General features: G+C 43.1%; 1 protein-coding gene, 2 long non-coding RNA genes and 1 other non-coding gene across 6 annotated transcripts; 1 reads left to right on the plus strand and 3 right to left on the minus strand.

Annotated features, from left to right (window-relative positions):
* Window positions 1–7,462: 7,462 nt before the first annotated feature.
* On the minus strand, window positions 7,463–105,865 carry CLIC4 (chloride intracellular channel 4). 3 transcript variants are annotated; one of them, XM_015131177.3, is made up of 7 exons: window positions 105,630–105,865; window positions 55,124–55,160; window positions 49,737–49,846; window positions 35,796–35,921; window positions 21,796–21,902; window positions 11,754–11,935; window positions 7,463–11,026 (listed from the first exon to the last, which is right to left on the minus strand). In XM_015131177.3, the coding sequence occupies exons 3-7, from the start codon at window positions 49,790–49,792 to the stop codon at window positions 10,862–10,864; spliced, it is 636 nt and encodes a 211-aa protein (XP_014986663.1). In that variant the 5' UTR covers window positions 49,793–49,846; window positions 55,124–55,160; window positions 105,630–105,865; the 3' UTR covers window positions 7,463–10,861.
* LOC114674938 (U6 spliceosomal RNA) lies at window positions 71,042–71,144 on the plus strand. The gene has a single exon (XR_003726030.1). It is a non-coding gene; the product is annotated as a U6 spliceosomal RNA (small nuclear RNA).
* On the minus strand, window positions 74,426–75,249 carry LOC144335233 (uncharacterized). Its single transcript, XR_013405901.1, has 2 exons — window positions 74,797–75,249; window positions 74,426–74,605 (listed from the first exon to the last, which is right to left on the minus strand). It is a non-coding gene; the product is annotated as an uncharacterized LOC144335233 (long non-coding RNA).
* LOC144335234 (uncharacterized) lies at window positions 90,015–93,493 on the minus strand. Its single transcript, XR_013405902.1, has 2 exons — window positions 93,232–93,493; window positions 90,015–90,217 (listed from the first exon to the last, which is right to left on the minus strand). It is a non-coding gene; the product is annotated as an uncharacterized LOC144335234 (long non-coding RNA).
* Window positions 105,866–144,179: the final 38,314 nt, after the last annotated feature.

Below are 144,179 nucleotides of genomic sequence, written 5' to 3' on the forward strand. Positions count from 1 at the left end.
AGGCAAATAGCCTTAAAATAATCAAGAGAGACCGGGTGTGGTGGCTTACACCTGTAATCCCAGCATTTTGGGAGGCCAAGGTGGGCAGATCATTTGAGCTCAGGGGTTTGAGGCCAGCCTGGGCAACACAGAGAAACCTTGTTTCTACAAAAAAATACAAACATTATCTGGGCATGGTGGTGCATGCTTGTAGTCCCACCTACTCGGGAGGGTGAAGGGGAAGGATTGATGGAGCCCAGGAGGTTGAGGCTGCAGTGAGCCAAGATTTCACTACTGCACTCCAGCCTGGGCAATAGAGCAAGACCCTGTCTCAAAAAAAAAAAAAAAAAAAAATCAAGAGTTCCAGATGATGTGGGAAAATGCTTATGGTACAACAGATTTGTAATAGAAATTAAGCTCTAAAATCCTTAAAGGCAAAAAAAAATCCTCACCAAATGCGCTGGAAAACACACTATAAATAGTCATCTCTGGGTGGTAAATTTGGGGGAAATTTGTGTATATGTTTCTTTACTCTTTTCTGTACTTTCCAAAACTTGTACAATGAGCAGAATTGCCTTGATAATCACTTAAAAAATTCAAAACCTGTACAAAAAAAAAAATCCTCCCTGATATCCTTTTGGTTTTCCTACTGAAAAGTTCCCTTTATGAATCTTCATAAAGTAGGTTCAATAAATTTTTGTGAATGGATGAATAAATAGCACTTTTAGTCTCTTGAGAATCGTTTCTCACCTTCTGCTTTTATGGCCCAGTTATTTGTGTTCATGTCTTTTCTCCCTTGTGATCCTGGAAGCCTCTTAAAGGCAGAAATCACGTGTCTTCATTAATTCACATCCAGCCAGGGCCTTGCACCCGGGAGGCATTCAACAGTATTATTTTTTAATGAATAGAGAATGCCATATATTTAAGTGCGTGTGTTTTAACATTAGATAAATATATTTTTAAACATGAGATCAAGATTCTGGTTGCCAAGGATTATTTAAGCCCATTCCTTAGGAAGTCAGGGAACTCCCTGAAAGCCAACAAGAGGGGATAATAGGAAGTCAGGGAACTCCCTGAAAGCCAACAAGAGGGGATAAAGATGTCATTCTAGTAGCAACTCTGTCCCAGCCTAGTTGCCATCATATGTTTACGCTAAACACACAGTCTGATCCAAGGAGTCCCCATTCTGCAACCAACAGAGCCTTGGGTGAGTCACTCATCCTTAGCTCTTTCTTCAGTGAGACGAGAGTCCTGGAATATTTCCAGCTTGATGTCATCATGGTTTCTAAAAAGCATCTGATAATGCAAGCTGGCTTAGAATTTCAAGTTGAAAGGTAACTTTAGAACACTGCAGATTGAACAAACAACAAATCTCTATTGATAATCAAATCAATACTGTGCACCAGTGATCTGGGCTTCACTTTATGTACATTTTTTACATTTATTTACATTTTCTGACCAAAAATAAATAAATACTAAGAGGCAAACTCATGACGCTGGCATAAACCATAGAATTCTTGGAGGATTGGTAAAGATTAGCAGCAAGACCACAGTAAATTATTTAAGAGATGAGATTAAATCTTTTTTCTTTTTCTTTGGAGACAGAGTCTCACTCTGTGGTCCAGGCTGCAGCACAGTGAACCTAGCTCACTCTAGCCTTGACCTCTTGAGCTCAAGCGATCCTCCCACTTTAGCCTCCCAAGCAGCTGAGACTACAGGCGTGAGCCTCCGTGCCCGGGCTTTAAATCATTTTTTAAAAGCATGTCTATGAAGGAAGGGAATGGAGAAGGCCCAGGGCTTTTCTCCTCTTGCCCCTTCCTGGATTGGGAAACCTCCATTCAGTCACGTGAGAGAGAGTCTGCTGGCTTACAGTGACCTCTGCAGACTGCAGGGAGTTGCCTGAACATCTCTGAGACAAGGATGGGGAGAGGCCCCTTTTGCCCTCCCTGACCCCTCAAAGTCCCCCCTGCCAAGCAGGACCCTTTTACCCAGAAATGTGGTGCCAATGCACTTGGTGCATGGTATTGGAACCATTTGTTTCTGCTTGCATTGCCCTCATTAGGCTCCTAAACTTCCTGCTGGAAAAGGCCACTTGGGGTGACACGTGCCTGTAGTGCCAGCTACTCAGGAGGCTGAGGCAGGAGGATTGTTTGACACTGTTTCTAAAAAAATTAAAAAGAGAGAGAGAAGGAGGAGGAGGAGGAGGTGGAGAGGAGGAGGAGGCAGAGAAGAGGAGGCTGAGAAGAGGAGGAGGAGGAGGAGGAGGAGGAAGAGTACACTTGGGGAGCTGAGGAGATCTGGGCAGTTCTACACCTGGGCTAAGAAATCAGCTTCCCTGAAGGTCACAGTGAGCCAAGATTGCACCACTGCAGTCCAGTCTGCGCAATGGGAGTGAAAGTCTGAAAAGAAAATAAAAAATAAAAGAGAAAAGAAAGAGAGAGAGAGAGAGTGAGAGAGAGGAGGGAGGGAGGGGAGAAGAGGAGAGAGGGAGACAGGGAGAGAGGGAGAGAGGGAGACAGGGAGAGAGGGAAAGGGAGAGGGAGAGAGAGGGAGAGGGAGAGGAGGAAATCAGCCTCCCCGAGTCTCCACTACACCCTGCACAGGGCAGGTGACAGCAACCAACCCAGTGCGATGTTAAGCTCTGGAGCCAGATGACCTCTATCGGTTCCCGGTGTGACCTTGAGCAAATTATTTAACCTCTCTAGATTTAAGTTTCTTTATATAAAACAATAGGGACAAGAATAGTCCCTCCTCTAATAGACTGTTGAGAATATGAAAAGACTTGAAACATTTTAAAAACTTTAGCACAATAACTGGTACATCGAGTTTAATGAGAATTTTTATCTGACTGAGGAAATTAGAGAAAGGAAGCACAGGAAGAAACTGAGGTTTACCTATTTCTTATTTTATAAGAAATTGGATCAGAAATGTGTCACTGGCTTCCCCAAAGGATGTCCCGAGGCCGTCCCTCCCCATGGATGGGTGCCGCTTCTGGCAGAGAAGTGAGGCCCTTCCGAGTCAGCAGAGCGGGGACCGCCCCACCTGGAACCGTGGCCCCTTTTCCTAGTGCCCAGGCGGCCCCCTCCCGCAGTCGGCGCTCCGGCCTGTGCCGGGTGTCCAGGAGGGCTCGCTCGGGCTCCCGCGCGCGCTCTCAGAAGCGGAGAACCGGCGCCGGGCGCGGCGGCGGGGGCGCTCTCGAGTCCCCAGGCAGTGATCGGGGCCCCCGGGAGAAGGACGCGGCTCGGGGCCAACCGCAGCTGAGCCCTCGCCCTGCCGCGACCCAACCGCCGCCCAGCCTTGTGGTTCCACGGGCGAGGCGCTTCCTCTAGCTGCCGGTGGCGGGCCGAGAACCAGGGGCATGCAGAAGTGCCAGCGCCGAGGCCCACGCACGACCTGACCTCGCGTGGACTTTGGCTGGCTCCGTCACACCCATACCGCTGGCACCTCCCACCCCACCCCACCGAGGGTGCGAGCGGGTCCCTGCCCTGCCCCGCCGGGGGAGGCGCGGAGGTGTCGGTACGCGGAGGTGTTGGTTCGCAGCGGCGCCGGGGAGCGTCCGTTCGACACCGGAAGGAGGGAAGGAGGCCGGAGGCGCCTTCGCAGCGCGCAGCAGCCCTGACAGATCTGATAAAGAGGAAGGAAGCCGACAACGCTGCAGATCGGGTCTGGCAGCTCCCCAAACTGACGAGGTCCTGCAGCTGTCCCAGCCCTGCTTGCAGAAGTGGCGCCGAAAGGAGGGGAACCGCGGCCCCTGCTGGCCACTTCGGCAGGAAGGCCAGCTTTAGGGAAAAGGCCAGCTGATGCCTCTTGCAGCAGGAGGTGGGGGATGCAGGGCTCCTCTGGGCCAGGGACCTCTACCTCCTGCTTAGTGCGAGAGACCTGCCCCACAGGACAACCCAAATGTACTCTTGGCCGGGCGCGGTAGCTCACGACTGCAATCCCAACACTTTCGGAGGGTGAGACAGGAGGATTGCTTCAGGCCAGGGGCTTGACACCAGCCTGGGGAACAGAGCCAGAATCCCGTCTTTTTTTTTTTTTTTTTTCTTTTCTTTTCTTTTTAAAGAATCTGTATATTCCAGCTGGACCTCTGCTTACCTGGCAACCAATTACCTTAGTTGTCGGGGGCCAGGGAGCCAAGTCCACTCTTTTGAGGAAAGCAGACACACTTTTAAAGACTGCTGAGCACTATCTGCGTATTGCTATATTGCCTAACTTTGACTGTCATTTACTAGCTGTGGGATTTTGAGCAAGTTTCTTATTTAGAGATAGGATCTTGCTTTGTTGCCCAGGCTGGAGTGCAATGGCACGATCGTAGTCCACTGCAACCTCGAACTCCTGGGCTCAAGCGATCCTCCTGCCCCAGCCTCCCATGTAGCTCGGACTAGAGGCTCTCACCACCATACTCCGTTTTTTGTTTTTGTTTTTGTTTTGTTTTTGTACAGACAAGGTCCTGCTATGTTTCCCAGGCTCTTGAGCAAGTTTCTTAACCTCCACATACCTCAGCTCATCCATGAAATGGGAATAATAGTCTCTATCTCATAGGATTGTTAAAGAGACTAATACATGTAAGGTGTTTAGAATAGTTCCTGGTATATAATAAGTATGTGTGTTCAATTTAAAAATTTAGATTTTCACGCAGGATGTGGTGGCTCACGCCTGTAATCCCAGCACTGTGGGAGGCCAAGGCAGGTGGATCACTTGAGGTCAGGAGTCAGAGACCAACCTGGCCAACAGGTTACAATTTTTGTATTTGTAAAAATACAAAAATTAGACGGGCATGGTGGCAGGCGCCTGTAATCCCAGCTACTAGGGAGGCTGAGGCCGGAAAATCACTTGGACCTGGGAGGCGGAGGCTGCAGTGAGCCAAGATCATGCCATTGCACCCCAGCCTGGGCAGCAGAGTGAGACTCTGTCCAAAAAAAAAAAAATCAGCGTGGGTTGTAGGCTACTGTAAGTAGTTCCTTATTCTAGGGATTTTCTTGGTATCTTTCAACTATTGATTTCTAGTTTAATTCCACTGTGGTCAGAAAATGTATTTTGTATTTCATTCCTTTGAAATTTGTTGAGGCTTGTTTTATGGGTCGGCATATGGTCTATTTCACTAAAAGTTCCACATATACCTGAAAAGAATGTACATTCTGCAGTTGTTGGATATAGGGTTCCATATGCATCCATTAGGTCAAGTGGTTGTGTTATTCTCTGTTCTGCTATTCCTATGTGTGTACATGTGTATGTGCACACGCACGTGTTTTCCTCCTTGTTCTATCAGTTACTGAGAATTATGTTAAGAATCTCCAATTATGAGGAGGAATTTGTCCTCATAATTGGAGACTATTTCTCTTTTAGCTTAGTCAATTTTTATTTTATTTAAAGGTGTTATTAGACACAGAGAAATTTAGGACTGTTACATTTTCATAGTGAATAAATTGTTCATGATTATCAATGTCCTCTATTGTAAAACATCCTTCTTCATTTCCAGTAACACTTCTTGCCTCAAAACCTACTTTGTATGATAGTCACATCTTTTCATTAACTGTGTCAATGAATTAACTATTCCATTCTTTAATTTCACCCTTCTGAGCCCCCATATATTTATCTCTTGTAAATAGCATATATTGGGGTTTTTAAATCCAGTTTGACACTTAACATTGTTCAGTCCATTTACATTTCATAAATTTACTAAGTGTTGGATTTACAGTTAACCTTTTGCTATTTTTCCAATTTGTCCTATCTTTTGTTCATTTGGTCCTCTTGTCCTTTCTTTTGGATTAAGTGAATTTTTTAAAACTTCCATTTTCTCCTTGAGTCTTGGATTTTTATTCTTGTAGTTCTTTTAGTAGTTAGCCTAGAAATTCTGATATTTATCCATGATTTATTATCATTTTCTTAAATTGGTACTTTTACCACTTCCCAAATAATGTAAGAATCTTACAAGTACTTAACTCCACTTACCTTCCTTCCATCACTATTATTTATTTTTTGTAATTTTAGTAGAGTCACAGTTTCATCATGCTGGCCAGGCTGCTCTCAAACTCCTGACCTCAGGTGATTCTGCCTGCCTTGGCCTCCCAAAGTGCTGGGATTTCAGCCACTGCACCTGGCCTATTTTGGTGTTTTAATAGTTTTTTATGGTTGTTGCAGCAGTAGTATTGTGTTGCTGTGACCTATATCTTACCCATCAATTACTGTAAGTTTTTAATAAGTCTTGGCATCTTGTCAGACAAGTTCTCTTTCCCCATCTTCAAATATATGTTGGCTATTTGGGGGCATGACTCTTCCATATGAATTTTTGAATCAGTTTATCTAGTTTCCAAAAACACCTGTTAGGATCTTGTTGGAAAATATATTTATAAATAGTCAGAATTTAAATTTTCATGCTTTTGAGCTCTCCATCCATGAATATGGCATGCCTATCCACTGAACAAATTTCTATTAGGCCTTTCAATAATGTCTTGTACTTTTCTCCATAAAGAATTGCACTTAAAAAGATACAGGGTCTTGCTCTGTCACCCAGGCTGGAGTACAGTGGCACAATCATAGTTCACTGCAGCCTCAAACTTCTGGGCTCAAGAGATCCTCCTTCCCTAGCCTCCCGAGTAGCTAGGACTACAGACTCATGCTACCACTTTTTTTTTTTTTTTTTTCTGTAGAGACAAGGTCTTGCTGTGTTGCCCAGACTGGTCTTGAACTCCTGGCCTCATGTAATCCTCCCACCTTGGCCTCCCTAAGTGCCGGGATTACAGGTATGAGCCACCATGCTTGGCTAGGAATTGCACAGTTTGATTTGATCCTCAATCACTTAGGATCTTTATTCTTTTTTTAAAGCACTTTATTAGAATAGGTAATATATTTACCAATTTCTAAAAACTTAAAAGTATACCTTGATAATTTCCCACCTATTTACCTCAGGCACCCAATTCTCTTCCAGAAAAAAAAAAAAAAAAAAAAATGTTACCAATTTCTCTATTGGCTTTCAAGGTGGTTACTATTTGTATATAGTAGTTATATTAAATTTTGTTCCTCAATCTTGCAACTAGAAATCCAGCTGAATTATTTTTAGTAGTTGTAAATTATTTTGGATTTTATACACACACACACACACCATCACCATCATCATTACCTGCCAAGGGCAGTCATTTTGTTGCTTCTTTTCCATTCCTTATTCCTTTCACTGATGTTACTGCATTGGCTAGGATATCTCTAAATAAACTAGCTGTGAAAGTAGCTGGATAGTAGCTGTGATAGAGGGCAACCTTGTCTTATTCTTGACTTTAACGATATAGCTTCTATTTCATTTGCTATAGGTTCTCAATAAAAGTCTTTATCAGGTTAAAAAAAAGTTACCTATTTTGCTAAGAATGAGTAACATGAATATTTTAATCAAGTTATTTTCTGTACCTATTGAAATGATCCTATGGTTTTTTTCCTTTAACGTATTAAATGTGCTGAATCACCCATAGAAAAAAAAGTAGTCTCAAAACACTTTTACAAGTTGTTGTTGTTGTTTATTTTCATGAGGGGGGAAAAAAGAATCCTTTATGATAGTGAAAATATACTTTATTTTTAATACCATAGCTGCCAGCAATATACTGGTGTTGATGTTCCAAAGAGAAAAGAAAATACATGCATCCTATAAGCTTTCATTTGCCTGTTCCAGAAATTCTAAAGAAAATACTCCAATTCTGTTCAACATGATGGCTTGAGGAGCTGAAATTTTTCCATGATAAAAATATACTTTGTGTGGCCCAAACCTTGACTATTTATAAAGGATGGAGTTTTTAAAAGCCCACATATATCAATAATGAATGCTCCCCTCTCTTTGAATTAAATGCTTAATTCAAATTAATGCAAGAAATTGATGAATCATTAAATGATGAACTTTGTATCAAAATGTTCATGAAAAAATACATTTCGATTTCCTCTCCATTTTTACTTTGTAGTTATTTTCTAAATGGGTTTAAGTACACAGAAATCAATGCTATCTACATGCAACTCCGGAGAGATTCAAAACACAACAGAAATAAAGTTAACATGCCTAAATCCTAGAGTTGATCCACTTAGTGTAAGAATAAATGTCAGAAATCTCTTAATTGCATACAGATTGCTCAAGGATTTAAAGATAAATTGTGAAAGCCAAAATTACCAAGAAATAAAATCTTATTTGAATTTTATCATAAAAGTTAACAGTCCTAGTAAAAGACAACAGAACTGTATAGAATATCTGCATCTACATCAAAAAAAAGGGAAGTTTTATCAGCTAGAATAGAGAGCTTTCCAACTGTTGAATACAAAAAATTTCTCAGAATCTCTTGGAAAACAGATCCATTCAGACTCCAATCTCCTCACTGAAGTAAAACACAAAAGGTGTTTAAATGAAGGGGAATGGATTCACTAGTTGTAAAAATAAAATCAGATTTTTCCATTATGTCAATTCATATACTGCATGACCTGTCTACTATGAAAACTTTTATGTCCCAAATTTCTCAAGATTTTAAACTATGCTCTTTCCACAAACATACAATGGGGTTAAAGCATGTTGCTGGATCATCCTTTTTACTAGCTAGCTTTTGTCCATTTACCAATTTCCATTTCATTTGACTAACTTCCCTGATAAAGTGGTATCTGTCTTTCTACAGAGAAAAATAATTCTGTCTTCATCAAAATCACAATAGACATGCCTTCCTCGAACATTTAGAGGGATGGCCAAGTGTAATCACTGGGTTAATAAAAACAGGAGAATATCCAAAATGAAAATATTTGAGTTTCAAAATGAATTTTCATCACCGTATTTTGAAGAATGGAGCTCTCTGTTAGCCCTCCACCGTGCACCACTTGGTCCACTGTTCACTGGAAAGAACAAATCTTACTGCTCTTGAATCTTTTTTATACTTTAAGCTATGAGGCAAGGTTCAGTATCACCAGAATGAATGCCAAGTTGCCACTATTTAAAAAGTAGGTGAAGAGTGATAATGCCTGCCTGTGTACTGGTGCAGATGGGACACTTTCACCCACTAAAACCACTGCAAAATAATTTCTCAATAGATAACTGACTAGTGCTTCTTCCTTGAACCAGATAAATCATACAATATTTAATTACCAAAAAAAAAAAAAAAAAAAAAAAGCGGGTACTCAAAACTTTTGATAAGCAATAAAGAGTTTTAAGAAAGGTATGGTAAAGAATCTCCCTAAGCCAAATGGATAGGACATGGAGATTTTCTTATCTTTCATACTAAGCTAATTAATGATAGGTTCAAAAAATGCAGGACACTTATAAAAAGCTGCTTCCATAAAGCCAGTGCTCACTAAATGTTAGCATATCAAAGTGGGAGAAACACTGCCCTTTTAAAGCAATAAACTTAAAATTTCAAGAAACAGCCTATGAGAAATAGCATTTCCTATACAAATTAAGTATAAAAAAATTACCAAAAATGTATTATAGTCACAATCACAGTCTTTGGAGTACTACTTAGAAAGTCTGGTTTTGTTTTTGTCTTTTAAAAAAGAGTAAATACATAGCAAAGTTTTATTTTTGGCAAGTTCATCCTCCCTTGTTAGAGCACAAATAATTTCTGGTTTAGGACTTCAATTTTAAAAAACCCCAAAAAACAAAACAAAAACATGCAGAGTGCTAGTCCTCAACATGGCTACTGGAAAATTTAACTCCAGGAAATGCAATGAGTGAGATCAGGCAAAACTACAGTAAAGACACACTCACCATAATTATAACTTAGTCCCAAAGGAATGAACAATCCTCTATACAAGGTAAATGGGGTGAACTGAGAAAGTTGGTGACCTGTGTTTTATCTTTTTTTTATATAGGACGGATAATGCATTCTTTAGGTCACCTACATTAAATGTACTTTAGAAATAAAAATTCACTTGATATTTTGACAAACCCGCCCTTCATTCCTTAGGTTAATTTCTGTGTTAATTTTTACATTACTAATCATTGTACTGCTATAGCTAAATCAACTAAAAATCAGTTTATGTAGTGTTGCTCAAAAGTTGTACAAATAGCAAGCTCTATGATTACCTAAAAACAAGCTTTTTAAAATAAAGAAAGCAATAATGTTCCAAATGAATGGCACAGGGCACAACACATATAATAAACATATTTAGACAGAGTATCAGGTGCTCATCAATTCCTCTTATAAAGATAAAATGCTTGAGGAAGGTCTTGAGAAAACCCTCACTCCCTCTAAACTTTTAGCTTCTACATGGTGTCAGATGTTACAATTGGTATGAAGGATAAATACTTTTAGGCAAAAGTAAAAATCTATCTACAAAGCAATATAGCAAAATCTGTAGTGACTTTTGTAGAAAGCTCTCTTCTCTGGTGGTAATAGTCCTTAGTACATATCCTGGATAGACTAAATTGAAACAGTATTTCTGATACAGTAGCAATCCTTTCCTATACTTTTACTAAATATTACAAAATTCCAAAAAATACATAAATATTCCTTGTACCATGCATTATGCACCAGTTTGGGGCTGCCTGATAAAGTCGTGGCTACTATTTTAACAATTAAACATTGCACCTCAAAAGTTCTGCCATCTGTACACAGTGAATGGACACAACGCTGAGGGCTCCTGAGAGATGGCAAGCTACCTCTAAAATGAAAAGTTTGTGGTGGAGTGTCTCCAAATTAAAGAGAGGGGAACCCGGGTAGAGAAGATAGGCAGGGTAAAATGATTTTAAAATAATACTGCTTCGGAGTGTATATTTTAAGATAACTACTATACCTTGTCTATCCTTGATCCTAATCTTTAATAACTGCATGTTCGTGCAAAATACAATTTCTGCTCTGTAAGAAGGAGTAGCCTGTTAGGAAAGCATATTCTTAGGGGAAGACATGAAGACATCTCTTTTATGAACGCAATTTTACTTGGTGAGTCTTTTGGCTACATCACTATATGCTATTTCAACCTCCTTATCACTGGGACAGGTATTGGTGAACTCATCCCTACTGTATGCATTAGTTAGGTATCTCCAGATGCCGGTCATGTCTTTTGGAATATCAAAGTTGCGATATTTTTTGGCCACCACCTGAAATACAAAGAGATCAAAAGTTAACAGACTTATTTTCCATGTCTTGCAAGCTAGACACATCTCAGATTTGGGAGCAAATAATTAATGCTCTAAATCTTTGAGAACTGCTTCTATTTGAAAAGAAGTCTGTCACCATCATTCTAACCAGTTTTAAATAATGACCAAGACTGCAAGCTACACCAGGGATTTAGAAGTGTGACAGTGACTGCAAATAACTGCCTTGGACACCCAGAAAGACAGCCAAGTATAATCACTGGAAAATACTTCACAACACACATACACTATTTTACATCTGTTTTTGTTATCTTAGGTCTTTATTTACAACTAGTGCTTATTGTTATTCTATTTAACAATGTGCACAGCCCAGTGTCTCATATAATAAATGCTCAATACTTTTTGCCTTGAATAGAGAAAGCCAGGTGTGATCACAGGACAGAATTTGACACCAGAAGTCAGTGTGGCAAACTCCAATTCAAAGTCATGCATGATATCTTTGAATTTTTATGCAGTCACAGAAAAAAAAATTCATCTTTCTTATATTCCTCAATTTTAAGACATAATTTTCCATTTAACTAACTCCAGGGTGTTTCAACTATTGCCTAAACAGCATTGAGTTAAACAACTAGTCATATAAGATCAGAAATGTTTTGAGCACAAAGGAAATGCCATGTTAGTAAATATAATACAAGGCAATGGCAATGCGACATCACCCCCTCAGACCTACCTTGACAATATGCAGTTTGGGCAGCAGGTTGCAATCAGCTAATGTCATTTCATTGCCATCCAGAAATTTACGTGTAGAAAACTTAATGTCCTCCATACTATTTTCATCAATTTCATCAGGGAGAGGAGAATTCAGATATTCATCTAGTTTCTGCAGGGTTTTCAGGAGACCCCTCTCCAGTGCTTGGGGGGGATAAAAAAGGAAAAAGTGAGAATACTGTAAGAAGGAAAACCACTCAAGTCCACATGTAGAAGCATGACTCTTTGAGTCAGTAACTGTTTAAAAGTGTTTACTCTGACACAAGGTACTGAGAACAATACAGACAAGGCCCCTGCTCTCCTAGAGCTTAATTATGTGATAGGGTGAGGGATGAAACAAGTTTGTTCAGGTAAAAGTATAAATAAGCATAATAATGTCAAACAGTGGTGTTTGTAAAAACTTGCTAACAACAGGCCGGACGTGGTGGCTCACGCCTATAATCCCAGCACTTTGGGAGGCTGAGGCAGGCAGACCATGAGATTAGGAGATCGAGACCATGGTGAAACCCTGTCTCTACTAAAAATACAAAAATTTAGCCAGGTGTAGTGGCAGGTGCCTGTAGTCCCAGCTACTCGGGAGGCTGAGGCAGGAGAATGGCATGAACCCAGGAGGCAGAGCCTGCAGTGAGCCAAGATAGGACCACTGCACTCCAGCCTGGGTGAAAGAGCGAGAATCCGTCTCAAAAAAAAAACTTGCTAACAACTACATGTCCCACACATGAACACAAATGCTCCAACACATTTGACATTTAAACTGGAAAAATGGATGAGAAAAGGCAAGCACATTAATTCAAATCTAGAGATTAAAAAATCTTAGAGACAGATTATTGCCCTCATTTTTAATTCCTGCTCCCCCAGGAATATTTTGATTTATCAGCAAGAAATGTGTTAAGAAATACCAATTCAAACAATCCAAACAGAAAACCTGGGATTTTCAAAACTGTCTTATAATTCACAGGAAGCCAAGAATAGCATTATCTTACACAAAAAACACAAAGGTCAAAGAGTTCAATTTTCAATACTGAACTAGGAGCCTCTTTTAACCAAATAGATTAAGATGCTCTGATTGTCATGATTCAGATTATCATGATTCTGATTGTCAAGATTCAGAAGAAAGGATAATAGAAGATCTGTCTGTTGTTATTCCGTATTTTTGATGGCATTCATTAACGTGGGACAGAGCACCACTGTATATCTGGAAAGTCAAGGTTAGTGGCCCTCAGCAGAAAGGGGGTGCGAATGTCATTAAAAATATGGAGTAACAACAGACAGACCTTCTATTATCCTTTCTTATCCTTTACTTCCAATCCACCTTCCCCCTCACTCTCAGAATAGATGAACTTACACAGATGACTGTGGTAACTGGTCACAAAAGGAAGTTAAATATCATGAGGTGGCAAACCATGTAGTTTTAAGTCTGAATTCAGTTGTGTCCTTTAAGGAAAAAGGTAAAGGCTTACATGCTGCATCTTAGATATTTTACCAGCAATGTACATATGTCCTAACCCCAAACCTCTTCTTCCAAATTGCAGCCACCCACTCAGCCTTTGGTCCCTTCATGGTAGTCCAGGTAACACATGGTAGTCTTAGTTAGGTAAGGGACTACAGGCATAAAAAGGAATGAATAGGTTTTAGGAGATAAAAACTAACAGAGTTCAGAAACCAAAGTGAATATGGAGAAAGGGGGAAGATGCATTCGACAAAATATAATTGAGCCCCTACTACATGCCAAGTCTTATTCTAAGGATTGTTAAATTCACTGTTGAATAAAGTGTAATAGGTTCCTATCCTCAGAGAGTTTAGATCTTGGGGACAGAGGGTAGTATAGAGAAGCTGGTCAAGAAAGTAAAGACTCCAGGGTGAATGCTGGTGTCAGTTACTGAACCATTTACCTTCCCAAGGAGAAACAGATTTAGGGGCTATGGAGATGAGTTCAGTTAACATGCTGAGTTTGAGGTGCCTGTAAGACATGTGAATAGAGATGTCCAATAGACAGACAAATACGGTTTCAAGTGTCACAAACTAAGCTGGAGTAATGTGTTTAGAAGTTATGAGAAAATAAATGAACACTGAAACCATGGAGTAAAGGGTAAGTAGAAGGCCTAGAGAAAGCCCTAAGGAACGTCATTTAAAGGATAGGTAGGAGGAAGAGCCTGTGGAGAAGACGGAGTTTCACCATGTTAGCCAGGCTAATCTCGAACTCCTGACCTGAAGTGATCCGCCTGCCCTCGTCCTCCCAAAGTGCTGGGATTACAGGCGTGAGTCACAGCAACCGGCCAGATTTTTGAATTTTTAAACAATCTTCCATTCCTGAGAAATCCAACGTGGTTGTATTACCTTTTGTTATGTTGCTAGATTTGGCATATTTTGTTTCAGACTTTTGTATCTATATTTGAGAAAGACTGGCTTGAAATTGTCCTTTCTTTTGATGTTCTTATATGATTTTGGTATCAAGGCTCCCTGCCCTCAAAAAGCAAGTTAGAAAGTATTCCCTCTTTTTTGTTCCCTGGAAAAGTATATGCAAGTATGACCTTCCTTCCTCCAATGCTTGGAAGAGTTCAACAGTGAAGCCAAATTATAAGAAATTTAAACGATATAAGAATATTCACATACTTAATTCCTCCTTGTGTCAATTTTGTTACACTGTACTTTCTGTAAATTTCTCCAATGTTTTCAAAATTATAAGCATAAATTTTTTCATAATATCCTCCAAAAATCACTTTAATGGAACATCTGTAGCAATCCTCCTTTTCATTCCTAATATTGGTTTTTGCTGTCTTCTCTCACTTTTCTTGATTTTCCTTGTCAAGGACTTATAAATTTTTTTTATTTGTTAGATTTTTCAAAGAACTAGCTTTTAGCTTCCTTGTTCAATGTCATGTTTGTTTTCTACTTCCTTATATTCTGTTCTTTAGTATTTCTAATTTTTATTTCACCAATATTGAGCTCTTTTCTTTTCTAATATAGGCTTTTGGAAATATACAATTCCCTCTAAGCATGGTTTGAGCCATATCTCACAAATGTAGACATTCTGTATTTTCATCCCTTTATTCTTTTTCAATCTGTGGATTATTTAGAAATATGCTAGTTAATTTTCAAACATGTAGAAACTTTCTAGCTGTAACTTTTGTTTTTTCATTTTTGAGACAAGGTTTGACTCCTGTCACCCAGTCTGGGGTGCAATGGCATGCTCTCGGCTCATTGCAACCTCCATCTCCTGGGCTCAAGCGATCCTCCCACCTCAGCCCCCTGAGTAGCTGGGACTATAGGCACACGCCACTGCACCTGTCAAGTTTTTTTATTTTTTGTAGACAAAGGGTTAAGCTATGTTGCCGAAGTTGGTCTTGAACTCCTGAGCTCAAGTGATCCATCCACCTCAGCCTGCCAAAGTGCTGGGATTACAGCCGTGAACCACTGTGCCCAGTTCTAGCTGTACTTTTGTTATTGATATCTATCATATTTTCTTTGATTGAGAAACATTCCACATGTTTTCAATTTTTTGGAAAAATTTTTAGCTTTGTTTTATGGCCCAGCTTTACCATCAATTTTGTTCCATGTGCATTTGAAAAACAAAAGTATATTCTGAAGTACAGTGAGATATGTATATACATATATGAGATTAAATTTGTTCATTGTATTGTTCAATTTTGTCTTCTCATTGTTTTCCTTTTGCGGTTGGTTCTAACAGTTACTAAGGAGGTAAGTTAAGATCCCACTGTGACTGCGGATTAGTCTCTCCCTTTTAGTTCTGTCAGTTTGGCTTTTATTTTCAGGCTAGTTATTTGGTAACACAAGTTTAGAATTATTTCATCTTCCTGGTAGATTAACCTTTTTAAATCAGTCTGGAACATGTTTCATTATCTCATAATGCTTCTTTCCTTAAAGTCTACTTGATCCAATGTCAGTGTGGCTTTGTCAGCTTTCTTTAGGTTAGTATTTACACTATTGCATTTTTAGCTTTCCTGGATCCACATTTCATTTATTTATGTGTTTCAGATAGATAGATAGATAGATAGATAGATAGATAGATAGATAGATAGATAGAGTCTTGCACATAAGCAACATTGTTTTTAATCCAGTTGGTAAACTTTGTTTTTTCTTTGGAATATTTAAATAATGTATATTCAATGTCATTACTAAAACTCTGGTTTAAATCTGCCATATACTTCTTATTTGTCCACCTGTTCTGTGTTCTTTTCTTCTCTCCTACCTTCCTATGGATTACATTTTTAAAAATTATTCCTCTATTTCCACCTCTGTTAGCTTAATATACATCCTTTTCTAGTTTTTGTTTCCCTGACTCATTAAAGTTTAATTATAACTGTTGCCACTTCCAGGATAATGCAAAGAACTTGGAACTCCATTAACCTCCTTTCTGTCCTATATGGTACTATTGTTATATATTTAATTCTACTTTTTAAAAATTAATTAGTTTATTTATTTATAGACAGAGTCTCATACTCTGTCGCCCAGGCTGGAGTACAGAGGTGCAATCTCAGCTCACTGCAACCTCTGCCTCTGGGTTTCAAGTGAATCTCCCACCTCAGCTTCCTGAGTAGCTGGGATTACAGGTGTATGCCACCACGCCTGGCTGATTTTTGTAGTTTTAGTAGAGATGGGGTTATGCCATGTTGGTCAGGCTGGTCTTGAACTCCTGGCTTCAAGCGATTCACCTGCCTTGGCCTCCCCAAGTGCTGGGATTACAGGCGTGAGCCACTGTGCCTGACCTGGTAATATTTTTTACTTAGGTAAATATCAAACAAATTAGAATGTGTTACCTAAGTGATAAGTGACAAGGTCAAAGATCTACCCACTTTATTTATTAAATGATAATGCTAGCCATAGTCATGATCAAGTTAGCTTATTTCTTAGAGGAAACATAACCAGCAGAGGGCACTGGAACCCAGTAAAATGAAGTTGAGACATTAGCAGAGCTCAGCTGAAACTACAGAAGTGACAGAGAAACAAGCCACTTAAAAGATCAAAAACACAAAACAATAAACAAACTTTTATTAATTACATTCAGGCCAGCATAATGCAAATAGTTAGCTGAAATGTAGTTTATAAATTAACAAGAGAATACAATGTCAGAAACAGCTAGGTCAGTAAGAATTCCAGGAAATGATGAAACACATTTTATGGTTATATTTAAAAGGAAAAGAGAAAAAGGAGAGAGCAGAATCTGAAGGTTGTAAAACAAGATTTAATATGCTTTTTGTTAAAGGCAGTGAATGCATGGCCGGGCACGGTGGTTCACACCTGTAATCTCAGTACTTTGGGAAGCCAAGGCAGGTAGATCATCTGAGGTCAGCAGTTCAAGACCTGCCTGGCCAACATGATGAGACCTCGTACCTACTAAAAATACAAAACTTAGCCAGGCATGGTGGTGCACACCTATAGTCCCCGCTACTCAGGAGGCTGAGGCAGGAGAATCACTTGAACCCGGGAGGTGGAGGTTGCAGTGAGCCGAGATCATGCCAGTGCACTCCAACCTGGGCGACACAGCAAGACTCTCTCTTAAACAAAACAAACAAAAAACAATGACAAAAAAGCAGTGAATGCAGAACAAGAACATATTAGAGTACAAGGACTAGTTCTTTGACCAGATTACAATGAATAGAATCAGTCCATGGGGAGGATAATGTTGCCTGAATTCAAACATTGAATTATTGTCTCAAATGCTATTTGAGTGTTTTGACAAGTTTTTGAGCAAATGTTTAACCTTGGACCTGCCGTAAATTAATGTTTTTCCTGAATTTTATATATATATAAATAAAATATCCTAAATTTACAAGGTTTATAACACATAGTATTCCTCAGTGCAAGGCACAGTTGTTCATGCCTGTAATCTCAGCACTTTGGGAGGCCAAGCTGGGTGGATTGCTTGAGTCAAGGGGGTCAAGACCAGCCTGGGAAACGTGGCGAAACCTTGTCTCATTTAAATACATTTTTAAAAGTCTAGCATAACATTACAATGACTCTTTTTTCTATAATTTTGGACTTAGCAAAGCACTTTTGATGAAGTTGAATTGCTATACCTGACTAGAGTGTTAGTAATTTTTCATAGTTAAGAATGTCATAACAAAGATATATTAATAAAAACAAAGAATGATGAATTACTTTGATACAATTATATTTATCAACGTAAGGTATGACCAATAAAACAGATGCAAACAGAGCTATCAAAAAGTACTAAATAGCACCATTCAATAAACACAATACAGTTTTCAAGACTAATCATCACAAAGGAGTATGTAAAGATAAAGAAAATGCCAAAATTAACCACTAGAAGGCAGTAGCAAGCCATCACAAAGTAGCTCCCTGTCGGTAGATAATAAGTAGCACTATTATTCTCCAATACCCTTGATGTAGTAATGCTGATATCTCTAAGAAGCTATTTCAAAAGCTCTCAAAAAATTATTAAGTGCAACAGAGCAACACAATCAGTTTAAAATTAATTATGAAAGTCAAAACACCCTTTTTTGTCTAAGAGAACACAGTAAAATTAGAAAGATTAACACACACCAGGGTCCAAAGTGTAGGGAAATGAATACTTTCATGTTTGTGGGAATATAAACTGGTATAGACTTTTAGAGAACAATTTAGCAAAATAGAGCAAAATTTAAAATGCACAAACTTCTTGAACTATTTGGAATCTAGCTCAAGGACATTCACCAGCAGCACTGTTTATTATAATGAAGAAAAAAAAAAAACTTGAGACAATCTAGATGTCTATCAACATGGAAATGGCTAAATGAAAATCCATATTATAAAATACAAAGCAGAATTTCTAAAAATAGAGGTAGATCTATATTTTGATATAGTAACTGCATAATGTATGTACACAATACATATTTACAGAAATGTTTGCAAAATTACATAGGAAAAAAGGACATTAAATTGTTGAGGTCATGTAATACAATTAAAGAGGGGCAATTAAGTTTTATTAAATTTATTTCTATACCATTTTAACTTTTTCAGCAAGCATGTATTCTCTGTTGTTACATGATTTGAATGCGCAAAATTCAAGGCAGAAAACATTAAATGTAACAAGAGCATTTCTGTTATTGAAAAACAAGATAATTTACAATGACTACAACAAAGACTAAAAATTATAAGCACTGACATGGATAAAAATATATTTTCAAGCTACCTACCACAGTCTTAATAAAGGGTAACCTTATACAAACAAGTTTTAAGGCTAAGTTACACATCAATGGAAAACAGAAAGAGGTAATGGGTATTTAAAGATAATTGAATATACAATGCAGGCTTACTGCTACAATAATGCACAACCATCCTCAGACTTACAACACTTTTCCAGAGAGAAAGGCAGGAGTTGTGGGGAGAGGAGAAGGGAGAGAATCCTGAATAAAAAGGAACTAATCAGGACCTCTAGATTACTTGCCTCCATCTAAAAATAGGAATTTGGACATCATGAAATATGCCTCAGAGTACATTCAACAATGCTAAGTTCACTTCTCTCTTGTGAGTATTATAAATACCAATGACTAGTTACAGTTGGGACCTTGGCCAATTACATAAATTAATACCACCACAGAACTTTAAAAAAAAGTAGGAGATCTAGGGACAGGTCATGCTTAACACATCCCCACAAAAGAAATTACCCATGAACTTCTCTTTGAATGCCTAAATGGTTACATAAACTTTTACTCCCAATCAACTTGAACATGTTACCAAAATAATTATATATGTGTTATCTATCATCAGTGTCTCCCTTTATTCTTTACATTTTACTTTTTACTTCGTACTCCAACCTAACCACTAGTCCTTCTATTTCAGTTTCACTAGCCCAAAACTGTAGCATTCAGGCATCAAATCCCTGACGAATTAAGTCCTAAAAGGTTTAAAATTGTCTAAACATATTGGATTTTGAAAATATTTAATAGGTGGTAAAACTAATCAGACTTGTCTACTCTGATTTACACCATGTAAGACAAATCCATCTCTGTGTGAATTGTCAGCATTTGGGTGGGGGTTGGGGGAAATAAAAAGGTGAATCACTAATTTCCTAGGATTACTAAAGCCTTTTTGATTGCACTAAACAGATGTGAGACCTGCAGCAAACATACATAAGGAGGGCCCATTAAGTTCCAAAGTGATTTGAAATATTGTTTTCTAAAGTATCATGGCCTCAACAGGTCCCTGTGGAGAGAAGTTGCTTGGCAACTGGAACTTTTATTTTCCAGTAGGTAATTCAATATAAAGCCTTCTAGATTATGTACCATGTATTATATTATGTTGTTTGTTCTTATTAGTTACAGCACTCTGAGCACATGAAGAGTAGGTGGCTACTTAAGATAGTAACAAATTGATAGGGAAAAAATAGAATACAAAGTTATACTTAAATGAGTCACTTTCTAACCTTTTTATTCCCCCCCTACCCCGCCCCATCCTCATCCCTCAAAGCAGAAGCAAACACATTTTATTCCTTTTATTCCTTTCTCCTCCCCACCAAGAAATTTAACCACCCTCCAACTCCCAAAAAACCACACAGAAAAATACAAACATAACTGTAACTAAGATTGTTCCAAGCAGTATGCAGCAGGAACATCTGGATATAAAAGGGTAATTTTATGAAAAGAACAGTTAGCTTGCATGAAGGAAGGGCAGAACAGAAAAGACACTGTCTGTGGAAAGGAGGGGCTCCAACATAATCACTTACTTAATGTATAAATTGCTTAGACAGAAACATTAGTCAGGGAAAAAAAAAAAAAAAAAAAGCCAATTACTAAAGAAAATTGCTTCCAAACCATGGCAGCTACCGCAATACATTATTAACAGATACAAGCCAGACCTAAGCACTAACATTTTTCCCTTTTTTCCCTTCACTGTAGAAAAACATTTCATGCAGTATTATTCCAAAAATCAAGAACAAAAAACACTGGAATTCAATACTATTATTATAAAGTGCTGCAATTTTAAAATTTAGTAATAAAAAATAGTCTGAATAGCTTGGGAATTTGCCTACTGAAATAACATAAGGAAATTAGGAAGTATTTCACTTTTTTATACGATATTTATTCTTGTTTAACTAGCACTGACATTTTCCCCTTTGGTATTCTTGTTCCTTTGCTGACATAAACTTCTCAAAAGAACCCCACTCAAGCTAGGAAACTATCTGAAACTATGATAAATATTTTTAGGAGCTAGCATTTTTGATTATTGGGTTACTTTCAAATAAACACTAATGTGTGCTACACAGTTTTCCCCAGAAGAGAAGAACTATGCTTAACATCCCAAAGAGAAGAGAAAATGAAATTACTGAATGCTGTAGTTAAGACAAGGTTCATTGAATGGAACCTCTTGCAAAGAGACCTCCCTACACTATACATCCATTTGGTAAATAAGATAATAAAAATAGTGTCCTTTAATAAATAAAAGAAAATTGTATCTGTACTACCTAAACAATTCTCACCATGAAAACATGACTTGAAAATGAAATTCCAGCTTGAAGATGCAGATAAATTTGGAAGGATAGTATGTCTAATTACCCTCTTAGAGCAACTCCAAAAATTGCTCTTTAAGGGTAATTAGCAAAAACAACAACAACAAAACCCTCAGACTGACTTTAGGCTGCAGGCACTCAACAATAAACATTTAGTTTTAATTTAAATTAAGCTCGACCAATCTATGCTAAACCACCACAACCACACAATCCACTGTTTCTGATGCACCATTAATTCTTTGCCTAGCTCCCCTCACAGTAACTTCTCAAAATAATATGAGATCAACTTCATTCAAGAAGCATTTTATCACACACTTAACTATATACTGTGCTACTAGCTAGAAACATGGAAAACAGCAACATAGGGACTTACTCCAGTTTACCATCCAATTTCTGACCAACCCTGAAAGACAGTTTTTATTACTTACGGGAATGGCTGGACTCTAAAGTATTCATTTATAATCACTGTCATAGTAACAGCTTGTTGTTGTTTGGGGTTTTTTTTGCAGTGTTAATTCAATTTTTTGTTTTTTACCTTCATTAGCCTCTGGCCTTGAATTCTTGATATATGCAGAGAATTTGGCAAAGATGTCCATTCCAGCAGTATTTGATTCTGGGTGTTTTGGTGAAAGCTTTAAGTACCTAAACAGAAAAAGTGATACGGATTATAGATCCTTCAAATATGAATTAGCATAAGTTCTCTCAAACCACCGTGCTAGCAGTTACTAGACGTCTTTTAATAGTTATTACTATAAGAAATACCATAATTTGTTTTCTATGGTATTTTTAAAAAGTGTTTTTTCCTTAGGAGACAGAGCTCTGATGTTTTTGTTCACATATTAATATTCTTGGCAACCACAGGGCATGTGCACTCTACCTCCATCTGATAAATTAGAATGCTGGGGAAACAGTTGACTTGTTCAGAGATTTGTGCCAGGCCAACGGGAGTCTTGGAATGAGACTGCTAGAGCAGTGCTGTCCAAGAGAACTTTCTGTGATGATGGAAATGTTCTCTATCTTCATTGTCCAATACAGTAGCCACTAGTGTCATGTACCTATTTGAATATGAATTTAAATTAATCACAAATAAAATTAAAACTTCACTTCCTCAGTTGCACTAGTCACATTTCAAGTGCTCAGTAGTCACCAGACAGCACAGCTCACGTGCCTTCTCAAACAGCAGTGCCAACCAGATCCTTAGTATGCCCTGCACTAAACCAGCCAGAGAACCCCAAAGGCAGGAAAAGTGCCTAGGCTGGTCAAGCATCATGATCATCCATAGCAGGTTAAGCACAAAAACAGTAGGAGGCGGATCAACCGCTTAAAACCTACACCTGGGATTTCCCAAAACCTCACTTATATTACACATTCCCTAGAATATTTATGAGGGTAGCACTGAACAACAAAAAACTAAGATGTCAGAAAGCACGCTGACAAGTGTTCTATTGTGTTGTCACATTTTTCTACTTTTAGAACAGACGTAATACACCAGCTTTCTAAAACACACACACAAATACATTTTTCACATGTTTAGATTCAAAACACACATACTCTGTGTATATTTCTTCTTCAAACTGGAAAATATATGAAAAGGCTCAATTATTCATCTTCCCCTTAGCAGGACTCATGTCAGCCCCAGGAGTCAGGGCTAGAAGAATTCAGATTCTTAGCCCCATATTAGGGAAGATTAATCAGCTTGAAGGTCCTGCAAAACGTCACTAGAAAATGGACTTGGGAGCAATAAGACTTTAGAAAGAACTTAACAGTGTACTAATTATTTCAATTCATTTATTTGGACAGATTGTCTTGCCAGCTTTCTTTAAAAACGAAGGGGATATAGTTTTCGAAATTTAGTTCAGTTGCAAGTTGTGTTTCAGCTTTTATATTCATGTATCTTCCATTTACTATTTTGGATTCAGGAAGAGATGTATCTTCTAAGTATTGGGCAGAGTACTATATTGGCAAGGAAGATGTAAAGTATCTATGAACACCTATATGCTCAAGACATCTTTCTTTTTAATAGGTCTACCTAGTCTCTAGATAGCTCTCATTTTTTAAGCTTAAAGATTTATCTTATAAACACAATTATTTACATAAAGTTTTTCTATAAAAAATTACAGTGAGTTTCACCTGAATTTAGATATCTGTATCTATCTAGACATACATTAACCGCACATCCCCAACTATAGAACCCTTTACCCTCTCCATTTTCTTTGTTTCTGCCTGAGCAGAAACAGTTAATCACAGATCCACCATCCCTGGATTTCCTCTGACTATAAAAACAAGCCTCCAGTTTAAATGTTTGTACTGCTTGTAATACAGGACCATCACTGACTCATTTCAAACAAAAAACAGCGCAGTGAACATAGTGCCTTTTCAGTACATCTATGTCTTCCTGTAGCCAAGTTGCCCAAATTCTCCTTTTCCCCAACCACTATTTAGCTGTACCTATTTGCACTAATGAAGTAAGTCTCACAGTTCTCAAAATAATTTACAGGAAAAGGCAGGCTTGAATTACAGATCATTTATATATTCATCATTCATATATACAGTGTAATTCTTACAACATGCCCTGTTGTCCCTCTGAGATGAATTACTAATTTTGTACGTGTGTGTGTGTGTGTGTGAGAGAGAGAGAGAGAGAGAGAGAGAGAGAGAGAGAGAGAGAAAGAGAGACAGAGAGAGAGAGAGAGAGAGAGAGAGACAGGGTCTCCCTCTGTCACCCAGGGTGGAGTGCAGTGGCAGGAGCAGCCTCAACCTCCTGGACTCAAGCAATCCTCCCACCTTGGCCTCCTGAGTAGCTGGGACTACAGGCATGTGCCACCACACTTGGCTAGCTTTTTGTAATTTTTGTAGAGATGCAGTTTCACCATGTTGCCCAGGCTAGTGTTGAATTTCTGGGCTCAAGTGATCCTCCTGCCTCAGCCTCCCAAAGTGCTGGGATTACAGGCCTGAGTCACTGCACCCAGCCTGTACTATTAATTTAATGCGCAGAATAGTAGAGCTATAAGAGAATGTTCACCTCAGATCTCTCATTTAACCTAAAAGGAAATTATGTTCCAGAAAGTTTACACACTTGGCCCCCAAATCACTCAGCTAATTAAAAGTATTGACAAACTAGGCCAGGCACAGTGACTCACGCCGGTAATCCCAGCACTTTGGGAGGCCAAGGCGGGTGGATCAATTGAGGTCAGGAGCTCAAGACCAGCCTGGCCAACATGGCGAAACCCTGTCTCTACTAAAAATACAAAAATTAGCCAGGCATGGTGGCGGGCGCCTGTAATCCCAGCTTCTTAGGAGTCTGAGGCAGAAGAATTGCCTGAGACCAGGAAGCAGAGGTTGCAGTGAGCAGAGATCGCGCCACTGCACTCAGCGTGGGCGACAAAGCGAGACTCCATCTCAAAAAAAAAGTACTGATGAACTAAAACTGAAATCTCCTGTCCCCAGGTCTAGTGTTTTTGTTTGTTTGTTTGTTTCTATTACAGATCAGATTTTCTCTAAAAGATAAATCAAATTCTAAACCAGTAGTTTCAAAATCAACTTTTTTCCATCTTCCCCAAACTTTACATTGTAATTTATGCATTATTATTAGCTTTAGTAAATAGCTTGATCAAGCTATTTTCAATTATTGTGGTTTTCAATTATTGTGAGAACTCATTTTAACATTTAGCAAAAGGGAGGCAAGTAATAAAAGACCAAGTGTCAATGACAGAATAGACATGAGCACCCAGGGTATTTAGACTTTCAGATTAGTCCTTAATTCTGCTTACATCACAGACTTTTAATAGTAGACTAGCTGGCTGGGCGCAGTGGCTCACGCCTGTAATCCCACCACTTTGGGAGGCCGAGGTGGGCGGATCACAAGGTCAGGAGTTTGAGACCAGCCTGGCCAACAGAGTGAAACCCTGTCTCTACTAAAAATACAAAAATTAGCCGGGCGTGGTGGCATATACCTGTAGTCCCAGCCACTCGGGAGGCTGAGGCAGAAGAATCGCTTGAACCCAGGAGGTAGAGGCTGCAGTGAGCCGAGATCGCCCCACTGCATACCAGCCCAGGTGATAGTGTGAGACTTTGTCTCAGGAAAAAAAAAAAAAAGGTAGACTAGCTAAGAATGTTTCTATGCTTTTAGGAAAGATCTCAGGCATTTTCTCCTTTCTGGTGTAAATGTAAAAATGAAGGCTGATTAGCCTTGTAAATTCCTTTTTTGTATGTCTCTCTCTCTCTTTTTTTTTTTTTTTTTTTTGAGACAGAGTTTTGTTCATATTGCCCAGGCTAGAGTACAGTGGCACAATCTCAGCTCACTGCAACCTCCTCCTTCCAGTTTCAAGCGATTCTCCTAAGCCTCCCAAGTCGCTGGGATTACAGGCACCCGCCACCACGTCCAGCTAATATTTTTGTATTTTTAGTAGAGACAGGGTTTCACCATGTTGGTCAGGCTGGTCTCAAACTGCCGACCTCATGATCCGCCGTGCCCAGACTGTATGTCTCATTTTTAAAAAAGGCTTAATAACATTTTATAGCATGCTCCTCCAAATTTATCTAGCTTCCTCCTATTTTATCTTTTTATCAGTAAGTTAGCTAAGTATCTAGGCTGTTTCAGTTAAAAATCCAAGTTTCAGGCCGGGCGCGGTGGCTCAAGCCTGTAATCCCAGCACTTTGGGAGGCCGAGACGGGCGGATCATGAGGTCAGGAGATCGAGACCATCCTGGCTAATACGGTGAAACCCCGTCTCTACTAAAAAATACAAAAAACTAGCCGGGTGAAGTGGCGGGTGCCTGTAGTCCCAGCTACTCGGGAGGCTGAGGCAGGAGAATGGCGTGAACCCGGGAGGCGGAGCTTGCAGTGAGCTGAGATCCAGCCACTGCACTCCAGCCTGGGTGACAGAGCAAGACTCCGTCTCAAAAAAAAAAAAAAAAAAATCCAAGTTTCAAAGTTTTTTAGCAAAGTGGTTTCTTCATTCAAGCAAGAACAAAAATACTTTCCCCGGGACAAGAAGAGAAAGTTCACTTTAAAACCTATAGTTACATATACCAGTAAGTTATTTAATTTGAGCTTTTCATTAGCCTCTCAATGTTAAGCAACTCTAGAGTAGACAATTGCCTGTATTTATATTTGTCATGATTAAATCAGGAAGTGTTCACAAAAAACCACTCAGTTCTCAGTACATCACATGCCAAAAACATATAATTAGAAATGCCAGATTCCAGTCTACCAGCCTGCACAATTCTTCTCCCTTTTCTCCTCATCCTATTTAGAAACAAAAGTCTTATAAGCAGAGCCTGAAGAAGACTAGTAATAAAGACCTGCGACCTCCTTGTTCTGAAAGGAAAAGGCAGTGAGACAGAATGGTCCCTGGGTGCGCCCTAGAACAATATAGCACAACAGAGGAAAGGAAAATAAATGCAGCTTGTGATCCCAGAAACCCTTCCTCCTCCCACGCATCCCCTAGAAACAATTCTGCATGATGAAAATTATGCTAATTAATTAGCATTTCACATTCTGGGTCCATAGAGCCCACTAAAAAGAAGGCATTCCCACTTCAAACATGCTGTTTCAATGCATACAAATAAATAAAAATTCATCAGAAGAATTAAGATTCACCTCCTTTTTCAAAGAATTTACTGAATTAAGTAAGGGCGGGCACTGTGGCTCACACCTGTAATCCCAGCACTCTGGGAGGCCAAGGTGGTAGGATCACTTGAAGTCAGGAGTTCCAAACCAGCCTGGACAACATTGTGAAACCCTGTCTCTACTAAAAATACAAAAATTAGCCGGGCATGGTGGTGCACACCTGTAATCCCAGCTACTCGGGAAGCTGAGGCAGGAGAATCGCTTCAACCTGGGAGGCGGAGGTTGCAGTGAGCCAAGAAGGCACCACTGCACTTCAACCTGGGCAACACAGCAAGGTTCTGTCTCCAAAAAAACAAAAAAAAACAAACAAACAAAGAAGAATTCATTGAATTAAGTTTAATAACCACCTTTGGTCCCACTTGCTCACAGTCAAGTAAACTATCTTTGATTTCTCTCCTACCTTTCCTCTAAACTTGAGCTAGCTTTCAATTTTGTACTCATTAAAGCACAATCCCAATTAAAGACTTAACATTTTCCCTCTTTCACAAAAGCCAAACCCAATAAAATGAGAAGCAGAAAGCAGAGAACAGATGAAACACAGATTTCTGAAGTCATATTGATATGGCTTCAAAAGTATCCCTGCTCTGCTACCATTAACTGTGAAACCTTAGACAAATTGTTTGGATTACATCTTCAGTTTCTTCACAAAGTCTTTGTGAGGATTAACAGAGATAATCCACAAAATAACCCACAAAGCACAATGCATGACGCATAATTAGCACTTGAGTGTTATTAATAACAGCACCGGGATAAGCAACATCAAAAACAATCCTTGGTCAGGCACGGTGGCTCACGCCCGTAATCCCAGCACTTTGGGAGGCTGAGGCAGGCAGATGGCTTGAGCCCAGGAGTTCAAGGCCACAGCTTGGGTAACATGGCGAGACCCTGTTCTCAGACACCAATTGAAAGTGATCTTACTCTCTACAAAAAAATACAAACATTAGCTGGGCTTGATGATGTGCACCTGTAGTCCCAGCTACTCAAGAGGCTGAGGGAGGAAGATTATGAGCCTGGGAGGTGGAGGCTACCATGAGGTAAGATTACACCACTGCATTCTAGTCTGGGTGGACAGAGCAAGGAGCGAGACCCTGTCTCTAAACAAAAACAAAACGAAACAAAAAAGACACAAAGTAGTAGTAAAAATTTTTACTCCTTCAGGGGATTTGGCACATTGTGAACATTTATAACACAAAGATTCCCATGTATTTAAACTGAATGAAAAAGACCATCTCTGGTTACAGTGTTTCTATGAATATGCTCAAATATAATGGGGCTGGAATTTTTATATAAAAAAGCAATATGAAAATGTTTATTTTCAAGGTCCAATTTAAAGCGATGATGTCTTATAGGGCATTACATGCTAAGAATCCAGAATATTCCATATTAACTCTACTATTTCTCTTAATGTCACTTTCCCTCAGAGGGAAATGAGAAGGAATAATGAAAATTCTTTTTTTTCCTTCTTTTTTTTTGAGACAGGGTCTTGCTGTATCGCACAGGCTGGAATACAGTGGCATGATCTCAGCTCACTGCAACCTCTGCCTCCCAGGCCCAAGCAATCCTCCCACCTCAGACTCCCCAGTACCTGGGACTACAGGTATGTGCCACCACACCCAGCTAATTTTTGTATTTTTTGTAGAGACTGGGTTTCATCATGTTGCCCAGGCTGGTCTTGAACTCCTGAGCTCAAGCCATCCACCCGCTGTGGTTTCCCAAAGTGCTGGGATTACAGGCATGAGCCACCATGCCCAGCCGAAAAGTCTTCATTGTTGTTCTTGAAGGATATAATATGAGGAAATGTCCATTTAACTAAAGTCATACGTATGTTATCAGCACACTAATTTTAAAAACTTAAAAATACTTGGAAGAATTCATATAATAAGCACTTCAGACAATGCTTTAAAACAAAAGTTCCCTTCATACAGAATGAATAATAATTCAAACTGCTTGCTTCTCCATTTATAATTTAATGTTGATACAATGATCTACAGTGACACAAGAGGAAGACCATTTTCAATTAGTGTCTGAGAGCAAGCTGGCAAATATGGAACTTATCTCAGAGCTGACACTTTTAAGATTAAAAAAGGGTCAGGCATGACAGCTTACATCTGTAATCCCAGCAATCTGGGAGACTGAGGCAGGAGGATTGATTGAGCCCATGAGTTTGAGACCAACTTGGGTAACACAGCAAGACCCCATCTCTACAAAAATTTTTAAAACTTAGCGGGACATGATGGCACACACCTGTACTCCCAGCTCCTCAGGGGAACTGCTCGAGTCTAGGAGGTCGAGGCTGCGGTGAGCCATAATGACACCACTCCACTCCAGCCTGGGCAACAGAGCAAGACCATGTCAAAAAAAAAAAAAAAAAAAAACAGACAAAAAAGGGGATCCAGAAGTGGGACATAGTGGTGCCTGCCTGTGGTCCCACTTATTTGGAAGGGTGAGGCAGGAAGATCATCCTACACAGGAGCCTAGGAGTTTGAGGCTGCAGCGAGCCAAGACAGCACTACTGCACTCCAGCCTGGGCGACAGTACAAGACATTGTCTGATGTTTTCTTGTTTTTGTTTTTGTTTTTAAAGTACGGCTGGGAGTGGTGGCTCATGCCTGTAATCCCAGCACTTTGGGAGGCTGAGGCGGGCAGGTCACAAAGTCAGGAGTTCAACAGCAGCTTGGCCAATATGGTGAAACCCCGTCTCTACTAAAACTACAAAAAAAAAATTAGCCAGGCGTGGTGGCAGGTGCCTGTAATCCCAGCTACTCGAGAGACTGAAGCAGGAGAATTGCCTGAACCCAGGAGGCGGAGGTTGCAGTGAGCCGAGATCGCACCACTGCACTCCAGCCTGGGCGACAGAGTGAGACTCCATCTCAAAAAAAAAAAAAAAAAAAAAAAGTTATGGCCAGGCGCGGTGGCTCATGCCTACAATCCCAGCACTCTGGGAGGCCGAGGCGGGTGAATCACCTGAGGTCAGGAGTTCGAGACCAGCCTGGCCACATAGTGAAATCCCGTCTCTACTAAAATTACAAAAAATCAGCTGGGCGTGGTGGTGGACGCCTGCAATTCCAGCTACTTGGGAGGCTGAGGCAGGAGAATCTCTTGAACCTGAGAGGCAGAGGTTGCAGTGAGCCAAGATTGCGCCATTGCACTCCAGCCTGGGCAACAAGAGTGAAACTCCATCTCAAAAAAAAAAAAAAAGTTATTTCCACTAAGTTGAATGCATGTTCATAATAGTACCCTATTAAGAGATATAAAGCTTCCATTTATATTCACAAATATCCTAGCTTTGATTTATTGGCATTCTAATTATATGCATGGCCTGGAGGAAAAATGAAGATATAGTTTTCTTAATGTTGGTCTGGAGATACTTTACTAGGGTTGAAAGGAAAGTTAAGACTCCTGGGAAGGTAGAGATAAAAAGAAGCTCCAGGCTCTTAGAAGGGCAGGAAGGATAGTAGAGGATAGGCTTTTAGAATTTTAGTAGAAAAAAGAATTAAGAAAATAAAATATTAGGCTTAGCACAAGATTGTTAACCAGAGAGCAATTCTGCTCACAACAGATGAGAAGCTAGTTATAGACAGAGGCATTGTTGTTCATCAGCCTTCCTGCCTACCATCCCAACCATGCACATCACAGTTCAGCCACTCTCCCAAATATACGTATATTATTAATTATAATATACATTACATACTATTTATGTGTAGTATGTGTATAATATATATGTTTATACTATGTATTTAAAATGACTCTTCTGCTGTGGAACACCTGTCACTCCTTTGTTCAACTGCTGAACATCTTTTTATTTTTTTAAATTAAGACAGTTCAAGCGCTGACTCTTCTCTAAAGCCTTTCCTGATTCCATTCACTTTCCGGTCCCACCACCATAACCACCTCTCCACCCATACTTGACTGTACTTGAGGGCAAGAACTGTGTTTTATTTACTAATATATTCACAGTGCTTTGTAGTCCATTAACCCTTTGCAGAATGAATAAATCAATAAATAAATGAATGGATCAATACTGAGTAACTGGGCCAGGCGCAGTGGCTCACACCTGTAATCCCAGCACTTTGAGAGGCCAAGGTGGGCGGATACCTTGAGGTCAGGATTTCGAGACCAGCCTGGCCAACATGGTGGAACCCCATCATTTAGTGGAGATGACATAGGGACAAAGTTTGAGTGGTCCAGATAATCAAACCAGCCATAGCATTCCCTTAAGCCAAAGCCTGATCCAGAGCAAGGCCCTAACTTGCTTCAGTTCTGTCAAGGTAGAGAGAGGTGACAAAGCTACAGAAGCAAAGTTTGAAGGTAGCAGAGGTTGGTTCGTGAGGTTTAAGTAAAGAGGCCATCTTCATAACATAAAAGTAAAACATGAAGCAGCAAATGCTTATGCAGAAGCTGCATGCAGCCAGTTATCTAGAAGATCTAGCTGATCTATCTAGATCTTCCTTCATCACCTTCATCAGATGATCTATCTAGAAAATCAGATCTACCTTCATCAATGATCTATCTAGAATTGATCTTCTAGATAGAAGACCATTTTCAATTAGTGTCTGAGAGCAAGTTGGCAAATATGGAACTTATCTCAGAGCTGACACTTTTAAGACTAAAAAGGAGCCACGCATGACAGATTACATCTGTAATCCCAGCAATTTGGGAGACTGAGGCAGGAGGATTGATTGAGCCCATGAGTTTGAGACCAACCTGGGTAACACAGCAAGACTCCAACTCTACAAAAATTTTTAAAAACTTAGCTGGGCATGGTGGCACACACCTGTACTCCCAGCTCCTCAGGGGAATTACTCGAGCCTAGGAGGTCGAGGCGGGGGGCAGTGAGCCATAATCGCACCACTGCACTCCAGCCTGGGCAACAGAGCAAGACCATGTCAAAAAAAAAAAAACAGACAAAAAAGGGGATCCAGAAGTGGGTCATAGTGGTGCATGCCTGTGATCCCACCTATTTGGAAGGCTGAGGCAGGAGGATCATCCTACGCAGGAGCCTAGGAGTTAGAGGCTGCAGTGAGCCAAGACAGCACTACTGCACTCCAGCCCCTGGGTGACAGTACAACACATTGTCTTTTTTTTTTTCTTAAAAAAAAGAAAAAAAAAAGTATGGCTGGGCGCGGTGGCTCATGCCTGTAATCCCAGCACTTTGGGAGGCCGAGGCAGGCAGGTCACAAGGTCAGGAGTTCAAGAGCAGCTTGGCCAATATGGTGAAACCCCATCTCTACTAAAACTACAAAAAAAAAATTAGCCGGGCGTGGTGGCAGGTGCCTGTAATCCCAGCTACTCGAGAGACTAAGGCAGGAGAATCGCCTGAACCCAGGAGGCGGAGGTTGCAGTGAGCCGAGATTGTGCCACTATACTCCAGCCTGGGCGACAGAGTCAGACTCCGTCCCCCCAAAAAAAAAGTATGGCCAGGCACAGTGGCTCATGCCTGTAATCCCAGCACTCTGGGTGGCCGAGGTGGGTGAATCACCTGAGGTCAGGAGTTCGAGACCAGCCTGTCCAAATGGTGAAATCCCGTCTCTACTAAAAATACAAAAAATTAGCTGGGCGTGGTGGTAGACGCCTGTAATTCCAGCTACTTGGGAGGCTGAGGCAGGAGAATCTCTTGAACCTGAGAGGCAGAGGTTGCAGTGAGCCAAGATTGCGCCATTGCACTCCAGCCTGAGCAACAAGAGTGAAACCCTGTCTCAAAAAAAAAGTTATTTCCACTAAGTTGAATGCATGTTCATAATAGTACTCTATTAAGAGATGTAAAGCTTCAATTTATATTCACAAATATCCTAACTTTGATTTACTGGCATTCTAATTATATGCATGGCCTGGAGGAAAAAATCAAGATATGGTTTTCTTAGTGTTGGTCTGGAGATACTTTACTAGGGATGAAAGGAAGGTTAGGACTTCTGGGAAGGTAGAAATAAATGATCAATGATCTATCTAGAATTGATCTTCTAGATAGATCATTGATGAAGGCGGCTACACTAAACAGATTTTTAATGCAGACAAAACCTTCTATTGAAAGAAGATGTCATCTATGATTTTCATAGCTACAGAGGAAAACTCAATGTCTGGTTTCAAATCTTCAAAACAGGCTGAGTCTGTTAGAGTCTAATGCAGCTGCTGACATTAGGTTGAAACCCATGCTCATCTTCCATTCCAAAATTTGCAGAACCCTTAAGAATTATACTGAAGCTACTCTGCACATGCTCTATAAATGGAACAATAAAAAAAAACCTGGATAATGGCACATCCATCTGTTCACAGTATGGTTTACTAAATATTTTAAGCCCACTGTTGAGCGCCACTGCCCAGGAAAAAAAGATTCCTTTCTAAATATTACCACTCATTGACAATGCACTAGTCACCCCAGAACTCTGATAGCAGTATACAGGGAGATCATGGTTGTTTTCATGCCTGCTAACACAACATCCATTCTGCAGTCCATAAATTAACGAGTAATTTTGACTTTAAAGTCTTATTATTTAATAAACACATTTCAAAAGGCCATAGAAAGTGATTCCTCTGATGGATCTGAGCAAAGCAAACTGACCTGGAAAGGATTTACCATTCTAGATGCAATTAAGAACATTCAGCTGGGCCTGGTGGCTCACACCTGTAATCCCAGCATTCTGGGAGGCCGAGATAGGCGGATCACCTGAGGCTAGGAGTTCAAGACCAGCCTGGCCAAAATGGCAAAACCCCATCTCTACTAAAAAATACAAAGAAATTAGGTGGGTATGGCAGCAAGCACCTGTAATCCCAGCTACTAGGGAGGCTGAGGCAGAAGAATCGCTTAAACCTGGGAGGTGGAGGTTGCGGTGAGCCAAGATTGCACCACTGCACTCCAGCCTGGGTGGTAAGAACAAAAACTCCGTCCAAAAAAAAAACAAAAACGAATATTCATGATTCATGGGAGGAGGTCAAAATAGCAACAATAACAGGAGTTTGGAGGAAGTGGATTCTAACCCTCATGGATGACATTCACAGGTTCAAGATGTCAGTGGAGGGAGGAACTACGTATGTGTTGAAAATAGCAAGAGAACTAGAATTAGAAGTGGAGCCTGAAAATGTAATCGAATTGTTCTACCTTCATAATAAAATTTGAAACGATGAGGAGTTGCTTCTTATGAATGAGCAAAGAAAATGGTTTCTTGAGATAGAATCTATACCTAGTGAAGATGCTAAGAACATTGATGAAATGACAACAAGGAATTTAGAATATTACATCAACTTAGTTGTTCAAACAGCAGGAGGGTTTCAGAAGATGGATTCTAATTTTGAAAAAGGTTCTACTGTGGGTAAAACACTATCAAACGGGGCGCATGTTCTCAGGACCTCTTGAGATTAGCCTCAGGCAAAGAATATTTATTTAAAAAATTTTAAATGCTATCAAACAGTATTGCATATTACAGAGAAATCTTTCATGAAAGGAAGAGTCCATCAATGTAGAAAAATTCATTGTTGTCTACTTCAAGAAATTGCCACAGTCACCCCAACCAGCAACCACCATTCTGATCAGTCAGTGGCCAGCAACATCAAGGCAAGACCCTCATCGGCAAAAAGATTGACTTGCTGAAGGCTCAGATAACCATTAGCATTTGTCAACAATGATTTTTTTTTTTTTTTTTGAGATGGAGTTTTGCTTTTGTCACCCAGGCTGGAATGCAGTGGCACAATCTCAGCTCACAACCTCCACCTCGCGGGTTCAAGCGATTCTCCTGCCTCAGCCTCCTGAGTAGCTGGGATTACAGGCATGTGCCACCATGCCCGGCTAATTTTGTATTTTTAGTAGAGATAGGGTTTCTCCATGTTGGTCAGGCTGGTCTCAAACTCCCAACATCAGGTGATTCACCTGCCTCGGCCTCCCAAAGTGCTGAGATTACAGGCATGAGCCACTGCACCCAGCCTGGCAAAGAAGTATTTTTAAATTAAGGTATATGCAATATTTTCAGACATAATGCTATTATTGCACACTTAAAACACTACAGTATACTACTATAAATATAACTTTTACATGCACTGGGAAACCAAAAATTTCATGTGACTCATTTTATTCCAATATTCATTTTATCACAGTGGTGTGGAACCTAACCCGCAATGGTCTGGAACCATACCCTTCAGGGTATGCCTATAATTATTTTAGACCCCTCTGTCTCAATAATCCCATTCCTGGAAAATATATCTGGACATGGAGGGCAAGAGTCAAGTTAACCAGCATGAAAGGTTTGGGTCAGTAGAAACAAAACATGTCAATTTTCAGGATGATGAAACTGGAAAAGCCTAAAAGAAACAAATAATGCTTTGAACCTATGCCAAGATTATGGTATGATGCAAAACTGCATATTTGCAATTTAGGTAACTATCAGTACATCCGGGACCTAGACGTCTGGAACACCTCAAAGAAATAAGTAAATAAAAACTCTGAATCCTAGGGACACGGTCTGAAAAGTCGAAAATTTCCTTGGATTATAGCTTTAGAAAGTTAACTTTAAAATGAACTGAAATCAAATCTCATAGCAGTCTGTGCCACACTCCTGCTAAGATGATTCTTACTGGGTTCAGCTGAAATGTGTCTTTCCCCACTCCTTCTCCTCTTTAAACTTCTCTCTCAGTTTGAGACCTACTGCCCAGAAATAACCAGTCTTTCCTGACCTATCACACACATCCCAAATCTGTTTTTATCATGTACTCTACAGCTTAGACAAATCCCCACCTTTCTTAGTATGGCTTATTGGCCTAGCTGGAAGCCAATTCTTTTATCTGTGTAACATTAATTATAAGAAACATAGAAGAGTCCTAGTCATTCCAAATTAATGCTGTGAGAAAGATCTCTACAGACAAGTAACACAAGCTTCAAAGAAGTGACAATATTTTCATACATATTTTCTTTGATACTCACTTGGGAGGGCATAAGACTTCTTCAAGAAATTCCTCAATCTTATTTACATCCGTTTTGACTTCACTGTTGAAAGTTATAAATGGTGGGTGGGTCCCGGGAGCCAAGTTCTGCAGGTCTGCAGGCTTCCTGTTGGGCAAAATATTGGTCAAAATCAGATCATTTTTTACTCTAAAACACCAGTAATACTTTAAATTCTCAAAGTTGGCCAGGCACGGTGGCTTGCATCTGTAATCGTAGCACTACGGGAGGCTGAGGTGTGAGATTGCGTGAGCCCAGGAGTTTGAGACCCAGCCTGGGCAACATGGTGAGATCCTGTCTCCACAAAATATAAAAAATTAGCCAGGCATGGTGGTGCATGCCTACAGTCCCAGCTACCAGGGAGGCTGAGGTGGGAGGATCACTTGAGCCTGGGAAGTTGAAGCTGGAGTGAGCCATGATTGCACCACTGCACTACAGCCTGGGTGACAGAGAGACCCTATCTCAAAAAGAAAATAAATAAATTGTCCAGGCGTGGTGGCTTACGTCTGTAATCCCAGCCCTTTAGGAGGCGGAGGCAGGTGGAACACCTGAGGTCAGAAGTTTGAGACCAGCCTGGCCAGCATGGTGAAACCCCCATATCTACTACAAATACAAAAAATTAGCCGGGCATGGTGGCATGTGCCTATAGTCCCAGCTACTTGGGAGGCTGAGGCAGGAGAAGAACTTGAACCCAGGAGGCGGAGATTGCAGTGAGCTGAGAATGTACCACTGCACTCCAACCTAGGTGACAAAGCGAAACCCTGTCTGAAAAGAAGAGGAGGGGAGAGGAGGGGAGGAAGAGAGATCAAAGTGGTTCTAAATTTTAAAATATATAAAACTGAATAAGAAATGGTATTTTTCACCCAGGCACGGTGGCTCATGCCTGTAATCCCAGCACTTTGGGAGGCCAAGGCAGGAGGATCATGACATCAGAAGTTTGAGACCAGTCTGACCAATATGGTGAAACCCCATCTCTACTAAAAATACAAAAATTAAGCGGGTGTGGTGGCATGCGCCTGTAATCCCAGCTACTCAGGAGGCTGAGGCAGGAGAATCGCTTGAACCCCGGAGGCAGAGGTTGCAGTGAGCAGAAATCTTGCCACAGCACTCCAGCCTGGGTGACAGAGCGAGACTCTATCTAAAAAAAAAAAAGAAATGGTATTTTTCGACCAGGCGCGGTGGCTCACACCTGTAATCCCAGCACTTTGGGAGGCTGAGGGAGGCAGATCACGAGGTCAAGAAATCAAGACTATCATGGCCAACAAGGTGAAACTCCATCTCTGCTAAAAATATAAAAATTAGCTGGGCACGGTGGCATGTGCCTGTAGTTCCAGCTACTTGGGAGGCTGAGGCAGGAGAATCACTTGAACCTGGGAGGCGGAGATTGCAATGAACCAAGATTGCGCCACTGCACTCCAACCTGGTGACAGAGCAAGACTCTGTCTCGAAAGAAAGAAAAGGAAAGGAAAGAAAAGGAAAGGGGAAGGGAAGGGGAAGGGAGAGAACTTTTCCACTAGGTATAATAGCTGTAATAGTATTCTAATAAGAAGCAAAGCTCCACAAAATACATAATTTATGGTAAGAAAATTCTTTGATATTTTTAACCAAAATACAAAATCCATCATTCTCATTCCAAATTAACTAAGGCACTCATTAGAGACAGGGATAGAATGAGGAGGAAAAAAATATTTTGGAGAGTGAGTCTCTGGTTTCAACTCTGGCCCCAACTAACTGTGTAAAGATGGGTAACTCATGACTTCCTTGGGCCTTTTTTTTCTTTTTCTTTTTGGCAAAATAAAGGAGAAAAGCAGCTGATTCCTGCAGTCATCTTCACCTTTATAAGATTCCAAATTCTGGTGCTATTTCTTTCCCATGATTCATCGAAGTCCAGGCTTAACAAGGAAAAGGATCACCAGATTAGACTATCTAATATCAAAATTACTTCAATATATAAAAGATGGCATAATGAAAGGCAAAAAGCAACAAAGAATGGACAAAGTATTATAGTGAGTGAGAAAAGCTTAAAATCTACATTACCTAAGGATTTTGTCCAAATTCATTTCAAAGGTCATCAAAAATATCAAATAGGTATGGGTCAAAAGAAATTGGTAAGAGACAGATAAAACAAGTGAACATATAGAAAAATGTAAAATAGCACAACTATAAAGGGAATTTAAAAGTAAACAATAAGATATCTTCCTCCTGTTGATTAGGAAAAATTGAAAATACCACAACACACTGATAAAGATGGTGAAACTGTTATGCTGACAACTACTAACAGCAAGAAATGTTTGCACTATCTTATTAAAAAAGCAAAATGGCTCACCCAAACCCACCAATGAATCTTTGGATCAAAAAATGAGATGACCAGATATGGTGTGTTTCCTAATGACAAAATATGAAGTATATAATATAGCATCATGAAGTATTCTTACCAAAAAAGTTGATTCTGAATCTAATCAAGCCTCCGGGGCAGGCTGGGAGCAGTGGCTCATACCTGTAACCTTAGCACTTTGAGAGGCCAAGGCAGGAGGATTGCTTGAGTCCAGGAGTTCGAGCGAGACCAGCCTGGACAACATAGTGAGACCCTATCTCTATAAAAAAATTTTTTTAATTAGCTGTGTGTGGTGGCATGTGCCTGTAGCTGAGGCTGAGCCCAGGGGGTCGAGGCTGCAGTGAATGGTGATCACATCACTGCATTTCAGTCTGGGCAACAGAGTGAGACCCTGTCTTAAAACAACAACAACAACAACAACAAACGAAAGAAAACAGCCTCTGGGGCAGCTGCTTCTGAAATCGTAAGCCAGGAGATCCTTTCACCAGGTGATCCATGATGTCAGAACTATTCTTATAATACTAAGGCATCATTTGCCTTCTTTACTCTCATTCTCCTCTCATGCACATATAAGTAAAGTTTTCCAAATTTACTTGGCTACTTGGTATAAGATATCACAAAGTAATGAATACAGAAGCAGACACAAGAAATCTCTTCCAAGATGTGCAAAAATGTAAAAGAATGCCACTTTTCTCACTATTTTTTGTTTTGGGAAATATAGTTGTTTTACATTAAAAATGTTTTATAATAAGTAGTAGGTTCATTATTGTTCTATATTTAAATGAATTAGTAAATAAATATTTTTAAAATTTCTCAGGGTTTTTTTTTTTTGAGACCAGTCACCAAAGCAGGAGTGCAGTGGCACAATCATGGCTCACTGCAGCCTTGACTTCCTGGGCTCAAGCGATTCTCTTACCTCAGCCTCCCAAGTAGCTGGGACCAGAGGCACACGCCACCAAGCCCAGCTAATTTTTTTAAATTTTTTGTAGTGATAAGGATCTCACCATATTGCCCAGGCTAATTTCTCGGCTTTAATTTCTAATATAGTAAAATCAGTATATATAACCCACATAACTGAAAGCTGTTTGAGGCCTTCAATAATTTAAGAGTACAAAGGGGTCTTGAGATTATTTACAGGAAATGCAGGGAGGAGGGAAAGAGAGGACAAAGTTAAATGATACCACAAGGAAGCAATTGCTAAATTCTGGATTTGGGACAATCTACCTTTCAGCTGAATGGCATTTTTACCAGACACAGGTGGGGGACTGTTACAGATTAAGAAAAGCTTAAGAGACATCACAATCAAACATAAAAAGGAGAAACTGCTTGGATATTGACTTGAACAAAAAATCAAAAATAAAAAGATGTTTTAGAGATAACCAGGGAAATCCCAAATTGTATACTAGGAACTTCAGGAGATAAGAGCATTGTGGTTAGGGAAGAAAATGTCCACATTGTTTGAAGACATACACTGAAGTAAGTAGGGGTGAAATGACATGATGTCTAGCACTTACTTTAAAACATTTCAGCAAAGAAAATAAGAAAAAAGGGACAAAGTAAACGTGGCAAGGTCTTGATAACTGAATTGGGTTTACGGAGAAGTCTGTTCTATTCTTATGCATGTCTGAAAACTTTCATAATTAAAAAAGCAAACTTATAAAAATGTGTACTTCAAGAAAAGTAATACAACAGCACATTGTTTTAAAGAATGTTTCTCCCTCCTATTATGGCCCAGAGTTGTTTATCTTGTTACTAAGTTAGCCTGCCTGCCTTCCTTCTTCCTTCCTTCCTGACCATAATCCCAGCACTTTGCAAGGTCGAGGCGGGTGGATCACATGAGATCAGGAGTTCAAGACCAACCTAGGCAACATGAAACCCCGTCTCTACTAAAAATATAAAAATTAGCTGGACATACTGGTGCATGCCTGTAGTTCCAGCTACTCAGGAGGCTAAGGCAGGAGAATTGCTGGAAGGTGGAGGTTACAGTGAGCTGAGATCGCACCACTGCATTCCAGCCTGGGCGACAAAGCAAGACTCTGTCTCAAAATAAAAAGGAAAAGAAAAGAAAAGAAAATATCTAAATATATCATGAAAGTGAAATACTTCATCATCAGAATTTTCAAGATAGAGTGGAATCAAAAAACTATAACCAGTTTATAATCTATCAATTTCCCTCGGTCTTATTCATTTATTCATATTCTCTCTCTGGCTCCATCTTTCAATTTAGGTTAGAAAGCCTCAGGTTTCTATGACTACATTCCAACCAAAGATACAAAGATTTATTTAATTATCTCAATAATTCAAAAATTTTTAACTCAAAGTCCAAGTTCTAGAGTCTATCTTGCTTCCTAAACAAAGAAAAATAAGACATATTTTCTATCAACTTCTATAAGAACCTAACCTCCAAAAGAAGACTTTTAAAAGTCAAAATCTGATTTGATTTTCAACTCTGATCCTTTCACACTGAACATTTTTTAGTCTGACAAGGTAAAGTTTTTCACAAAATGAAACAAGTTAGCCCTCCTTATTCATGGGTTCAGCATCTATGGATTCAATCAACTGAGGATCAAAAATATTTTTTAAAAGGCCAGGTGCGGTGGCTCACGTCTGTAATCCAAACACTTTGGGAGGCCGAGGCATGCAGATCACTTGAGGTCGAGAATTTGAGACCAGCCTGGCCAACATGGTGAAACCCTGTCTCTACTAAAAATACAAAAAAATTAGCCAGTCATGGTGGTGGGCGCCTGTAGTCCCAGCTACTTGGGAGACTAAGGCAGGAGAATTGCTTGAACCTGGGAGGCAGAGGTTGCAGTGAGCCAAGATCGCGCCACTGCACTCCAGTCTGGGAGACAGAGTGAGAGTCCATCTCAAAAAAATAATAATAATAATATTTTATAGACAGGTAGGTAGGCAGACAGATCGATACCTGGATCTCCTGTCTCTACAAAAAATACAAAAATTAGCCAGGCGTGATGGCACATGCTACTTGCGAGGCTGAAGTGAGAGGATCGCTTGAGCCCAGGAGATCGAGGTTGAGATGAGCCATGATCACACACTGTACTCCAGCCTGGGTGACAGAATGAGACTCTGTCTCAAAAAAAAGGGCGGCGGGGCAGGGGCAGGGGGAGGCCGGTGGTTGCAGTTGTACTGAACATGTACAGACTTTTTCTTCTCATTATTCCCTAAACACAGTGTAATGACAACTTACATAGCATTTACCCTGTATTAGGTATTACAACCTAGAGATGATTTAAAGTATATGGGAGGCTATTTGTAGGTTAATATGCAAATACTATTCCATTTTATATAAGAAACTTGATCATCTATGGATTTTGGTATCCACCAGGGGTCCTTGAACCAATCCCCCATGGATACCAAGAGATGACTGTAGACCAGGCACAGTGGCTCATGCCTGTAATCTCAACATTTTGGGAGGCCAAGGCAGGCAGATCATCTGAGGTCAGGAGTTCAAGACCAGCCTGGCCAACATGGTGAAACCCCATCTCTACTAAAAATACAAAATTAGCCAGGCATGGTGGCGCATGCCTGTAATCCCAGCTACTTGGGAGGCTGAGGCAGGAGAATCGCTTAAACCCGGGAGGCAGAAGTTGCAGTGAGCTGAGATCGTGCCATCGCATTCCAGCCTAGGCAATAAAAAAGAGCGAAACTCTGTCTCAAAAAAAAAAAAAAAAAAAAAAAAAAAAGACTTTTTTAATCTTGTCATATATAAATTGTGATTACCTGGAAAACGATTTTCTCACTCCAAAGTCATAAAACATATCCAATGAACAGTCAATTAAATGCCTAAGTGTAAGTTAATAATATAAGTCTGTTTTTCACAAGTAGTTTTTTTAAGAACAGGGTAGATTAGATAAGGGGGAAGATGGTCTTGCTAGATATGAGTTCTAAATTTCTTTTCAAAGAATCAATATGTCAGTATGTCAATTCTTCGCCTTCTACTTTTAAACTTAACTTCCTAGTAAAGCAACCATATTCGATAACCTGCTCCACCCTGACACATTCCGATTACCTGCTCCGTCACAACCACGTTTCCGGCCAAACCACTCACCCGGTCACTCTCTTTAAATCAGCCAATCAGAATTAGTTTAGACTGTGCGGTCTAACCCTAGCCAATGGGGGAAACGACACAGCAGCAGGGGTCACGTGCATCAGGGATAGGAACCCCTTCCCCTCCCTCGTCCAAGTGTGCGCTCACCATTGCTCCATCTGTAAGAGCGCACCCTTCCATATAAGTAACTTGCCTTGCTGAGAATTAAAAAGAAAATTTTATATTCGAGTGCTATTTCTTTTGCAGCACTGAAACTTTATTTATAACAGTCTCAATGCTTTAAAAAAAAAAAAAAAAAAAAACCGGCCGGGCGCGGTGGCTCAAGCCTGTAATCCCGGCACTTTGGGAGGCCGAGACAGGTGGATCACGAGGTCAGGAGATAGAGACCATCCTGGCTAACACGGTGAAACCCCGTCTCTACTAAGAAATACAAAAAACTAGCCGGGCGAGGCGGCGGGCGCCTGTAGTCCCAGCTACTCGGGAGGCTGAGGCCGGAGAATGGCGTAAACCCGGGAGGCGGAGCTTGCAGTGAGCTGAGATCCGGTCACTGCACTCCAGCCTGGGCTACAGAGCGAGACTCCGTCTCAAAAAAAAAAAAAAAAAAACCAAAGAGGGTAGAGGTGGGGTAGGGTATGTGGGATAAAATAAATAACACCTATTACTTCTATAATTAATTATGAAAGTTTTTAAGCTCTCTAAACAAAAAGATTCTTAATTTTTTTTTAAATTTTTATTCAACTTTTTTTTAGAGATAGGGGTCTCCCTCTCTTGCTGTGTTGCCCAGGCTGTCCTCAAACTCCTGGGCTCAAGTGATCCTCAGCTGCGAGTAGCTGGGACTAGAGAGCACGCCACTGCACCCGGCTCCCAAATAAAAATATTTATTGGGAGAGGGAGAAAGTTAGCATATCAGAGAAAGAAGAACCAAGGTTGAATAAAAAGGACTGGCTTGAAGTCCCAAATAGAAAAGCTCTGCCATTTACCAGCTTCATGACTAAGTAAATTACAACCTCTTTGGGTCTGGATTTCCTCTTTTATAAGATCTGCTTTGTCTGTAAAGATTAAATCAGGCACGTGAAAGTGAACTAAAAGTATGCAAATGAAAGTCATTACCACTTTTAGTATCACATTAACAAAGTATTATGCAGGAAATAAGATTGGCAGTTTTAATTTTAATAGAGCTGATGGTTCATAAATGGTTACCTAGCATTAACTGATTGGTAATAAACAAAGTCTGATTAATTTAGAGTTGTATATATAACCAAGGAAAGTTTAAAAGGGCATATGATTACCAATTTTCTATTAATATTTGTGATTAGTGAATAGTCTATCTTGTTTCAGTTGAAAGGCTATATATATATATATATACACACACACACACACACACACACGTATTTTTTTTTTTAATAAATAAAGCGATAAAACTATTTTCTAGGATTCACTGTTGAGGTGGCAGACAACCATGGCAGGTCCTGATTCCAAGTGAAAAATTTGAGAAGGAACTTTAGTGCCTCCAAACGTGTTAGTAGACTTCAAATAAATGGACAAGTTCTAAATAGTAATCTGATTCACTCACAAGCTATATATGAACCAAACAGAATCTAAGATTCTTCAACCTTCAGTTCTCCCCTGGCACTCTCAGGCCTCAGGTGTTCTGTTTGACCCACAAAGGCTCATTTTACAGATGTTTCACAGAAACGTAACACTGTAAGAATTGCAGTTTGAGATAAATGAAACTGAGCCGATAGGTAATGGCTAAAAATTTCAAGACATCTTTGATTTACTTCCAAAAAGGCCTTCAGTAAATATTCAACACTTGATTAAAACTCATTCAAATATTTCCCTTACGTGACATCAAGAGCAAAGTGCACAGAACTCATGCCTTGCAACAGGGTGCAAATATTCTCCGGTGTTTTGGGGTTTATTACTTTTACCCTCATCATGGTAGTCTTTCAGATGAAATAAATTATTCTGTTGTTTCCCATTTTCTTTCTAGATGAAGAAAAGGAAATAAAAACAAAAACCAAAAGGAAAAGAAAGGAATGAAAAGGAGGAATCCTATAGGAGCTAATGTTTTCAGAGACTTAAGTGGCTTAATTTCTATTAAAATATAATTCAGTACACTTGCAACAGTTGGAGGAAGCTGGGCTGGTGACTTAGTTCCAGCTGCTTGGTATGAAATGAGTGCAGCATAGATATAGGACACTAGAGCTGACTCTTGAAGATGACCTATCTGCAACAAGTTGACTTGCCCAATGAAGAAAAAAGTACTAGATATGTAGGCCTTATCTTTTAAATTGAGCTTCTTTTTTCTCCAAGAAGAGAACAACAAAAAAATTGAGTTCCTTTTTGAAGGTGCTGATTTTCAAGGCATAAAATTAATTCACACATACCAAAGAGACTACTGGACACTATATAAACATACAACAATAACAAAAAGCCTCACAGAAGTTAACACCATCGAATCAGATTTATTTCAGAACGCTTTACTACTATTAATTATTCTTTATACTACATTTGCTATATTGTTTTCACTGACAAGTCACTAATTGAACGAATTAATCATGTACTCAACAAAACAAACACACCAAGACTCTTTGTCACTAAGAATTTGTCTTTGTCCCAGTTCAACCAGTTAAAGAATTTTACTGATTTGGATTATTGTTAATTTGTCTACTTTTAATGTCAATATGTGGAAGAATACTTAAAAAAAAAAAAAAGCACCCATGAAAAGATTTCAAATACAGATTTCACAATTCCTTTGTTTTTGTTTTTGAGATGGAGTCTCACTCTGTTGCCCAGGCTAGAGTGCAGTGGCGTGATTTCAGTTCACTGCAGCCTCTGCCTCCGGGATTCAAGCGATTCTCCTGCGTCAGCCTCCCGAGTAGCTGGGACTACAGGCACTCACCACCATGCCCGGCTGATTTTCGTATTTTTAGTAGAGACAGGATTTTACCACATTGGCCATGCTGGTCTTGAACTCCTGATCTCAAGTGATCGCCTGCCCTGGCCTCTCAAAGTGCTGGGATTACAAGAGTGAGCCACTTTGCCCAGCCCATATAGATTCTATAATTTTTAACATCTTAATAACAGTTTAGGAGTAAAGTATACTGATAACAGGTTTAGAAAAACATTCACTAATAACTCTATTAATTCAGCTCTTAGCAGCCTCAACAGGATGTATCATCTTTGAAATCGCCTTGAAAAAGAACATAAAGACATAGCAACAAAGTACTCCCTCTCTATGTGTCTATGTCTCCCTTGTCTCTCAATCACACACACACACATATCCCTACTCACCCACCCACATACACACACCCCCTCAACCCACACACATTCACACACACACACTCTCACTCACACACACCCCACCACCCACACACACACCTACTACCCACCTACCCACACACACACAGACACACATACACACTCTCCACAAACACACACACCCCCCACCCACACACATTCACACACACACACACACACACACACACACACACACACACTGGGTACACATGTGATTCTGAATGCAGTCATAAAGCACAATTATCTTGAATTGGACTGTTCTAACAAGTGCCTCATGTAGCTCAAGTCAATTTTACAAAGGGGAAAAATGGAGTCTGACTTTCCTGTCTGGCCAGCAGCAAGAAATAGATGATCTCTCTGAAAGACAGGCCTGTTTCATTCCATTTAGTCTCTTGGCATGTGTCATTCATGCTGCTGCTACTGAAGATCATGGAAACTGAACTGATTTCTCAAGTTACTGAAGACTGTTTTCAGAAAGGTGGAACCACAGAGACATGATCATGAAAATGAAACTATCTGAAGAGTCCATTTGGGAATCAGATTTTCTTCTGAGTTTCTAACTGCCTTTTAAGATATGCAGAACTATCAGTTTCATAGTTCCATTGTAACATTTTAAACTATTACAAAAGTGAAGTTTTTTTCCCTTCCTTTTTCCTGAATTTAAACATAAGGTGACCGACTCCAAGGAAGACGAGGCAGCTTGCCCAAGGTCCCAGTGAAATCAGTGATAGAGCTCTCTCATACGCAGCCAGGTCTCACTCCTGAAATTTTCTATACTATGCCATGGTTGTTTCTCAACTGATGACATGCCAGAACATCCTTAACTCTGCCCTCAATTTTAATATTTTCACTTATATTATCTGAAGCTTTTGTTCAAATCGTTTATGTAAATCGAAATTCTTTGTGAAGCCTGGGCACTTTTTTTATCTAAACGTTCTTTAAATTGCAATATGAACAGAAAATTAGGTTTGGAAATGACTCCCACCAAAGCACTAAGGCTGCTCTGACAGGCAAGTAATGGGAGATTGTTAAAAGCCTCACAAGGGACACATGAATACTACCAGCATAGCCATTAATGCCAACTGAGATTCAAAGAGAACATGTCATACAGTGCCAGAACTAGAAACGGGCTTGTTCTTATGGATGAAATGTCATGTAACAATCATTTTTTTCAAATCATAGAGTAAGCTGCTAAGTAACTCTCAGAGGAGTTCTATTGTTCTCCGCTGGTTTGTTCTGGAGTCAGTACTTCTCACCAAGATATTAGGCAATTACCAGGAAAAGCCGGAAAATAAGCACTATAGGCATTTTCTCCCCCACAAATTTCTAAAAAGACTCACATTTAATGTTTTAAGATTAAGAATATGTTATGAAAAGTACTACAGGGATGTTTTATTCCTCTGTGATAGCTTTCATATATACTGGTGCGTTTTTGTTTTTGTTTGAACCAATGTTCACTTTCTTGAGGTACCTTCTCTTTAAACTTTTGTTTACGACTATAAGTGTGTAAACCCATAGAAAAGATCTGGACGAGGCCAAGCACAATGGCTAAAATCTGTAATCCCAGCACTTTGGGAGGCCAAGGTCAGAGGACTGCTTGAGCCCAGGAGTTCAAGACCAGCCTGGGTAACAAAGGGAGACCCTGTCTCTTAAAAATAAAAAATTAGCCAGCTATGGTAGTAAATGCCTGTAGTCCTAGCTATGTGGGAGGCTGAGGCTGGAGGATTACTTGAGCCCAGGAGCTCAAGGCTACAAAGTAAGCCGTGATCGTGCCATTGCACTCCAGCCTCGGTGACAGAGGCAGACCCTGTCTCAAAAAAAAAAAAAGAAAAGAAAAGAAAAAAGGAAAAGATTTGGAAGAATAAAGACCAAACCTAAAATAAATTATCTCTCTGAAGGCGAAGTTGATGACTAGGGGGTAGGGATGGTAAAGACTCATTATCATGTACTACTTGTATAGTTTTAGTTGCCCTAAGAAGCATTTTTTAAATTTACTGGAGACCTATGATTGCTAAAGAAGACCAAAAAATATATGCTTCAATTTCAAGTGCTCTCTACTGTTGATTTTACATAAAGTCCTAGGTAATAAACATATATCTTCTTTGATATTTTCTAATTATGAGGCCCTGAATGCCTACCTCCCATGTGCCACTTTTTATACACTTAACATATACACTTAAACATATACACTTACACATATTTCCACATATACACGTAAACATATATATACAAATCTGCAAATATCAATCAACCTATAGGAATAATGCCTTTAAAAAGTCTGCAAATGAAAAGTAACAGACAACTCTGAAATAGCTATAATGGGTTTACTTCCTTTTCTGACTCAGATTCCCATCGTTTATGGCGCTATTACTGGTATGTATCACAATTAAAGCACTGTATTAAACTATTCAATGAAGGCTTTTTCAAAGCATGGCAGTCAACTCACTTGCTCCAAGCCAAAAATGGAATAGGAGAAATTCATGTATTTTAGGACACAGTAAGGGTGTGTGCCTAGTGGCACAGTCTGTTTTTAGGAGTTATATTGGGAAACTGAAACTTCCTTTGTGTATACATGTATAAAAAAAACAGTAATAGAAGGGTAACTACATGACTTATTTCATTCTTACAACATCTCTGTCCAACATGAATAAGGTAATGTCTTCCCAAGAGCTTGTAGTTTTAACTCACTATTCCCAAAGTCTTATTTCTACATTTGTATACATAACTAAAGGGGTTCCTAGATGACTTTATGGTTTATTTTCAATAAATTTTAAAGTCTGTAAAATTTCAAATATATGCACTAGCAGTAAGTAAAAATATATTTTAAGGGAATGACAGGAATCTGAGTACACTAACCCAGAACTGGGAATGGAATTATAGCTATCGGGTAACTATCAGCATATGACGCTCAGAAGGGTGACATACATGAATTCTGCCACTTTATCAAGTGATAGGCTGTCAATATTTTTTTCTGGACACTGTTCATGACTTGATATATAATACGGTTTAAATTTGTGTCCTTGCCCAAATCTCATATCAAATTGTAATCTTCAATGTTGGAAGAGGGGCCTTCTGGGAGGTGACTGGATCACAAGGGCAGACTTCCCTTGCTGTTCCTGTGACAGTGAGTGAGTTCTCATAAGATCTGGTTGTTTAAAAACGTGTAACTCCTCCCCCTTCTCTCTTCTTCCTTCTCTGGCCATGAAAGACGTGTCTGCTTCCCCTTTGCCTTCTGTCATAATTGTAAGTCTCCTGAGGTCTCCCCAGCCATGTTTCCTGTACAACCTGCAGAACTGTGAGTCAATTAAACCTCTTTTCTTTATGATTTACCCAGTCTTGGGTAGTTCTTTATAGCAATGTGAGAACAGATTAATAGTTTTAAAAACAAGTATAATAGCAAATCATGTTGTGACACTTGCATCAAGAGGAATCCACTGCCAAACCCTAGATTTTCCCATTAATACAACTATTCTTAACTCTTGATTTAAATCTTTTGGGGAAGGGGATGTATCAATGTTCTTCACCTCAGACCTGTTTGCTAAAGGTTAGAATACACATTCCTGAATAAAACAGAGCTTTCTATTCATCATGGCTCTTCTCAGCCCTCTCCACTATGGAAAATAAGCCATAAAGTCATCCAGGAGAGAAAGCTGCAAACAACTCTTCACTTAGCAAGAACAGACATGGGGCCACAGATAATTGCTCTTATTTTACAATACATTTAAACAAATATGATTAAAATCATGCTATAGAAAATTATTGCTGTTCCCTGAAAAGTAAATTAAATGAAATTGACAACAATGGTATTCAACCTCCTAAAAATCCTTGTCTTTAAAGATCCAGATTATATAGGTCACACGTTTAACACATTTGGGGCCAAGATGATGTCTGCTTAGAAAGTTCTTCATGACTCCATGTTTACACTGGAAAAAAGAAGTCAAGGATTTCACTGTATCCATACTAACACTTGGCTCCTGGTGCTGCTCATGAAATTTAAGGTAAACATACAAAAGTTCCTAAAAAAGACTGAGTACCACATGCAGTATACTGACAGCGTGACTTGTCCAAAATAGTTATATACAAGTTAAGTTTGTCCAAAAACCAGCAGAACTTTAATACATTTCCTTTAGAGAATACACGCCATCAAGGTGAAAATAGGATCAAACCAAAAAGACAGTTCAGCTTAAGTTGACTGCAAACCGTGACCATGTCTTACCTTTTCAGGTCAACAGTCGTCACACTAAATACAACTCCTTTGAGCCAAAGAATCATGAAGAGCCTCTGGGAAAAGGGGCAGTTCCCTATGCTTTCACCATCACTGCCAGCCTGGAAAACAGAATTAAACATTAAAAAACAAGGTCAAAGTGATGACACTCAACATGACATGACTTTTTCTGAATTTTAATCAAAAGTACAAGAAGCCAGGAAAAGTTACATTGTGGAAGGAAGAGTAGAAATTTGGGTCTTTATTATTTTGTCTTTTCATTAGCCATTTTTTTTTCTTTTTTTGAGACAGGGTCTCCTTCTGTCACCCGGCTGGAATGCAGTGGTGCGATCTCAGCTCACTGCAACCTTAACCTCCCAGGCTCAAGCAATCCTCCCATCTTAGCCTCTCAAGTAGCTGGGGCTACAGGCACGTACCACCATCCTGGCTAATTTTTAATATTTTTAGTAGAGACAGGGTTTCACCACGTTATCCAGGTTGGTCTTGAACTCCTGGGCTCAAGTGAACTACCTGCCTCAGCCTCCCAAAGTGCTGGGATTACAGGCATAAGCCACTGCACCCAGCTAGCACTAGCCTCTTTCTTTCCGTAAAAATGATCAGTCTAGGGCCAGGCATGGTGGCACACGCCTGTAATCTCAGCACTTTGGGAGGCCAAGGCAGGAGGATCACAAGGTCAGGAGTTTGAGTCCAGCCTGGCCAATATGGTGAGACCCTGTCTCTACTAAAAATACAAAAATTAGCCGGGTGTGGTGGCAGGTGCCTGTAGTCCCAGCTACTTGGGAGGCTGAGGCAGGAGAATCACTTGACCCCGGGACACAGAGGTTGCAGTGAACTGAGATCACACCACTGTACTCCAGCCTGGGTGACAGAGAGATACTCTGTCTCATAAATAAATAAATAAATAAATAAATAAATAATAAAAATGACCAGTCTAGTATACTACTGCCCAAGAGAACTTAATGCATGATGGAAATGATCTATATTGCCAAAGTCCAATATGGTAGCCATTAGCAACATGTGGCTAGGGAGTACTTAAAATGGGGCTAGTTCAAGTGAACTGAATCTTTTTGTTTCATTTATTTTATTTTATTTTATTTTTTTTATTTTATTTATTTTTTTTTTTTGAGGCGGAGTCTCGCTCTGTCGCCCAGGCTGGAGTGCAGTGGCGCGATCTCGGCTCACTGCAAGCTCCGCCTCCCGGGTTTCATTTATTTTAAATTACAGTCATGCATCACTTACTGATAGGGACACAATCTGAGAAATGTGCTGTTAGGCGATTTTGGCATTTTACAAGCATCACAGGGTATGCTTACACAAACCTAGATGATATAGCCTACTACACACCTTGTCTACATGGTATAGCCTAGTGCTCCTAGGCTACAAATGTGTACAAACGTGTATAGCACATTACTGTACTGAATACTGTAGGCAAATGGAATATAATGGTATCTGTACATCTAGACACATCTAAACATAGAAAAGGTATAATAAAAATATGAATTATAAGCCGGGCACGGTGGCTCATGCTTGTAATCTCAGCACTTTTGGAGGCCAAGGCAGGCAGATCGCCTGAGGTCAGGAGTTCAAGACCAGCCTGGTTAACATGGTGAAACCCCATCTCTACCAAAATACAAAAAATTAGCCAGACATGGTGGTGCGCGCCTGTAGTCCCAGCTACTTGGGAGGCTGAGGTAGAAGAATCGTTTGAACCTGGGAGGTGGAGGTTGTAATGAGCCGACATCATGCCACAGCATTCCAGCCTGGCAAAAGAGCAAGACCCCATCTCAAAAATAAAAAATAAAAGCAAATTACAATCTTTTGAGACCACTGGCATATGCAGCACCTGACTATAATTTATAATTTAAAACATAAACATAATTTTTTTTTTTTTTGACACGGAATCTCGCTCTGTAGCCCAGGCTGGAGTGCAGTGGCACGATCTCGGCTCACTGCAGCCTCTGCCTCCCAGGCTCAAGTGAGTCTTCTACCTCAGCCTCCTGAATAGCTGGGATTACAGGCGTGCGCCACCACATCCAGCTAATTTTTGTATTTTTAGTACAGACAGGGTATCACCATGTTGGTCTCGAACTCCTGACCTTGTGACCCGTCCACCTTGGCCTCCCAAAGTGTTGGGATCACAGGTGTGAGCCACAGTGCCCAGCCAAACATAATACGTTTTCATAATTCAAATAGCCACGAATGACTAATGGCAACTATGTTGGACAGAACAGTAATTCCTAGTGGGTACATAACTCCTTGCCTCCGGGCAAAGGCAAAGTCTGTTATGGGTTTTATGAAATGTAAAAATCATTTTTCATTATATCAGACAGTATTCTTATTAAGGCAAAGTAAAAAGGGAAACTTGTAGGTGTGCCTGCCTCCAAAAAAATTCATTATAAATATCCCATATCCTGGCTGAGCGCAGTGGCTCACTCCTGTAATACCAGCACTTTGGGAGGCTGAGGCAGGCAGATCACAAGGTCAGGAGTTTGAGACCAGCCTGACCAACATGGTGAAACTCCATCTCTACAAAAAGGACAAAAATTAGCCAGGCGTGGTGGCACATGCCTATAATCCCAGCTGCTTGGGGGGCTGAGATAGGAGAATTGCTTGAACCTGGGAGGTGGCGGTTTCGGTGAGCCAAGATCGTGCCACTGCACTCCAGCCTAGGTGACAAAGTGAGACTCCATTTCAAAGATAAAAATAAATATCCTATACCCTGTTTTGTTTTTTATTTTTTTTTCAATTAGAGATAGGATCTTACTATGTTGCCCAGGCTGGTGTGCAGTGGTTACTCATAGGCACAATCATAGCAAACTGCAGTTTCAAATTAGTGGACTTAAGAAATCCTCCCGGCCGGGCGCGGTGGCTCAAGCCTGTAATCCCAGCACTTTGGGAGGCCGAGACGGGTGGATCATGAGGTCAGGAGATCGAGACCATCCTGGCTAACACGGTGAAACCCCGTCTCTACTAAAAAAATACAAAAAAAACTAGCCGGGTGAGGTGGCGGGCGCCTGTAGTCCCAGCTACTCGGGAGGCTGAGGCAGGAGAATGGCGTGGACCCGGGAGGCGGAGCTTGCAGTGAGCTGAGATCCGGCCACTGCACTCCAGCCTGGGAGACAGAGCCAGACTCCGTCTCAAAAAAAAAAAAAAAAAAAGAAATCCTCCCGCCTCAGCCTCCCCAGTAGCTGAGACTACAGGCATGCACCACCATACCCGGCCCATATCCTGTTGTACACATTCCTACAGGGAGCAAGAAAATAACAAAAGATATATTTATAATAATCTATTTCTAATCCTACTTAATGAATGGCAATGACGAGGTAGATTTTCCTAAAAATCAGAATGGTACAAATCTTTTTTAGTCCCATCATGTGTGCCCCAAGGTGCGTTGGTTTTTTTTTTTTTTTTAACTTTTATTTTAGGTTCAGGGATGTTATGTGCAGGTTTGTTATACAGGTAAACTCATGTCACAGGGTTTGTTGTACGGATTATTTCATCACCCAGGTACAAAGCCTAGTGCCCAATAGTTATTTTTTTCCGATCCTCTCCCTCCTCTCATCCTCCACCCTCAAGTAGAGCCCAGAAATAAGGCCACACACCTACAACCATCTGATCTTTGACAAAGCTGACAAAAACAAGTGATGTCAAAGACTCCATATTCAATAAACAGTGCTGGGATAACTGGCTAACCATATGCAGAAGATTAAAACTGAATCCCTTCCTTACACCATACACAAAAATCAACTCAAGATGGATTAAAGACTTAAATGTAAAACCCAAAACTATAAAAACCCTGGAAGACAACCTAGTCAGTGCCATTCTGGACATAGGAACTGGCAAAGATTTCATGACGAAGATGCCAAAAACAATTGCAACGAAAGTTGACAAACAGGATCTAATTGAACTTAAGAGTTTCCGCATAGCAGAAGAAACTATCAACAGAGTAAACAGACAACCTACAGAATGGGAGAAAATATTTGCAAAATATGCATCTGACAGAGGTCTAATATCCAGCATCCATAAGGAACTTAAACAAAATTACAAGTAAAAAACAAACAACCCTATTAAAAAGTGGGCAACAGACATGAACAGACACTTTTCAAAAGAAGACATACATGCAGCCAACAAGTATATGAAAAAAAGCTCAATATCATTGATCATTAGAGAAAAACAAATCAAAACCACAATGAGATACTATCTCACCAGAACGGCAGCTATTTTTAAAAAGTCAAAAAATAACAGATGCTGGCAAGGTTGTAGAGAAAAGGGAACAGTATACACTGCTGGTGGGAGTGTAAATTAGTTAAACTATTGTGGAAAGCAGTGTGACAATTCCTCAAAGAGCTAAAAACAGAACTATCATTCGACTCAGCAATCCCATTACTGGGTATATACCCTGAGGAATATAAATCATTCTACCATAAAGACACATGCATACATATGTTCACTGCAGCACTATTCATGATAGCAAGACATGGAATGAGCCCCAAGTTTAAAAAGGAAAGATGGGCTGAAGGAAAAGGAGAGATGGGAAGGACAGAGAGCTGGAATGCTGGAAGAGAACGTTCTGACATTGCTAGAGATCAACACAGCCTGTTGACTATGACGTCTATGGAGAGTGCCAGAAATAACTCTCCAATAAGTCATTCAAAGATGCTGGTGAAAGTACTGTTTATTACCCTAAAGTAACTCTCAAAAAATTCAGAAGCATTTCAGTAAAATGCTACATCAGTAAAAAGTCATTAATTCCTAAACTAATGGAGAGGTAAAGGGACTTTAAAAAACAAAAACAAAAACAAAAAAACATGGGCTTATAATGAGGATTCTAGAAACCTAATCAGACAGCATGGGACAGTTACAACAGAGCTTGGTTTAAAAAACAAAAATTCCGATTATTCTTTATCAGTAACAAAATATACACAGAATTTGAGGGCAGAATGAATCATATTAATTCCTAATACTACATACAACTTGTACAAAAATGTACTTCCTAAAAAAGGCCTAGTTCTTAAATTTTATTGTGATTACAAATAACCTAAGGAAAACATTTAAAATGAAGACCTCAGGGCCTCATATCTAGAGATTCTGATTCAGCAGAACTCCTGGGTTGGGGCCCAGGAAGCCTTATTTTGCTATAGGCACTCAAGGAGATTTCAAAGTAAGGCACCTGCCTGCTGGATACATTAAGAAACACTGGTGTGGGAAGGTTAGGATGATATTTGGTTCTCAGAACCCAAGTCAATTTACAGCACTAAATCATCCTACTATATAACAAACTGGTGTCCGAAGTTGCCTTTCTGATGATACTGACCATTAATAGCATGGAAAGCTGATAACACACAAGTGAATTTACTAAGAAAATGTTAATACATTACCTTTCCAATTAGCTTGATAATCCAAATTTGAGATTTACTGGAAAAAAAAAAAAAAAACAGTAGTTTGGTAGACAAAGAACTAGTCTGACTCAAGGTCTTTATCCTCCTCCACTTAATCTATAAAATTAACTAAAATTTCCCAAGCTGCCTGTCATAGCAGTGTTAAAATCATTAAGTTGGTAAAGGAGACATAATAAAGATATTACATGTAGGAACTTAGAAACACGTTAAACTAAAAGCAGGCTAAAGATGAATGGGGACTGACTACAGAGCAGTCACCATACATAATCTCCTACAGTGGTCTGCAGAGCCAGTCCTTGAGCATGAGCAAAAGAATCTCAGAATACAGAACAGTTCACGAAGACCTGGTCAGGACACAAATGCCCCTTTCCTTTCACAGATGACTGCCTCCTTTCTCTATAATTTTCTAGCAAATTTTCCCAATTTACTTTTGTTTCTGGTATATCAGAAGCTTGTTACACATCTCATACTCCTAATAAGCACTTTCCTTCATGCACACATAAATAAATGCGTATTCTTTAAAAAAAAGTACCTTCTTTACTAACCACTCATGACAAGTCAAATAAGAAACTTCATCATCACCATGAACAACTTTTTCCAAAGTTTTAATAGCATCAGAAAATTGGGAGCTACTAGTCAGATGAAATATTTATTTTTATTTTATTTTTGAAATTTTTAGAAGTATACAAAAGGCCACGCACAATGGGTCCCGCCCATAATCCCAACACTTTGGAAGTCAAAAGCAGGAGGATCACTTGATGCCAGAAGTTTAAGATCAGCCTGGACAACCAAGCAAAACCCCATCTCTACCAAAAAAATTAGAAAATTAGCCACCGTGGTGGCACTCTCCTGTAGTACCAGTTATTCAGAAGGCTGAGGTGGGAGGATCACTGGAGCCCAGGAGTTCAAGACTGCAGTGAGCCATGATTATAGCACTGCATTCCAGCCTGGGTAACAGAGCAAGACCCTGTCACTATTCAAAATATATATATATATATACACACACACACATATATATACACATACATCCATACAGATATATATAATTTATATATATATAGTAAAACTGTGGAAAAATTCAAATTTCTTTTTTTTTTAATTAGATGGAGTCTCGTTCTGTTGCCCAGGCTGGAGTACAGTGGTGCGATCTCAGCTCACTGCAACCTCTGCCTCCCAGGTTCAGGCGATTCTCCTGCCTCAGCCTCCCGAGCAGCTGGGAGTAATAATAAATAATAAATAAGGCACCACCATGCCTGGCTTATTTATTTATTTATTCATTTTTTGAGATGGAGTTTCAGTCTTGTCACCCAGGGTGGAGTGCAATGGTGTGATCTCAGTCACTGCAACCTCTGCCTCCCAGGTTCAAGTGATTCTCCTGCCTCAACCTCCTGAGTAGCTCAGATTACAGGCACCCACAACCACATCCAGCTGATTTTTGTATTTTTATTAAGAGACAGTGTTTCACCATGTCGGTCAGGCTGGTCTCGAACTCCTGACCTCAGGTGATCCACCCGCCTCGGCCTCCCAAAGTGCTGGGAATACAAGCATGAGCCATGCCGCCTGGCCTAATTTTTTGTATTTTTATTAGAGATGGGGTTTCACCATGTTGCCAGGCTGGTCTCGAACTCCTGACGTCAAGTGATCCACCCACCTCAGCCTTCCAAAGTCCTGGGATTACAGGCGTGAGCCACTGGGCCTGGCGAAAAATTCAAATTTCTAGAATTCTGCAAGTCAAAAACTTTCTCCTTTAATCCAAGTTAAATATAAAATTCAATTTCAACAAAGTTATAGAATCAAAATTACCCTGTTTAGTATGAACTACACTGAATACAGCCCATTGCTACAGCTGACTGAGGGCATTGTGATACAATGGAAAGCATCCTACACTGGGAGCCAGGATACGTTTATTCTACATCCAGTTTTGTATTAGTAACCATAAAAATTAACATATAGGTATCTAACAATAGCATCTGAGAAAAGTATGCCTTTAAAAAATACTTTTCACTGCTTCTAACAGTTATATTCATTGTTTTAAAAGTAAATAAAAACTGAAGCACTAGAGAAAGTCAGAGTTCCCTTACCCTTGAACCACTAATTTGCTGCTTATTCTTCTACATTTTTATTTTCTATGTACATACTACTATTTTTCTTTTAATAGAGACGGGGTCTAACTATGATGCCCAGGCAGGTCTCAAACTCCTGGCCTCAAGTTATCCTCCCACCTTGTCCCCCCAAAGTGCTGGGATTACAGGTGTGAGCCACCATGCCCGGCCCATACTACTTTATTCCTTGAAAAATGTGATCACACTATATGTAACTTGTTTTTATAGTTTATATATTTTATTTCCAACTTAATGTAACCAATCCTCTGGAGGCTGTAATGTCTCTGCCAGAATACTGTCAGAGATGGCCAGGGAGGAAACCAGGGCCTTCAAACCCTGCCAGGCCCCTGCCCCTGGGGTGGGATCAGAGGAGGCCTAACAGAGTCAGGACTTTGAACATCAACCAGTGGTAATGAGGCCACCTCCACTAGCATATCAGGGAGACACACTAGTTTCACCATGTTGGCCAGACATTTCCGTGGAGGGAAAAGGAGAAGAGAGATGGTACTGCTTTGTTATAACCAGGTGGAGACAGAAGTCCAAGTGCTCCACTGGGTTGTCTCATTTTTATATTATTATTTTTATTTTTATTTCTTTTGAGACAGAGTCTCGCTCTGTCGCCCAGGCTGGAGTGCAGTGGCATGATCTTGGCTCACTACAACCTCTGCCTCCCGGGTTCAAGTGATTCTCCTGCCCCAGCCTCCTGAGTGGCTGCAATTACAGGCATGCACCAGCACACTTGGCTAATTTTTGTATTTTTAGTAGAGATGGGGTTTCACCATGTTGGCCAGGCTGGTCTCAAATGCCTGACCTCAGGTGATCCGCCTGCCTCGGCCTCCCAAAGTGCTGGGATTACAGGTGTGAGCCACCGTGCCCAGCCCCATTTTTTAGATTTAATACTTCTTGCTTTCAGAATGTGAATTAAAGGAAAAGAAAAATAAACAAACTTAATACTTCTGAGAGACTTCTGCTTCTGGAAGACAGAATTAGATGGCAGTGAGCTTCTTAGTTTTTTGCCTTATACATCTCAGACTTGGAGCCAAAAAAGCCAGCAACCATGGTGAGGAGGCTCCTTATTACTGCCGGGGTGGGGGAATGGGAGTTGCAGCTCCCATTCACTAGTGGAGGGATACACTAGTATCTATTTTTAGTAGAGACAGGGTTTCATAGTGTTGGCCAGGCTGGTCTTGAACTTCTGACCTCAGGTGATCCGCCCACCTCGGTCTCCCAAAGCGCTGAGATTACAGGCGTGAGCCTCCACGCCCAGCCTATTTCCATGTTTTGAGATCATCCATCTAAGTGCCATTCCTGAAGGCCTCACTGGATGCTACTGTCCCAATAATTTTACATCTAGAAATTTATTCTATAGAAACAGTCATACAGATGTCCAAAGATACAAGAGAGGAATACTGAGGCCTTATTGTTTGTAATAGCAAAACACTAGAGACCACCCAAGCCCATCAGTAAAAGATTTGTTAAATTTATAGACCACCAACAGAGGATGGAAGTCTAGGCCACCCATTCAGCCTTTGCTGGCATGCGTGAAGATGGAGCCACAGCTTTTTCTGTGGTGTTTACAGTAGAGCAGTAATTATCTAAAAGTTTGTGATCTTGTTTAGGCTGCCCCTTCCCTGGTTCTCAGGCAAGAGGCAGCAGGATTTTGTTGGAATTTTTTTTCTCAGTCCAGGTTGCTGGCTTCTTTAGCTCCAAGTCAGGAATATAGGAGGCAAAAAAGCAGGAAATTCTATATTCCCAGAATACTTCTGAGAAGTCTCTCAGAAGTATTAGATTTAAAAGCAAAATTAAAAATGCATAACATGTGACATATCCATACAGTGGAACATTATTTGACAATTAAAAGCAATGAAGTATGGACACATGCTATAACTTGAATAAACTAAGTGAAAAGAACAAAAGACCACATATCGTATCCACAGATGCAGAACCCGCAGATATAGGGACAACTATAACGGACTTCTGCATCCACAGAGGAGTCCTGGAACCAATCCCCCGTGGATTTCAGGGGACAACTGTATATGATTCCATTTATATGAAATGTCCAAAATAGGCAAATTCATACAGACAGTAGACTATTTGCTGCCAAGAACTGAGGATGGAGAAGAGGAGTGACTGCTAATGGGTACATGGTTTCTTTTTGAGGTGGTGAAAATGTTTTAAAATTGGACCCTGGTGGCTGGGCGTGATGGCTAACATCTGTAATCCCAGCACTTTGGGAGGCCAAGGCAGGTGGATCACTTGAGGTCAGGAGTTCAAGATCAGCCTGGCCAATATATAGTGAAACCCCATTCCTACTAAAAAATACAAAAATTGGCCAGGCGCAGTGGCTCATGCCTGTAATTCCAGTACTTTGGGAGGCCCAGGCAGGTGGATCATGAGGTCAGGAGTTTGAGACCAGCCTGACCAACATGGTGAAACCCCATCTCTACTAAAAATACAAAAATTAGCTGAGTGTGGTGGTGCATGCCTATAGTCCCAGCTACTTGGGAAGCTGAGGGAGGAGAATCACTTGAACTCAGGAGACAGAGGTTACAGTGAGCCAAGATCATGCCACTGTACTCCAGCCTGGGCAACAGAGCAAGCCTCCATCTCTCCCCAAAAAGAAAAAAAAAAAAAAAAAAGGGCTGGGCGCAGCGACTCACACCTGTAATCCCAGCACTTTGGGAGGCCGAAGCGGGTGGATCACGAGGTCAGGAGATTGAGACCATTCTGGCTAGCACGGTGAAACCCCGTCTTTACTAAATATACAAAAAACAAAAATTAGCCCGGCGTGGTGGCAGGCGCCTGTAGTCCCAGCTACTTGTGAGGCTGAGGCAGGAGAATGGTGTGAACACAGGAGGCAGAGCTTGCACTGAGCAGAGATTGTGCCACTGCACTCCAGCCTGGGTGACAAAGTGAGACTCCATCTCAAAAAAAAAAAAAAAAAAAAAAATTAGACCCTGGTAATGGTTGCACAACTCTGTGAATATACTAAAAACCACTGAATTGTATATTTTAAAGGGGTGAATTACATTGTATATGAATTATATCCAACAAGTTGTTTTTTAAATATATGCATACAGATCATAAATATAAATATATACATGCTGCAGAAGATTTTAATTTGGATTACACAGGTTTGTTTTGTTTGGTATCTTTAGTAGAGACGGGGTTTCACCATGTTGGCCAGGCTGGTCTCAAACTCTCGACCTTGTGATCTGCCTGCCTCAGCCTCCCAAAGTGCTGGAATTACAGGCGTGAGCCACTGCACCCAGCTTGGATTACATAAAGTTATGATTTCATGTTACAAAAACATATATGTCTATTATGTTTTCTTAAAAACTAGAATACCAGTCTGAGAAACATATAGTGAGATCCCATCACCACAAAAAATTTTTAAAAATTAGCCAGGTGTGGTGGCTCATGCCTGTGGTCCTAGGCTACTCAGGATGCTGAGGCAGGAGGATCACTTGAGCCTGGGAGGTTGAGGCTGCAGTGAACCATGATCACACCACTGCACTCTAGCCTGGGTGACAGAGTGAGACCCCCGTCTCCAGAAAATAAAAATAAAAATAATTGGCTGGGCGCGGTGGCTCACGCCTGTAATCCCAGCATTTTGGGAGGCCGAGGCGGGTGGATCATGAGGTCAGAAGATCGAGACCATCCTGGCTAACACGGTGAAACCCTGTCTCTACTAAAAATACAAAAAACTAGCTGGGCCTGGTGGTGGGTGCCTGTAGCCCCAGCTACTCGGGAGGCTGAGGCAGGAGAATGGTGTGAACCTGGGAGGCGGAGCTTGCAGTGAGTCGAGATAGCGCCACTGCACTCCAGCCTGGGCAACAGAGCAAGACTCCGTCTCAAAATAAATAAATAAATAAATATAAAAATAGAAATAAAAATAAAAATAATTTTTTAAACTCGAATAATTAAAGAGAAAACTTAATCCCACTGACAGAAATAAACATGAATCTCTAGATAGAGTCTTAGTATTCATTTGGGTTTTATTCTTATAAAAGGAGTATTTTCTTTACCTTGCTGTCTGGGTATTCTTCACTAGCCTCACACCTCTTCCCTTCACACCTCTGTGGTAATTCTTGAATTGCATAATACTGGTATTTAATCAGAAACTGCTGGATTAACTCCTATATTGCAGAATAGGGGTCAATGGCAGATGCCAAATATTTTAATGTTTTACTAAGTCAACATTAAGGAACTGCTCACTTAGAAAACCTAGTTTAATCAGTCTTTAGAATAGTCTGATTTTTAAACACCTAAGAAGAAAAGCTTTAACTTCATTCTTCTTTATTTATGTTTATGGAACTGAGGGTAAGCAGTGGTGATGACTGGAGGAAGAGAGACAGAAGTAAGGACCTGAAAGTAAGAACAGGCTCCTGACCATTAAATTATTTTCCTCAACATATTTTCTGGGGAGCGTATAGAGTAATGTGTTATTAAAGAATGAACTTTAAAACTTTAATACCCCATTTACCTTTAGTATGAATTCTATCTAAATTAGCTGTCTGAATACACAAAATGGTTGCTTTGATTTAGACTAACTTAAAAGTCACAAAACAATGTGATAAATGAGCAAAGTCACCTGGCTTCTATTACCTATTTCTTCAGTTTTTTTTTTTTTTTTTTTTGAGTTGTAGTCTCTCTCTGTCACCCAGGCTGGAGTGAAATGGCACGATCTCAGCTCACTACAACCTCTGACTCCCAGGTTCAAGCAATTCTCCTGCCTCAGCCTCCCGGGTAGCTGGGATAATAGGCACCCACCACCAGGTCCAGCTAATTTTTGTATCTTTAGCAGAGACGGGGTTTCACCATATTGGCCAGGCTGGTCTCAAACTCCTGAACTCATGATCACCTGCCTCAGCCTCCCAAAGTGCTGGGATTACAGGTGTGAGCCACCGCGCCTGGCCTATTTCTTCAGAATTTTTGCTAAACACATGCTAGAACCAAGTTTGGAGTCTAGAGGTTTTATAAGCTGTTCTTCTACAGGGTCTGCAGAGCATGTGGGAAACCACAGTTCAGAATCATACATACCTAGGTTTGAATCCCGACTTCCCTACTTCATTAGCTGTGTAATCTTCAGTAAGTGACTTAACATCTGTGAAACTTGACTTACTATATACCATGTTATTGTGGGGATCAAGTAAGTTAGGATACACATAGTTCCTGGCAAATGGTAAGAGTTTTTAAAACGTTACTTGACCCAAAGACACTCCATGCAAAGAACTCAAGGCCTAACAACAGATTCTTCAGTTCAAGCACTTAGTGGTTAGAATCCCTAGATTGCTTTATTCTTTCAGAAAACAAGGAGAGAAGGGAAAAAAATCTAAATATCTTCCACATTAAATTTTTCCAACTGACATAGATTATGGTCCGATGCTTTAAAAAAAAATAAGTCTACATAAAGTTTAAACAGTTCACTAAATAGAAAAAAGCAAAGATATTCTTTTTTTTTTTGAGACAGAGTCTCGCTCTGTTGCTGGAGTGCAGTGGCACGATCTCGGCTCACTGCAAGCTCCCGCCTCCCGGGTTCACGCCATTCTCCAGCCTCAGCCTCCCGAGTAGCTGGGACTACAGACGCCCACCACCAATGCCTAGCTAATTTTTTGTATTTTTAGTAGAGACAGGGTTTCACCGTGTTAGCCAGGATGGTCTCGATCTCCTGACCTCGTGATCCGCCCATCTTGGCCTCCCAAAGTGCTGGGATTACAGGTGTGAGCCACAGCGCCCGGTCAAGATATTCTTTAATATGTCAAAAATCTCTGGCCATGCAAAGATTATATTATTGCTTCCTGGCCATAACCATGTCACAGAACGAACTCAATAAATAAAGTCAAATGATACATAATGGAAGAATTACTATATGTCCAAGCTCTTTCTGTGTAAATAAAACAGTTAAGCAGAGGATAGTGCAAAGACTTTGGTTGCTACCATTTCTACCATTTCTTTACTCAGCATCACCAATTCATGAAATCTGCTCTTCAGATAAAAGCTTGTACAATTTAGAGAGGAAATGATTAGCTTGAAATTACATCAGGATGCCCAATTACCAGGGCTAGATGAAACTCCAGGACAGACCATTAAGAGTTCATTCACATGGAACATTTACCTTATTGAAGACAAATCTCTCTGCTTGTCCAAAACAAGCTCTTCGCATGTATTAATCTAGTTAATCCTGATATCCTCTTGCTTAGCAGAGAACGGTGGTTAAGATCACTAATTTAGAGCCAGACTCTCAGACAACTCCACTACTGCCTACCTAAGTGACTGAACAACTGGGCCTGTTTTCCTTTTCTATAAAATGGGAATAATAACCTCACTGGATAGTTGGGAGAACGGAATGAGTTCATACATATGAAGGGCTTAGATTAGCACAACACTCAAGGAACGGGGTTGGGGGAGTTGTTTGTTATATACTTTTTCATACTTTTTGATATTTGTAATACGGACATGAATCTTTCATTTTAAAAAAGCAGGCAAACAAAAACCCTCCCATCAAAAACATGAAAATAGAGTAAAACACAAGTTAAAGAATGAATGTGGAAAAACTCTGAAGATAAAATCTTACTCATTGCCTGTATTATAACAAAACATAAAATTAAATAAAAGATAAAATCTATGTAACAGGAGTATATAAGAGTAGGATACGCAAAAACTCTCAAGAAAGTGGGTTTAAAGACTGGGCAAGGTGGCTCACATCTGTCATCCCAGCACTTTGGGAGACCGAGGCAGGCAGATCGCTTGAGCCCAGAAGTTCAACACCAGCCTGGGCAACATGGTGAAACCCTATCCCTACAAAAAATACAAAAGTTAGATGGGCATGGTGGCACACGCCCGTGATCCCAGCTACTCGGGAGGCTGAGGTAGGAGAATCACTTGAGCCCAGGAGATCAAGGCTGCAGTGAGCCACTCATGCCACTGCACTCCCGTCTACATGAGAGAGAGAGGAAAAAGTTTAAAATGTAGATTACCAGGTACCACTTCCAGATACTCTGATTCCATATGTCTGTGGTGGGGCCCAGGAATCTATAATTTTTAATAAGTACTTCAAGTAATTCTAATTTGGATGTATTTGGTGCATAGACCATATTTTCATAAACATTCACACATTGACAGAAGAAAAACACGTTTAAAAAAAAAAAAGGCCAGGCACAGCGGCTCATGCCTGTAATCCAAGCACTTAGGGAGGCCGAGGTGAGTGGATCACAAGGTCAGGAGTTCGAGACCAGCCTGGCCAATAGGGTGAAACCCTGTCTCTACTAAAAATACAAAAATTAGCCGGGCGTCGTGGTGGGTGCCTGTAGTCCCAGCTACTGAGGAGGCTGAGGCAGGATAATTGCTTTAACTTGGGAGGAAGAGGCTACGGTGAGCCAAGATCATACCACTGTATTCCAGCCTGGGTGACAGAGCAAGACTCCATCTCAGAAAAAAAAAAAAAAAATCAAAACTGGAATGAAGAAGTTTGCCCCATGGTTAAACTTAAACTTTGAATTCCTCGTGATGCCTTTTGGACTCAGCTCTCTGTAGGCCAGTAACTGGTCACTGTTTGATAGAGTCAAATTTGGTAAATAACAGTCTATTTCCTCCACACTATCATATCTTAAACTTGGACAAACTCAAACTAAGCCAAATAGAATGTCAAGGACAATTTTGGTGATCCAAAGTCCTTTATAGATGAAGTGCTATCGGATGGTTATATATGGTTCAGAAAATAATTACAAATGTTTTTTTTTTGAAACAGAGTCTTGCTCTGTCACCCAGGTTAGAGTGCAGTGGCGCAATCTCAGCTCACTGCAACCTCCGCCCACTGGGTTCAAGTGATTCTCCTGCCTCAGCCTCCCGAGTAGCTGGGACTACAGGCAGGCACCACCACACCAGGCTAATTTTTTTTTATTTTTAGTAGGGACGAGGTTTTGCTATGTTGCCCAGGCTGGTCTCGAACTCCTGACCTCAGGCGATCCGCCCCCCACGGCCTCCCAAAGTGCTAGGATTACAGGCGTGAGCTACCGTAACCGGCCACAATTTTTTTTTTTTTTTTTTGAGACGGAGTCTCGCTCTGTCGCCCAGGCTGGAGTGCAGTGGCCAGATCTCAGCTCACTGCAAGCTCCGCCTCCCAGGTTTACACCATTCTCCTGCCTCAGCCTCCAGAGTAGCTGGGACTACAGGTGCCCGCCACCCCGCCCGGCTAGTTTTTTGTACTTTTTTAGTGGAGACAGGGTTTCACCGTGTTAGCCAGAATGGTCTCGATCTCCTGACCTCGTGATCCGCCCATCTCGGCCTCCCAAAGTGCTGGGATTATAGGCTTGAGCCACCAACGAATTTTTATTACTGTATTATACTACTAAATAATTTGGCATGTCAGGGGAAAAATAAAAAATAAAAAAAAAAGATTCTGTTGTGATGTTAGGGACCAGGGCTAATACCTGACTAGCAGAGTAGGCTGGATTTTCCATTTAGAACCTATCTAACCACAGGGCAAGTCACTTAACCTCTGTGGCTCTTAGTTTTCTGGAAAAGGCAGGTGGGGAGAGAGATTAATTTATTGAAGTTTTAACTGTAATGTAAACAACATTACATACACAAGATATATCCCTACTCTTAGGGAATCCACACTGAAGTATTTGGGGATAAAATGCCACAATGTATGCAACTTATGAGAGAAAGAGCAAATAATAAAGCAAATAGAGTAAAATGTTAACAATAGGTAAACCTGGGTAAAGAGTATCCTTTCAACTGTTTTGTTTTTGTTTTTGTTTTGTTGGGTTTTTTTTGAGACAGGGTCTTGCTCTGTTGCCCAGACTGGAATGTAGTGGTGCCATCAGAGCTCACTGCAGCCTTGAACTCTCCAGGCTGTAGTGATCCTCCCACCACAGCCTCCACAGTAGCTAGGAATACAGAAAAACACCACTATGCCTGGGTAATTTTTTAATTTTCTTGTAGAGACAGAGTTTTGCTCTGTTGTCCAGGTTAGTCTTGAACTCCTGACCTCAAGTAATCCTCCTGCCTCAGCCTCCGAAAGCAGTGGGATTACAGAGCCACTGTGTCCGGCCTCTTACGCGTGTAACTTGTAAGTATGAAATTATTTCCAAATAAAGTGTTTTTAAAATTATTAATCTAGTTTCCACTTCAGTCCTAATAGTTTCTAACTATATTATAGCTCATTTTATTGTGTGTCATTTATAAATTATCTTCAAGGGCAGATAGATATCAATCTTTTAAAGTTAAAAGCTTTTTTTTTATTCATTCCCCATTCATGTGAGGACCTACACTAAACGCCAGAGATCTGGTGATGAATAAGAGAAGAAATGGTTTCTGCCTTTGCATTACCGATAGCGTTCCAAGTCTAATCTGAATCATTTAAGAACTTCGGAATACCCTAAAAGTACAAAATTTCAATTTAGAATACAATGAAACTCAAAATATACCCCACAACCTTACCACCATTAAAAAACCACCAGTTCAACATTTTCTCAAAAGTGACATAAACTTCTCCTGATAAATTATGGTTTTGTGAGTTTCAGTTTTATGGGCTTGCCAGTGGCTCCCCCTCTGAGTTAGTAGTTCAGCTTATAACAGTACATTTGATGTTCTCTTGCTTCAGCCTAAGTCACTGTGAATTGAAGTCATTCAAATGTTGAATGGGAGAGATGATTCACCTTCCAGTAGTTTTCAAAGGTTATCTGTTGCTGTTTCTTTTGGTAAATGACCAAGTTATGATCAATTACCTAATATAATACTTTCATTAAAAATAAAAACCATAGAGTGTACAATAGTCTTTAAAAACTAGGTCTTACAAGTCCCAGCGCAGTGGCTCATGCCTGTAATCTCAGTACTTTGGGAGGCCGAGGCGGGCGGAACATGAGATCAGGAGTTTGGGACCAGCCTGGTCAACATAGTAAAACCCTGTCTCTACTAAAAATACAAAAAATTAGCTGGGCATGGTGGCGGGTGCCTGTAATCCCAGCTACTTGGGAGGCTGAGGCAGGAGAATCCCTTGAAGTGGGGAGGCGGAGGTTGCAGTGAGCTGAGATCACGCCACTGCACTTCAGCCTGTGGAACAGTATGAGACTCCATCTTTAAAAAGAAAAAATAGGTCTTACAAAGTTCTCCATCCTCCTTTCCTAGAATGACTTCCTCACTGATGTCCTTGAGGACCCACAGCACTGCTCCACCCCCAGTCCCGTTCATCCTGTACAATAAGGCCACATAAATCTGGACCCTTATATGTGACTACAATCACATTAACCTCTACTGAAATGCTCACTGCCACATTGTGCTTCAGGTCAAGCTCAAGTCTCACTACAAGAATTCAGTTACCTTGCCGGGCGCGGTGGCTCACGCCTGTAATCCCAGCATTGTGGGAGGCCAAGGAGGGCGGATCACGAGGTCAAGAGTTCAAGATCAGCCTGGCCAATATGGTGAAACCCAGTCTCTACTAAAAAAAAAAATACAAAAATTTGCCGGGCATAGTGGCATGGGCCTGTAGTCCCAGCTACTCGGGAGGCTGAGTCAGGATAATCGCTTGAACCAGGGAGACGGCGGTTGCAGTGAGCCGAGACTGTGCCACTGGACTCCAGCCTGGGTGACAGGTGAGACTCTGTCTCAAAAAAAAAAAAAAAAGAATTCAGTTACCTGTCCTTTCCATTTCTCTTTTTTTTTTTTTTTTTTTTTTTTTGAGATGGAGTTTCACTCTTATTGCCCAGGCTGGAGTGCAATGGTGCGATCTCAGCTCACTACAACCTCCGCCTCCCAGGTTCAAGTGATTCTCCTGCCTTAGCCTCCCGAGTAGCTGGGATTACAGGCATGCGCCACCATGCCCAGCTAATTTTGTATTTTTAGTAGAGACGGGGCTTCTCCATGTTGGTCAGGTTGTTCTCAAACTCTTGACCTCAGGTGATCCACCCGCCTCTGCCTCCCAAAGCGCTGGGATTACAGGCATGAGTCACTGCGCCCAGCTGCCCTTTCAATTTCTATCCCAGCTTCTCAAACTCTGATGTCAACACAACTTATTAGGAGATCTTGCAAAAATGCAGATTCTGATTCAGTAAATCTGGGGTGACAACCAAGATTCTGCATCTCTTACAAATTCCCAGGGAATAGCAAGCCTATACCATGTATTTAACAATTAATCATGATTTGCCTAAAGGGAAACAAAGTACTGAGAGAGAGGACAAGAAGCACCTACTTTAGATAAGATGACCATGGAAGACCTCTTAGACATAAAGAATGAGAAGGAAACAGCCATGCAAAGAGCCAGTGTGACAAGACTGCCGTAAGTATATGAGAAAGTGGTGTTGGCAGGGGCCAGATCATGAAAGATTTTCTAGACCAAATTAAAGTGTTTGAATTTTATGCAAAGAGGGAACAATTTATTCATGAACTTAACAAATGTTTACCAAGTACCTACTATGTAGAAAAAAAGCATTTAATACAACGTTTAACAGCAAGGACTGAAGGCAGAGTGCCTGGTTTGATATATTGATTCTTCTACTTAAGCATGAGTGTGATATTGGGTAAGTTACTTAAACCTCTCTGGGCCTCAGTTGCTTTATACGTATAATGATTGGAAGAATACCTGCTTCACAGAGTTATCATGAATATAAATGAGTTAATAGATGAAAGGCTCTTAAAATATTGCCCAGCATGTGGTTAAGTGCTCAGTAAAACAATATGTGCCAGAGAACATATTCCTGACTTCATGGAGCTTCCACTGGTGGGAGGGGAAAGGGGTTAAGGAACACCAGAACAGGGTAACAGGATACCACTGAAGGGTTTTGATGGGTGAGGGTATATAAGGGCAAAATCTGATTTCCATTTAAGACAATAAATAACACTCTGCCATATGGAAAACAGGTCAGAGGCATCAAACTGATAAAGAATTGAAGCTGGGTGGCCTCTTGTGGTAGTTGTGGTGAAATGTGCTCTGGATTAGGTAAAAGCAATGGACGTGAAAGGAAAAGTATGGATTAAATTGAATTGGGATAGCATAATCCTAAAGACGTGTGGATGGTTTGGATGTGGAAAGCGGGAGAAAGAAAGAAATCAAGTAACTCCTACCTATCTGCTTTGAGCAACTGGGTCAAGGAAACCTCAAGATGGGAGTAAGGGTAGGCCTATACTTTGCTGGAGGATGGAAAGGGAAATAAATCCCTTTAAGAGATACCACAGATCTATAACCCTGGCATTTATATCTTGAAAATACTTCCCGGGTATGGAGGGCTATAAATCAAAATTAACATTGTTTACCTCAGGACAGATCTGGGGAGAGGTAGGGACAGGAGATTATTTTTATTTTTTGAGACAAACTCTTGCTCAGCCGCCCAGGCTGGACTACAGTGGCGCAATCACAGCTCACTGCAGCCTTGACCTCCTGGGTTCAAGCAATTCTCCCACCTCAGCCTCCCAAGTAGCTGGGACTACAGGCACATACCACCATGCCTGGCTAATTTTTGTATTTTTTTGTAGAAACAGAGTTTCACCATGTTGCCCAGGCTGGTCTCGAACCCCTGGGCTCAAGCGATCTGCCCACTTTGCCCTCCCAAAGTGCTGGGAGTACAGGCATGAGCTACCATGCCCAGCCTGGGGGTATTAATTTTATATACTTGTGTCCTATTTGTCTTTTTATAACAAGCATGTTTTTCTTTTCTATTCTTTGTAGATTTAAGAAAATTATTTTTTAATGTTTTTACATGATAATCTTATTACTGTCTCTAATCAGTGCCAAAATGTTAAACTGCTTAAATATAATAGAACTTCTTTTGAATAAATGCTAAATGCAAAGTAGTCATTCAAAAACTACTAGATGAAATAACAAAGGGAATTAATGTCACTTGAGTTCCTTTTGAGTACTTTTGTTACTTGCTTGAAGTATATGCTGAAGATGGAAACAAAGGCTTTAATCTGTAGGAAAATCAAATCTGAAATATCTCAGCCAGAACCACTTTTTAAAACAAACTGTCAGATGTACAATGACCAGACTTTCCATCTAGGCACAATAGATCCATGACGAAAACGAGTTCTGCTTGTTCACATTCACTCATCAAAGAGGAACAAAGTCTATTATCTCTTCAGAATAACTAATAAACCATATAATTTAAAATATTGACTGTCTGGAGGCAACATCTCTTCTTTTTACAGAGGGGTCATCCTTTTTCTTACAAATTCTTCATCAAAGACATATTCTCTAGTGGGGGAAAAAACCTGAATGACAACAAATGAAAGAAAGAAAGAAAGAAAAATGATCAAAGCTACAGTCCTTTTTTCCTAGTCTGGATCTACCTTGATTGTATTCCCTATAAGTATCAACTACAATAAATCAAAATGTCACCAAAACGTTCTGGAAACAAGTTAAAAGCTACTATTTATTGAGTAGTGTATTTTGCAGTTGACATGCACTATATAAAACTAGTTTTATGTATTTCACAATAACCATATGAAATAAGGGTTGTTTTCCTCATGTTTCATATGAGTTTCAGATGAGGAAACTGAGGTTCAGAGAAGCTCAGTAATTTGTCATAGGTCATACAACTGAGGAGTGTCAAAACTGAGGTTTAAACTCCAAGGTCCATACTATCTACAACCACTATGATAGTTTCTTGCACCAAAGCAAAGAAGGAGATGCTAGAATCTCACCTGCTTGATCTCAAGATTCTTACAGAACAACCACCATCTCACTCATAGACATTACTATCAAGTAAGATAAATGACCTGAGCTACGACCCATAGAATGTAGGCCACAAATGTTTTAAATTTTCTAGCAGCCATATTAAAGACGTAAAAAGAGTACTTGCTTTGAGAGCATAAATACTAAAATTGGGTCAATTCAAAATAGATTAGCATGGCCCCTGTACAAGAATGATGCACAAATTTGTGAAGCATTCCACATTTTTTTTAAAGTAAAAGAAACAAGTGTGATTAAATATTTTTATTTAACCCAATATATCTAAATTCATTTCAACACATAATCAATATAAAAAGTTATTACATTTTCTTTGTACTACATCTTTAAAATCTAGTGCATATTTCATAATTATAGTACATCTCAACTCAAACTAGACATACTTCAAACACTCAATAGCCACGTATAGGTAATGACTATTGTATTGACAGCACCCGTCTAAAGAAAAGGCCTCTGTGGGCACCAACGTCATCAAGACCAGGTTCTAAGGATGATGTACCTGACTCATTAACTCAACATTCAAGCTCTCACAAACTATTTATTTATTTTTTTTCTTTTTTCACTCTGTCACCCAGGCTGGAGTGCAGTGGCGTGATCTCACCTCACTGCAACATCTGCCTCCCAGGTTCAAGCGATTCTCCTGCCTCAGCCTCCTGAGTAGCTGGGATTACAGGCACATGCCACCACGCCCGACTAATTTCTGTATTTTTAGTAGAAACTGGGTTTCACCATGTTGGTCAGGCTGGTCTTGAACTGCTGACCTCGTGATCCGCCCGCCTTGGCCTCCCAAAGTGCTAGGATTACAGGCGTGAGCCACCATGCCTGGCCTGAAACTATTTATTCTTATTTCAAACAAATTTTAATGGTTTATCTGGTGTACTGAGCCACAACAAATTACAATAGAAAATTAATGGGCTGGGCCTCAGCTACTACTCAGGAGGCTGAGGCAGGAGAATGGCATGAACCCAGGGGACGGAGCTTGCAGCGCGCAGAGATCGCGCCACTGCACTCCAGCCTGGGCGACACAGTGAGACTCCGTCTCAAAAAAAAAAAAGAAAAGAAAAAGAAAATTAAAGGAAATGGGCTATATCAACAGAGCTAAGGTGGCAAAGGAAGAAATACAAAATACACACACACGTGCACATACGCACCCATCCACACATGCACATACACAAAGGAGATTTAGGTTCGAAAAGCACAATAGCTGAGGCCATTTAACAGAAAGGCAAAAATAGTCTTACATGCCTCAATGGCTCCCGAGGCCATTGCAGCATTACTGAACTTATATTCAGAATGTTGACATTAATTGGCAGTTAAACCCAGCATTTTCGGGGTTTTTTGATACGGAGTTTTGCTCTTGTCCGTCAGGCTGGAGTGCAATGGCATGATCTTGGCTCACTGCAACCTCCGCCTCCTGGGTTCAAGTGATTCTCCTGCCTCAGCCTCCTGAGGAGCTGGGACTACAGGCGCCCACCACCACGCCTGGCTAATTTTTTTGTATTTTTAGTAGGGACAAGGTTTCACCGTGTTAGCCAGGATGGTCTCGATCTCCTGACCTCGTGATCCGCCTGCCTCAGCCTCCCAAAGTGCTGGGATTACAGGCGTGAGCCACCTCGTCTGGCCAAACCCAGCATTTTCAAAAGTGAAGGAAGCATTAATATATTTTAGAAATATTTTCATTTAAAATAAATTTCAGAACTCAGTATTATTTTTGCAATTTTTCTATAAATCTAAAACTATTCTATTGGATTCTGTTTTTAAAAAAATAAATTTGAGGCCTCTAGTAAAACCAGGCAGTTCCTCCTATAGAATCAACTCTGCCTGTCATAACAGCTATAACTTCCAGACAAAAACAACCACCTGAAGGCACTGGACAGTGACAGAAGCAGGCAAATATTGGAAGGCAGTTGGCAGCTGGAGGAAGGGAACCGCACTGGACAAGTTTCCCCAGTTTGTATCTTTTAGCCTTGCACCATGCAGGGCAGCTAAAACCCCAATGGAAAATTCACAGTCCTGCTGACTTTAAAAACCAAAAAACAGTCTAGAGCAACCATCACCATTGGAAAGAAAATAAAAAAAGAGAGACAGAGACGGAGAACCAGCAAGGGGGGGCCCTAAAATCTGCATAAATCTGTCTAAATCTCTAGCTGATCCGTGAAACACACACACGCACAGAGTAGGGTCCACGTAGGCCAGCTAAGAGAACTGAACTGAAATATAAACTGCCACCTACTATGGGGGGACAGTTTTGCAGCTTGAATTCAGCTAAGTTAATCAATCGGCTGCTTTAGAAAAGAAAATCAATGCTCTGAAGAGTGGCATAACAAAATTTATATATATAAATTATCATTTATCATTTGTAATATTCAAAATACAATCCAAAATTACTCCCCATAAGAAGAAACGGAAAAACCTGACCCATTCTCAAGAAAAAAAAAAAAAAAGGAAACAAGAAGACTACCCTAAGATGACCCAGATTCTACAGTTTGCAGTCAAGGATTTTAAAGCAGTTATGGTAACTATGTTCAAAGACCAAAAGAAAAATATGCTCATAATAAAGGAAGATAGGAAATCTCAGTAGGGAAAGAAATCACACACAAAAACGTAAATTCTAGAACTAAAAACTACAATATCTGAATTATTTTTTCAAATTACTAGATTGGCTTAACAGTAGAATAAAGAAAAGAAAGAAACGAAGAAAGAGAGAGAGAGGGAGGGAGGGATGGAGGCAGGGAGGGAGGGGAAAGAAAAGGGTCTGTGAACATGAAGACAGAACCAAGAAATTATTCAATTTGAAGAACAGGAAAAAAAAAGCCTCAAAGACCTACAGGAAAATATTAAAACGTTTATATTTTAGAGTTCCAGAAGGAGATAACGAAGAAAACAAATATTTCAAGAAATAACGGCCAAAATTTTCCCACATAAAGACGAATTTACAGATTCAAGTTTCACGAACATCAAGGAGATTCAATATAAATAACGCCACACCTAAGTATATCATAATTGAAATAACAAAAAGCAAAAAAAAAAAAAGAAAGAAAATCTTCACAGTAGCTAGAAAAAAACAACACACGGCATACAAGGGAATAATAATTTGAATGACTGTTGACTACTCATTTGGAGTAATGGAGACCAGAAAACATGGAACGACTTTTTTTTTTTTTTTTTGAGATGGAGTCCTGCTCCACCCAGGCTGGAGTACAGTGGCATGATCTCGGCTCACTGCAACCTCTGCCTCCCGGGTTCAAGAGATTCTTCCGCCTCAGCGGCCCCAGTAGCTGGGGTTACAGGCAGGCGCCACTATGCCCAGTTAATTTTTGTATTTTTAATAGAGTCAGGGTTTCACTGTGCTGGCCAGGCTGGTCTTGAATTCCTGACCTCAGGTGATCCACCCACCTTGGCCTCTCAAAGTGCTGTGATTATAGGCATGAGCTACCGCCCTCGGGCCGTTTTTTTGTTTTGTTTTGTTTTGTTTTTCACACAGGGTCTCCTTCTGTCGCCTAAGCTGGAGTGCAGCTCTCACTGCAGCCTCGATCTCCAGGGATCAATCCATCCTCCCACCTCAGCCTCCCAAGTAGCTGGGACGACAGGCACTTGCCACTATGTCCAGCTATTTTTTCTATTTTTTGTAGAGATAGGTCTCACTAGGTTGCCCAAGAGGGTCTCCAACTCCTGGGCTCAAGTGATCTCCCACTTCAGCCTCCCAAAGTGCTGAGATTACAGGCATGAGCCACTATGCCCAGTCAAGAACACTTTTTTAAATGCTGAAAGAATGGCCGGGCAAGGTAGCTCTCGCCTGTAATCCTAGCACTTTGGGAGGCCAAGGCAGGCGGATTGCCTGAGCTCAGGAGTTCAAGACTAGCCTGGGCAACAACGGTGAAACCCTGTCTCTACTAAAATACAAAAAATTAGCCAGGCGTAGTAGTGTGCACCTGTAGTCCCAGCTACTCAGGAGGCTGAAGCAGGAGAATCGCTTGAACCCAGGAGGCGGAGGTTGCAGTGAGCCGAGATCACACCACTGCACTCCAGCCTGGGCAACAGAGCAAGACTCTGTCTCCAAAAAAAAAAAAAAAATGCTGAAAGAATAACAACAACAATAAAAATCAACTCAAAATTCTATTTCCAGCAAAACTATCTTTAAAGAATGGAAGAGAAGTAAAGGCATTTTCAGATAAAACTATTTAGAATGTGAAAGTTTGGCATTAAATGACTTAATTTCAGAAACACGGAACACTAATTTGTGTTTATTATATTAAGCCATGATTACTTTATTTAAAAAAGAAGTTACTTAGCTGGGCGCAGTGGCTCACGCCTGTAATCCCAGCACTTTGGGAGGCCGAGGCAGGTGGATTGCCTGAGCTCAGGAGTTTGAGACCAGCCTGGGCAACACAGTGAAATCCCGTCTCTACTAAAAATACAAAAGAAATTAGCCAGGTATGGCAGTGTGCGCCTGTAGTGCCAGTTACTTGGGAGGCTGAGGCAGGAGAATTGCTTGAACCCGAGAGGCAGAGGTTGCAGTGAGCCGATATCACACCACTGCACTCCAGCCTGGGCCACAGAGCGAGACTCCATTTCCACAAAAAAAATTAAAATTAAAATTAAAAAAATAAAAATAAAAAAGAAACATGCTCCTTTATAATTAGTTATTCTCACTTTGGTTATATCAAAAAAAGTCCATCTCTGGCTGGGTGAAATGGCTCACACCTGTAATCCCAACACTTTGGGAAGCCAAGGTGGGAGTTTTGAGACCAGCCTAGACAACATAGTGAGACCCCATTTCTACGAAAAACAAAAAAAATTAGCCAGATGTGGTAATATACACCTTCAGTCCTAGCTACTCAGAAGGCTTAGGCTGGAGGATCCCTTGAGCCCAGGAGGTCAAGGATGTAGTGAGCTATGATCTCACCACAGCACTCTAGCCTGGATGACAAAGTGAGGCCCGGTCAAAAAAAAAAAAAAAAAGATGCATCTCAAATTTTTTCATTGTCTAGCTCTCATTTTAAAAAAATATCTGCTAACTGAAGATAAATTCACTAACTGCCAGGGTCTTCCTTTGTTTATCAACTAAAGACAAGTGTGTTGGGGAATGGGTGAAATTCTTCTGCAAGTCAAAATGCAGCAACCCACTTTCCTTAAGGGCAGTTTTAAAATACACATTATACTGTAGTATAGACTAGATTCAGAAAGAATCCCAACAGTACAAGAAAACAATGAAATGTTCAAGAAATTAATACTCTTCTTCCCCATCTGTGCTTAATTTAGTGGGTGAGAGCTATTTCTGTTCATCAAGTTCTCAGACCAATTTTAGTTACACATTCCACCAAGAGTTCAGTAGTAGAGTCAAAAATCCAATTTTTCCCTTTGTAAAAAACCTAAGTTCTGCAGAAAGTTTTTCTTTTTACTAGATTACATTCCAGGTGAAGTATGAAAAAAAAAATTACAGTTTAAGTAAACAAAAGGAAAATAAAGAATTCAGAGAGTAAATGAGATATATGGGGGACTATTTTAAAACAGAATTACTTGACATGCACAGAAAATTGGCTGTAAGGATATATATCACAATACTGCTTAATAGCCAAATTTCAGACCTCTAAATGACTAAGAACAACGGATTAATGAAGATGACAATAAATAATGAAAAACTGCAATCATGAAAATGCTATAGAATATTTCATTAACACTATAAATTAGCTCTCAATAAACATGAGTAAATTAATGAATCTTCCTCAGATGTTTTAATTTTGGACTATGTATTTTTAAATGTTCATTAAAATATATTACAAAATCAGCCAGACACTGTGGCTCACACCTATAATCCCAGCACTTTGGGAGGCCAAGGTCAGGTGGATCACGAGGTCAGGGGTTTGCAACCAGCCTGGCCAAGATGGTGAAACTCTGTCTCTACTAATAATACAAAAAATTAGCCAGATGCGTTGGCGTGGGCCTGTAATCCCAGCTACTCGGGAGGCTGAAGCAGGAGAATCACTTGAATCCGGGAGGCGGAGGCTGCAGTGAGCCGAGACTGTGCCACTGCACTATAGCCTGGGCGAAAGAGCAAGACTCCATCTCTCTATATGTATGTATTACGAAATCAGTTTTTGTAAAAAATTATATATTCAACACTGTATTTCAGCTGTGAAAGTTAACATTCAGAATTCTTGTCTATCTTCTTGGCTGGCCTAAAACTTCAAATATCTGAATAGTATAACAGAGCAGGATGTTTCTTACTTAAATATTTTACTTCCGATTTCAATGCACAGGTTCCTCAAATACGAAGAAGGAAAATTCTATAAATTTGACTGGCTTTAAGAAAAAACAAGAAGAAGAACAGTTCTGTGTCTGCTTTATTTTAGACACAACAAACAAAATCTTTCCTTAAACTTTCTTTCAGGAGTTAATTTGGGAAATAAAACATATTCTTTCTGGTCAAAGAATTCACTCCTGAAATATGTTTTCTTTCTTTGGCAAACTGCCTCCATTATCATGAAGAATTTGTATTGGCCCTATTTTTATTTGTTATCTAATAGATTGCTTCTAATTATGAGAATTTAATTCTCTGGATCTGATGTTGGAATCTCGGGTCTCAACTTTCTGCGTAAGCCTAAGCTTAAGCCAAGCCTAAGGCTACCTTGGTATATAAAATAATACAAACTAGACTGAACGTCACCTCCAAGAAACACACCCACTTTACAGATGAGATAGCAGATCAATTAGGATACACATAGGACTTGATCCTGGCCTTCCAGTTACATAATTTTAATATTCTAGTTCTCTAAACCAATCTGTTAAGTTTAGACCAATAGCTATATAGTGAGCAGCTAGTTACAAAACCCAAATTACATGTCTCAAGTTCAATAACTGAATAGTATTTTTATCTCTGGTATTTTACTATGAGGTAATATAGAACACAATAACAGAAAATACTTAATATATTCTCTCTTACATGCTTATATTCCAATACTATGCATACCAATTTGCCCAAAAACACTAATAAATGCTTACTGAATTAATGAATTATCTCCTATACATAATGGTTTGTGGTAGGGGGTAGATACAAAAGATGAAGAAAATAGTCCCTTTGTCTTTGGAAGAACATAATTTTTTAATTTAAAATATAAAAAGAAGAAAAAAGAAAATAATCCCTTATCCCTGATCTCCTGGAATTTACATTCTAACCTGGAACAAAAATGTAATCAAAGGTGATTCAGATGAGTGGCAGAATACGAAAATGCACTAACTGCCCCAAACAGTAGGCAAGAGTAGTTCTGCTAACGGAACGACAAGGTCAGAGAAGGATTCAGAACAGATTTCAACTTAGGCTTGGAGAACATTTAGGTTTATGAACTGACCCCTAAAATCCCGAAATATGTTAAGCTAAACTTTTTACAGAATTAGTTGTATTCCAAAGTATTTATAGTAAGATACACCATAGATGTGTGTATACAGTTCTTCTCTTCAGAAGCATAGCAGTTCGTAAGGGCTTGAGTGTTTAGGCATGCTTGCAAAGGGCTCTAAGGAGGAGCACAGGAGTTGGAAACAATTATTGTAAGAATGCTTTAAGGGACTTTTCAAAGTCCTTATTTGAGAAGGACATGTGCTGTGACCAGAAACAAATTTACTCCATCATTCCATTCTACTACAATCTCTCTAACCAGCCAATCAGAAGAAATCCTATTACCATTTAGCCACACTGAGATCTGCTTTAATGGTTAAAAATGGAATAAACCAAGAAAATACTAAGTAAAACAGATGTTTCTTACAATTTACAAAGATGAGTCCAGCCTCACAGTAAAAATATGTGACAAAATCTCAAGGATAAAACCAACTCAAAAAACAAAAAAAGAAGAATTGGTGTGAGGAAAATGACAAGGTCAAGAAATTAAAGAAGCTAATTTATTTATAACCTCCTCTCAAAGGGAGGCATAAGTAGCTATGCTTCATATACAAAGCCACTTTTTAAAAATTTGTGTGCTTGTTTTACAGAAAGATTCCTTATAATTTTTTTATTCTTCTTTTAAAGAGGCAAAGGCAGGCAGACTATAGGACGAATCAGTTTGGTAAGTGAGCCAAAAGTAAGGAGGGAAAAAACAGATCCGAAAGCACTGGCTGATCTCATTAGCTTTGCTTAAGAAACTTTATAGATGTGACTTCACTCCTGGATTACACGTCTATATTTAGTTTATACCTAATATGGATAAAGTCTTGAACCAACAGCCATTTCCTCTCTCCACAAAAAGAAACTTCCTTGCCTTTTTTTTTTTTTTTCCTATCAACAATGCAAAGTATAGACTCCTCTGAAGGGGGAGGAGGGGAGAAAGGGAGGGGGCAGAAAGAAAAGCACTCAGAAAAATAATCAACAAATTAGTATATGATTTTTATTAAACTTGAATCATTTAGACATTTCTCAATTGGAAAACAATCCTAAAATCAAAATATGTGAGGCCAAGCACAGTGGCTCATGCCTGTAATGGGAGGCCAAAGTGGGAGGATAACTTGAGCCCAGGAGTTCAAGACCATCTTAGGTGACACAGTGAGACCTCATCTCCACAAAAAATTAATTTTAAAAAAATTAGCTGGGCATGGTGGCACTGAAAGTCCTAGCTACTACTCAGGGGCCTAAAGGAGATGGATCACTTGAGTCCAGGAGGTCAAGGTGGCAGTAACCTGTGATGGCACCACTGCACTCCATCCTGGGCAACGGTGAAACCCTCTCCCAAAAAAAAAATAATAATAAAAACTTTTTAAAAATGACATTCGAGTCAGGTTCCTTAACGAGTTTATAAATAAACCCTCTAAAGTACTTTATAAAATACTAATTAACCAGGCCCCCAAAATGCAAAGAGGTGAGGTAATGGAAATTTTAGTTTCCTTTCAAATTTTACCAAGAGAACTGAAAGCAACCAAACTCATCTAATGAACCATCTAGGCTCACTAGTTGTTAGTATGTTTTAGAAATATCCTAAAATATACTCTGAACTTTTTTTTCAGGGTGACTGAAAACAGAACATAAGAAACTCTGTTCGGAAAACATTCAAGTTTCAAATAAATAGAGAAAAAGAACATAAAGTTCTTGATTCAAGTTCTGAAATCCTAAAGACGTTAGTACAAATCCCAGTACTGCTATTTACTGGCCCTGCAACCATACTCAAACAATGCTCTCTCTAATTCTCATGTGCTAAACAGTACTGATAGCACCTATTTCAAAGTTTATATGAGGATTAAATTAGCTAACACACATAAAAGGCTGGCACACTGTGCCTGGCCCTATAGTAAGCACCCAATGCTATCTATTATCTCATGACCATTATTCTGGCTTTAATAGGGAAACAAAAACTTATTGATCATTTATTATGTATCTGTTTATTCTGTATAGTGATAAATTAAGTAGCTTCAGAAAAGTTATAATATTATTATAAAATGAAGATTTTAAGGTCACTTCATGATTCTTACATTATATTTTTTTGTTTGTTTTCTTTTGTTTTGACACAGGGTCTCACTCTGCCACCCAGGCTGGAGTGGAGTGGTGCAATCACAGTGGCTCAGTACAGCCTCAATCTTCCAGGCTCAGGCAATCCTCCTGCTTCAGCCCCCCAGTAGCTGAGACCACAGGCATGTACCACCATGCCCAGCTATTTTTGCTTTAATTATCATTTGTAGAGATTATATCTACGAATTACAGACATGCTAAAGTCTTTTTTTTTTTTTTTGAGATGGAGTCTCACTCTGTCGCCCAGGCTGGAGTGCAGTGGCACGATCTCGGCTCACTGCAACCTCCGCCTCCCTGGTTCAAGTGATTCTTCTGCTTTAGCCTCCCGAGTAGCTGGGACTACAGGCACATGCCACCATGCCTGCTAATTTTTGTATTATCAGTAGAGACGGGGTTTCACCATCTTGGCCAGGCTGGTCTCAAACTCCTGACCACCTGCCTCAGTCTCCCAAAGTGCTGGGATTACAGGCGTGAGCCACCGCGCCCAGCTGACGTGCTAATGTTTTAAGCTTTATTATCCCATTGTGGTATAAGGTGAAAAATTCTAAAAACAACAATAATCTTAGAGTCTAGAAAAATTAGGAGACTTCATTTTTACTCCTTAAAAATTACTAAATATAAAACCTGTAGATCTACACTATCTCAACTTCTTTCAGACAAATTAAATAAAAAGAGCTTAATCTCTTCCTCTCTAGATGTGTTAAAAATATGAGCACATCTACATTTCCTTTAAAGAAAGCATTAAAGGCTAGTTAATATATGACCTGTTCAATTGTAAAGATAAATACCATAACAATCAATAAATAGTGAAATGTGGTAGCACAGGAAGCCAAAATCCATAATTCAAAAGTACTTTTACTTTGGGAGGCCACTGCAAGGGGATTACGTGAGCTTAGGACTTTGGGACCAGCCTGGGCAACATGGCAAGATCTCCATATCTTAAAAAAATAAATTTTGGCTGGGCACAGTGGCTCATGCCTGTAATCCCAACACTTTGGGAGGCCAAGGAGGGTGGATCACCTCATGTCGGGAGTTTGAGACCAGGATGACCAACATGGAGAAACCCCGTCTCTACTAAAAATACAAAAATTAGCCGAGCATGGTGGCGCATGCCTGTAACCCCAGCTACTCAGGAGCTGAGGCAGGAGAATTGCTTGAACCCGGGAGGCAGAGGTTGCAGTTAGCCAAGATCATGCCACTGCACTCCAGCCTGGGCAACAGAGCACAACTCCATGCCACAAAAAAACTATATATATATAGTTTTTTAAATTAAATTTAATTAAAAATTTTTTAATTAAAATAATATATAATTTTAATTTTAAAAAATTTAATTAAGAGGAACCAATAAGATCCTATGTCATACATTATTCCTCTTCTTTTATGCTTTCACATTAAAAAAAAAAGAGAGAGAGAAAAAAAGAGAAACATTCTCACTAGTAATGGACTCTCAGCTTTAGCTACAAGTCCAGAAAGAGCTGCTGAGGCCAATGGACTAAGATAGCAGAGTCCAATCTGACTGTCCTTTAGTTACCTAGTAAGTGTCAACAGGATCAGGGTTCACTAAAGTTAATTCAGGAGCAAATTCAAGCTTAACCTTGAACTTTTTTTGTACTAACCCTGCTCTTTTGATAAAGAATGAAAAGTTCCCACCTAGTTGTAGCAGCAGTCTGGCAGATGCTTCTAATCCAGGAGGTTGAAACCATATACGGTATATTGGAATATATAAACTAACCATAGGCCAAGCCAACATGGTCTTAATTCTGCATTCCTAAAGGCAAAATAGTAAGCAAACAAGGCTTACTATGAGTCAGACTCTAAGGGCTTTTCTTATATTAACTATTAGAATCTTTACAAAAGCCCAAGAAGATTATCCCAGTGGGGACACCAAGGCAACTAGCGAAGGGTAGAACTAGGATTCAAACACAGGCCACATGGCTTGGGAGTCCACACTCTTAGCCACTACATCAAGCTTGTCCAACCTGAGGTCCGTGGGCCACATGTGGCCCAGGACAACATTGAATGAAGCCCAACACAAATCCATAAACTTTCTTAAAACATTATAAAGTCTTTTTGCTTTTTTTTTTTTTTTTTTTTTTTTTTTGCTCATCAGCTATTGTTAGTGTATTTTTTTCTGTGGCCCAAGACAATTCTTCTTCCAATGTGGCCCAGGGAAGCCAAAAGATTGGACATTGCATACTGTAACAGCATTAACACTAAAGATCCAGTCTTCCATTATGATGACTCAATTGCCTACTTGAAGTATTAATTCTAATGATCTTCAACTCCAAAAGAAACTACTTCAGCACCTAGATAGAAATACTGGCTGGGCGTGGTGGCTCACACCTATAATCCAGCACTTTGGGAGGGCAAGGTGGGTGGATCACTTGACACCAGGAGTTCTAGACCAGCCTGGACAACATAGCGAAACTCTGTCTCTACTGAAAATACAAAAAAATTAGCCAGTTGCAGTGGCCCATGTCTGTAGTCCCAGCTACTAGGGAAGCTGAGGCACGAGAATCACGAGCCCAGGAGACAGAGGTTGCAGTGAGCTGAGATTGTGCCACTGCACTCCAGCCTGGGTGACACAGTGAGACTCCATTTCAAAAAAAAGAAAAAGAAAAAGAAAAAACCAGTCTGCGCAACATAGCAAGACCTCGTCTCTAAAAAAAAGAAAAAAAGGCGCAATGGCTCATGCCTATAATCCTAGCACTCTGGGAGGCCGAGACAGGCGGATCATTTGAGGTCAGGATTTCAAAACCAGCCTGGCCAACATGGTGAAACCCTGTCTCTATTAAAAATATAGGCTGGGCGTGGTGGGTCACACCTGTAATCCCAGCACTTTGGGAGGCCGACGCGGGTGGAACAGAAGGTCAAGAGATCGAGATCATCCTGGCCAACATGGTGTAACCCTGTCTCCACTAAAAATACAAAAATTAGCTGGGTGTGGTGGCGCGCCTATAGTCCCAACTACTCGGGAAGCTGAGGCAGGAGAATAGCTTGAACCCGGGAGGTGGAGGCTTCAGTGAGCCAAGATCGCACCCGTGCACTCCATCCTGGCAACACAGCAAGACTCCATCTCAAAAGAAAAAAAAAATTGTTTTAAATTAAAGACAAATATTGGGAGCGCCTTTGTTCCTTCCCGCCTGCCCGCGCAGGTGGCCAGCGGCTGGGACCCAGACCGGGCCGCTGCCCAGGTGCGGCAGGTAGGCTCGGTGGCCAGGCAGCTCCGGTTGGGGCGGCTTACCGGGGCTGGCGGGGTCGCCCTCCCCGAGGAGCTCTGGCTCCTCAGTGGCGGGACCGGCCCGGGCCAACGCCGCGCCCACCAATTCGGTTGCCGGCCGGGGGCCCCAGGCTTGTGGCCACCCGCCTCTGTCTGGAGGGCTGAATTGAGTCGAAAGCCCGCGTTGGGCTGGAAGGAGGAAACCACCAGCCTGGGAACGCTTTCGGCGAGCTACTGGCAGGGGAAATGGGGACAGGGAAGTGGGCAGGCGGGGAGACTGGAGCCGCAGATCTCCCTGGCGGGGAGGTCGTGGCCTGTTTCCTTTGACTCTGCCTAATTTCATTGTGAATCCTGATGTGACAGAGGCAATTGCTTGCTTGGATACCATATAGGTCCAGATTCCAGCTTGCACTGGAATATTTACTGACTCTCTGATAGAAGATCTACACCTGAAACATCTGTGAAGTCTTTCTAGCATCCTGTCCATGGCCTACTACACAGTTTACTTCTATTGTGTCATTTTATGAGCTGACTTGGAATATATCTTCAGATTTTCCCTGCCTTTACACATGAAAACGGTTTTGATACAGCTTTTAGATTAGAGAATGACAGCTTTTCCAGGCCATGGTGTCTGTGTCTGACTCCTTGCCTTTCATTTTACCCAATACTAGCTTAAAACATCCTCCCTGACTCTGGTACTTTTTTGCCTCCTCTCCTTCCTTCCTCCCCACCTCTTTTTCCCCCGATCCTGCAACTTTGGATCTCTGTCCTTGGAGTCCCTGCATCTTTTTTGTGGATGAAAGACTACACCCAAAGGACCCAGACTGATGAGGTCACTTCTGCCCAGTCTCGTACTACTGAGACCAAGAAGAAGAAGGAGGGAAAACTGAAATGGAAGGTTTGAAAAAGAGTATATTAGTAAAGGAAGTAAGAACAGTGCTAACAAAATGCAGCAAAACAGAAATGACTGCAAACTTCTGGCAGTGAAGCAAATTCTCATCCATCTTGGGTTGCTTCTCTTGACCCTGCCTACCTGCTCCCCTGCCCTCTCTTCCTGATGAGAACTACAGGAAAACCTGTGCCCATGCCAGGGAGAAAGGGCAGGTGAGGAACACAGGGATGGGCTGGGACTGACAAGCTACTCTAAGCTGCTACAGGGTCTGGAGTCTGTTGACATTACATGGTTAACTCAGTTAAAAAAAATTATATATATACATTAAAAAATCAGCTGGGCATGATGGTGGGCACCTGTAATCCCAGCTACTTGGGAGGCTGAGGCAGGAGAACTGCTTGAACTCAGAAGGTGGAGGCTGCAGTGAGCCAAGATGGCGTCACTGCACTCCAGCCTAGGTGACAGAGCGAGACTCCGTCTCAAAAAAAAAAAAAAAAAGAAAAAAGAAAAAGAAGGAAAGAAAAATACAAATGACACTTCAAGTCAACAATCATCCCTGGCTCTGATTTTGGGATCTATGATCTCAAATATGTCAAAATATATTAAGAACTTGTTACATGCAATACTGAGGCAACGGTATAATCTAACACAGGGGTTCCTGCTGAGTCATCAGGACAATAGCTGCTCCCAACACTCTTAATCATAATGGCTATCAAGCCACATTCTCAGGGTCAAAACAGAGTTGCAGACTCTCCCTTAAATCTTTTTTACTTTGCAAGGAAAAACAAGTAAATCTGTTTATTTCAATCTAAAATATGAACTGAGCCCAGTCATTTGCATCACCCTCTCGGCCTATTTCTCTGGCTTCTTGCTAGGCATTTGCTTTTTCCCAATTATGTGATCTTTTATTTCTTCTTTTCCTCCCAACCTCCTCTGAAATCAAGGCTGTGCACGGAAAAAATAAAAGCTTCTATATATTCCTTCAGCAAACATTTTATTGAGTAACAATCAAATGAGTTAATATTTAATAGATGTAATGTAGTTAACACAGTGCCTGGCACATAGAAAGCACTCCATAAGTGTATATATTAGTTCAATTAAATATGAAATACTTTTCCACGCATTTAAGAAATCCAACAGAAAACAAAGTCAATGGGAACAATATCTATTCTAAATATAGGAAAACCAGGTCTTCCTAGAAGTGAAAAGGCCTCCCAGTGAGTTACAATAACTCCAGCGGAAAATATTATCCCATCTAAGATAATGGTGTATAGTGCGCCTTCCTTATAGCTCATTCATTACTGACACCTGAGGGTACATTTTCTTGCTTCCCAGAGCTTACAGCAGTTCCTAGTAGGCACTTAGTAAAGACATGTTTAATGAAAGATTTTTAAAATTTGTAGTCTCTCTATTTACCAAAAAACAAACAACAACAACAACAAAAACCTGCAGTGAGAGACAGTTAAAACACAAAGTAAATAAAAAGGAATTTAAGGTTTTAGTGGTGAGTCTCAAATTTGCTTGAGAGATTATTTTTAATAAAAGACAAAAAAATTCAATTTTGGCAGAAATCCAGATGTCCTAGAATGAGAGCCTTCTTACCACCACATTTAAAGGGATATCTGCCAGTAATAAAAGAAGAAAGCAACAATACAAAATCTGTGAAATGCCAGAAGATACCAGAGTATGAATTTTTTTTTTCCCCTTGAGATAGGGTCTTGCCCTGTTGCCCAGGGTGGAGTACAGTAGCGCCATCTTGGCTCACTGCAACCTTTGCCTCCCAGGCTCAAGCAATCCTCCCACCTCAGCCTCCCAAGTAGCTGGAACCATAGGTGTGTGCCTCAATACACAGCTAATTTTTGCATTTTTTATGGAGACAGGGTTTCTCCATGTTGTCCAGGCTGGTCTCGAACTCCTGGGCTCAAGCAATCCACCTGCCTCGCCTCCCAAAGTGCTAGGATTACAAGTGTGAGCCACTACACCTGGCTGAAAAAATTTTTAATACATCAAATTAAATGTTTAAGGGCAGATGTTATTCAGGCTTGAACTTCATTTTATTTATGGGGAAGACCACTGTTAGTTCCAGCTTTAGAGAAAAAATACACAATATGTTTATCTTATGGAGAGTTTCTCTTGCAAAGCCTAACTGTGTACATGCTTCAGGAGAAAATTCTTAATACACAGCTTTTGACTTAGAAGATATTCTAACAGCTGGGTGCTATGGCTTACACCTGCAATCCCAGCACTTTGGGAGACTGAGGTGGGCGGATCACCTGAGGTCAGGAGTTCAGGACCAGCCTGGCCAACATGGTGAAACCCCATCTCTAGTTAAAAAAAGAAAAAAGAAAAAGACAAAAACTAGGCAGGCGTCATGTCACATGCTGGAATTACAATTTCAGCTACTTGGGAGGCTGAGACAGAACTGCTTGAACCTGGGAGGAGGAGGTTGCAGTGAGCCAAGAAGGTGCCACTGCACTCCAGCCTGGTCAACAAAGCAAGACTCCGTCTCCAGGGGAAAAAAAAAGAAAAAAAAAAAAGCTTATATAATGTAAGCCGTACTGCCCCATACTTAAAAGTCTAGAGTAAAAGGTTCTACCACTATGAACTGGAATCTTTTCAAACGAAGTACCGTCACACCAGAAAAAGTGAGTGGAAGGCTTCTGACAAATACTGACTTAACAACTAATAAGGTAACACTTTCCCCTCCAAATCTATACCAAATCATCTGTGTTTAGTGACATAACCAAATTTGGTGGAATGCTATAGCCGGCAATTTCAACCAGTCCATGCTTTGCTTTCCACCAACTACCCACCAAATAGTGCTGCTAAGCAGATGATCTTTTTCCAAAGCACAGCACTTATAAATAATATTTTTAGCCAACTATAATTTACTAGCAGTAGGTTAAGGTCTATCAACTATACTTAAGGTATTTACTCATTCAATAAGATTTACTGAATGCCTATTATGAGGCAGACAATCTACTAAATATTGTGGTGGATGCAAAGATGAGTAAGACAAGGAATCTGTCCTCCTGGAGCTTAGTTTATTATAGCAAAGATAAGACATACATGCAAAACTATCAACAAAATAGGTAACAGAAGAGTCACATAAGAGGCATGAAATATGAATCTTGAAAGATTAACAAAGGGAGACACATTTAAATGGAGATTTACAGGATTATAGAGAGTTTAAACAATTGGGAATGGAAGAGATGGGAAAGGTTGCTTCAGGGAAACAAGATAGCTCACATAGAAACAAAGAGTTCGATTTAGCTGGACTGTGAGACCCGGGAGAAGTAGGAGATAAATTTGTTCAATTAGTTGGAGCTAGACTATGAAAGCCATAGACTTGAATGCCAGACTATAGATTTGAACTTCTTTTTTTTTTTTTTTTTTTTTTTTTGAGACAGAGTTTTGCTCTGTTGCCCAGGTTGGAGAGCAGTGGCACGATTTCAATTCACTGTAACCTCCGACTCCCAGGTTCAGGCGATTCTCCTGCCTCAGTCTCCCAAGTAGCTGGGACTACAAGCATGCGTCACAACGCCCGGCTAATTTTTGTATTTTTAGTAGAGACGGGGTTTCTCCATATTAGTCAGGCTGGTCTCGAACTCCTGACTTCAGGTGATCTGCCCGCCACAGCCTCCCAAAGTGCTGGGATTACAGGAGTGAGCCAGCATGCCCGGCCAATTCTTTCTTTAGTAGAGAGCAACAAAATGGTTTTTGCACTTGCAGAGTGTGGGAGTAAGGAAACGGAGGAACCGTCTTAGCTGGTTTTTCAAAAAACATAGTGTTGGACAGTCTGGCCTATACAAAGATGAAGAACAAAATCTCTTCCTCACAGAGTTTACTTGGCCTCAAGTAAAGAAGTAGGGGAGAAGGCTGTATGAAAATTCATACAAAGAAGCAATACATACCACTGAGGGGGACCTAGTGGAATAGGTGGCCATTTGGGAGATTCCTTGAAGGACATCCATTAAACCATGTCTCTGTTTAATTTTCCACCTCTTCCTCTAATAGATCAGCATTCAACCCAGCTCTTACAGATCACACTTTTTAAAGCCTTCCCTTCATATATATCCCCTTTTACAGCTATCAGCCTCTCTTCTACATAGCCAAGTTTCTTGTTAGAGTTGACTTTACACACCGACTCCAGTTTCTTACTTCCTATTTCATTCTTCTACCCGCTGTATTATAACTTCCCCACCACCACTACTCCACCAAAGCTGCTACTACTAAGGATGCAGGTAACTTCCAGGGTGTTAAATCCAACAAACACTCAGCTTGACACAACTGGTCACTCCCTCCTTACAAACCTCTCCTAGCTTCCTCCTACCTCACTCGAGTAGTTTTCCTCTCACCACTCACTACTGTTCTCCCACAGTTCCTCTTTGTTCTCCTTGTCTAGCTTCTCCTCCATTACCCAACCCCTAAGTGTTGAGAGTTCCTCAGAACTTGCTTCTAGGCATTTCCTTACTCTTTACTCATCCACAGAATGATCTCATACACTTGTTTTTTTCTTTAGAGACAGAGTCTCACTCTATCATCCGGCAGTGCAGTGGCACTGTAGCCTCTAACTCCTGGGTTCAAGTCATCATTCCTGCCTCAGCCTCCTGAAGTAACTAGGACTATAGGCATGTGACATCATGCCCAGCTAATTTTTTATTCTTATTTTTGCAGGGATGGGGTCTTGCTATGTTGCCCAGACTGGTCAAAAACTCCTGGCCTCAAGCAATTCTTCCACCTCAGCCTTCCATGGTGCTGGGATTATAGGTGTGAGCTACCACTTTAAATACCAAATATTATATGTGTGTGTGTATGTCATATATACATATATGTATATCATCAACTATGGCATATATATATGTCATCAAGTCCCAAATGTCTCCACCTTGCCCAGCTTCTTTCTGAACAGATCTGTATATCCAACTTTCTACCAACATCTCCACTAGACATCTCAGCCATCTTACTCAACAAGTCAAAACTTGAACTCTGTCTGCTCCTCCTCCCTCTCCATGAATGGCAACTCTTGACCAGTGACTCTAATTACAAACCCAAGTCATTTCTCACACTTTTCTCTCTCACATACCTCCTTCTTAAACATCTTCCTATTGACACCACTTCCAAAATCTACCTCAAATCCATTCTCTTCTCTCCATCACCTCCCTAATCCAAGCCACCATCACCTTTCTTGATTGCAACGGCCTCCAGATAGTTGTCTTTATTGCCACTCTTGCCTCCCTTCAATTCATTTGCCACAGAGTCAGGCTACTCATCTTAAGATGCAACTCTAAGTAGCTGAGATTACAGGCACCCGCCACCACACCCAGCTTATTTTTTGTAGTCTTAGTAGAGACAAGGTTTCCCCATGTTGGCCAGGCTGCTCTCAGGTGATCCACCAGTCTCAGCCTCCCAAAGTGCTGGGATTACAGGCATGAGCCACCGCACCTGGCCCCTACTTAAAATTTGAGGCAAGAAGTATCCATTTTTATTTTAGATAGATCAAAATTAGCAGATAAAACATGCAACTAATTATTGAGGGAAAAGGTAAAAGTTTGTTTTGGTTTGGTTTTTTTTTTTTTTTTTTTGAGACACCGTCTCACTCTGTGGCCCAGGCTGGAGTGCAGTGACATGATTACGGATTACTACTCACTGTGGCCTCGACCTCCCAAGGTTCAGGTGATCCTCCTGCCTCAGCCCCTAAGCAGCTGGGAATACAGGCACACACCACCACACCCGGCTAATTTTCGTGTTTTTGCGTCACCATGCCTGATCAAAAGTTTCTTTAAACAACTGATAATAAGCAGTGTAATAGATTCAGTAATACTAACAACCCTTAAACTGTTAGAATACAACACAAACATTTAACTCATCTCTAAATCAATTATCTCATTTAATTTCCCACTTAAATCATTTCTTAAGCTTTTAATTCAGCTAGAATAAAAAAGTACATGAGACAAAAAAAAAGTCACTGTATTGTATAGGAAAAAAAAGGTGCTAAGAACCTACCACCATCGGCCATGGCTCATTTACTCACCATCTGACTGTCTACTTGGTTATACTGAGAGCTCCTTGAAGACAAGGGGCTCATTCTTACTCCTTTACCTCTCCAGCACTTACTACATGGAAAGTATTCAATTGATGTTTGCTTCTATTATGATTCCCTATACTGTGGCTCAACTGTTCCTAGGCAAAGACTGGTTTCTTATTATACTTGAACTATAAAATGGACATATCTTGCCTACTACATAGATATTGAAGGAAGAAATTAATACTGAAAAATAACTTTCATTTTTAGAATAGATTTCTCCTAAAGAGCACAAGAGGAGGATCTACCTTCAAACCATTTAATCAATATCCATTCTAGGTGATGGCACATTTCATGTCATACTTTCATGACATGCTTTCTTCCACCAAAGATCAAATGTTCTAAGGAAGATATAGGCAAAATCTGAGTTTCTTTTATAAAACCTAAATAAATTTTCTTTAAACCAACTTACTTAATTCAACACACATTACATATCAGATCAGCCCTCATTCTTCACTCATTCAAGTATTCTGTCATGAACAGCCTTAAAATATTATATATAAATTCTCATTAATAATTCATGCAAGCAAAAATAAAAATAAATAAATAAATAATTCATGCAAGCTTATAAAAAAAGACTAAGGGCCAGGCACGGTGGCTCATGCCTGTAATCCCAGCACTTTGGGAGACCAAGGTGGGCAGATCACCAGATGTCAGGAGTTCAAGATCAGCCTGGCGAACAATGGCAAAACCCTGTCTCTACTAAAAATACAAAAATAAGCCAGGTATGGTGGTGCATGTCTCTAATCCCAGCTACTTGAGAGGCTGAGGCAAGAGAATCGCTTGAAGCAGGAGGTGGAGGTTGCAGTGAGCCAAGATTGCACCACTGCACTCCAGCCTGGGCGACAGAGTGAGACTCTGCCTCAAAAAAAAAAATTATCCAGGTGTGGTGGCAGGCGCCTGTAATCCCAGCTACTTGGGAGGCTGAGGCAGGAGAATCACTCGAACCCGTGAGGCAGAGGTTGCAGTGAGCTGAGATTGCACCACTGCATTCTAGCCGGAGAGAAAGAAGAAGAAGAAAAAAAAAAGACTAGGACATACAATAGCAACTATTTCTAGTCAAGGGGTTATAAGTAATTTTTACTTTATTTATGCTTTTCTATTGTTTTCTAAGTTGTCTAGAGTAAATACATATAGCTTTTATAACTGGAAAAAAGACGCTTTTTTAAAAAGAGCATAATACACACAATGAATATACTAGAAAGCAGAAAGGAAATGACATTACCTTTTCAAACTTAGGACCAATATTTAAACTAAAACAGAGAAAGGCTAAATAGGGCTGGGCACAGTGGCTCATGCCTATAATCCCAGCACTTTGAGAGGCTGAGGCGGGAGAATTGCTTGAGTCCTGGAGTTTGAGACCAGCCTGGGCAACAGTGAGAAACCCCATTTCTACAAAAAGCAGCCAGGCATAGTGGCACGTGCCTGTGGTCCCAGCTACTTGGAAGGCTGAGGCAAGAGGATCACTTGAGCCCAGGAGATTGGGGTTGCAGTGAGCTGTGACTGTACCAGCCTGGGCCACAGAGCAAGACTGTGCCAGAAAGAAAGAAAGAGAGAGAGAGAAAGAGAGAGAGAAAGAGAGAAGGAAAGAAGGAAGGAAGGAAGGAAAGAAGGAAGGAAGGAAGGAAGGAAGGAAGGAAGGAAGGAAGGAAGGAAGGAAGGAAGGAAGGAAGGAAGGAAGGAAAGAAAGGAAAGAAAGAAAAGAAAGAAAGAAAGAAAGAAAGAAAGAAAGAAAGAAAGAAAGAAAGAAAGAAAGAAAGAAAGAAAGAAAGAAAGAAAAGAAAAGAAAAGAAAGAAAATGAAGGAAAGGAAGGAAGGAAGGAAGAGAAAAGATAAAAGAAGGAAAGAAAAAGAAAAAATTTCATTTCAGTCTTGGGTGCTGTTATGGTCAAGGCTTAAATTTAATTTCTTAAGTCTAATCACCTTCTTTTTTTCCTGATTAGTCTGTTTTCACAGCTACCACTTTTTCCATTTTCCTAGGTAGCACAATAATCTAGTTTGGTTCACCTTTAGTTTTTTTGTAGAGACAGGGCCTCACTGTCTCACTGTGTTGCTCAGGCTGGTCTCGAACTCCTGGGCTCAAATGATCGTCCTGCCCCAGCCTCTCAAAGTGCTGGGGTTACAGGCGTGTGCCACCACGCCTGGCCCACCTTTAGTTTTTAATGAATATTCAGTCTTATAATCCACCACCTGTTCTCTACTTCCAAAATAAAGTAACTGGTTGTTAGCAGAAGAAAACATGCAGAGAATTTACAAATCCTTAAAAGTTCTTAAGGCCAAGTGCAGTGGCTCATGCCTGTAATCCCAGCACTTTGGGAGGCCAAGGCAGGCAGATCACCTGAGGTCAAGAGTTCAAGACCAGCCTGCCCAACATGGTGAAACCCCATCTCTACTAAAAATACAAAAACTAGGCCGGGCACGGTGACTCACGCCTGTAATCCTAGCACTTTGGGAGGCTGAGGTGGGCGGATCACCTGAGGTCGGGAGTTCAAGACCAGCCTGACCAAAATGGAAAAACCCCATCTCTACTAAAAATACAAAATTAGCCGGGTGTGGTGGTGCATGTCTGTCATCTCAGCTACTTGGGAGGCTGAGGCACGAGAATCACTTGAACCTGGGAGGTGGAGGTTGCGGTGAGCAGAGATCAAGCCATTGCACTCTAGCCTGGGAAACAAGAGTGAAACTCCGTCTCAAAAAAAAAAAAAAAACTAGCCAGGCATGGTGGTGGGTGTCTATAACCCCAGCTACCCAGCAGGTTGAGGCAGGAGAATCGCTTGAACCCGGGAGGCAGAGGTTGCAGTGAGCCAAGATCACGCCACTGCACTCCAGCCTGGGCGACACAGTGAGACTCCATTTCAAAAAAAAAAAAAAGTTCTTAATTACCTCAGCTTTCATCTGATTATTTGGTTTTGTATTCGCCAATATTTCTTCAGATTCTCTATTTTCTTCTCCCACATACACAAATAAATAGCTATGCTGCACAGTGGTAAAATTCAATACTTAAGTTATTACATGTGACTGACATTTTTACAACTCTATTATAATAAGAACTAAATCTTTTCATAAGAATGAGTTATTCACATGTAAGTTGGAAGTAATAATTTTGTTACAAAAAAAGAAAAAGAAAACCTGTCATATTCCTAGCTTATTTCAGCTCCAAGAAACAGCTTGTATTTCAACTTCAAGAAAAGCAAAGACACCTACAAAAGGATGCTTAAAGGTACAAAATATATGCATGTTGCACTCAAGTCCATTCCTGGCCCTAGTTCTAATAGTTACTTATTCAAAACATTAATGTTAGCCGAGTGCGGTGGCTCACACCTATAATCCCAGCACTTTAGGAGGCTAAGGCAGGCGGATCCCGAGGTCAAGAGATCGAGACCATCCTGGCCAACATGGTGAAATCCCGTCTCTACTAAAAAATATAAAAAATTAGCTGGGTGTGGTGGCACATGCCTATAGTCCCAGCTACTCAGGAGACTGAGGCAGGAGAATCGCTTGAAACTGGGAGGCAGAGGTTGCGGTGAGCCAAGATCACACCACTGCACTCCAGTCTGGGCAACAAGAGCAAAACTCCATCTCAAAAAAAAAAAAAAGAATAATAATGTTAAAATTTAAGATACTCGGCCGGGCGCGGTGGCTCAAGCCTGTAATCCCAGCACTTTGGGAGGCCGAGACGGGTGGATCACGAGGTCAGGAGATCGAGACCATCCTGGCTAACACGGTGAAACCCCGTCTCTATTAAGAAATACAAAAAAAACTAGCCGGGCGAGGTGGCGGGCGCCTGTAGTCCCAGCTACTCGGGAGGCTGAGGCCGGAGAATGGCGTAAACCCGGGAGGCGGAGCTTGCAGTGAGCTGAGATCCGGCCACTGCACTCCAGCCTGGGTGACAGAGCGAGACTCCGTCTCAAAAAAAAAAAAAAAAAAAAAAAAAAAAAAAAAAATTTAAGATACTCCTAGTCTACATTTGATACAATTTCCAAATACAGTATTATTTATCTGCATTAAGTTGTCACTTTCATAAATTAGACTAATACATTATCCTGCCTTTTTTTCTTTAATTTTGTTTTTGTGGTTTTATTTTAAATAAAGGAAAAAAAAAAAAGAAACCATATAAGGCTAATTATATGGATAGTTCTTTTCTTTTCTTTTTTTTTTTTTTTTTTTTAAAGAGACAGGATCTCCATCTGTCACCCAGGCCAGAGTGCAGTGGCACAATCATAGGTCACTGCAGCCTCAAACTTCTCGACTCAAGTGATCCTCCGGCCTCAGCCTGCCAAAGCTAGGTCCAGAGGTACTCACTACCACTACCAGACCAGACTATTTTTTTTTTTTTTTGAGACAGAGTCTTACTCTGTCACCCAGGCTGAAGTGCAGTGGTGTGATCTCAGCTCACTGCAACCTCTGTCTCCCAGGTTCAAGAGATTCTCCCGCCTCAGCCTCCTGAGTAGCTGGGATTACAGGCGTGTACCACCATGCCCAGCTAATTTTTGTATTTTTAGTAGACACGGGGCCGGGAGTGGTGGCTCACACCTGTAATCCCAGCACTTTGGGAGGCCGAGGCGGGCAGATCATGAGGTCAGGAGTTCAAGACAAGCCTGACCAACATGGTGAAACCTCATCTCTACTAAAAATACAAAAATTTAGTTTTTATAGAGATGAGGTCTCACTATTTTGCCCAGGCTATAATTTTATTTTATTTTAGAGACGGAATCTTTCTCTGTCACCCAGGCTGGAGTGCAGTGGCACAATCTCAACTCACTGCAACCTTCACCTCCTGGGTTCAAGCAATTCTCCTGCCTCAGCCTCCCAAGTAGCTGGGATTATGGGTTCCCACAACCACGCCCAGCTAATTTTTGTATTTTTAGTAGAGACAGGGATTCACCATGTTGACCAGGCTGGCCTCAAACTCTTAACCTCGGGTGATCCGCCCACCTCAGTCTCCCAAAGTGCTGGGATTACAGGTGTGAGCCACTGCAGCAAGTCTATGATTGTTATTTCTTATATCTTATACCAATATCTGGAACTGACCACTGAGAGATAAGAGGCAAGTCTCAAAATAAACAATATAATTAAAAGCCACAAGAAAATTCACCAGCTGATGCCCTAAATTACATTTATATGTCTCAAATCATCCTTGGACAATAGGTAACCATGACCTAATGTTACTTTCCTTCAGAAAGTCCCTTCCATTCTCTACACAAGCATCTAAAATGGGCAAACCCATCCTAGCTTACTCCTCTACTTGACCAAAATCTTAACTCATGCCTTAATCACACTTCCCATCCTGCCTAACACATTTTCCTTTTATGGACTCACAATTCCCTATTCAGGAGACATCAGAACACTGAGGCTCCACAGCTCTAATGAAACAGGAAGCGGGAAAAGATGGCTCACCATCCTTCCTTACTGGCTTCTAGGCACCTCTGCAGGCATCTTCCCAAACCAACTGTCACTTTTCGTGACAGCCAGGTTCTTCTCCCAATTGCCTCTTTCCTATCATTATTCATACTGTGTTAAGCTTTTCATGTGCTCGGTCTCCTAGGCTCAAAGCCTCCTGCGTTTTCCCCATTCTAGGCTCCTTTCTCACAGGTTTTTACATTAAACCAAAATCATCAACTTTGGCCTTTGCCAAAAGCAGCATTGTTAGGTCTTCAGGAACAGCTCAGGCAAAAAGTTACAATAATAGGTTTTCATTAACTTCATACTTTACATTCATTTCTGTCTCCTGAATTCACCCCCCGCCCCCAGAAACCTCAAATGAATGGCAAATTTAGATTCAAGGTAATATTGTCTGAATATTGAGTTAGTTTTTGTTAATTACTAGAACAAAGTTTTCAGCATTGTTTCCTATAGAAAATTTATTTCATTTTTTCTGTTTGAAAAAACAAAGATGGGGGGAGGTCTGAAGCCTGCCCTTGAAACAAAATATAAAGAATTCCCACTTTAAACTGTCAAACAGTCCATCTGTACAATCCATTTGCACCTTTCCAAGTGCCACTGAAAAGTTATTGAATACACAGCAATCCAAAAAAATAGGAAAGTATGGGGAGAATGAAAAAGGCTAGGACAATGTATACATTAACAAAAACCCAAGTTAGGTTTTAAAAGTCTCTTCTTCAACTTTTAAATAACCTGTCTCCCTGGCACTACGGATCTGAATCACTCCTGGTTCCTTCTTACGTATCAATCTACCAATTGTTTCCTGCATGAGGAGTTTCCAAATGATGTCAAAACTCACATTCCCATTCTTGGCTATTCCAAACCCACCTATTCACCTCCTTTTTTCAAGGTCAAGTTTAAGCCTCCTTCCATCTTTCCCCATATCTCCTAGCCCAACTTAATGTGAGCCACACTTGACTCTTTAAGCATGGACCATCTTGTGTTGTTTTCTTTCCAATAAAATTTGTAAACAGTAAGAAATTAACTGTTTAATAATTTCTTACATCTTCCATAGTACTTAACTCAGTATTAGCACTTAGTTCATGCCGGTACATTCTTTAAGTCATAGTTAATAATAACTAGAAGAGACCTTAGTGATCTAGGCCAAGCCCTTCTTTTATACCTTGCTTATACAAAGTATTCTTGACACTAAGGATTCCACTATTTACTTCTTTTAAAACAGTGGTTCTTAGCCTTGGTTTAGGAATTTCCAGAAAAAAAGCCTCACATTATAATTTTTACTGTAATTTCAAGGATTTACAGAACCCCCTGATCCTACTAACAGAGCCTACATTTAAAAATAATATACTATTATCGATGACAAAAGGTGTTTTACTCTGTGTCAAGCACTCTTCCTAAAGCTTTACATAGGATGGTATACGGTTAAACCACACTTGCCAGCCTCTCTTACAGATGAAGCTATGTGACTAAGTTCTCTCCAGTAGAATGTGACCAGAAGTAACAGGTAGAACTTCTGAGCTGCAGCCCTCAAGATGTGCTTCCTCCATATTTTCCACCCCCCACTGGCAGCAGACAGTACTTGTCAGCCACCAACTTCGACAACTCAGAAGAGGACAATGCTCTGGGCGTTAGTGGACAAATAAGCTAGAAAGAGCCCGGGTCCCTTAATGACTGTGAGGAGGAAAGCCACCCTAACATCGAAGACATTCTCCTGGACTGAAGGGTAAGAAATAAATTTCCATCTTATTTGAACCATTGTTTGTGGGGAGATAACTTATTACAGCAACTTAAACTACCCTAACTAATATGCACAGATTAACAGTTTTAATCTCCTCAGTAACCATATAAAACTGTTATTATTATTATTATTATTATCCTGATATTAGAAGTTAGGAAACTGAAGCACTGAGAGCTTAAAAACTTGCCTGACACACTAGAAGCCAGATTCAAGTCAAGCAGTCTGGCTCCAGAGTCCATGCACATTAGGAACCTCTGCCAAATATCTCAAAAGAAACAGACTCTTATGTGTTATGCCACTCTGCACCAGATTAACTTTTTACAACCACCACCCCAATCCCAGCAGCTTGGTGACTACTTGCCGTCCCAATTCACAGTGGCATGGCAACAAGTTTATTCCAGCCCATAAAATTCCAGCCCATAAAACTGAACTCTGCAAAGGGATTAATTTCTGTTTTCTGGTTTGGTTGTTTTTGAGACAGAGTCTTGCTCTTGTCCCTCAGGCTGGAGTGCAATGGCACGATCTCGGCTCACTGCAACCTCTGCCTCCCGGGTTCAAGCGATTCTCCTGCCTCAGCCTCCCGAGTAGCTGGGATTACAGGCAGCCGCCACCACGCCTGGCTAATTTTTGTATTTTTAGTAGAGATGGGGTTTCACCATGTTGGCCAGGCTGGATGGAGAAACCCCGTCTCTACTACCCTCACTTGTGGTTCAAAAGTTGATATTTAGTTTTACCCAAACAAAAATCTTGGTTCCCCAAATTCTGGACATAGCCAACAAGAAACACTAGTAAATATATAAAAGACTGGTGCGGTGGCTCATGCCTGTAATCCCAGCACTTTGGGAGGCCGAAGAAGGCGGATCACTAGGTCAGGAGTTCAAGACCAGCCTGGCCAACATAGTGAAACCCTGTCTCTACTAAAAGTACAAATTAGCTCCCCATCTCTACCAAAAATACAAGAAATTAGCTGGCCATGGTGGCAGGCGCCTGCAATCCCAGCTACTCGGGAGTCTGCGGCAGGAGAATCGCTTGAACTCAGGAGGCAGAGGCTGCAGTGAGCCAAGATTGTGCCACTGCACTCCAGCCCAGGTAACAGTGTGAGACTCCATCTCAAAAAAAACAAAACAAAACAAAACAAAAAAAACTGGAAGTATTAAATAATGGATAAAAAAAGACGTGAGTAGATAAAATTACATTGGGTTTGGAGATTGGAGGCTAGAGAAAACAGGATGAAGAACCATGTTCTGACACTGCAACCATCGGGATCTCAGTAAGTGGTTTCTAATTCCAAAGCATGGTAGAGACATATATGGACAACAAAATGCTCGAAAACAGAATTCTCTGAAAGAAGGGAGCAATCTCATTTCAAACATTTGGCATCCTCTTAAGTTGCAGGCACTCTGAATCATATGCACACCCCATCCCCAAAGAATTTACTGTCTATCTAGTAGGGGAGATCTGCATATAAATATATATTCATACAAAAATTAAACACAACTAGCATTTATTTGCTTACTGTGTACTAGACATTGTTCTAAGATTGTTGCATACTACATATATTAATTTAACCCATACGAATGTTCTACTAATATCCCAACTGTGCAGATGTGGCACAGAGAGGTTTAAGTAATGTATCCTCGGATACACAATTAGTAACTGGACATATTGGATTAGAAACCCAGGCAGTAGGCCAGATGCGATGGCTCATGCCAGCAATCCTAGCACTTTGGGAGGCCGAGGCGGGCAGATCACCTGAGGTCAGGAGTTCGAGACAAGGCTGACCGACATGGAGAAACCCCGTCTCTGCTAAAAATACAAAATTAGCCAGGCATGGTGGCGCACGCCTATAGTCCCACTCAGGAGGCTGAGAGGCAACAAGAGCGAAACTCTGTCAAGAAAGAGAGAGAGAAAGAGAGAAAGAGAGAAAGACAGAGAGAGAGACAGAGAGAGAGAGAGAGAGAAGGAAAGAAAGAAGGAAAGAAGGAAGGAAGGAAGGAAGGAAGGAAGGAAGGAAGGAAGGAAGGAAGGAAGGAGGAAGGAAGGAAGGAAGGAAGGAAGGAAGGAAGGAAGGAAGGAAGGAAGGAAGGAAGGAAGGAAGGAAAGAAAGAAAGAAAGAAAGAAAGAAAGAAAGAAAGAAAGAAAGAAAGAAAGAAAGAAAGACCGACCGACCAACCCAGGCAGTAGTCAGATTATAAAGGACCTTATGCCCTTGCTAAAAGGTCAGAAATATACCGTATCTGGGCCGGATGCAGTGGCTCACGCCTGTAATCCCAGCACTTTGGGAGGCCGAGGCAGGCAGATCACGAGTTCAGGAGAACAAGAACATCCTGGCTAACATGGTGAAACCCCGTCTCTACTGAAAAAATACAAAAAAATTAGCCAGGTATGGTGGCAGGCGCCTGTAGTCACAGCTACTGGGGAGGCTGAGGCAGGAGAATGGCGTGGACCTGGGAGGCGGAGCTTGCAGTGAGCTGAGATCGCGCCACTGCACTCCAGCCTGGGCGACAGAGCGAGACTCTGTCTCAAAAAAAAAAGAAAAAAGAAATAAACCGTATCTGTTGCTGGTTCCCAGCTGGAAATATATATACCTACCAGGCTCCTCTGGGTGGAGCAGAGAGCATCTCCACTGTTGAGGATGACTGCCACTGTAAGCCTTTTTTTTTTTTTTCTCCCTGAGATAGGGTCTTGCTCTGTCACCCAGATTGGAGTGCAGGCACATGATCACAAGCTCACTGCAGCTTTGAATTCCTGGGCTCAAGCAATCCTCCCACCCTCAGCCTCTAGGGCTAGGGCTACGGTCGTGGGCCACCAGGCCCAGCTTAGTTACTTACTTATTTACTTGTTTAGAGACAGGGTCTCACCCAAGCTGGAGTGCAGTGGCATGATCACGGCTCACAGCAACCTCTACTTCCCAGGCTAAAGAAATCCTCCCACCTCAGCTGGGACCACAGGCATGTATCACCACACCCAGCCAATTTTTTGTATTTTTTGTAGAGACAGGGTGCCCAGGTTGCCCAGGCTGGTCTCAAACTCCTGAGCCCAAGAGATCTGCCTGCCTCAGCTTTCCAAAGTACTGGGGTGACGGGCATGAGCCACTGTGCCTGACAATCTTTTAAACAGTTTTTGTACAGACAGGGTTTCACCATGCTGCCCAGGCTGGTCTAGAATTCCTGCACTCAAGAGATTCATCCTCCTTGGCCTCCTAAAGTGCTAGGATTACAGGAGTGAGCCATCACAGTCCAGCTGCCTTTTTTACTTTTGGGAGGGCATCCTATCTATCCTCTAGATGTTGAGATTAAAACAAAACAAAAACAAACCAAAAAAACCATCCTGCTGTTATATAGATGACAGTTAATGGGCTCATGGGCGGACAACTCCAAAAACTACTCACAGGGAAGATAATGTAGCTGTGAGTTCAGTCACACTATTTGAGAAGGTGTTCATCTCTCACTCTTAAATGTAAAGCTCAGTGCTAAACAGGTAGGCTCAAAGCCCCGTTACATCCCTTGGCCTTCCCCCTAGTACCACCACCAAATTTCTAATTTCTATACATGCTATGTGCTTCAACTGTAAAGTTTTCTTCTACAAACTCAGATACCTCTTGGCAGGTTAACACTGTTCAGCATACCACTCTGGACAACCACAGCCTCTGCACACTCACTACTTCTTTTTTTTTTTTTTTTTTTTTTTTTTTTTGAGATGGAGTCTCACTCTGTCGCCCAGGCTGGAGTGCAGTGGCACCATCTCGGCTCACTGCAACCACCACCTCCAGGGTTCAAGCAGTTCTCCTGCCTCAGTCTCTCTAATAGCTGGGATTACAGCCATGCGCCACTGTGTGTGGCTAATTTTTGTATTTTTAGTAGAAATAGGGTTTTGCCATGTTGGCCAGGCTGGTTTCAACCTCAAGTGATCCACCCGCCTCCGCCTCTCAAATGGCTGGGATTACAGGAGTGAGCCACCACACCCGGCCCACTGCTTTCAAAATAACTATATTTACAAGGGTATTTCCCCCATTTGCATTTCCCACACATAGGTTTTGAGAAGAGAACAAGAATGCCGTTTACCACATTTTACCTGTCCTTTTTTTTCCCTTTCGAACAAACTGGTCTAGGGGCCAAGCACAGAGGCTCAAGCCTGTAATCCCAGCACTTTGGGAGGCCAAGGTGGGCACATCACTGAAGGTCAGGAGTTTGAGACCAGCCTGGCCAATATGGTGAAACCCGGTCTCTACTAAAAATACAAAAATCAACCAGGCGTGGTGGTGCATGCCTGTAATCCCAGCTCCTCGGGAGGCTAAGGCAGAAGAATCACTTGGACCCGGGAGGCAGAGGGTGCAGTGAGCCGAGGTCGCGCCACTGCACTCCAGCCAGGGAAACAGAGACACCATCTCAAAAACAAACAAACAAACCTATCTATATCAGTGCAAAGTTCTGCTATGTTGAATCACTGGGTAGCAGAAAACATTTCACAAATGAAGTAAATAAGGCTTAAAAAGTGAAAACAAAAGGCCGGGCGCGGTGGCTCAAGCCTGTAATCCCAGCACTTTGGGAGGCCGAGACGGGCGGATCACGAGGTCAGGAGATCGAGACCATCCTGGCTAACACGGTGAAACCCCGTCTCTACTAAAAATACAAAAAACTAGCCGGGCGAGGTGGCGGGCGCCTGTAGTCCCAGCTACTCAGGAGGCTGAGGCAGGAGAATGGCGCAAACCCGGGAGGCGGAGCTTGCAGTGAGCTGAGATCCGGCCACTGCACTCCAGCCGGGGCTACAGAGCAAGACTCCGTCTCAAAAAAAAAAAAAAAAAAAAAAAGTGAAAACAAACTACCTAGGGTAACCCAACGAAGGAGTAAAAAACTGTGACTTGAACCCTGATTCTCTGCCAGCAAGCCCAATGAGAAAGGCTTACAACTAGTGGTAGGAAGGATGATTTTCAGTGGTTCACAACACAAATATGAAAAACAGAAAGGGTATGCAAGTGACTCAAGTTTGGAAAACTGCACCACGCCCCTCTGCTATTCTCACTGAAAGATGAAATTAATAGTAAGCAGGGCATTAAGCACTGATCTCTTCCTAATTCAGATACTTCATTTTTCTTGTCTTCTTTGATTAGCTCCTCCAATAGAATGCTGAATAGAGCCGTAACTGATAATAGCTTTATCTTTTTTTTTTTTTTGAGACTAAGTCTCTCTCTGTCACCCAGGCTGGAGTGCAGTGGCTTGATCTCGGCTCACTCCAACCTTTGCCTTCCGGGTTCCAGCGATTCTCATGCCTCAGCCTCCCGAGTAGCTGGGCCCACCACCACGCCCGCCTAATTTTTCCATTTTTAGTAGAGATAGGGTTTCACCCTGTTGGCCAGGCTGGTCTCAAACTCCTGGCCTCAAGTGATCTCCCCATCTCAGCCTCCCAAAATGCTACAGCTGTGAGCCACCTCGCCCGGCCCGATAGTAGCTTTATCTTATTCTAAGTTTAACACTGTTCTAAAGTTTCACCATTGAGTATCATGTTGTACAGATTATTCATGATGCACTTTTTTTTAGTTTATGGAAATTCCTTCTTATTCCTCAGTAAAAAAAATTTTTTTTTTTTGAGACGGAGTCTCGCTGTGTCCCCCAGGCTGCAGTGCAGTGGCGCAATCTCGGCTCACTGCAGGCTCTGCCTCCGAGGCTCACGCCATTCTCCTGCCTCAACCTCCCGAATAGCTGGCATTACAGGCGCCCGCCACCAAGCTCGACTCATTTTTTGTATTTTTAGTAGAAACGGTGTTTCACCGTGTTACCCAGCATGGTCTCGATCTCCTGACCTCGCGATCCGCCAGCCTCGGCCTCCCAAAGTGCTGGGATTGCAGGCGTGAGCCACTGCGCCCAGCCCTCAGTAAAAATTTTTAAACTCATCTCTGGTCCACTCGTTTCCCTTCTCAATGCTGCTTTCCACCCACCACCCTTCCTTTCTTTTTTTTTTTTTTTGAGATGGAGTATTGCTCTGTTGCCCAGGCTACAGTGCAGTGGCACAATCTCGGCTCACCACACCCTCTGCCTCCCGGGTTCAAGCAATTCTCCTGCCTCAGCCTCCCGAGTAGCGGGGACTACAGGTGCCCGCCACCACGCCCAGCTAATTTCTGTATTTTTGGTAGAGATGGGGTTTCACCATGTTGGCCAGGATGGTCTCAATCTCCTGACCTCGTGATCTGCCCGCCTCAGCCTCCCAAAGTGCTGGGATTACAGGCGTGAGCCACTGCGCCCAGCCTCCTTCCTTTCTTATATTTCAGGTTCCTTCCTACATTCTATGCACCTCAAAGTACTGTATCTGCCACTCAAAGTAACCGAAACTCTGATATTTTGGGGGTTCTATACCTGTCTGCTGTTTCAGTTCCCTGGACCAAAAAAAAAAAAAATCGAAAATTGACATTTGAAAGAAAATCCTAAGGCAAACTTTGTTTCAATCATTACTGAAGACTGCAGAAGTAACTGCAGATTATTTCTTCTCTCCATCTCTTTTGTTTGAGACAGGGTCTTGTTCTGTCTCCAAGGCTGGAGTGCAGTGGTGCGACGTGGGCTCACTGCAGCCTCGACCTCCCGGGCTCAAGCGACTCTCCCACCGCAGCCTTCCAGAGTAGTACAGGCGAGCAACATCGCTCCCAGCTAATTTTTGTATTTTTTTGTAGAGACGGGGTTTCGCCATCTTGTTCAGGCTGGACTCGAACTTTTGAACTCAAGTAATCCTCCCACCTCGGCCTCCGAAAGTGCTGCGATTGCAGGCGTGAGCCACCGCGCCCTGCCCTTCTCCATCTCTTAAACACACCCTGAAATGTCCTTTCTTTAAAGTAAAAACTCGGGGGGAAAAAAGAACCCAATAGTTCTAGATGACCATTTACTTTCTAGTATGTTGCCTAGCTCTGAATGAGCCTGGCTTTTTAAGTCGCTGGAAGAATCTCAAAGTGTTTTTTTAAGTTTTGAAGAAAGGAGCTGGATCCAGATGTTTATAACTTCGACTCTCTTTGGCTAAAATGAAAAGTATTAAAGAGAAAAGGAAAGGAAGAGGGGTAGTATGTGTAAGCAAATAAGTTCCAGGACATGAAAGCTGAAGACACAAGAAGGGAAAACCAACCCTTTAAAGCCCAAGCAAGTTAAGAATTCTCTCCCTCAATTTCTTTCAAAACAAAAGGGCACACACAAGCCTTCCCGAAGCAGCAACGCCGGGGGGAGAAGCCAAAATTGTTACATCATACAGAACACTCCGCGCTTGAGAAACGAGAAAGCCAATAAATGCCCAAGACAGAAAAACACAAGTTAGGAATCTCGGTCTTTTCCGAAGGTCCAAGGGCACCTGCTCGTTAGAATATTTGTTTAAGATTGCATCGAAAATTAAAGTTTCCGTTTCAGATCAGTGGGGAGCAAATGTTTTTTCAAAAAAGCGTTCAAAGAAGTTCGTTTGAAAGCTCATCGGGCGGCCGACTGCAGGTCGGGCTCCGGGCGACGGCGGAGCCGAGCGCTGGGGAGCGGGTGGGGCCGGGCCCCCGCGCCCGGGCGGGGGTGGTGACAGGACCCGCGCGCGCCCGGCGCTGGGGCCCCGGGGCAGGCAAGTCCCGCCCGCGGGCTCTTCCCGACCCACCCGGGCGCGGGACGCTGGTCCGGCGTCCGCCAGAGCCCGCGCGGTTGGAGACGGTGGCCGCCGCCCGGGTCCCCACCCCGGACCCCTCGACGGGCCCTCGGAGGCGGGAAGGCGCCGGCGGCCCCCAGACAATGGGCCGGGGACGCGGGAGCCCGCAGCGGGACGGGTGCTGGCGCCGAGCGGGGGCGCCTCAGGACGCCTCTTCCCGCAGCCAGGAGGGCGCCGGGGGCTCGGCCAGGCGGGACCGCGAGGCGAGCGCTCACCTTGACGAAGAGCTCGATGAGGGGCTCTTTGTCCTCCTCCTTCAGCCCATTCAGCGGCATCGACAACGCCATGGTGGGCTCGGCTAGGCTCCGCCAACAGCGACGGCTGCTGCTGCTGCTGCTTGCTCCGGGACTGCTCCGGCTGCCGGTTCCCGCCGCGCTGCTCGCTGGACTGTCCGGCGTCGAGCTGGCCACAGCTTCGGCTCCTCAGCACCGCCCCACGCCCCGCGCGCGACTCTGAGGCAGCCGCAGCCCGAGCCGCTTCAAACGGCGGGGCGGGGCGCCGGGGGCGGGGCCTCGGACTGTAGGCGGGGCCAAGGCTCGGCGCCTTGGGACTCAGGGGAAAATAACGCGGCAGGAGCACGGGGGCGTGGCCTCGGGCGGGGAAGGCGGTGGGACCGCTCCGGAGCCGACGAAAGGACCACTGAGACGCCTCGAAGCTGGTAGGAGGCGTGGCCTGTGCGGAGGGCGGGGCTTTGGTGGGCGGTACAAAGCGCAGGCTCGGGCGGGCTGGACCCGGGTACGCTTCTCCAGGGGGCCGGTGGGCGGGGGGACGCGGCGGCGGGGGGGGGGGGGGGTGGGGGGGGGGGGAGGAATTCCCCAGGGGCCCGAGCCTGACACTGCCTCCCGCCGCAGCGCCTGCGCGTCCTCTGCAGCTGCTACTGGTGCTGTGCCAGGTGACCTCATCCCTCGGCCGGCCTGAGGAAACGAGGAGGCGCCTCCCACCCACTCCCCCGCTGCAGCACCCCAGAACTCATCGCCCTTTCCCGCAGCGGCCACCTCCCCAACTCCTTCTATTACGCCGAGTTGCCTTTTCCAAGACAACTTACCGGAAAGTTTTCATCGCCTGGGGAACACCTTTTTTTTCTGCCTCTGACTTCGTTTTTGCCTTTGACGCTCCTGATCGTTTCGATCTTGGCACCCGGCGTATTCACAAATATTTATGAAACCTTACTGTGTTTCTGGCTCTGAGCTACCCCTTGGAGAGTAACAATTCCCAGAGCTCACGATCTTGAACTGCAATTTCTGTGCCTGCAGGCCACTAAGGACTCCCAAGTCGTTGTCCATCTTGTTCCCCACTGCCCACACCCATTTCTTCCCCCTGCTCACCTGGCAAATTTGAGTGTGCATCAGAATCACCTGGGTGCTACACGCAGCCCCGCTTTATGTGTTTCCCAGATCCTCTGGGAAAAAGAGAAATCCACATCTTAGCAAGCACCAGCACAATTCTGAAGTAGGTGGTCCACAAACCAGTTAAACTGTGCTGGGATTTAAGCCCCCGAGGGCAAGAGCTGTGCTTGCCTAGAGATTGTAGGCACCTAGTCCCGGTTTGCTGCCTTTGAGTGCCTGGGGCAAATTTCACCTCCTCTGGAAGCAATTACTTGTGCCCTTTTCTGATTTTCCGTAATACTTGACTCACAGCTACTCCTCCCAACTTCCCAGGTTGGGCTAAATAGTGAGTTCCAGAAGGCCCAGACATGGGAGGTTTGTTTCCATATCCTCGGTGCCTAGCACATATCAGAATGTTTGAACAAATTGTATGTAGGCATGAAAACACAGTGAAACTTGCAACAACTTCTTCTGCCACCCCAAAGCAAGTTGTTTCATGGAACCTCATAGAGGTTCCATGAAAGAGCCAGTGTATCCCAGTGGTCAAGAACACATGCTCTGGAGTCTGACTATTTAAGTTCAAATCCGACAAGGCAATGTCCTTAAAACCCCTAAGCCTCACTTTCATTATCTAGAAGTGGGCGGGGCTAATTACTGATTCTTGCCTTACCATATGTTCTGCTTGGTCAGTATGGCTGTTACCTGCATTGAGACTTATTCTGTCCCTACCACCCCTGCAGGCTAGAATGTGGCATCATATTCTACTCTCTCTATGCCCGGCTAGTTCATTGAAAATAAATAAAAAATAAATTCCAGAGGCTCCCCTTAGATGGGGGCTTGAACCATGAAAATCCTGAAGTGACTGACTGGACTCTGGACTGAACCCAGTGTTAATTTTTCATAGAATCACGAACTGAAGCAAAGTTTCCATCCAGAATCCACCCTCTCTGCCCTACCAAAAAGTAACCAAATGGTGAATCAGCTCAAAGCAGATCTAAGCCAAAAAACAATTCAGCAGAAACTCAATGTGCCTGAGAATTGATCAAACTGAGGCCAGGCACAGTGGCTCATGCCTGTAATCCCAACACTTTGGGAGACCGAGGCGAGTGGATCACCTGAGGTCAGGAGTTCGAGACCAGCCTGGCCAGCATGGCGAAACCCCGTCTTTACTAAAAATACAAAAATTAGCCGGACATGGTGGCACGTGCCAGTAATCCTAGCTACTCAGGAGGCTGAGGCAGGAGAATCGCTTGAACTGGGGAGGAGAAGGTTGATGTGAGCTGAGACCATGCCACTGTACTCCAGCCTGGGCGACAGAGTGAGATCAGTCTCAAAAAAAAAAAAAAAAAAAAAAATTGAGTTAGAGGTAGCAAATATTCCCGGTGGTGAGTTGCCTGTCACAGGCTCCAACTGGCCTCACAGCACCAGGGTATGGAAGGAGGAGCAGACCAGAGTCCTTTAGGCTTCATTGACTAAACACAGATCTTAGCTGGGAGGAAGCCAGTGACATTCTCCTCCACAGAGCCCTGAAGTGATGATGATCTCCTGGGCTCCTCCTACCCAACAGAAAGCCCCCCAGGAAGAGGCTCAGACCCAGAGCCTGTGCTTAGAAACCTAGTCACAGTCACACCTACAGTTTCCCAAGTTCCGCCCTCATGTGGCTCCCATGGATGGGCAGAGTCAGTCCTGGGAGTGGGTGAAAGGGAAAGAGGATGTTTATGCAGGGGAGGCACCCTAAGCACATTGCAGTCAAGTCTCCTCTTCCAATTTTGAAATGCATGCCTGTTTTACATTCTTTACTCAGGCTTGTTTTTATGGCACACAGAAATCTTGAAGATGGGTGGAGACATGTTGTCTCCTCCCACACACCCCTCTGACCTCATCTCCTACCATTCTCCCCTTTGCTCTCCACCCCAGCTGCACTGGCCTCCTTTCTAGTCCTTGAATATGCCAAGCACACCGTGGCCTCAGGGACTTTGCACTTGCTCTTCCCCCTCTCTGGAATAGTCTTCGCCCAGAATTTCTGCAACTTCACTTCCACTCCCTTACTTCCTTTGGCTCTTTGCTCAAATATCATCTATGTCATTGTCTCAGAGAGCTCTCCCCAAATACTATTCTGTGCAACGTTGCAAGTTGCTATCTTTCACTCCACCTTCCACTTTATCTCTCTTCATAACACTTATAACCCTCTGATATATATCTACCTATTTATCTGCTTATTGTCTCTCTTTCCCCGCTAGAACATAAATGCCATAAGGGCAGGGATTTTTGGTTTTCTTTATGGCTATATTCCTGGCTCAGAAGACAGATCATGGTACACAATAAAAACTTATGGAGTGGGCTGGGTGCAGTGACTCACACCTATAATCTCAGCACTTTGGGAGGCCAAGGTTGGTGGATCACCTGAGGTCAGGAGTTTGAGACCAGCCTGACCAACATGGAGAAACCCCATCTCCACTAAAAATACAAAATTAGCCAGGCGTGGTGGTGCATGCCTGTAATCCTAGCTCTTTGGGAGGCTGAGACAGGAGAATCTCTTGAACCTGGGAGGCGGAGGTTGCAGTAAGCTGAGATCGCGCCATTGCACTCCAGCCTGGGCAACAAGAGCGAAACTCTGTCTCAAAAACAAAAACAAAAACAAAAACAAACTTATGGAGTGAGTGACTGCACGATGTTTATCCTATGGTTTCATGTACCCTTGACATACCATTTGGACTGTCATGCTCTTCCAGTCTGGGAAGCCAGGTGGTTTGTGTTTATGACTGCCACTTCACAGGGGGTCAGTAAGCCTCCTCCGAGGACACACTTTCCTCCTCCCACTTCTAACTCTGTGGTGCTGCTCACTGACTGTCTCAGCCCAGTGTGCTGCAATTTCAGCAGGAGAACGAGCTGCTAGGCACATGGACTCTGGGGCCACACTGCCTGGGGTTCCAATCCTGCCTCTGTTATTTACTAACTCAGGATACTTACTTAACCTCTCTGTGCTTCATTTTGTCATCAGTAAAAATGGATCTAAATTAGTATCATTTTCGCATCTGCAAACATGGATCTAAAATTAGTACCTATTCATATTTAATAGGATCATTGATAAATTAGTCTATGTTAAGAGCTTGGATGGTAAGTGCTCTGTAGATACTAGCTGTTGGTATTATTCCCATCTGTCCATATTCTTGACCAGTCACTGAGCTCCCCCACTACACGCCAGACACCTAGCTGGGCGCGTTCATATCCAATCATATTTATTCATCATGATCTTGCAAAGCTTAATTTTTTTTTTTTTTTTTTGAGACGGAGCCTCACTCTGTCACCCAGGTTGGAGTGCAGTGGCACAATCTCATCTCACTGCAACCTCCACCTCCCAGGTTCAAGAGATTCTCATGTCTCAGCCTCCCAAGTAGCTGGGATTACAGGCATGTGCCATCATGCCCGGCTAATTTCTGTATTTTTAGTAGAGATGAGGTTTTGCCATGTTGGCCAGAGTGGTCTGAAATTCCTGACCTTAAGTGATCCACCCACCTCGGCCTCCCAAAGTGCTGGGATTACAGGCATGAGCCACTATGCCCAACATTGCAAGGCATAATTTTCATTGTCCTCATTTTACAAATAAGGAAACTGAGGGCCAGGCACGGTGGCTCATGCCTGCAATCTCAGCACTTAGGGAGGCCGAGGCAGGTGGATCACTTGAGGCCAGGAGCTCGAGACCAACCTGGCCAACATGGTGAAACCCCATCTCTACTAAAAATACAAAACTTAGCTGGACATGGTGGTGCACACATGTAATCCCAGCTACTCCAGAGGCAGAGACACGAGAATCACTTGAACCTGGGAGGTGGAGGCTGCTATGAGCCGAGATCGCACCACTGCACTCCAGCCTGGGTGACAGAGCGAGACTGTCTCAACAACAACAACAAGAACAATTAAAACCACCAGGAAACCGAGGATCACAGGACAACTAACCACGAGTCATTCAACTGGGAAGATGGTGGAGCTAGGATTCAAACCACAGCTCTCCAGGAGCCTATGTTTCTCTTCACTACACTGTATACTAAGTGAGCACGGGAAAAGGTAGGCTCCTACCCATTCTTCAAGGCTCAACTCAAATATCCATCTGCCTTAAGAAGCTTCCTTCCACCATGCAGAGGGAGTTAGCCTTCCTTCCTCTTACCAATCTGCAGCATTGGTCTGGATTCTACATCACCTATCAGGGAAGTAAGGGTGGTGTTGCGGTTCTCGATATGGGCTTCCCCTAGCAAACTGCCAGACTCCCAGATTGGGCAAGTTATGATACCTAACCCAAATAAGTTTCCTCTGAAGCACTGGCATTGGTGATATGGTGGTGAGCATAGCTGCCTTCCAAGTAAGTTTCCTCATTGCTTCAGAAGGAAATGCAGTAGTCTGCTCTTATCTGCAGGGGACTATATTTTAAGACCCCCCCCCGTGGATGCCTGAAACCATGGATAGTAATAACCCTATATATACGGTACTGTGTTTTTTCATATGTGCATACCTATGAGAAAGTTAACTTATAAATTAGGCACAGCAAGAGAGGAATGACAATACTACTAATAAAATAGAACAACTGAGTAAAATAAGGATTACTTAAACACAAGCACTGAGATACCTCCATAGCTGATCTGATAACCGAGAGAGCTATGAAGTGACTAATGAGCCCAAAGTGTAGACAGTGTAGGGATGCTGAACAAAGAGGGAAGATTCCATGCCAGGGTGGGATGGAGTAAGATGGCATAAGATTTCATCATGCTCTGCAGGGCACGGTGGCTCACACCTGTAATCCCAGCACTCTGGGAGGCCGAGGCAGGTGGATCACTTGAGGTTAGGAGTTTGAGACCAGCCTGGCCAACGTGGTGAAACCCCATTTCTACTAAAAATACAAAAAGTAGCTGGGCGTGGTGGCAGGCGCCCGTAATCCCAGCTACTCGGGAGGCCGAGACAGAAGAATCGCTTGAACCCAGGAGGCAGAAGTTGCAGTGAGCCGAGATTGTGCCGTTGTACTCCAGCCTGGACAACAACAGCGAAACTCTGTCTCAAAAAAAGAAAAAAAAGATTTCATCATGCTCCCCAGAATGGCATGCAACTTATTTTTTATTTATTTTTTTAATAGGAGAAAAGGCATACAAATTTACTTAACATGCATACACAGGAACCTTCAGAATGAAGACCCAACTTCCCCATGAATTATAGAAGCTTATGTATCATCTTGAGGTCATAGAAAGAATGGGAGCTTGCATCCTGGTAAAACAGGCTATAGGAAGGGGAAGAAGTATTCTGTTGAGGGGCAAAGAATGATTTGATGGGGGAACAGGGATTAACTTGTAAGTAGTTTTCTTTGGAATTTAAATGATCCTTGGAGACAGTCATTATCCTCGTAAAGAGACCTGTTCAGGTGTGGTCACATCTTAGTCTTCTTTTCTATATCACAAGATATAAGTTTAGCTTTCAGGGCCACAGTTCAGGAACCCTCTAAAGGAACTGCATAAACAAGGCACGAGGCCAGTCTTTTTAAGGGGCATTTATCAGTTCTATAAAGTCTATTTCAATTCCTCAAAGCAGTTTGCTCATATTTTAAAATATCCCATACTGGTCAAAAACCTTGATAAAATAACCGGTGTTTCCAATTGTGTCCCCTTTGCAGGCAAATGAGTTTCCTGGGTTCTCTTCACTGTGGCTTCCAGAACAGAACAGTAGCTTTGATCACCCTGATCACTGCACCATACTGTGGAGGCCATAGGCTCATGGTCTCCTAAAAGTTCACTGAAAAATTACTGACATGAGGCAGATTGGTTAATAGGAGAAAAGGCATACAAATTTATTTAATATATATACACAGAAGCCTTCAGAATGAAGACTCTGACATGCAACTTAAATCTAATAAATGGGACTGGGCACGGTGGCTCACACCTATATAATCCCAGAACTTTGGGAGGCCAAGATGGGTGAATTACTTGAGGTCAGGAATTCAAGACCAGCCTGGCCAACATGGTGAAACCCCGTCATTACTAAAAAAAAAAAAAAAAATTAAAAAAAAAAATAAAAAATTAGTCAGGTGTGGTGAAGCACACCTATAATCCCAGCTACCCAGCTAATAAATGGTTTATTTCTAGAATTTTCCATTTAATATCTTTGAATTGTGGGTAACTGAAACTGCAGAAATCGAAACTGTGGATATAAAGGATACTACTATATAACAGAACCTAATTCAGAAACTCATTGTGAGGATTATATGAGATAATCCATTTAAAACATTTAATAATCAGCATTTAATAAGTGTTAGCTATTTGAGTATCCCTACTCCAAAAACCCCAAATCCAAAATACTTCACAATCTGAAACTTTTTGAGTGCCAACATGACACTACAAGTGGAAAATTCCACAAGAAAATACTGAATACAAGCACTTAGGGAGGCCGAGGTGGGTGGATCACGAGGTCAGGAGATCGAGACCATCCTAGCTAACACAGTGAAACCCCATCTCTACTAAAAATACAAAGAATTAGCCAGGCGCGGTGGCGGGCACCTGTAGTCCCAGCTACTCGGGAGGCTGCGATAGAAGAATGATGTGAACCTGGGCTTTCAGTGAGCCGAGATCACGCCACTGCACTCCAGCCTGGGCAACAGAGCAAGACTCCGTCTCGAAAAAAAAAGTACTGAATACAAACTTTGTTTCATGTACGAAATTATTTGAAATATATAAAATTGGCTGGGCATGGTGGCTCAAGCCTGTAATCCCAGCACTTTGGGAGGCCGAGGTGGGCAGATCACCTGAGGTCAGAAGTTTGAGACCAGCCTGATCAACATGGAGAAACCCCGTCTCTACTAAAAATAGAAAATTAGCCAGGCGTGGTGGCACATGCCTGTAATCCCAGCTACTCGGGAGACTGAGGCAGGAGAATTGCTTGAACCCGGGAGGCGGAGGTTGTGGTAAGCCGAGATCGTGCCATTGCACTCCAGCCTGGGCACCAAGAGCAAAACTCCATTCAAAAGAAAAAAAAGAAAGAAAGAAAAAGAAAAAAGAAAAAAAAAGGAATATATAAAATTACGTTCAGGCTATGTGAATAAGGTATATATGAAACATTAATAAATTTCAGCTTTAGACTTGGGTCCCATCCCCAAGATATCTCATTATGTATACTCAAATATTCCAAAATACAAAATAATCCAAAATTCGAAATCTGAAACACTTTCGGCCCCAAGCATTTATTTTTTTAATTTTTGTGGGGACACAGTGGGTATATGTATTTAGGGAGGTCCCAAGCATTTAAATAAAGGATACTTGCCTGGTTATGGTGACTCACACCTATAATCTCAGCACTTTGGGAGGCTGTGGCAGGAGGATCACTTGAACCTTTGTTTGTAGAGATGAGGTCCCACTATCTTGCCCAGGCTTGGTCTTGAGTTTGAGACCAGCCTGGGCAACATAGTGGGACCTTATCTCTATTTTAAAAAAACCCAAAAATTAGCTAGGCATGGTGGTGCACACCTGTGGTTCCAGCTATTCAGGAGACTGAGGCAGGAGGATCACTTGAGCCCAGGAGGTCAAGGCTGCAGTGAGCCACGATCACACCACTGCACTCCAACCTGGGTGATTGTGCGAGACCCTGTCTCAAAACAAACAAATAAATAAAAATAGGGCCAGGCAGGGTGGCTAGCCCTAATAACCCCAGCACTTTGGGAGGCCAAGGCAGGATGATTGCTCAAGCCCAGGGGTTTGAGACCAGCCTGGGGAACATAGCAAGACCTCAGTATCTGTTAAATTTTTTTTAAAAAATTTTAAGAAAAAAAAAAATTGCCAGGCATGGTAGCTCATGCCTGTAATCCCAGCACTTTGGGAGACCAAGGCAGGTGGATCACTTGAGGTCAGAAGTTCAAGACCAGCCTGGTCAACATGGTGAAACCCTGTCTCTACTAAATACAAAAAAATTAGCCGGGCGTGGTGGCAGGTGCCTGTAATCCCAGCTACTCAGGAGGCTGAGGCAAGAGAATCACTTGAACCTGGGAGGCAGAGGTTGCAGTGAGCCAAGATCGCACCGTTGTGCTTCAGCCTGGGCAACAAGAGCGAAACTTTGTTCCGAAAAAAAATGTGTAAGGGATACTCAACCTGTATTAAGAGTCATATCAGTGTCCTCTTCCTTGGTATACTGTGAAATTCTTGGAGGCAAGGAACCTTGCCATATACATATTTACTTGAATAAAATATTTCACTTCCTATCTGTGTGATTTTTGAGCAAGTTATGCTCTTTACATTTCATTTCTGCATATAAAGTGATGCTAATTATACTTCATGGTGTTGTTATGGAGAGCAAATGAGTTAATAAATGTAAAGCACATAACAGTGCTTGGCATAGAGTAAGTGTTCAATAAATGTTATTATTTTACTATTATATGCATTTCTCTCTGAAAGAATCCACAACAAATTTTTAAGTGTTTACTTCCAGGGAGGAGAACTGGGGACGTGAGCCACTGCTGACTTATCTACTGTTTTGGTTCCCATTTTGTAACTTTTGTCCTAGGGGGGTATGTGTTATCTATCAACAAATTGGTTTAAACAAGGGAAAACAGGAGCCTAGCCCGGTGGCTCACGCCTGAAGTTCCAGCACTTTGGGAGGCTGAGGTGGGTGGATCCCCTGAGGTCAGGAGTTCAATACCAGCCTGACCAACACAGTGAAACCCCGTCTGTACTAAAAATACAAAAAATTAGCTAGGTGTGGTGGTGGGCACCTGTAATCCCAGCTACTAGGGAGGCTGAAGCAGGAAGGTCACTTGAACCCGGGAGGTAGAGGTTGCAGTAAGCTGAGATCACGCCATTGTACTCTGGCCTGGGCAACAAGAGCAAAACTCTGTCCAAAAAAAAAAAAGAAAAAGGAAAACCAGGCGTGGTGGCTGACGCCTGTAATCCCAGCACGTTGGGGGGCCGAGGCAGGCGGATCACTTGAGGTCAAGAGTTTGAGACCAACCTGGCCAATATGGTGAAACCCCATCTCTACTAAAAATACAAAAATTAGGTGGGTGTGGTTGTGGGCACATGTAATCCCAGCTACTCGGGAGGCTGAGGCAGGAGAATCACTTGAACCGGGGAGGCGGAGGTTGCAGTGAGCCAAGATTACACTACTGCACTCCAGCAGTGAGTGAGACTGAGTGAGACTCCTTCTCAAAAATAAATAAATAAATAAATAAATAAATAAATAAATACAGTTGAAATAGACTTCTGAGTGCAATTAAGCCTGAATGCATGGACAGTTGCCTTTCCAGTTCTGTTGTAGGGAACTGGAACCTCAGGCAGGGCTTGTGTTCCCTGGCCCACCTGGTTTTCTTCCCTGTCCCGTAGTTGGGTGGAAACAGAACTAAGACTAGAACCCAGGACTCCTCATTTGGCATTTGACCCCTTTCCGTTGCTTCCCCACGAGGGACTGAATCCAGCTGCTATTCCTGGCTCTTCTCACCACATGTGCACGCGCACACCCTCACCCACACATACACACACTCTCTCTCTCTCTCTCTCTGTATTAAAACCATTCGGGCTTGATGCAGATCTGTTCCCCTGGGAGCAGAAACCCGACCATCAGCCCCTTCTGCCCTGCTCGCCTTGAGACTGTCTCATCCTGGGGATATTACAGGTTTCATTTTGTCACTTGGAAGCTGCTCCAGCCAGGAAGGGAACCCGAGTTGACTTGAAGCCAGGCCCTTAATTGGATTGGATCCCCGTGGAGGCCATTAGCCTCTCGCTGCAGCTTGGCAGAGAGGAAATACTTCCTCCTCCACCCCCACCCCCACCCACGTCCACCCTGGCCAAGATCTTCCAGAGTTCTACCACCCACATAAGATACCATCTAGAGTTTCCAATTACTATTACTCTCCCTCTCATTAGGACAGCTTTGTGCTGTCTGCAGACACTAACAAATATGCTAAGTATTGTGAGCAGTCTCATTTAATCTCTTTGTCCACTCAGGCTGCACTATTTTCAGTGAGAGCCTACTGTGTGTGCTGGGCACACTTCCAGGTCCAGGACAGACAGCATCTTGGCTCTCGTGAAGATTACATTCTATTTGGGAAGGCAGACAATAAACAAATACCCGGGCAAGTATGTCTAATCAGGAGATTATAAGAGCTATAAAGAGGAGTAAAGCAGAGTGAGGGGCTGGGGAAAGACACGGGGACGGGGAGGAGGAACAGTCTCTCTGATAAGATGACATTTGAGTAAAGACCAGAAGGATGTGAGGATAATATCTGGACACACCGTTCCCTTTGCTGGCAAAGGGAACAACAAGGTCAAAGGCATTGAGGCAGGAATTTCCTTGGTATGTTGGGGGAACAGTAAAGATGCAGATGAGAGATCAAGGTCCAGAGAGTTTGGGTGACTTGTTTGCTCAGACCTCCTGCCACCAATACAGTGGCTTTTGTCCACCACTCTGCCTAGTGAACCCTGAAGAATAGCAGAGGGTTAAGAAAAAAAAAAAACCTATGCAGCTGGAGGCCAGATGTGGTGGCTCAAGTCTGTAATCCCAGCATTTAGGGGGTTTGAGACAGGAGGATTGCTTGAGCCCAGGACATCAAGACCAGTCCTGGCAACATAACGAGACTCCGTCTCTACAAATAATAATAAAATATTAGGGCTGGATGTAGTGGCTCATGCCTGCAATCCCAACACTTTGGGAGGCCAAGGCAGGTGGATCCCTTGAGCCCAGGAGTTTGAGATCAGCCTGAGTAACATGGTGAAACCGCATCTCTACAAAATATACAAAATTAGGTGTGGTGGTGCATGCCTGTAGTCCTAGTTACTCCGGAGGCTGAGGAGGGAGAATCACTTGAGTTCAGGAGGTTGAGACTGCAGTGAGCTGTGATCATGCCACTACACTCCAGCCTGGTGACAGAGTGAGACCCTGCCTCAAAAAAACAAAATAAAATAAAATAAAAATTAGCTGGGTGTGGTGGTGCACACCTGTAGTCCCAGATAATTGGGAGGCTGTGGTGAGAGGATCACTTGAGCCTAGAAAGCCAAGACTGTCGTGAGCTGTGGTTGTGCCACTGTACTCCAGCCTGAGTGACAGAGACCCTCTCTCAAAAAACAGGGTGGCACAGTGGCTCATACCTGGAATCCCAGCACATTGGGAGGCCAAGGCAGGTGGATCACTTGAGGCCAGGATTTCAAGACCAGCCAGGCCAGCATGGCGAAACCCCATCTCTACTAAAAATACAAAAATCAGCTAGATGTGGTGGTGTGCACTTGTAGTCCCAGCTCCTTGGGAAACTGAGATGGGAGGATCGCTTGAGCATGGGAGGTTGAGGCTGCAGTGCGCTGTGATCATGCCACTGCATGCCAGACTGGGCAACACAGTGAGTGACCCTGTTCCCCTCCCCCCCAATAAAAGGACCATCCAGTCATTAAAATATTCTGCAGCTGTTAAAAATTACAGTTTGCTTAAAGTAAAACACAGTTCATCTATATAATAGAATGATACGCAGTCATCAAAAATTATGTTTGCACCTACCGAGAGACACACACACACACACACACACACACAATTATGTTGAAGGTTGCTGGAATGGAGCTGTTGACAGAATAGGCACTGATGGAGTTCACCACCAGGATGATGACATTCTGTGCCTGGTGGCCTCAGTTCATTGCAGCCTAGAGGGTCAGAAATCATCATCATCATCACCACCATCATTATTATATTATTATCCTACACTAAGTGTAGCCTATTTAGTATTACTCATTATTACCAGTATAGCCTACACTATTACCTTATTTATTCATTTATTTATTTATTTTGTGTATTTATTTATTTTCAGACAGAGTCTCATTCTGTTGCCCAGGCTAGAATGCAGTGGCGTGATCTTGGCTCACTGCAACCTTCACCTCCTGGGTTCAAGTAATTCTCCCGCCTCAGCCTCCAGAGTAGCTGGGAATACAGGCAACCACCACCATGCCCAGATAATTTTTGTATTTTTGTTTTGTTTTGTTTTGTTTTTTGAGACGGAGTCTCGCTCTATCACCCAGGTTGGAGTGCAGTGGCACAATCTCACTTCACTGCAACCTCCACCTTTTCCTGGGTTCAAGCGATTCTCCTGCCTCAGCCTCCCAAGTAGCTGGGACTACAGGCACATACCGCCACACCTGGCTAATTTTTGTAATTTTAGTAGAGATGGGGTTTCACCATATTGGTCAGGCTGGTCTTGAACTCCTGACCTCAGGTGATCCACTCGCTTCGGCCTCCCAGAATGCTGGGATGCATGAGCCACAGCGCCCAGCCTAATTTTCGTATTTTTAGTAGAGACTGGGTTTCACCATGTTGGCCAGGCTGACCTTGAACTCCTGACCTCAGATGATCTGCCAGCGTCAGCCTCCCAAAGTGCTGGGATTACAGGCTTAAACCACTGCACCTGACCTAACCTACACTATTACTAAACAAGCACTTAATATGTGCCTGAGTGTACTTCATATGCAGTCTCACTTAATACCTATAACCTGGGTTGGGTATTACTCCCATTTTGCAGAGAAGAAAATTGAGGCTTAGCAGGATTAAATCACTTGCCCAAATCAAACAGCTTAGTAGGTAAGCAGCAGAGCTGGGATTTGAACCCGTCTGTTCTGACTCCAGATGCTGCACCTTGCTATGCTGCCTGCCCCCCTCCTATCACCCATCACCTCTCTGTGGGCAGTGCCCTGTGTCCAGCAGTCTCCCTGCTGATGCCCACTCTGCCATTTGCCCTTTGACCTCAGAATACGAAGATGACCTTCATCACAGAGAAGTGGCTCACACCACTGAGCTGGGGCACAGTTCCTATTGCCGAAAGGTGCAGGTACAGCCAGCTGTGGCCCCCAGAGCGGGCAAGGGGTGGTCTACTTCCCAGCTGCTTCCCTGCCACAACAGAGCCAAACTTAACCGTTCTTTCCATTTGCAAAGTTTGGTTTGAATAAGGACATTTCTTCTCCATTGCTGGATGCTCATGGTTCATTTATTTGGTACTTGGAGGCCTGAACAGTCAGTCCTTTAGATCACAGCTAGGTAGCAGAGGGGGCGTTAAGCTATCTGAAATTCAAGCCAGCAAATGTATTAATTTCAAAACCGACAAGTGCCCTTCTCGCTTCAAAAGAATAACCGAGTTCCCCAGCTCTGAGCCGGGCTGAGTCTCTACAGCCAGAGGAGACGCAGCAAGCGCAGGGACCCGGAAAAGCAGCGGGTCGGATGTTTTCCCAGCTGCATCCTACACCCTGGAGGTCCACCTGGCTCACTTGCTGGCAGCTTGGGAGAGACTTGCAGGCTTTGGCTCGGTTGGTTTGTTTCCCACATGGAACAGTCGCTAATCTCCTGGCGTAGAGCTAAGCTTCCTATGGCAGTGTCTGGATTTGAACCAGGACTGCAGGTCCTTGTGTGGAACACTGGGTCCTGTCTCATTGTGCCTTGCTGCGTCTGAGAGCGCACCAGGGACAGTCCATTACAGAAGACAACAGCCTTGCCTGTGCTGACTGCAGACATGGCCGGGGTCCTGAGGGTTGAGCTCAACACTTATTTTTTTCCCACCTCGTTTGCCTCTTAATTTTTAGGTGAGGCTTGAGAAGGAGTCTTTTCTTTTTTCTTTTTTTGAGATGAAGTTTCGCTCTTGTCACACAGGCTGGAGTGCAGGGGCACCGTCTCAGCTCACTGCAACCTCCGTCCCCTGGGTTCAAGCGAATCTCCTGCTTCAGCCTCCTGAGTTCAAGTGACTCTCCTGCCTCAGCCGCCCAAGTAACTGGGATTATAGGCACCCGCCACCACGCCCGGCTAATTTTTGTATTTTTATTAGAGACAGGGTTTCCCCATGTTGGCTGGGCTGACCTCAAACTCCTGACCTCAGGTCATCCGCCCACTTTGGCCTCCCAAAGTGCTGGGATTACAGGTGTGAGTCACCATGCCCAGCCAAAGGAAAGAGTCTTTGTTTGAGACAGACTCTTGTTCTGTTGCCAGGCTGGAGTGCAGTGGTGCGCTCTTGGCTCGCTGCAACCTCTGCCTCCTGGGTTCAAGTGATTCTCCCGCGTCAACCTCCTGAGTAACTGGGATTATGGGCATGTGCCACCACGCCTGGCTAATTTTTTTGTATATTTTTTTAGTAGAGACGGGGTTTCACCATGTTGGCCAGGCTGGTCTTGAACTCCTGACTTCAGGTAATCCACCCACCTCAGCCTCCTCAGCCTCCCAAAGTGCTGGGATTACAGGTGTGAACCACTGCACCTGGCCAAGGGAAGGAGTCTTGTCTTCCCCTGAGCCTGCCCTTATCTTTTAACTGGTGGATCCACCCCACAGTATAGGTACCAGTGTCCCTGGATTCACTCAGTAAGGCTCCAGAGAGGGCTGAGTATGTCCAAGCCGTACGAACCCATCTCTTGTTAGTATCAGTGGCCTCTCATAGCACAGTGCTGATAGATGAGGCTAAGGGAGGCTCCATCCCAGTCCCCACAGCATGTGAGGATGGCAAGGACGAAGAATGTAAGGGGTGGGACCGAAGCACCAATTCCTGTTGATAAGAAATAAGCACTACAAGAATCAGCAGCAACAGTACATTTACACGACCTAAAAGTGTCCACACAGGTTGCTCATTGCTTGCATGAAGGAAAATTGTAACTTACGCAGTGGAAGAATGAGATCACCCCTTAGCCAGGTGATCAAAATGAACATCACCCTCCCCAGGCAGACAGACATCAGGTGCTTCACGAAGTCATGCCCTGCGAAGCACACTATATCACTTTTGCAATATTCCAGCTGAGAATGTTTCGTTGAATGTGTTCATGAGGAGACATCAGATTCACCTGAGTTGAAGAACATTCTGTAAGAAAGATAACTTGCCAGGCACGGTGGCTCACATCTGTAATCCCAACACTTTGGGAGGCTGAGGCAGGCAGATCACCTGACATCGGGAGTTTGAGACAATATGGAGAAACCCCGCCTCTACTAAAAATACAAAATTAGCCAGGCGTGGTGGCGCATGCCTGCAATCTCAGCTACTCGGGAGGCTGAGGCAGGAGAATCACTTGAACCCTGGAGGCGGAGATTGCGGTGAGCCGAGATCACGTCATTGCACTCCAGCCTGGGCAACAAGAGTGAAACTCCATCTCAAAAAACAAAATAAATAAATAAAAATAAAAAGGGTTGGGTGCGGTGGCTCATGCCTATAATCCTAGCACGTTAGGAGACTGAGGCGGGCGGATTACCTGAGCTCAGGAGTTCAAGACCAGCCTTGGCAACACGGTGAAACCCTGTCTCTACTAAAACACAGAAAATTAGCCGGGCTAGCATTAGTGGCAGCCCGCACCTGTATTCTCAGCTACTCAGGAGGCTGAGGCAGGAGGCAGAGGTTGCAGTGAGCCGAGATCGGGCCACTGCACTCCACACTCCAGCCTGGGCGACAGAGCGAGACTCCGTCTCTTAAAAAAAAAAAAAAAAAAAAAAAATTATACATGTGTATATATCTACATCTATATCTATCATTTATCTCCATATATACATATAGATACGTATCCACATTTATTTTCTCTCTATATAGATGTAGATATGGATTCATATCTATTCTGTAGAAAGACAGAATAAATGTGGCAAAATGCAAAACAATTGATGAATCTGGGTAAAGCATATTTAAGAGTTTTTTACATTACTTTTGCAAGTTTCCTGTTAGTTTGAAATTACTTTGAATTAAAATAAACAGGGGCCAGGCAAGAGGATCACCTGAGCCCAGGAGTTGGAGACCAGCCTGGCAACATGGTGAAAAGTACGAACATGGCTCTACTAAAAGTACGAAAAATTAGCCGGGCATGGTGGCTCATACCTGTAGTGTCAGCTACTCGGGAGGCTGAGGAGGGAGGATTGCTATAGTCCAGGAGGTTGAGCCTGCAGAGAACTGTGATTGTGCCACTGCATCCCAGTCTGGGCAACGGAGTTAGACCCTGTCTCAAAAATATAAGTAAATAAATTAATTAAATTAAATAAACATCAAAGAGGTTCCAAGAGAGGGAAAAGCTGGATCCCCAAGTGATATTTAGGGGAATTTCCCCACTCCTGTTGGAGTTAAATGAGGTGGCAGAACTCATCCTATTACTTCTCTTTTTAAGGACTTTGTGGTGAATTAGTTGGTTTCTCTTTTGCCAACAACCAGGAAGACACTCCAGCTCTCTTAGATCATTGTCCCAGAGGCCAAGCCACAGTGTCTGGTCCTCGGGGCTGGGCCTCCCGGGCCGGCCAGCTGGGAAACAAGACAGCACTGCTCACACACTGCATCTTTCCAAAGTGAAACTGGCAAGGGAGTCTGAGCTGCTGGGGCCCACATTGGAAAGTGGAGGAGAAAGTGCTGTTAATGCTCTTTCTAAAAAGCCACACGTATAGGCCGAGTGTGGTGGCTCACACCTGTATTCCCAGCACTTTCGGGGGCTAACACAGGCAGATCACCTGAGGTCAGGAGTTCAAGACCAGCCTGGCCAACATGGCGAAACCCCCGTCTCTACTAAAAATATAAAAATTAGCTGGGCATGATGGTTTGTGCCTTATAATCCCAGCTACCTGGGAGGCTGAGGCAGGAGAATCACTTGAATCTGGGGTGACAGAGGTCACAGTGGGCTGAGATTGTGCCACTGTACACCATCCTGGGCGACAAGAGCAAAACTCCATATAAGAAAGAAGAAAGAAAGGAAGGAAGGGAGGGAGGAAGGAAGGGAGGGAGGGAGGAAGGTGGCCTCACTGAGTGCAGTGGCTCACACCTATAATTCCAGCACTTTGGGAGGCTGAAGTGGGAGGATTACTTGAGTCCAGGGGTTCAAGACCAGCTTGGGCAACATGGTCAGACCCTGTCTCTTCAAATAAATAAATACAAAGTGTTTTAATTAGTTGGGCTTGGTGGCACACACCTGTTTCAAAAAAAAAAAAAAGCGTGGCCTCTCTTCTTGGTGCAGAAGTGCAGGGAGGAACCAGTGAGGAGCAGCTGCCTGCCCCACCTGGCCTGGGGTCCTGCAAGTTGAATGGGAGAGGAAAGCTTATTCATGTGGACACTTTGGCGGGAGGCAGCGCAAACCAGGACAGGCAGGGTCATCTTTGAAGTTTTGTTCCCTGAGCCTGGAGGTGCTCATTTCTGTGGAAACAGCCACTTGGCTGGCAGCATACTGGGGCAAGTCGGCCTTGGCTCCTTCCAGGTGGAGCCAAAGTCTCTCCAAAAGGGGTATCTCTTAAAGAGCCAGGACAGTGAATGGAAGGGGTGGGAGCCACAGATGGATTCCAAGGATAGCAAGAGGGGACTCGGGATTTCAGGAGACGGACTGTTTTGCTTTTTGTTTTTTGTTTTTTTTTTTTTGAGACAGAGTTTCACTCTTGTTGCCTAGGCTGGAGTGCGATGGCACGATCTCGGCTCACTGCAACCTCCGCCTCCCGGGTTCAAGTGATTCTCCTGCCTCAGCCTCCCTAGCAGCTGGGACTACAGGCACGCACCACCACGCTCAGCTAATTTTTGTATTTTTAGTAGAGACGGAGTTTTACCATGTTGACCAGGATAGTCTCAATCTCTTGACCTCTTGATCCGCCAGTCTCGGCCTCCCAAAGTGCTGGGAACAGGCGTGAGCGACTGCACCCGGCCAATTTTTTGTATTTTCAGTAGAGACTAGGTTTCACAATGTTGGCCAGGCTAGTCTTGAACTCCTAACCTCAGGCAGTCCACCCCTCCCATAGTGCTGGAGTCCGTTGTTGTTGTCATTGTTTGAGACAGTCTTGCTCTGTCACCCAGGCTGGAGTGCAATGGCGCCATCTCAGCTCACTGTAACCTCCGCCTTCCAGGCTCAAGAGATTCTCGTGCCTCAGCCTCCCGAGTAGCTGGGACTATAGGCGTGCACCACCATGCCTGGCTAATTTCTGTATTCTTTGTAAAGACAAGGTTTTGCCATGTTGCCCAGGCTGGTCTCGAACTTCTGAGCTCAAGTGATCCATCCACCTCGGCCTCCCAAAGTGCTGGAGTTACAGGTGTGAACCACCTTGCCCCAGCCTATTTTTCTTTTTCTTACCTTTTCAAGATTCAACTCAAGTCCTGCAAAGGAAGATCTCCTGGATCTTGATCTTTTACATACCAGTTTCCCTGTTTTTCTGGCCTAAGGAAGGGGTCAGGCTTATACAATGGCCATCTCCCCACCCTGCCTGCAGGAGACAAAACCCAGCTTCCCGCCTTTGTCTGCCGGATGCGGGTCCCCCTGCTGAGGCCACCACCAGCTGCTGTGATTCATGGCATTGGACTAATAGGACTTCTCTCTCTCCTCCCGGCTGCCCTCCTCCTGCAGGCATAGGGCTTGGGGAGGGCGGTAGAGGCATGTTGAAAGCATTGGCTTTGGGGTCAGACTGCCTGGATTCATAGCCCAGCTCTGCCCTTTCAGCTGTGTGACCGTGGGCAAATTATTTATATCTCACTTTTCCCAACTGTAAAATGGGGAATAGCAATACCCCTCCTCCTTTGATAGATCTGTCCTGAGGATTAAACCTTGGGCAAGTATGCACTCAGTAATGTTAGCTATTGTGATTATGCTGTCAGCCCAGAGGTGGAGGTGGGAGGAGCGAGTTCTGCTTCCAAAGGGGCCGTCTCCACACTCCTTCACTCCCAGCTACTCTTCCCCATGAAGCCCACAGATCTTTGCTTGTGCTGGGACCTCTGACCCTCTTCTCAGGCTTTTCCAGCTAGAGAAATACTTCTCATATTTCAGGATTCAGAGGCGAAGGCTCCAGGGATCTCCCACAAACACACCTCCACCCTCAGTCCAAATAAACCACTTCCTCTTCTGAATCCTGCACTGCTGGACATTGGATGCCACATTGTATTGAAATTATTTTTGTAACCCAGGGGTTCCCTCCGGGTCCCCAGTCAACAGGGGTCACCAGTTCTTTAAAGTTGCTCCCGTAGCCCCCACCTAAGCCGTCCCAACAGAACCTTCCTCTGCCTTTCCCCCCAGCCCCCAATGGCCACCCCGGTCTCAGCTCCGGGGTGAATCCAGAGGCATCTAAGCCAATCAGCTCCTTGCATTGTCTTGGTGCTATGGTTGGTATAGAGGTGACCACATGACCCAGCTCACCCAATCAGACTGAAGGTTCCCTTAAATATCTTAATGTCTGGCTTAGGAAGCCGGCCTTCTCCTTGCTGGGGAAGACCAGGGCACCTGATGCCTTAGGTGTTGTTGGCAACCATGTTGTTACCAGGAGGGCAGTTACCCTTGAGCTGAAGCCAACCTAAAGGGAGGCAGCGGTGGAGACAGAAAGTCCCGGGGTCTGTATGCCATCATTGAACCACTGAATCAGTCCGTTCCAAGGCCAAGAATCCTCTGGGACTTTCTGTTGGTAAATTAATACATTTATTTCCGCTGGGCATAGTGGCTCATGCCTGTAATCCCAGCATTTTCAGAGACCGAGGCGGGCGGATCATTTGAGGTCAGGAGTTGGAGATCAGCCTGGCCAACCTGGCAAAACCCCGTCTCTACTAAAAATACAAAAATTAGCTGGGTGTGGTGGCGCACGTCTGTAGTCCCAACTATTTGGGAGACTGAGACATGAAAATCGCTTGAACCCGGAAGGTGGAGGTTGCAGTGAGCCAAGATCCACCACTGCACTCCAGCCTGGGCAACAGAGCGAGACTCCGTCTCAAAAAATAATAATAATAAAAATAATAAGTAGGCTGGGCACAGTGGCTCATGTCTGTAATCCCAGCACTTTGGGAGGCTGAGGTGGGCAGATCACGAGGTCAGGAGTTCGAGACCAGCCTGACCAACATGGTGAAACCCCGTCTCTAAAAATACAAAAATTAGCTGGGTGTGGTGGTAATCCCACACGCCTGTAATCCCAGCTACTCAGGAGGCTGAGGCAGGAGAATCGCTTGAACCCAGGAGGCAGGGGTTGCCGTCAGCCGAGATCATACCTCTGCACTCCAGCCTGGGCTAGAGCAAGACTGCATCTAAAACAAGAAATCAAATATTAGCCGGGCATGGTGGTGGACACCTGTAATCCCAGCTACTCAGGAGGCTGAGGCAGGAGAATTGCTTAAACCCAGGAGGCGGAGGTTGCAGTGAGCTGAGATCATGCCAGTGCACTCCAGCCTGGGCGACAAGAGTGAAACTCCATCATACATACATACATACATACAATAAAAATAAATTTTATGTTTAAGCCAATTGAGTCGAGTGTTCACACATAATCACATTGCACAAACTCACATTTAATTGAGCGCTTGGCCCTGCGCAGTGGCTCACACCTGTAATCCCAGCACATTGGGAGGCCAAGGCAGGTGGATCGCTTGAACTGAAGAGTTCGAGACCAACCTGGGCAACATGGCGAAACCCTGTCTCTACAAAAAATACAAAAATTAGCTGGGCGTGGTGGCACACACCCGTAGTCCCAGCTACTTGTGGGGCTGAAGTAGGCAGATTGCTTGTGCTGGGAGGTTGAGGCTGTAGTGAGCCGAGATCATGCCACTGCACTCCAGCCTGGGTGATGGAAGTGAGACTCTGCCTCAAAAAAAAAAAAAAAAAGAAAGAAAGAAAGAAAAAGAAGAAAATTATTGAGTGCTTAATATGTACCAGGCACTGTTCTGAGAGCTTTATGTGCATAGATTAGTTTAACACTCACTGCACTGTAGCCTGGGTGACAGAGTGAGACTCTGTCTCAAAATAAAATAAACCATATAGGTCACTTATGTCAGTACCTAGCACATAGTAGGGGCTAAAAAAATTAGTCTGTGTTATTATTCCCATTTTATAGATGAGGAAACCAAGGCCCAGAGACTCCATGACAAGACCCAGGACCACACAGTTAGAAGCATGTCAAACCTGTGTAACCTAGTTCTAAAGTCAGCTGTGTGAACCACATGGCTCAAACCCCCAGTGCTTGCCTGATGAGAAGCTCAGGAGAAGTGGAGGTTATAAGTCGCCCCTCCCATCAGCCTCCCAGGACTGTCTCCACTGAGTTCTCAATCTCTAGATGCCTCTAGGGTCCCACGTGTGCTGCCTACACCCCACCCCTACTCCCAGGACACTGGCTGCCCTTCCCCTCTTCACAACCACTACCAAAAGACGGGTACAGCAGATGGCCTGGAAAGCTTATGGTGATAGTGGAGGGAGACACCACTAAATAACTATAAATAACTGCAATTTCAATATTAAGTAATCCTGGTTTTTTGACAAGGTCTTGGCTCTGTAGCCCAGGCTGGAGTACAGTGGCATGAGCACAGCTTATTGCAGCCTTAACCTCCTGGGCTCCATCAATCATCTTGCCTCAGCCTCCCGAGTAGCTAGGACTACAGGCATGTGCCACCATGCCTGACTAATTCTTTCTTTCTTTTTTTTTTTTTTTTTTTTTTAGACAAAGTCTTGTCACCCAGGCTAGAGTGCAGTGGCACAATCTCGGCTCACTGCAACCTCCACCTCCCGGATTCAAGCGATTCTCTCCTGCCTCAGCCTCCCGAGTAGCTGGGATTACAGGTGCCCACCACTGCACCCGGCCAATTTTTGTATTTTTAGTAGAGACGGGGTTTCACCATCTTGGCCAGGCTGGTCTCAAACTCCTGACCTTGTGATCCACCCGCCTTGGCCTCCCAAAGTGCTGGGATTACAGGTGTGGGCCACCGCTCCCGGCCCTAATTTTTTTCTATTTTTGGTAAAGACAGGGTCTCATATGTTGCCCAGGCTGATCTTGAACTCCTGGGCTCAAGTGATCCTCCTGCCTTGTCCTCCCAAACTGCTGGGATTACAGGCGTGAGCCACTATGCCCTGCCAGATATTCTTGTTTTTAAGAATCTAGCAGGCCAGGAGCAGTGACTCACGCCTGTAATCCCAGCACTTTGGGAGGCCGAGGTGGGCAGATCACCTGAGGTCAGGAGTTCGAGGCCAGCTTGGCTAACATGGTGAAACCCCATTTCTACTACAAATACAAAAAATTAGCTGGGCGTGGTGACGCACGCCTGTAATCTCAACTACTCAGGAGGCTGAGGCAAGAGAATCTCTTGAACCTGGGAGGCAGAGGTTGCAGTGAGCCGAGATTGCGCCATTGCACTCCAGCCTGGGCAACAAGAACGAAACAAAAAAAGAGTCTAGCAAACCTTTCCAGAGACTTCTCTTGGGCCAGTCTTCCCCATGGACTTTCGGCAGGTGGCTTCTTTCTTCAGGTTCTGAGATTTCTCTACACTCATCCTTCCCTCCAGCTTTCAGTTCTTAAGCCTTCTGCCCTCCTGCCCCATTTCCTTACCCAGAGCCCTCTCTCCAGTCCTCCAGGCCATGGCCAGGAAGAGGGCAATGCCTTTCATGCCCAAGAAAGTAATCAGTGTATTTGGCCATGCAGAACCCTCATCTCCCCAGTCAAATGCTATGGCCTGGTTTTGTTTGTTTGTTTGTTTGCTTTTTGAGACGGAGTGCCACTCTGTTGCCCAGGCTGGAGTGCAGTGGCGCGGTCTCTGCTCACCGCAACCTCCAACTCCCTGGTTCAAGCGAATCTCCTACCTCAGCCTCCTGAGTAGCTGGGATTACAGGCACGCACCACCCACGCCCAGATAATTTTTGTATTTTTAGTAGAGATGGGGTTCCACCAGGTTGGCCAGGCTGGTCTCAATCTCCTGACCTCATGATCCACCCGCCTTGGCCTCCCAAAGTGCTGGGATTACGGGCATGAGCCACTGCACCCGGCCTGGCTTGGTTTTTAACCTCACATGTGTTTCCTCCCTGGGAGTCTGTGAGCACCCTGAGGCTTCATGGTGGGTGGATTCTGGCCTGTGGCTCCAGGGCCCAGCCTTATTCCAGTGAGTGTCCAACGGAGGGAGGATGGAGTTAGCGACCCCTTGACCTTCCTGTCCTGGTCCCACCTCCCAGTGAGTCAGCTTGGAGCCAGGCCTCTTGGCCTTTCCTGTTCTCCCCTCTGGCTCCGGAACAACAGCCGGATGTGAGCTGCGCCCAGGCTGTTTTGGGACTTGGCGGACTGGCAGGTGTTGGCTGACTGTCTCCTGGAGGCCAGGCCCATTGCTTGGTTCCCCACATCCCACAGCCAGCCCCTGCTCTCACCCAGAGAATGGGAGAACCCCATCCCAAGAGATGAGCAACGGATACCAGTGGATGTGTGGGTACTCAGGGCACCCCAACTCCTGAATAGAGAGTCAGAGAAGGCCAGAGGATGAACCCTGAAGCCAGAGGTCTTGGGTTAGAATCCTAGGCACATTACTTTAACTCTGCTTCAACTGCCTCATCTGTAAAATAACAGTGGGGATAATAATAGTCATTCTCTGCAAGATTGCTGAAGAGTAAGGCCGGGCATGGTGGCTCACGCCTGTAATCCCAGCACTTTGGGAGGTCAGGGCGGGCGGATCACCTGAGGTCAGGAGTTCAAGACCAACCTGATCAACATGGAGAAACCCCGTCTCCACTAAAAATACAAATTAGCCAGGCGTGGTGGCACATGCCTGTAATCCCAGCTACTCAGGAGGCTGAGGCAGGAGAATCACTTGAACCCAGGAGGAGAAGGTTGCAGTGAGCCGAGATCGCGCCATTGCACTCCAACCTGAGCAACAAGAGCGAAACTCCGTCTCAAAAAAAAAAAAAAAAAAAAGATTGCCAAAGAGTAAATGCATTTATATCTATAAAGCACGCAAAGGAGTGCCTAGCACATGAGAAGCACTAAGTCTGTGTTTGTTACATGAAAAACATAAATTCAATAAACATTTGCTGAGGGCCCACCATGTGCAGGCCCAGGTCAGGTGCTGGGGACACAGTGAACAAGGTGGACACAGCAGCTGCCCCCAAGAAAGGTCACTGGGCATCTCCCACAGGGGGACCAAATCAGTACGTGAAGCAGAGCCTGGGAATCTGTTAGGGCATGGCACTTACAGTGAAGCTGAAATTTCCATGAACAAGGCTGGGAGCAGTGGCTGATGCCTGTCATCCTCATGCTTTCGGAGGCTGAGGGGGAAGTATCCTTGAGGCAGGAATATCCTTGAGGCCAGGAGTTCAAGACCAGCCTGGGCAACATGGTGAGACCCTTATCTCTACCAAGAAAAATTAAAATCAGCTGGGTGTGGTGGTACATGCCTGAAGTCTGAGCCACTCCGGAGATTGAGGCGGAAAGATTCCTTGAGCCCAGGAGCTATGATTGCACCACTACATTCCAGCCTGGGTGACAGAGCCAGACCCTGTCTCTATTTTAAAAATGTTCTGGCTGGGCATGGTGGCTCACGCCTGTAATCCAGCACTTCAGGAAGCTGAGGTGGGCAGATCACTTGAGGTGAAGAGTCCAAGACCAGCCTAGCCAACATGGTGAAACCCCATCTCTGCTAAAAATACAAAAAGTAGCCAGGTGTGGTGGTGCACACCTGTAGTCTTAGCTACTTGGGAGGCTGAGGCATGAGAATCGTTTGAACCTGGGAGGCGGAGGTTACAGTGAGCTGAGATCGCACCACTGCACTCCAGCCTGGGTGACAGAGTGAAACTCCATCTCAAGAAAAAAAAAAAAAAAATTCCCTGAACAAATAGGGAAACTGACACCTTGGGGAGGGGCAGAGAGTTGCCTGGGATCACTATATCTTGGGGATCACATTTTTGTGAGGGGCACATAGCTGCTATTGTATTATTGTTATGTCATTGTTCCCAATTTACCCGGGAGGAACTGAGCTGAGAGGTTAAGTAACTTAGTTGAGATCACATGACTAGGAAATGGAGCCAAGATTGAATCCCAGCCAGCCTAGCTAACCAAACAGCAGCATGAGGCTGATCATTAACTGTCTTTTACTGAATATCCACAACATACTTGCAAAATGCATCATCTTCTTCATCCTCACACCACCCGATGAAGGAGGTACCATTAGGGTCCCCATTTCACAGATGAAGGAACTGAGGCCCAGGGAGGCTGTGTGATTTACCCAGGGTCTCACTTCCAGGCAGTGGTAGAGTTGGGGTTTCTCAACACGGGGTTATGCTGCTGTCCAAGACCTCTTAATTCCCAGCTGGCTTTCCCTGGCCAGGCTAGAGCCGGTGCCATCCCCCATCCATCCCATCCCTTCTAGGGTGTACGTGCAGAGAATGCAGAAGTCATTGAACTACGGTCTAGACAAATGGGCATTATGAGCAGGGTCCTTCTGCCAAGCAGCCACAGCCAAGTGGACACTGTCCTAGACTAGCCACCTCCTCCCTCCCTCCAGCTTGACCCCAAAATCCAGGATTCTTTAGAAAGACTAGACTCTACTAGGCTGAGAACACCCCAGTGCCAACAGCAAGGGCTTCAGCTCTACTGAGCCCTCCACACACATTATGTGAAGGTGAAACTTCACAAGAACCCCAAGAAGAAGGTTCTAGTACTATCCTCATTTTGCAAGAGGCAGAACAGTAGAAGGGTAAGAGCACTGACTTGGAGCAGAGGCTGCCTGGGTTCCATCCCCTACCCGGCCGCTAGATCTGCCCGAGGTGCTGTCTTAGTCATGGCCTTGCTCACTTAACCTCTCTGGCCCTCAGTCTCTTCATCACTAGGAAGAGGACAAGACTGGTACCTACACCTCATAGGGAGGATAAAAGAACTAGAAGTATTAGGATATGCGCACAGCACATAATGAGCACCATGTGTTTGCCATTTTATGGAAACTGAAGCTCAAGAAAGTTATATGACTTGGCCTACGTCACACGAGTACCACGTGGAAGAGCCAGGACTTGGACTCAAGTCTGTCCAACTCCAAAGCAGCCCTCTCCTCACATATGCAGGGCATCAAGCTCCTTGATGGATGAGCAGAAGTTTTAGATTGAAGGAAGGTGGACATTTCAGGTTGTTCACAGAGCTAGGAATGGGCTACGTAGCAACTAGTAGTAGTTCCAGGGTGACTGCCACATCACCACAGCTCTAACATCCAGTCTGATGGACATTCAAGTCATTGGACACAGGATTCCAAGCGCCTACTCTGTGCTAGGTCAGGTACTGGGCATTGAGAAAGGAGAAAGAAAGCACACGCAGTTCACGAAGCTCAACAATCCAGTGGAGGAGATGGATGGGCAAGTGAATCACTATGGTTCAGTGAAATAAGGGCTCTACAGTGCTGAAGACAGATGCAAAGAGTAAATTCTCCCTGGGAAGCAGATGGGGAAGGCTCCATGGAGGAACTGGCATTTGAATTAGACCTTTAAGAACCGAGCAAGGCCGGGCACGGTGGCTCACGCCTATAATCCTAGCACTTTGGGAGACCGAGGCAGGTGGATCAGCTGAGTGATTCAAGTTCGAGACCAGCCTGGCCAACATAGCGGAACCCCATCTCTACTAAAAATACAAAAATTAGTCGGGCATGGTGGTGCATACCTGTAGTTCCAGCTACTTGGGAGGCTGAGGCAAGAAAATCACTTGAACCCGGGAGGTGGAGGTTGTGGTGAACTGAGATCGCACCACTCTACTCCAACCTGAGCGACAGAGCGAGACTCTGTCTCAAAAAAAAAGGCTGAGCAAGTTCAAGTTCAAAACAGGAAAAGTGAATCCACCCCAGACAGACGGCCTAGCAGGAGCAAGTGCAGAGAATTATAGGGCACATGGGGCATTCAGGGGAGTGGAGAGTTCCATATGCCCCTGGCAGGGCCGATGAAACTGAAGAAGTGGTTCGAGGTCACAGTAGGAGGGCCTTTCTATTGGTCAGAACTCCTGGGTTGCAAGAGACAGGAAACACAATTCCAAGAGGCTTAGAAAAAAAGAAAATCCATTGACTCAAAAAACTGAACATTCACCTCCTTTCAGAATGGAAGTTAAAAAGAAAAAACAATAGAGTGTATTAGTGTATTTGCTTCAGGTATAGCTCAAATAATGCTTTCAAGACTTGGCCTTGCCATCTCTCTGCTTCTCCTTGTGTTGGCTTCACTCTGGAGCAGGCCCTTTCCAAATGGAAAAGTGTTGGGATTACAGGCATGAGCCACCGCGCCCGGCCCATTTCTCCAGATGTTTATACACAGGTTCTGAACTTGAATTTCACCGGACTGGTTTAGGTCATGTGACTATGTCTAAACCAATTGCTGTATAGAGTTGGTGGGAGTGGGGGTGGAACAATTGGATTGATCAGGTTGGGGTCACATTCTAGGCCTGAGCTCCACTCAAAACATATGGACTGAGAGTGGGGGCCCAGGTGCTTCCCCAGAAATAGAGAGATTTGGAGCTCGTATGGAAAAGGAATGGATGCTGAGTGGGCAAGATGGCAGCCTGAACACCGAGGTGAAGGTCTTTTAGGTAGTGAGGAGTCAGTGAGGGCTTTAATTTGAGGACACAGCAGTTTGGACTCAACTTGGGCTTTGTGAGTGAAGAAGGGAGAAATAATGGGGACAGAGAGATTTGTAGGTGAAAGTCTCTTTGAGAGATCCTGGAGACCTGGGGCAGCAGGCATGGAGAGGAGGGGGAGAGGCAAAGGCTGCTTGGCTGGGATGCCCCAGTTGTTACTGGAAGGGCTGCTTCAAGGATCAAGACCACGTCACCCCCTGGCTACAGGCCTTCAGATGCCAGCAAGAGCGTGGGCTAAGGGCCCAGCCTCCCTGCCCCCCAACACCCATGACTAACTCTTTCCCTCCATCTGCCCCCGCACTTACTGGTCCCCACTGGGCCCCAGAGAATCTGATCCCCTATGGTCCCAGTTGTGAGGTGGTCACCTTGTCATAAGGTGGTGGTAGTGGTGGAGGCTGGGCACCTTCACCCCTCCCGGCCTTAGCAACCCCTTTCTTAGTTTCTAACCTCCCACCCATCCCCCCTGGGGCCTGGAACATCACCCCGTGGGCTCCAGGCAGGCCAGCTCCTCTCCCTGGTGAATGGAGCCATTGTAAGATCAGCCTAAGAGCTGGCAGGCACTAGCCTGGCACACGTGGCTCTCCCAGAGTCCCTGAGTCCAGCCATTCTTGGTGCTGGGTGCTTGGGCCTGCTCAGAAATGAAAGAGGAGGCCTGAGGAGGCTTGGGCTGCTACAGCAGGTTTCAGGACCTGCTGCAGCTGGGCCCCTGAATATACTATGCTCGGCTTCAGGTCTGAGGGAGGAGGCTGGGGGCCAGGGCTTGACTCTGGAGCCTTCAGAACTTTGGAGCAGGAGGGACTTGCCAGTTGGGCCCTGATATATCAGGGGCTTTTACCAAACCGAAAGCTGTGATGTGATAGAAAAATGCCAGAACTCGCCAGGCGCGGTGGCTCACGCCTGTAATCCCAGCACTTTGGGAGGCCGAGGCGGGCGGATCACGAGGTCAGGAGATCGAGACCATCCTGGCTAACACGGTGAAACCCCGTCTCTATTAAAAATACAAAAAAAAGTTAGCCGGGCGTGGTGGTGGGCGCCTGTAGTCCCAGCTGCTCGGGAGGCTGAGGCAGGAGAATGGCGTGAACCTGGGAGGCGGAGCTTGCAGTGAGCTGAGATCCGGCCACTGCACTCCAGCCTGGGGGACAAAGCAAGACTCCGTCTCAAAAAAAAAAAAAAAAAAAATGCCAGAACTCTGTTCCTGGTGGTCCAGCCAACCCCACAGAACTCTGGAGGGAGAGGCAGGACACTGAGGCCATCCGGGAAAGAGTATGAGGTTTGGGAGTTGGTGGTGAGAAAGTGGGGAACTTGGGACTTGGCATTTTACCACAGACTGCCTTCCAGAGCCTTCCAGACTGAGCCTGGGGTGATGGTGTCACAATACTTAGCTACTGTTTATCGAAGACTTATTAAATGGTTAAGCACTGTGCTCAGAACTTCACATACTTTATCTCCTTTAGTTTTTATGACATCCATATAAGGCAGGTATTACCATTATTCCCAGGGCTGTCATGTACTGTTGCCCAGACTGTTCACTGCACAAAGGTACCCAACCATAGATGAGTATGTGAAGGCTAAAATCCACCAAGTGCTCTACTCACCCACTCTGTTCCTGTGGGTCTGTGTTTACTATAAGAAGGTCCTCTTGTTCTTATGTTATAGCTGGGAAGTTAGGCTTTGAGAAGATGAAATTACTTGTCCAAATCTTTGTAACAGGTAAGATCAGATCTGCTGACTCCAAAACCTCTCAATGAACCACTATACCCCGTATCTTCAGGCGTATGTACTCACACTCCTCTCTGCTTTTCTTTTTCCTCGGGACCCAACTGCTCACAGTAGGCAACGTGGTAGGAGGCAAAAGCTTGGGCCGGGAGATAGGAGACCTGGGTTGCAGGCCTGGCTCCACCTTAGTATTCACCTCTCCTCTTCACACCTCAGTCTCCTTATCTGTAAAGTGGGAATTTCAATTAGAGTTCTTTAGAAGCAAGAGAAACCAACTTGGGCTTACTGGAAAAAAAAAACAAAGGAAGGCAGTGGAAGAATCTGGGGCTGCCAGTAGAATGGAAGGAGGAGCTAAACTAGGCCTTGGATAGACCAAAAACCTCACTCCAGGGATCCAGCAACGGACGTTTGGGCTAGATCCCTGTGGCATCCCCACGTCTACGTGAGCCCCTGTGCCTGGGAGAGGGACTCACGCCCAGCTCATAGGGATTGCCTGAGTCAAGTGGGCTCTGGGTGGGGAGGCTCTCTGCAGGCTGCAAAGTAGATGCGATTCAGGGGAACATCGTATGTGGTTCCTGACCCAGGAAAAAGTGTGAACAAGGCCAGCCTCTGGCCCTGGCTTGCCACTGACTGACTGCCCAAGGTCACATGTCCTTGGGCAAGTCACTTCTCCTTCTGGGCCAGAGTTATCTACAGAAAGAAGATGATTATCTGTAAGGCCAGTTTTTAGCTCACTAAGGTGTTAGCAACTGATTTCAGGGAATTTCAAAGATATTCCTGGGAGCAGTTGCTCAACCCGAAAGAATGAATCATGGATGGTGGAATTTCAGGCATCTATGAAGATGATGTTGGGTGGAGTTTGTGTGTGGCCACACTAAGTGGAAAAATTCCACTGCACGTAGGAGACCGAGTGGGGAGAGGAGCAGCCTGGGAACGGTATCCCGACTTCGCACCTCCAGGACCTCTGCCATGAGAGGGCTACAGAGATTCCGCTCAGGGGCAAGAGGTTAGCCACATTTGAGAGTTCGGTCACTGGAGGGGCTCCAGGCAGAGGAAGAACAGCTGGCTGATGGGAGACATGGAGCCTCCCAACCACTCCTCTCCCCACGCCTTTGTCAAACAGACACACATATTCATGGCAGCCGGCTGAGGCACTGTGCATAAAGGACATCGGTTCTCTTGTCTGGGCCTCAGTTTCTACCTCTGTCAAATGGGGATAAGGTCACTGTTGCTCTAACCTCATGGGGTCTTTCTAAAAATCAAATGGGACGAGACATCCGAAAGAAAACCGAGGAAACTTAGGATCTTGGTGCTGAATAAGGACTAGAATGTCAGTGTCATGGAGCAGGGCTTCTCTCTGTCTTCTGCACTACTGTATCCTCAGTGCAGCATGGAGCCAGCACATAGTAGGTGCTCAAAAAAATTATTTATTGAGGCACAGTGGCTCACAACTATATTCCCAGCACTTTGGGAGACTGAGGCAGGTGGATCACTTGAGGTCAGGAGTTCGAGACCAGCCTGGCCAACGTGGTGAAACCTGTCTCTACTAAAAAAATTGCAAAAATTAGCCAGGCGCGGTGGCTCACGCCTGTAATCCCAGCACTTTGGGAGGCCTAGGCAGGTGGATCATGAGGTCAGAAATTCAAGACCAGTCAGACCAACATGGTGAAACCCCATCCCTAATAATAATAGAAAAATTAGCTGGGCATGGTGGTACGAGCCTGTAGTCCCAGCTACTTGGGAGACTGAGGAAAAGAACTGCTTGAACCCGGGAGGTGGAGGTTGCAGTGAGCCAAGATCACGCCACTGCATTCCAGCCTGGGCGACAGAGCGAGACTCCATCTCAAAAAAAAAAAAAAAAAAATTACAAAAATTAGCTGGTGATGCCTGCCTGTAATCCCAGCTACTTGGGAGGCTGAGGCAGGAGAATCCCTTGAACCTGGGAAGCGGAAGGGGAGGTTGCAGTGAGCCAAGATCGCGCCACTGCAACTCCAGCCGGGACGACCGAGCAACAAGACTCCATCTCAAAAAGAAAAAAAGTATTGAGTATTAAGTAATATCTATAGGTTCTTATATTCCAAGCATTGCTCTGAATTTTTGTTTTGTTTTGTTTTGCTTTTTGAAATGGAATCTCGATCTGTCTCCTAGGCTAGAGTACAGTGGCACGATCTTGGCTCACTGCAACCTCTGCCTCCTGGATTCAAGCGATTCTCCTGCCTCAACCTCCAGAGTAGCTGGAATTACAGGCATGTGCCACCATGCCCAGCTACTTTTTGTATTTTTAGTAAAGAGGAGGGTTCATCATGTTGGCCAGGCTGCTCTTGAACTCCTGACCTCAGGTGATCTGCCTGCCTTGGCCTCCCAAAGTGCTGGGATTACAGGTGTAAGCCACTATGCCTGGCCTGATTTTGTTTTTTAGAGACAGGGTCTCTCTCTGTCACCCAGGCCAGAGTGCCGTGACACAATCATAGTTCACTGCAGCCTTGAATTCCTGGGCTTAAGCGATTTTCCTGCTTCAGCCTTCCAAGTAGCAGGGACTATAGGTATGAGCCGCCACACCCAATGGTCTGAATTTTCCAGGTATTCATTCTTTTAATCTTTACAATAATATTAGTACTGTTATTATCATCCCCACTTTAGAGATAAAGAAACTGAGATGATGTCACTTGGCCAAGGCCATGCAGCTAGTAAGAGGTAGAGCTGGACTTTGAACCCAGGTAGTCTGGTTCTAGGGTCTGCTCTTAAGCATAACTCTACCTGCTGAATGGCTGGCTAAGTGAGCAAATTGAATGAATACATGAATGCATGAATGAGGATATGAATAAATGGAGCTTGGGATTCAGACTCCTCAAAACTTTTACTTTAAGAACATGAGCCGAGGCTGGGCGTGGTGGCTCACGCCTGTGATCCCAGCACTTTGGGAGGCCGAGGTGGGCGGATCACGAGGTCAGGAGTTTGAGACCAGCCTGACCAATATAGTGAAACCCCATCTCTACTAAAAATACAAAAATTAGCCAGGTGTGGTGGCACACGCCTGTAGTCCCAGCTAATCTGGAGGCTGAGGCAGAAGAATCGCTTGAACCCGGGAGGCGGAGGTTGCAGTGAACCGAGATCACGCCACTGCACTCCAGCCTGGGTGACAGAGTGAGACTCTGTCTCAAAAAAAAAAAAAAAAAAATTAGAGGGCCGGGCATAGTGGTTCACACCTGTAATCCCAGCATTTTGGGAGGCTGAGGTAGGTGGATCACGTGAGGTCGGGAATTTGAGACCAGCCTGACCAACATAGAGAAACCCCGTCTCTAATAAAAATACAAAATTAGCGGGACATGGTAGCGCATGCCTGTCATCCCAGCTACTCTGGAGGCTGAGGCAGGAGAATCACTTGAACCCAGGAGGTGGAGGTTACAGTGAGCCAAGATTGTGCCATTGCACTCCAGCCTAGGCAACAAGAGTAAAAATTCGTCTCAAAAGAAAAAAAAAAATTAGCCGGGCATGGTGGCAGGCACCTGTAATGCCAGCTATTCAGGAGGCTAAGGCAGGAGAATAGCTTGAAACCAGAAGGCGGAGGTTGCAGTGTGCCAAGATCGCGCCAGTGCACTCCAGCCTAGGCGAAAGAGCAAAACTCTGTCTTAAAAAAAAAAAAAAAAAAAAAAGAATATGGGCTGAAACTTCTAGCAAGAATTCTTCTTTTTTATTATCTATCAGCAGGCTCTGGCATTTACAGAAAACATTTTACAAATGTAACCGGGTATAGTGGCTCATGCCTGTAATCCCAGCACTTTGGGAGGCCAAGGTGGGAGGACTGCTTGAGCCCAGGAGTTTGAGACCAGCCTAAGTAACATAGCAAGATCCCATTTCTACTAAAAATACAAAAATCGGCTGGGCATGGTGGCGCTCGCCTGTGGTCCCAGCTACTCAGGAAGCTGAGGTGGGAGGATGGCTTGAGCCCAGGAGGTTGAGGCTGCAGTGAGTCATGATCATGCCACTGCACTCCAGCCTGGGTGACAGAGTGAGATCTTGTCTCAAAAAAGAAAAGAAAAGAAAAGCCGGGCGCGGTGGCTCACGCCTGTAATCCCAGCACTTTGGGAGGCCGAGGCGGGCGGATCACAAGGTCAGGAGATCAAGACCACGGTGAAACCCCGTCTCTACTAAAAATACAAAAAATTAGCCGGGCGAGGTGGCGGGCGCCTGTAGTCCCAGCTACTCAGGAGGCTGAGGCGGGAGAATGGCGTAAACCCAGGAGGCGGAGCTTGCAGTGAGCCGAGATCGCGCCACTGCACTCCAGCCTGGGCGACAGAGCGAGACTCCGTCTCAAAAAAAAAAAAAAAAAAAAAAAAAAAGAAAAGAAAAGAAAAACAACACCAAAAAAAAAAACCCAAAAAAACCAAAAAACAAATGCACAACGTGTTCTAATTGGTCTTGTCATTTTCCTCCAAATCTGTTCTTCCTCTTTGTCTCCTCCAGTTTCAACTCATGCTGTCATAGAGGACAAGCTGCCTAAGCTAGAAATTTTCAAGTCATAGTTGACACCTTTCTCTCTCTGACTTGGACAGTCCCTGGACCGGACCTCAAAGTCACAGCAGAAACTTTATCTGACATCAAGGTCATCCAGATGTTGACCTCTGTCATCTAACAAGTGTTACAGCTCACTGCGGCCGTTTTATGCTTTAAGATTTCATGAAAAATCGGCTCTAATATCTCACCCCGCTGTAATGGGCCTCATGGCTTGTCTGCTGTTTCAGTTAAAACCATTGCAGCAAAATGAATCAACTGAAACTTAGTGGCTTAAAGCAGTATCATTTTGGCCGGGCGTGGTGGCTCATGCTGTAATTCCAGCACTTTGAGAGGCCAAGGTGGGTGAATCACCTGAGGTCAGGAGTTTGAGATCAGCCTGACCAACCTGGTGAAAACCCATCTCTACTAAACATATGAAAATTAACTGGGAATGGTGGCGGGCACCTGTAATCCCAGCTATTTGGGAGGCTGAGGCAGGAGAATCACTTGAACCTGGGAGGTGGAGGTTGCAGTGAGCCGAGATTGCGCTATTGCTCTCCAATATGGGGGACAGAGCAAGACTCCGTCTCAAAAAAGAAAAGAAAAAAAAAAATATATATATATATATATATAATTTTATCATTACTTCTCATGGTTCTACAGGTTGACTGTGCACAGATCCACAGGATTTTTCATGTGGTTGCAGTCAGATGACTAATGGGGTTGGAGTGATCTAGAGGCTTTCTTACTCACATGTCTGGCAATTAACACTGGTTATCAACTGGGAACTCAGTTGGGGCTATTGGCCAGAACACCTACATATGGCCTCTTAATGTGGACTGGGCACAGTTTAGCAACTGGGTTCCAAGAATAAGTGTCCCAAGAAAGAGGAAGTGAAACCAACCAGTTTCTTAAGATTTGGGTCACCTCCATCATACTCCATTAGTCAAATAGTCATAGAGCCCATATTCCAGGGGATGACATACAAAAGCCCACATCTAAGCCGGGTACAGTGGCTTACATCTGTAATCCCACCACTTCAGGAGGCTGAGACAGGAGGATCACTTGAGCCCAGGAATTCAAGAGCAGCCTAGGTGACATAGTAAGACTTCATCTCTACAAAAAAAAATTTTAAGTTTCTTTTTTTTTTTTTTGAGACGGAGTCTCGCTCTGTCACCCAGGCTGGAGTGCAGTAGTATGATTTTGGCTCGCTGCAACCTCTGCCTCCCAGATTCAAGCAATTCTCCTGCCTCAGCCTCCGGAGTAGCTGGGATTACAGGCATGTGCCACCACGCCCGGCTAATTTTTTTGTATGTTTTTTAGTAGAGACGGGGTTTCACCATATTGGCCAGGCTGGTCTCGAACTCTTGACCTTGTGATCCACTCACCTTGACCTCCCAAAGTGCTGGGATTATAGGCATGAGCCACTGCGCCCGGCCACAAAAAATTTTTTAAAAATTAGCCAAGGATGGTGGTGCATGCCTGTAGTCTCAACTACTTGGGATGCTGAGGTGGGAGGACCGCTTGAGTCTGAGAAGTTGAGGCAGCAGTGAGCCATGATTGTGCACTCCAGCCTGGGTGACAGAGCAAGACTCTGTCTCAAAAAGAAAAAGAAAAAACAAAAAGAAAAAACAAAACCCCACATCTTAATGAGAGAAATGTCAAAGAATTGTGGGGCCATGTTTTATAACCACCGCACCTCCCAATCTCTTTGGGGACTTTTGGGGGAGGGGGTCCAATTCTCCTGGCCAGCCTCTACCTCTCTTCCTTCTATATAACCGACTGCAGCTGAATTCCATTTTCTATTTTTCTTTTTTTTTTTTTTTTGAGACGAAGTCTCACTGTTGCCCAGGCTGGAGTGTGGTGGCACAGTCTCGGCTCACTGTAACCTCTGCCTCCCAGGTTCAAGCGATTCTCCTGCCTCAGTCTCCCGAGTAGCTGGGATTACAGGCGCCCGCCACAACGCCCAGCTATTTTTTTTGTATTTTTAGTAGAGGTGAGGTTTCACCATGTTGGCCAGACTGGTCTCAATCTCTTGACCTGGTGATTCACCCACCTCGGCCTCTCAAAGCGCTGGGATTACAGGTGTGAGTCACCGCGCCTGGCCTGCAGCTGAATTCTTGATCTCCTTCAGCTGTCAACTCCCTTGAGGGCCCTTCCACCACCGCCCCCCCCTCCCACTGACAGCGCAGGGATGGAACATATAGCCCTTTTTGCTTGATTTTCTCCAAGGCCATGTGTCAAGATGTGGTAGACATTTACTGATTCGTGGATGATGGGTGAGGGGAGTTGCACTGCAATGTAGCTGTGTGCAGACAACTTAAAACTGAACCTCAGGCTCATTCTTCTCAAGAGTCCTTCAGCCATCCTGGCCCGCTGGTCCTGTTCCTTTCCTGGCTCCCTCTGCCCACCAGGTTGCCAGACCCTCTCCGACTTTCAACCCACTCTCATCTCCCACTCCAAATACTACTTACTTTTTCTTTTTTTTTTCAGACAGAGTCTCGTTCTGTCACCCAGGCTGTAATGCAATTGCAATGGCATGATCTCAGCTCATGGCAACCTCCGTCTCCCAGATTAAAGCAATTCTCCTGCCTCAGTCTCCTGAGTAGCTGGGATTACAGGCACCTGCCACCAGGCCCAGCTAATTTTTGTATCTTTAGTAGAGACAGGGTTTCACCATGTTGGTCTGGCTGGTCTCGAACTCCTGACTTCGTGATCCACCCATCTCTGCCTCCCAAAGTGCTGAGATTACAAGTGTGAGCCACAGCTCCTGGCCTCTACTTGCTTCTTAATCCTGAACAATTAAGTTCTCTGCCTCTTCTCCTTCCCAGTGCCTTCCAGCCTCAGCAAGTCATTCTCTTTCCACAAATATAATGTCCTTTCAGCCAAGAAAAATGTTAAAACATGGCTAGGCAGTGGTGGCTCATGCTTGTAATCCCAGCACTCTGGGAGGCTGAGGCAGGCAGAAGGATTGCTTGAGCCCAGGAGTTTGAGACCAGCCTGGGCAAGACCGTGAGACCTTGTCGCTACAAAAAAAAAAAAGAAAAATATTACCCAGGTGTGGTGGCACACGCCTGCAGTCCCAGCTACTTGGGAGGCTGAGGCAGGAGGATTGCTTGAGCCCAGGAGTCAAGGCTGTAGCAAGCTGTGTTTGTGCCGCTGCATTCCAGCCTGGGTGACAGAATGAGACCCTGTCTCTCTCTCTCTCTCTCTCTCTCTCTCTCTCTCTCTCTCTCTCTCTCTCTCTCACTCACACACACACACACACACACACACACACACACACACACACACACACACAATGTGTTTGGGAAATGCTGGATTAAAGTGAAGCAGGCCTCCTCTGATTGCAGTGTCATCAAATGGTGCTTTCTGTGCTAAAGGCCATGCTCTTATCTGTTCTCTGCTGTACTGTAGCCATGAACCCCGTGTGTCTATTGAGCACTTGAAATGTGGCTAGTGAGACCAAATAACTGAATTTCAAATTTTATTTATGTTTAATTTAAATAGTCCCCTGTGGCTGTGGCCACCATATTGGACAGCACAGTTTCAGTGCCTTTAATCTCCTAAAAGTTGTTAAGTGGCTTTTCCCGAAATGTTTGGCCAAAGATATTCTTCTTTTTTTCTGTCAGTCTCGCTCTGTCGCCCAGGCTGGAGTGCAGTGGCACAATGTGGGCTCACTGCAACCTCTGCCTCCCAGGTTTAAGTGATTCTCCAGCCTCAGCCTCCTGAGTACTCAGCCAGGATTACGGGCGCCCACCACCACACCCAGCTAACTTTTTGTATTTTTAGTAGAGATGGGGTTTCACCATGTTGCCCAGGATGGTCTTGAACTCCTGAGCTCAGGTGATCTGCCCACCTTGGTCTCCCAAAGTGCTAGGATTACAGGTGTGAGCCACCGTGCCTGGCTCCAAATTTTTTTTTTTTTTTTCAGATGGAGTCTCGCTCTGTCACCCAGGCTGGAGT

This window comes from Macaca mulatta, chromosome 1, assembly GCF_049350105.2.
Source record: "Macaca mulatta isolate MMU2019108-1 chromosome 1, T2T-MMU8v2.0, whole genome shotgun sequence".
Lineage (NCBI taxonomy): Eukaryota > Metazoa > Chordata > Mammalia > Primates > Cercopithecidae > Macaca > Macaca mulatta.

Excerpts from the sequence above, each read along its gene's own strand:
- CLIC4 (XM_077992594.1), bottom strand. The coding sequence starts at position 105,701 with ATGGCGTTGTCGATGCCGCTGAATGGGCTGAAGGAGGAGGACAAAGAG. Across the intron at positions 49,800-105,642 it reads GACAAAGAGCCCCTCATCGA|GCTCTTCATGATTCTTTGGC; the intron begins GCTCTTCGTCAA and ends CTTTTCCCAGAG. Across the intron at positions 21,903-35,795 it reads GAAGTCTTATGCCCTCCCAA|GTACTTAAAGCTTTCACCAA; the intron begins GTGAGTATCAAA and ends TTTTCTGTTTAG.